General features: G+C 46.3%; 1 protein-coding gene across 9 annotated transcripts; it reads left to right on the plus strand.

The window, feature by feature from the left end:
* Positions 1–5,229: 5,229 nt before the first annotated feature.
* Fgf1 (fibroblast growth factor 1) lies at positions 5,230–108,424 on the plus strand. Of its 9 annotated transcripts, none has more exons than XM_087896090.1 (6): positions 5,230–5,538; positions 8,750–8,851; positions 19,559–19,708; positions 87,559–87,761; positions 99,823–99,926; positions 104,955–108,424. In XM_087896090.1, exons 4-6 carry the CDS (start codon positions 87,593–87,595, stop codon positions 105,144–105,146), a joined length of 465 nt encoding a protein of 154 aa, XP_087752216.1. In that variant the 5' UTR covers positions 5,230–5,538; positions 8,750–8,851; positions 19,559–19,708; positions 87,559–87,592; the 3' UTR covers positions 105,147–108,424. The 9 variants fall into 9 exon arrangements, with proteins under 9 accessions (XP_087752216.1, XP_087752214.1, XP_087752215.1 ...); XM_087896085.1 differs by having other exon boundaries at positions 5,236–5,538; positions 104,952–108,424; XM_087896087.1 differs by having other exon boundaries at positions 5,236–5,538; positions 8,753–8,851; positions 104,952–108,424.
* The last annotated feature ends 35,755 nt before the right edge of the window (positions 108,425–144,179 follow it).

Genomic DNA, 144,179 nt, shown 5'->3' on the forward strand with positions numbered 1-144,179 from the left:
ATTGCAGAGTGCCGAGAGATGGACCGACTGGTGTTTACTCAAGGCATCCCGGACTACTGGGAGGCTGGGATTTAATAGGAAGGAGTCCTACTTACCCCCATTGCTCCCTGCAACTCAGCCTATGGTTCTCATATTTTAAACTGGTGTCTTGGACTGGTTTCTTTCCAAGTGTTTTTCTGGTTTTTTTTCCCCCTTTGGACTAGGTAATAATTATTTTGTTGTTGTGACTTAGTCCTTGGTTTGAGAGAGGGTCTCACTGTGTAGCCCAGACTGGCCTTGGATCTATCCTCCTGCTTCAGTTTGGTAAGAGCTGGCTTTACAGGTGGGGGGCCATCCATCACATCTGGCCCAAGAAGGTTTTGTTTTGGTTGTTTCTTTCTTAGCACCAGTATGGAAAATCGGGATATCGTATTTTAAAAGCCCATGATTCATCTTTTGTTTCTTGGACTGACAACTGGCGATACTGGGGCCCTCCTGCCCCCGCTCTCCCCCCCCCCCCCCCGCCTCCCTGCCTCCACCAAGGACCCAGCATCCACAACTCCCACAGGTGCAGCTGCATGCACACCTGGCTGCATCTTGATTTACGCCACCTACCATCCGGTTAGGGCAGACAGAAGACATCTGCCCAGTGTTCCCAGTGGCAGGAACAGGAACAGCAGAAAAACTGAAAATGAAATCTCCAAAGCGTCAGAGGCAGAGAGGTCCCGGTGAGCCACCAGGAAAAGGCCCAGAGGATGAGGGCACTCAGGGCAGCAGGCTCAGTAGATGGGACATTTACTCCTGCTGGAAAAGACAGCTCAGGAAGTGAGAAATTAGACCCAGCTCAGCATGCCTCCATGGAGAAAAGCTGGAATCCAGTGCCTACCAAATGAGGGAATGCCTGTAACCTCTACTCTTGGGCCAGGACCCCCACAGGACTGTACCTTAGGACTGAATGGATTGGAAGCAGACGGGGTTTCACAAAGCCTCAGCCAACATCCAATTAACTTAATTCATCAAATTAGAATGAGGTGATCCCAGACTGCTATGGCTCCCAGGTGTCTTGCAGAAGCAATGTAAATACTCTCTGGAGAAATATAATAACATCCTATAACATCCAAATACGCCTCTCATTACTTCTACTAACAATTTTCACATACAATTTCAGCATATATAAAAATAAACAAGGGCACATGGAAATAAGACAATATGGAAGCAATTCAGCAGAAACAACTCTAATAGGAAAAGTACCAGAGATCTCCAGTAATTTGGAGTTAGCAGAAAAGACTTGAAAATAACTGTGGTTGGGTTAGTGAGATGGCTCAACAGGAAAAGATACTTACCACTAAACCTTGGTGAGTTAAGTTGAAAGAAGTGACTCCTAAAAGTTGTCCTCTGACTTCCGTACGTGCTTCGTGGCATCCATGTGCCCATATCATGCATATACAAAAACACAAAACAAATACATATAAAAATTTCATATTATATTTACTGAATGAGATAAAATACATAAGAAATAGAGAGCTAAAAACTATGAAAAGATGACAATTTAATAAACTAACAAAATAGAACTTTAGAACTGGAAAATAATATTACAAAACTTCAGTTGGGTGGGATGGCAGAAGTAGCTGGGTCTTGATGATCTGGAGGTCAGCCTGGTCTGCACAGCGGGTTCTTTGCCAACAAAGGCTACGTAAAGAGACCTTGTCTCACAAACAATAAACAACAACAAAACACAGTAGCTGAACGTAGGAGCCTGACAGACTAGACACAGCTGAAGGAGGTGTGGGTCAGAAAAAGACATCAGGATAAACACAGAGGAACGACACGATGTAAAACGGCTATCGGGGAAAAAAAGAGGAGTAAACGGCGAAGACCGAGATTGTAGAAGTGAGAGAGCGGGGAAGCAGCAAGAGCCGAAGGGAAAGTGGTGGAGACACTGCCAACAGCGGCTAAAGGCACAACTGACACATTCTGAAAGCCCAGAGAGCCACAGGCAGGACACGTTTTTTGAAAAAGCCACTTTCAAGTGCATTACAGTAAAATAGGTAAAAACCAAACACAAACAGAAAATTAGTTAGAGATAGCCACCGTGGCTTTAACAGACAGAAACCAGGAAAGGAGAAATCAGCGAAACCCGAACAGCTCGGGTGACAAAAGAAACCAGCTGTCAGCCTAGAACCCCACGCCCAGGGGAAATGGCCTCTAGTGTTTAAAAAGAAACTAATGGGCCGAGCGGTGGGGGTGCACACCTTAACCCCAGCACTCGGGAGGCAGAGGCAGGCGGATCTCTGTGAGTTCAAGGCCAGTCTGATCTACAGAGCTAGTTCCAGGACAGTCAGAGCTACACAGTGAAACTCTGTCTCGGAAATGAATGAAACACAATTTTTTTTTAAAAAAAAAAAAAGAAGTTAATACAGGTTCAGGAACTTTTACTAGCACAAAAATGAAAGGATGTTCTTTGTGGAAAAGCAAAAGCAATTGAAGACAACAGATTATGGCAATGCAGGGCAGAGATGTAACATAACAATGCCTGCCGGGATCTAAAAACCACGAAGGTATCTTAGCAGCGCATACAGACCAGCAGAGGGGTTAAATGGAATGAGAACGAAAATGCTCAAAGGTTCTTGCAATACTATGGGAAAAGACAGAAGTGCCAACTAACCCTAGACACTGAGAATTTGTGATTCTGCATTGTCGTCTCTAGAGCCACCTGCAAAGAACAGCCGGGGGATAGACAATCTCCAGCGCAGTGGAGGAGAGAACACAATATTCAATTGCTGCAAGAACAGCAAGAAAGAATAAAAGAGCACAGAACACACACACAATAAATGCCATTTAAAACTAGGAGAACAGAGGCAGGAGGATTGGCATATATGTGAAAACCCTGTCACAAGCAAATAAAATGAATAAATAAATAGATAGATAATAAATAAATAGTGAAATAATTAATAAGATGGGCATTTAAAGACAGGAGTGGTGGCTTATGCGTGTGGCCCAGCTACTCCAGAGACTGAGGCAAGAAGATCATAAATTTGAGGCCAGCTTGGACAGTTTAGAAAGACTTTGTCTCAAAGTAAATAAAAGGGGCTAGGGATGTAGCTCGATGGTAGAGCACCTGCTTAGCATTCGAAGGCTCTGGGTATAATTCCCAGTACGGAGAGGAAGAGCACACTAGGCTTAAGTCTAGGAAGATTGGCTATCACATTAAATGTAAATGAACCAAGTGATTTAATTAAAAGTCAACCAAAGAACTGGCTGAAACTTTATGCACTGTTCATAAAAAGTCTGAAACTTTATGTTAAAATGAAATTATAGAGTGGTAATATAAACGCTAATAAAATTATAATAAAGTTAATAGGACTTACAGTACTATGGGGCAAAGACTTTTAGACTAAAAACAATATGACGATAAAGAGGAATACATGATTATAAAAAGTTTAATTCCCAATGGTTATAAAATTTGCATATACCATATAATACAGCTTCAAATGTATAAATATGACAGTGAAGTGAATAGATAAATGAGCAAGGATCTATGTGTATTATTTGAACAGGCTTAGCAAACTTTATTCTGTGAACCCAGCAATTACAGGATTCATGTTTTCCTAATATTTATGGCCTCGCCACCTTGCAAGAAAACAATAGCCCTGAAATGCCCTACCTCATTGTCTGTATATATAGGACTTTCTTTGGCCACTGAAATGTGAGAAGTCACTTCCAGTGTATTGGTAAGCATCTCTCCTCTCCTTCCTGAAAACAGTTTTCGAGCTTCTTCAGTCCAAGTACTTGACACGGAGCCAGTCTTCCCAGCCAACTGCAAATGGATGCGTCAATATTGGTGAACGTATTAGGCAGAGGCAGTGTGATCTAAAGAAACACAATCAACGGGATGCATGAACATGCACGTGTGTGTGCACGTGTCTGATGAAACGGGAGTTTACTAGAATAGGTTTATATGATAGGCCATCTGTGTGCTGGGACACTGGAGAGGCAGAGACCCCCCCATAGCTGCCCAGTCCAGGAATCTGGATGATTTAGCAGTCTCAGTCCAACACTGAAATCCCTGGAGAGTTGCTGACGGTCAATCTTCATTGGGAGGCCAGAGAAGCGGGAGTCTATCGGGGGAGATCGGCACAGCACGCCTAAATGAACTTTCTCAGGAGGTAGTGAAGGTGGCAGCTGACTCTACTTCCTCCTTCCACCTCCTCCTATCTGGGCTGCCGGGAAGACGTGCCACCCTACTGAGGGAAGGTCTTCCCAGCCCTGAGTCAATTCTCTCTGAAAACACCTTCACAGACACACCTAGAGATATGTTTCCACCCTGATTCCAAGGATCCCAAGCTGACAAGCAAGTTTTCCCAGCCTTTGTTACCTTCAGTCACTGGGAGAGTATTTATAACCAGAGCATATTCAGGTCTTCCCTGAGTTAGAGACGGAATGGGAGCGGTGCTTTTCCTGGGTTAGGAGGTAAGCTGGTTTGGAAAAGGGAAAGCAGACCCCAGGAGAGCTTAGGAAGTTTGTTGCAGGTGATTTTATTTATTTATTTACTTATTTATTCATTCATTGGTGTTCTTTTGTTTGTTTTTGTTTTTGTTTTGTTTTGTTTGAGACAGGGTCCCTCTCCATAGCCCTGGCTATCCTGGAACTCACAGGCTTTGTAGACCAGGCTGGCCTCGAACTCAGAGAGATCTGCCTGCCTCTGCCTCCTGAGTGGGAGTTAAAGGCGTGCGCTACCACTGCCTGGCCGTGGTTGAGATACTTGAATGTTAGCAGGGATGGAGAGAGTGCATTTTGAGAACCTAATCCAGTGAGAGAGGAGGAAGAGGCAGAATGCCACCACCAGCGACCCAGCTAGTTTGGCTTGATTCTCATGCCCTCTAGAGGTAGCCGTGATTAGGAGTTTGGTGAGAATTTCTCCTGGATCACGTGCCCATATGAAAAGCTGTCAGTGTCTTGTCACAGCAGCAGGAAACCAAACACGGCAGTCTCTCTTTCTTTCTCTTAACTGTCTAGAAGCCCCTTTCCTGAGTTTCTCCATGATTTTTTTTCCAAATTCTTGGAGCATTATTCTTGGTTTAGATTTCATGTCCTCCGAGCCAGCTGCCTTTGCTCATTTCGCCACGAACAAAGCCGGCTCCCAGGGTCAATGTCCATTGTGCATTCTTGCCTCATTAAATACCCACTGTGCTCGTACTTCAACAAGCTGAATTTCGTGGCTCATTTGAGTAATTATTAACCTGCTTCCTTTGCTCAGTGTCCTAAAGGTAGCCATGGCAAGGAAGTCAGCATATAGCAAGCTGGATTTTGCTCACTGTGTTTATATCTGGGGTCCAAAGGCCTGACAGAGGGTGGATGCTCAGTGCATGGATCATGACCCTGCCACTGGCAGGCAGCAATAGCCAGCCCTGGTGAGCAGCAATCTTCATGAATTTTTGCTCTGTTTTCTGAAGCAACTCTGAAAATGCCCCCCGAACGTAGAATTTGATAGGTTAAGTGACATCTATATCGATCGCTTCGAGGCTCAAAGAACGTGGCAGAAGAGGAAGCAGAAAGAAGGTAAGAGCCAGAAGACAGGGAGGGGTGCTGCAGAATGAATTCTTTCCACTATGGCATGGGTATTACACTCATGAAACGGCAGCGGTTGCCGTTACCTGTATCAGACATGCGCAAGACTGGGCCTGACAGCGTTCTGACATACATGGAGAGGGGCCCAAGAATCCCCACCTTCCCCTGAGGAACTATAAGTAGTTCCTGCTCACAAGAGGAGGCAGACAGTGTCTTCAGTGGTCTGGCTAACAGTAAACTGCTCCTGATCTCATAATCTCTCACCCATGTCCATGTAACTGACCATAAGTAACTTAGTCATGAATGCGTGAGCACACACACACACACCGTGAAAATAGAAAGGGGGCTAATTAGAAAGAAAAGGTTAGAGGAGAAGGGAACAAGGAAAGGTAATAGGAGGTGACTTTGATCAAAATACCTTACGTGCACTTACAGAATTCTCAAAAAATTAATTACTAAAAGGGTCTAAAAGCCCACAAGTTTAAGGTCTAGGTAGGCTATAAAGTGAGTTCAAGTCTAGCCTAGGCAACACAAAACTCAGGCTCAAAATCAAAAGTTAAAAAAAATAAATAGCTAAGGCTAAAGCCAGTGGTGGAGTGCTTGCCTAGCGTGGATAAAGCTCTGGGTTCAGTTCCCAGCACAGCACCAGATAAAATTGTTCAACTCAGAAGAGAAGTCAAATCCCTCATTTTTTTTCAAACACATGATTTTAGAAAAGCGCTATGTTAATTTTCACAGTCAAGTTCATACGGCTTGAAGGTGAGAACCTCCAGCATATCATAAATACTGGAGTTTAAACTGACACTGGGACAATATTCTTCAAGAATATCTACATTTTTTCCAGGCAGAGGTGGCGCATGCCTTTAAACCCAGCACTCAGGAGGCAGAGGCAGGTGTATCTCTGTGAGTTCGAGGCCAGCCTGGTCTACAAGAGCTAGTTACGGGACAGGCTCCAAAGCTACAGAGAAACCCTGCCTGGAAAAACAAATAAACAAACAAAAAAAGAGTATCTATTCTTATGGGACTGGGGAGAAGCATTTGTGGCAGCAAACCAGAACATCTGAGTTTGCATACTAAATATGGTGGAAAGTTTGTCACTACGGGGCACGTGTGTCCCCTTAACACTGAGATGCAGAGGCAGAAAGGTCCTGGGGGGCTTGCTGGCCAGACAGGCTAGCCGAATCCACAGGCTCAGGTTTCAGCAAGAGACCCATTTTAAAGGCTAAGGTAGAGAACAATACAAGAAGACAGCCGACACGCCCATAAAACAGTTGTACACATATCACGCATGCACACGCACGTGCACACACACACACACACACACAAACACACAGGGGTGGGATGTTTTTTCTAATACTACCTTGAATGGCTTTTGCAGGTCTAGCAATCAATAGTGAACTTATGGGGGAAATGGTTGTTTAATGAGGAAATGCTTAATTTATCATTAAAGAAAACTGATTTAAATCATCAAAGGAAACGTCTGGATCATTAGGGAACCTGGAGATTTTTTCTTTTTTCATTTTGGGCAAAGACACCGTACTAAGATTTGCAAGGGTGGTTTGAATTCTCAACTTTTATACAAAAGGGGAAGAATTAATATCGGCACAAACACATTCCCTGGCAAAGTAATTTTCGGAGGGCCTGGGAAAGGTTTCTAAAAACTCATTTTTGAGATAGCCGGTAGAGAATTGCCCTGGTGTAATGGCACAAAGAGCCTGAAGAGGGCAGTGTTGGACAAGCAGTTGAGTGCTATCTCTGGCTCTTCCTCAAGAAACTGGGCACTTGAGCTCAGACCGGTTGGGAGACCAGCCTGGGCAGCTCGACCCAGCTAGCTCTGTTTGCACAGTGAATCACACGCAGGGAAATGTCTCCAAGGACAAGGGAGAGCAGAGATTCCATCCTGTACCTAGACTCAGCCTGAGACAGTTAACACACAAAAAAGCTATTCTGTCTCCCTTTCAAAAACTGAATTTGGGGATGTAATTGAAGGCTGAATGAATGGGTCCGATTCACCCCTGAGGCTCTTGTTCCTTCGTTCTGGGGTGGGGGCGGGGGGGGAGTGGCAAAATCTTAACCAGAGAAGGCAGCAGAGCAAAGTGGTCAAAAAGCGCCAGCCCTGGAGGCAGACAGTCTGGAGCCAGCACCTCAACCTTTCTGAAGGTAAGGTTCGGCCTTTCCACATCTCCGCTTCCCTGGCTGCCACACAGAGCAAAGGGTTGGCTGCCCCGAGGATGAAAGGGGCTGGGGCAGGGGAGAGACGGCATTCAGGGCATTCAGCGAGAGCCCAGAAGAGCCGCGACAGTGGAGAGACGAGGTTAAGGTGCACGCCATCAGGTCAAGCACGCCTGCTTCAGCTCTCCAGTCCCGTTCAGTGACGAAGAATGGGAGGTGAGAAATCCACCCACTTCAACGCTGTACTCCACAAGCCTAGGAAACAGGAACTACCAGGAGCGCGAGGGAGAATTGGGCGCTTGGTCACTGAGCCTAGCTTTCCCGCACCGTTTGCACAACGCCGTCTAGTCTCAGGGTCCGCCCCGTGTTGACTAGAGGGTCTCCTTGTTCGGACTAGTGTGTATGCCTATGTGGCATGACCACCAGCCTCAGAACCCACCTGCTTCACATGCAGAAGGGAAGACAGTTCCCGTTGCATGCTCTGTGACGTTTCGGAGGGTAGCGATCAACTAGTTGAAAAAGCATGCGGAGTTGCAAAAGTTGATCAGAGCAAGACCCCCACCACCACCACCACCACCAATCTCATGTGAGAGAAGGGACAAGGGCAAGTTCAGAGCAGGGCATAGACACAACTTGGCCAACATACTTGTCCTTTCACCTGGCAGCTGTCCAGCCCCCAAATAGCCTGTGTGTCTAGTCCAAAAATAAATCACATCAGAGGGGAAATGAAAGAGCATGGGCTCTTGGCCTTGGCCTTCTGTAGGCATACCAATGCCAGCCAGCCTTTCAGGGGCTGGACAGGGTGGCCCTACCTTCCTCCCGGGGGCCCCAAGGCCAAGAAGCCACCTGCTAAGTGGCCAGTGGGGTGTAGAGTTTCACCCAGCCTTTCCCTTGGAGAGGGGGTGTCTCCTCAGCTCCTTTCACACCATAGAGAGAAAGGACAAGTGGCTCAGCAGCCTCCAGGGGATAAAGGCCTTCTTTTCTGGATGGACACTCCCTTCTAATGGTGAATGGAAACGCCCTTTTCCAGCAGGCTACTTGCAGTGCCCTGGGAGCCCAGTGTGATTGCAGCGGCTGTCACCACCCAGAAAGAAAGCCCCCCCCCCACGCACACAACACAACAGAGACAGAGGTGAGTGCCTACGCTCCTGCTCCTTGCCTTCTACTTCTTCCTCCCCCACCCTTCCCTCATCCTCCCCACCCCCACTCCCAGATCTGGGTCAAAGATAGGCTGGAGTCTTCAAAGATTCCTGCTTCTCATTCAGAGGCGAATTCACCCCCTAGAAAGAACTATATAGGACGAGTTCTTAGCCAGGAAGCAGGAAATTATTTCTAACCAGTGAATTATCTGTGCTCAGATCCAAGAAGAGGTTAACCAGGAAATTGTAAGCTAGCCAAATCCCATCACCATAAAGTTAATGCTTTCTAAAAGACACAGCGTGGAACAGGAAATGAAAGAAACAGCTGATTCTCCCCTAAGGAACACAAAGGAAAACAAAAGACAAAACTGAGACTTGCCAGTCTTCAGTTTCTTGCTCCTCCCTGGTGTTTCAGAGTCCTGCAAAATATACGTAATAGACTCAATAACTCCTTACTTTAAGAAAAAAAGGAGGGATGAAGTTAAGAGTCTGGGGAGAGTTACTGGGTAAGCGGAGTAGGGAGAAAGAGGGGCAGTTTGCATCTTGGTCTAGCCTTCTGCAACCCTGAGCCCACCACATGGATATATGCCCATTTGAAGATGAGTACAGGGACCACTATGCCCAGCACATGGGTTCTGTTACTGCAGACCTAGGCCACGCCGGGCGATGGTTTGCATATATCCATGCTAAGAAGACGTCATCAAAACCCCAACAGCAGTCATGTCCTTGCATAAATCTGGATTCTGTCAATGATCACAATCTAAACTGAGAGTGAAGAGACTCAGGCGAAAAGATGGTATATATCTCTCTCATGTTGCAAGCCGAGGCTTTGGTACGGTGGCGCTAGGTGGGAAGGTGATGGCATCCTGAGTCCTTCTCGCTCCATCCTTTGCCTTTGGCTCCTGGTCATGTTCTGTTCCCAGAAGGACTTGCGGTGATGGTGGCAGTGTGGTTGCCAACAACTCAGTCCATATCCCGCTGACATCCCGCTCCAGCTGGACTTAGGCTTGGGTCTCACAGAACCAACGTGGAAAGGCCCGCATCTATTGCTGCCGTGGGGTAGGGGTGTCATCTTCTCCAACACCACCTGGATTGAGAGTAACAAGGATGACTCCCCAAAAGGCAATCCAAGTGTTCATCCCCAGAGAAGGGGGCTGGTTACAGGAGCCAGGACCAACAGTTGCCACTATGTGGCTCTTTCTGCGATGGTAACTTCAGTCTCCCTTCTCCTTTCATTCATCCGCATTATTGATAAGAAATTTCAGAGGAAGGATAATTGTTGGTAGAACAGATCACTAAGAGACGCCTGCCTTGTTGTACCCAGAGACCCCTGGCAGTGAGGAAGGAACTAACACCAGAAAGCTTATGCTGGCTCAGGTCTAGACCAGCCCCATGCTCTGACTCCTCTAGGCCGTCACTCACTGCCTGTGCCGTACATATTGCTCTGTCCTCCACTCCCTTGTCCACGATCCTCCCTCCGCTCTATTGATGGAATTCATCTTGCCTTGCGTCTGCCAGCCTCAGAGTACTGCTTCCCTTGTGGCCTTGCCCAACCCTTCCAGACACTTCTGCCTTCTCTCTTCTCTGAACCTGAACGGCATTGTCAGGACTGCTGTTTGTTTATGATTCTTTAAGAACCCCACGAGGAGCTGGACATGGTGGTGCACGCCTTTAATCCCAGCACTTGGGAGGCAGAGGCAGGCAGACCTCTGAGTTTAAAGTCAGCTTGGTCTACATAGGAGTTCCTGGCCAGCAAGGGCTACACAGTGAGACCCTGTCTCAAACTTCATAATGTTTAGTTTCTTTTCCACCTGAATTTTTCAACCTTGGGGGAAAGGTAAATTTTGTTCCCAGGCCTTTTTCTAGTATCTTCTGAATAACTGGTGTCCAATTAAGTGAGTCCAACTAATTGACCAACAGAACATTAGCCTGCTTGCGGGCCTCAATTCTGACTTTAAAGGTAACGTAACTCCAGCGAACATTGGTAAAGCTCGGGATGCAGGTAAAGCCCCTGTAGCACCATCCCACAAAGTCTCCACAGTGAATCTGCCCACTAGGCACGTTCTACTACTACGTCATTTCAGGTGGGGGAGGTACACGTCCTTGCGCATACAACCAGTGAGTGCTGATGTTGGGGTGTGCCCCAGGCATGTCTGCCACTTCATTTCTGTTTCATTTAACATAGAGATGCCTCTCAGGGCCATCTCCTGGGGCCTGATTTTAAAGCCCAAGAGACCCAAGGAAGTTGGCAGACTACATAGGACCCTCAGATGTTTTAAGACACCTGTCACCTGACTTCTCAGTACTTCTCTACAGGAGGCCTTATTGGATTTGACCCCTCTCCAGAGGTCAAGGGATCACAGACTTGATGGAAGGAGGTACTCTAGGGTTCTGTAGAGAACAAGGTGCTTTACAGAGAAAGGGGGCAGGGTGATCAGTCCAAGAACTAGTTCAATGATAAGTTTTAGAATTCAAGTTTGCCCCTCTGGGCACTGGTCACTAGATGGGACACTGCCCTTTCTCCTGCCCCTGCCCTGTTCAGCACGGTCAAGCAGAAAAGGGCTAGACTTTTCCTTAGGGGATAGTCTCTGGGATTCAAGAGATGACCAGATTCTAATCTCAAGGGAAACCACATCTTAATGTCATCATAAATGGAGACTCAAACCATCCATGCTCTCAAGCCCCAAGCCATGGGCTCTGAGCTGAAACAGGAGCCTGGGTGCCAACAACACCCTCCATCTGGGAGCACACATTAACCTATTCATATGGACTTGACCCTCCAAAGAGTAGAGCCCATTGGACGTCTGCCATTCATCTTCACACTGCCCTGTAAGGGTCACAAGCTGGCATTGCCACCTTTCTGCTAGGGATGACATAATCCCCCTTGGACACTGAGACTGAGTCAAGTCCCAGGATCACCCAGAAGGTTCCAATGGAAAGGAAGCACTATGAGGGACTTAGCATCCATGCTGGCCTGCTTCTGTATAAGATTATGATGCAGAGACACATACACACATGCGTACACACAATACATGCATATACGAAAATGTGTGCTCTGAGCATCTCTCCTTTGAGTGTCTGAATCCCTAGGTTAATACTAAAGAGAAAGACCTCTGCAGGCAGGAGATGGCTCAGGGGTTAAGAGAACTTGCTGCTCTTGCAGGGAACCTGGGTTCAGTTCCCAGAACCTATATCAGATGGTTGTAGACCACCTGTAACTCAAGCTCAACAGGATCAGAAGCTGTTTTCTGGCTTCTGAGGGTACCTACATGTATGTAGTGCATACAGACATACTCAGGCACACATACATATACATAAATAATCTAAAAAACACTCTATATCTTCATATAAAACATTCATAGCATTATAATTTGTAATATATAGCCCTAAATATTTATCAGCTGGTAGATGGAGTAAAATGTGGTGTATCCTTACAATGAAACATTCAGCAGTAAAATTTAGAAATAAATTTTGATGCATACTACTACAATATTATTGAAATTTGAAGATATTATGCTAAGGGGAAAACCCTACATTGAATGATTGTATTTATACAAAATGGACAGGAAAGGAAATCTTCAAGACAGAAAGTAGATCTGCGGCTATCCGAGCCTGACAGGAAGGGGGAAATGTCAGCAGACCACTGAGGAACACAGAGCTTCTTTTGAAGTGACAAAAATGTTCTAAAGTGACTGTGCTTATGGCTCCATAGGTTTGTGACTATAGTAAGATCACCATGCTGAACACGTGATCTGTGGGGCATGTGAGTTATATCTGAATAAAACTGTTAAGAAATTGTTTTAGTTAGGGTTTCAATTTCTATGGAAAAACACCATGACCAAAAGCAACGTGGGGAGGAAAAGGTTAATGACAGGCTACAGTTCCACATCACAGTCCATCACTGAGAGGAGTCAGGGCTGGAGCGCTGACAAACAATCTGAATGACACATTTTCTCAACCAAGGTTCTTCTTCCCAGAGAACTCCAGCTTGTGTTAAGTTGTCAAACAAACAAACAAACAAACAAAAAAACCTAGCCACCACAGAAATTCAATGGGATCTTAACCCAGTGATAGGGGTTAGTTCAAGATGTGGTCTATTATGCTCTGGTAAGTTTAGGTCTCTCCTGCAGAGTGTGGGGACAGCCAATGGGAAGACCATAGATAGAAAAGAAGGGCCCAGGACTAGTCCCGCCTCCCTGCATAGGTCCGGTTAAAGGCTGTGTTGCTTGCATTGTTTTCTTTCTGCCAGGATTTCAGATCATGCCTCTGTAAACACTCACTGTCAATTCATCTCATTAACTTTTGCTGTGGTGCTACCTGGGACATTTCCCTAAGGTCTATCATCTTTTGCATGCAAGTTTCTGGTTCATTTAAATGGTGGACTTGGGATCCAGATAGGTTTGCTTGTTTTGTCAAACAGTAAGGCAGTTACCAAACCAGGCATTCTTACTGTGAGACTAAATTGGGCTTGGGGCATCTTGATTCTTTAAAAAAAAAAAGATTTATTAATTTATTATCTATACAACATTCTGCCTGCATATATGCCCACATGCCAGAGAAGGGTGCCAGATCTCATTACAGATGGTTGTGAGCCATCATGTGGTCGCTGGAAACTGAACTCAGGACCTTTGGAAGAGCAGCCAGTGCTTTCAACCATTGAGCCATCTCTCCAGACCTGCATCTTGATTCTTTCCAAAATTAAGTGTAAAAATGTGTGTGTGTGTGTGTGTGTGTGTGTGCAAACAAGCTTGCTTTTCTGGGGGATGGGGGTCATACTTTCATCATATTTTCAAGGGGCTTGAGACTGTCTAGATTTCATAGCCTGCTGTGGACCAGACTGCAGGGCTCTGGGCACCAGGCTCGCATTTGAGCCAGCAGCGCAGCCAGGGTGTTCCAGCCACACTTATCACTCCCAGAGACAGACAGCAGTGCCAGGTTCAGTTCTCAGTGTTCTCAGTGTGCTAAGGACAGCAGTGACTCTCATGCGCTTCCCCTTGGACCCCTAACGCAGAAGGGTTCTCATCCCTGGCCATCGGGTCAATGGAGCTGATAAGCCATGCTAGCTGACAAAACTTGGATTCTTTCTGTCCCAAAGACTTTGAGAAGGTTTAAGTTCAACACAGAAAAAACAAACTGCAAACCAAAGCACCATTACAAAGAAAGTGCTGGGTCCATCTGGGCAGGCTTGGCACTATGCAATGAGCAACGTACAAGTAACACAAGGAGTGAAGAGGTAAGCATGGGCTGAGCTGCGAGATGCGGTGGGACGCGTGAGCTTGGCTTTGCTCGTGCGGTAAAGGAAGGGTTCCAGATAGACGATTTGGAACAAAGAGAGAGGCAATCTGACTTACTTTTAGCAAGATTCTTCTGGACTGACCCATGGGGCTGAAGGGACAAAGGCAGAAAGACAAGTTAAAGGGAAGTTTCCGAAATCAATAAACCCAGAAAGAAAGACCGATGATTGGATGGACTACACCAAAGTCCCCAAATCTCATTCTGTAGCCCAAGCTAGCCTCGAACTCCCTGTCTTCTGCTCCCACCTCCGGACTGCTGGGATTCCAGGCCTGTACTACCTACCTCACAGGGCTTGAAGGTCTGTTTGTAAACAAAGAAGCAAGGAGCACTGTAAACGCACAGAGCGGGTTACTAAGTGTCATTATAGCCATGGGCACAAAGTCACCTTCTGCCTGAGAGAGCCAAACCCCACACCCCTGGTCATCTTCAGGGAAGACTGAACTGGTGAAGGCCACTTTATATGTTTTGGTACTGTATGTTCTCACAAGACCTTCGGCCTATGGAGTGTAATCACAGAGGCCGGATTTGGCAGTACAGGCCTGTAGTTCTCGGCTAGTAGGATGACAAAGCAGAAAGACTGTCTACACTGAGTTCAAAACCAGCCCAGGGAAACAAGTAGAATTTTGTATCAAAGCATGCTAAAGGCCTTAGGTTGGCTCCCCGGCACTGCAGAAGCAGGATGCAATGGCCTACATGTTTGTAATACCGGCACTGGGAAGGTGGGTCAGGAGTTCAAGGTCACTCTTAGCTTCCGTGGGAGTCTGAGGCCGGCCTTGGATACAGGAGACCTTGTCTCCAATAAAAGAAAAAAGAAACCAGAAGAAGCACTGGGGGGTGGGTGTCCTAAAGGGGCTGAAGCAGTTCACTTGTGCGAGGGGCCCTTTCCAAGTGTCCCACCTATAGCTGCTGGAAAAAAATTGGCTAATGCTCTTGGGTAAAAGTGAGGTGGGGCCAGGCACCCCTTTCTGTGAGCCACTGTACCCGGTGTACCCTCCAGCTTCGCTGATGTGTCTGTCCTTGAGGTTGCCTCGGGTAACTAATGCAATTTCTTGAGAATGTCTGCCGTGCTTCCCAGTCCACTTGGCAGCTGACTCACCAGGTGGCCAGGATGCCCTTGCTGAGTGGCCCCGGTTGGGCATAATCAGGCGGAAATGCTGGCTGCAGAGCCGCACTCAGCATCTGATTCCGCCTGTCAGCTGATTAGGATTTGTTGGGCCCTGAACAAGGTCAAAATGAGATTAGGAAGAAAATGCCGTGAGTCTGACAGAGCCTCACCGAGCGGCTTCTCTGCTTTGAACAGGATGAATGAAGAAGAAACTCTGAAACGCCAGTCTTAAGGGTCCAGGAGAAGATGCCAGGGTGGCTATTCTGCCTGAGAGGAAGAAAGTGTGCTTCCTGGCAACTTTCTAAAGCCTGCCAACTGATGCGGGTTGTGAGTCGGCTGTTCTGAAGCACTGAACATGAAATGGGTTGCGGGGGGGGGGGGGAGGAAGAAAAAAAAAATGCTGTCCTCTACTTTTATGAACCTTCTAAAGCAGTGGTTCTCAATGTGTGGGTCACAACCCCTTTGGGGGTCAAACAAACCCTTTCACATAGTCGCCTAAGACTATTAGAAAACACGGGCATTTATCGTCTGACTCCGAATAGTAACAATATTACAGTTATGAAGTAGTAACAAAAATAATTTCATAGTTGGGGGTCACCACAACATGACTTTTGACTGTATTAAAAGGTGGCAGCATTAGTGGCTTACAAAAGGGGGTGCCTGGCCTCTGCCTCATTGAGAAGCACTGTTCTAGAGCTCTCCCTAAGAATCTGGAGCCAGTTTCTGTAGAAGCAGTTGCCTGCGTGCTGGCCAAGTCTGGCTCTTAAGATTCGGAAGAAGGATGCCACCTCCGTTAACAACCCCAGCACTTTAGCCTTGGATAATTCTGGACAAGCCTGCATCTCCGAGGATAACCCCACCAGGAGTTTGGTCTGTCCTCAAAGCTCAATTGTTTTCTCTCTTCCTCAGGCCAGGCCACCATAGTGTATGTGATTTCTGCAAAAGGTCTTATTGTAACAGAGGGTTTTAAAGTGGCTGAAGAAGTTGGAGAGAAGATAGGATTTCTGTCACACACAGAAGGACCTTGAGAATCGTGGGTGCTTAATAAGTGGCTTTCATAGCTATTTTTTCCCAGACTATTTCCTGGTGCAGGGCTCAGGTCTATTCTAGGGCCAGACTTTCCTCCTGGGTAATCCCACAGTCTCTTCCCACTCCAGGTAAAAGCTGGACCAAGAGACATCACCTAGGATTTTAAAAACTCCATGCATATTGTTTCCAAGATAAGTATAGATCCTTTACACATGTTAACATAAACATATAAATTGAGGAATGTTAAAGGCAAAAAAATTTAAATGTCATCATTAAAAGAACTATATTATAAATGTATCTTAAAAAACTGAAGGTCCTTTTTGCAGAATTTGGACCATAAAATTGCTAAACATTATAGCACAGAAATCAGCGCACGTCAGTCATTAGGGATTGCATTGTGAGGTGTGTGAAATGAGATAACAGTTCCACTTGTACCTTCGAGTTGAGCATGCTAGCGTGTGCTTAGATCCATTTGATTGTCACGGTGCTCTGGAGTTTGCAGGGAGGCCACAAGTTGGAAATCTTATTGAGGTCCTTAGAAAAGAAAGAGCCCGGAGCCTGGAAGAGCTGAGTTGTCCAGGAGTGGCCAAGAACACAGTGTGCTCAGGTTAATGAGTATTAGACTAAACTAGGGAGAGGGAGGGTTAGTCACACAGTGACTCTGGGTGGAATGCTGGGTCTGTATCTTTTGTTCAGAAAGGGTCTTTGAGCGCATCATTACAATATTCCAAAGATTTTCCACGAGGTGGCTTTGTTCCATAGCTGCACAGTTCTCAGATTAGATCCACCGGCATGCTGGCCTGCCCCTGTCAGACACACGCTTGCTTGCACTCGTATTGTTTTTCTATTGCTGTGATAAATCACCATGACCAAGGCAACTTATAAAAGGAAGAGATTATTCAGGCTTACAGAGGGATGAGACCACCATGGCAGGAAAGCATGGTAGCAGGCAGGCAGGGCAGCAGCCAGGGCAGCAGGCGGGCAGGACAGCAGCCGGGGCAGCGGGCGGGCAGGGCAGCAGCTGGGGCAGCAGGCAGGGCAGCAGCTAGGGCAGCAGGCCGAGCACTCACTTCTGAAACCTCAAGCAGGAAGCACAGAGCAAGACAGCCAGGGGTGGTGTGTGGTTTTTGAACCCTCAAAGTCCACCCTTAGCAACATCCTTCCTCCAGCAAGGCCACATTGCCTAAGCCTAAGCAAACAGCACCACCAACTGGCAACCAAATATCCAAATGCCAGAGACTATGGGGGACATCTCATCCAGACCACCATAAACACCTTTTGGGTTAAACGCTTGTGGCTTCCTGAATCAGACCTGCAGAATCCAAAATGTGCACACTGTCATTTCCAGCCAGAATGAACTCTTCTTTCTCGGCTTGAGAGACTGAACAAGAAATACCTGACACCTGCCCTCATCTGAGTGAATCTCAAGGGTGCAATTTTCACACCGAAAACTTTGGATTTCAACATGTGACCCATTCTCCTGAATAAGAAAGTTGCTGGGGCCATGCTCACATACAGCACTGCGCGTGAGGGAAGCTGCACGTGGAACCCTCAGTCATGCTATGTGTGCGACACGTATAGTGGGGGAGGGGGGGCTGGAGGGAGACCGAAGCTGGTTCCCCTCTAGTTGGGGACCTAGCCAGCCTGGATTTCTTCTGCTCTTTCCAGGAAGACGAGGTTTGATATTAATGTGATGGCATCCCTCTGTAGGGCTTCTCTGAGAACCAGTCCTCGCTGACAGACCCGTGGTCAGAGCCATGTGATGTCTGAGCCTCTTGCCTCAGCTCTAGGAGCTGAGCTCCTCAGGATTCCTTACTCTGAAGGCCCAGCAATGGCCCTGGTTGCTCTTTCAGCCAAGAGACCCCACCCGCACTGTTAACTCTAACAAAACGCCCGACAGGAACAACTTATGTGCGGAAAGGCTCACGGTGGTTGATGGTTTCAGAGACATTCCAGTCCATCAGTGGTGGGGAAGGCATGGTGACAGGAGGGCAGAGTGGCGGCTGCCACATGGTACGGACCAGGAAGTGGAGAGAGCTAGACCCAGAGGCAGGGATAGGTACAATCTTCAAAGACCTGCTCCTACCGACCTCATTCTATCGGCCAGGCCCACTTAAAGACTCTGTAGCCTTTAAACTAGTGCCGCAAGCTAGAGACCAAGTAAGTGTTCAAAACATGTGAGTTTCAAATTCAGACTTTGTTCTCCCCCCTCCCCCCGCCACCTACCCTCCTTGGATTCGCTACCCCAGAGCGACTGCATTGATCAGGGAGAGAGACCTTGGAGTACATTGCCAGTTCCCTCAGATCCACGTGTCTCTCTCTATCTGAACCATCAGGTGAGCAGGCTGGAGCCCACACACGCATGAATGCTCACTCGTGCCTCCCGGGTTGAAATGCCTGTGCAAGGGAGGTTCTCTTCATCCATGATCAGATACAATCAATCATATGGTTCCAGCCGCTTTCTTTGAGCCGTGTCTTCTGAGTCCACTTCATTCTCTACCTTCCAGCCAGAGTCATATGTATTGTGAGACAACCATCCTTCCTTCCTCCTCCGTGGTATGAAGATGACATCTATGGTTCACTGAAGAGGTCCCAGGCTCACCTGAGGACCCCCTAATCTAGGCAGGATAGATGGGAACTGTGGTGATGAATGCTGGGGACACTCTCTGATGCCCTCCCTAGCCCTAACCTGGGGGCCACACTTTGCCAAGCTCCGCAGAATGCCCTCAGCGGGACTTGGCTCTGGGAACGGTGTAGACATATGGACAGACACTTACACCATGCGTGGGGACCAATGACAGAACAGAAAAGGGCTCCCTTTCGCTAGCCGCCCGGTTTTAGAGGAATGTCTTTCAACACTACCAGTTGTTTCCCTGGTGACAGAGGCTTCAAAATAAACAGGATTCTGCTCAGACGGTAATACACTGGGCTCGGGCTTCAGCCCCGAGACAAACCATGCTAAAATAACACCCGAGATAGTTGTTGTCACTGTCTGCCATTTCTGCAGTCCCCGGGTCTGCTGCAGACCGTCAAGAGCTAGAGACACTTAGAGCTTCGTGTAGACTGACGGGTGGGGTGCGGTTGGGTGGTGGTCTGCAGGCGGGGCCCCTCGGCTGATGAACAAGGGCCAGAGGCAGACCTAGAGGCCAGTGCTCTCCGCTCCCCCACCCACCTCCCTGCTTCCCACACAGCCCTCTGGGACTGGCATAGTGTCTGGAGGCGGTCCAGCAACCTGATGTGCATGCCACAGCCCGTCCCTCTCCCCACACAGAGCTGCAGTAATCCTGAGGTTCGGAGAGCCGGCTGAAGGGACAGTCTCGGCACAGGAACCGTGATACACACAGCAAAGGCAACCAAGCGAATTCCAATCCCCTTGTGAGCAAGCGGAGTGAGGAGAGCCCCCAGCCTGCCAATTCTTCAGGTAAGAATTAGGGAGTGCGTTAGCTCCAGAGCTGGGTCTGGCTGTTTTGTTCCAGAATGTGTATAAAGTTTGTAGAAAGGGGGAAAATGAGAGACAGAGAGGTGTTTTGAACTGTTAGCAGGGAGCCAGCATGCCTGCCAGTGTCTTGGAAGGGCTCCCCTATTTCTGGCTTGAACTGGGGTGCAGCCGGCTCTGGAAGAAAGGCCTGCTGAGAGCACAGACATGGAAAAATAGCACTTACAGGTTAGAGACTGCAAAAGTAATCCTACACCCGGCTGCCCTATCATCATCATTCCTCCAGCGCCAGGCTAAGAGAGCAGAGGGGGTGGGGAGCATCTGATGGACAGAAGCCCTGGATGCAGCCTTTGGGAGCTGTGGAAGCTGAGAGCTATGGCCACGGTGGGTCTGACTGGCACTGTCTTGCTGTGTCATGCTCTCTCTCCCCAACAGCCTAGAAACTCAGAGGCTTTGGAAAACCTGGGGGAAGTTCAGGTTTCTTTCGGCCGTTTCATAGAACAGCTGGAGGGTTTCGTAGGGTGGAGGCTGATGCTCCCTGCCCTGGCACCTGAGCTACTCAGCCCCTCCTAATCCTCCTTCACAGTGGCAGGCTCATCTCAGGACTCCTCCCTCAGACTCCCCAAGGGACTTGTACAAACCCAAAGTGTGCAAGGCTCCTGGACAGGAGGCCTTGAGACTCTCAGACCGCTGGGTGCTCGTGGAGGAATTTCAGGTATTTAGTCAAGGGCCATTCTACAAAGACCTCACCTCCCACCTCAGTCCTGAGAGTTCCCCATATCTCAGCTGAATGTACACCTTCATGCCTTCTTTAGGTCATTTAGCATCTGCCGTTTCTTCTCTTTCTTCCTATCTGCTTTGGTGACCAGGACCTTTGCTTTGCCTTTCTATGGGGATGTCATGGATGGGGGTTTAGCTCCTCATGCCGCAGTGGGGGAAAGACAGGCATCCCAAGAGAGGCTTCCCTGCTCCCTCACTCCCGGTTACTGCCATGGCTTGGCACTGTGGCAAAATGTTGAAAAGATAGCTCAGCTGGCAAAATGGCAAGCTTGAGGGTCTGATTTGGGTCTCCAGAAGTCACTGTCTTTTGGGCTTGGGGGATTTTGTTGTTGCTATTTTTTCAGTTGGGTTCAGGGGTAAATGCTTGAACGCCCAGTGCCAGGGAGGCAGAGACAGGTAGATCCCTAGGGCATGCCAGCCAGTCCAGTCCACTCATTGAGCTCCAGGAACCAGAAACCAAACGAGCAAAACCTAAGGTGGTAGCTCTTGAGGGATGACACCTGAGGTTGTCCTCTGGCCTCTGCATGCACATGTACACATGTGTACCTTGGAGTACACACACACACACACAAACACACACACACACACAGAGAGAGAGGCAGAGACAGAGACAGAGACAGAGAGACAGAGAGATTGAGAACAAATGACCTTGCTTTGGGAGTAGTGGTATCCAGGAAGATGTATGTATGGACAGTGTGGCTTGTTGAAGCCTCTGATTCCCAGCCACAAACTCCACTGAAGGCTTCACAGGAAAGGCCCCTCTAAAAGCTGTATGTTGGAAGACAAGTTCCACAGTTTATGCTGAGAAAGCAGGAACACTTTCTCCTGGTTGTCACTGCCTTTTAAAGTATAAACACACAGATCTGCTGGCGAAACACTAAAAGTAATACATGAAAAGTTAAGCAAGAGAAAAGGTTCGTGTTTGCATGTCCTTGCCTGCTTCTTTTAAGGATTTGAGAAAGCAGGGCATGGTTAAGTGGTCTGAGTCTCAGATGAGTGGCACCACCCATGCCCACGCTCTTTTCGGGAGTGATGGCAGGCGGGCACTTCGTCTACACTAGCAAAGGGATAGCCAACCTGGGGAGAGACGCTGAAGCCGGCCTCTCTGAGGACATGCATTCTGTGGACTCGGAATAAGTAAATAATCAAGGACCTGCCACCCTGTGTGCCAGCTGCCAGGAGGGCAGAGGGTATACCCACTTCTGCCTGTTGTCAAGGCATTGCTTAACTGACACAGTTCCCCTTGGTTTAAGTTGCTATGGCAGGAGACCACAGTCATTCATGCCATGGACATACCCTGATTTAAATAAAGCCATTATCTATTCACTGTACATAGACTGCAAGTGGGTAAATCTTTTTCCTTAAGAAAGGATTTACAAACAGGCAGGTTTTTTTTTTAAAGATTTATTTATACAACATTTATACAACATTCCTTCCATGTATGCTTGCATGCCAGAAGAGGGCACCAGATCTCATTAAAGATGGTTGTGAGCCACCATGTGGTTGCTGGGAATTGAACTCAGGACCTCTGGAAGAGCAGTCAGTGCTCTTAACCTCTGAGCCATCTCTCCAGAAACCAGGTTTTCTCTCTCTCTCTCTCTCTCTCTCTCTCTCTCTCTCTCTCTCTCTCTCTCTCTCTCTCTCTTTTTTATCAACAAACAAGGTGTCCCAGAACAGAAGTGACTGGTTCCAGCTTAGTCAGACAAAGAGAAGGGAGCCACTGAGTATCCAGGGGACAGCAAAGGGTTGGGGAGAAGTTAACCCAAGGCAGAAGGCAGGAGCTGGCTCTAGGGGAGTGGACTGCAGGGACAGCAGACCAAGAGGCAGAGGACAGAATAGCAGTGAGACAAAGCCCTGTAGGGGCTGGGGAGATGGCTCAGTGGGCATACTCACTGCCACATATGCATAGGGACCTGAGTTTGGGTCCCCTCCCCCCAGCACCCATGTAAAGGCGTGGCAGCACACGTCTGTAATCTCAGGGCTCCTATGTGAGGTGAGAAGCACAAACAGGAGAACCACCAGAAGTCTGAGGGCCAGAGAGTCCACATATGCACCAAGAACAACAAAGAGAGACCCTGATCTCAAACAAGGTGGAAGGGAAGGAAGGGCCAACACCTAAAGTTGCCCTCTGACTTCTACATGCTCACCATAGCAAGCGCAATCCTGCGCTTGCAAATGAATGAACACAACCCCCTCTTCTCTCTCACACACACATACACACACACACACACACACACGGTGGAGAGCAACTGAAGACACCTAAGTCAACCTCTGACTTCCATACACATGAATACATATATACTCATGTACCTGCACACACATGTACATAAACATGTACAAAGCACACACACACACACACACACACACACACACACACGAGAAAAGCTGTATGACAAGCTGGCTAAATGTATGAGTTCTGCAGTAAGGCAGCCTGAGGTCCAAACTCTGACTCTGTCACTGATTACCGCTGTGGCTTGCCCCTCTGCTTCCTTGTTTATAAAAAGGGTGACAAAATACTAACCTTGCTAAGGGCAAGATCAAATGAGTAACAGCCTTAGTACCCTGCTCAGCTTTCAGCAAGTGATACTGAGCACTGAGGAGGCTGGGATGCCCCAAGTGCCACCCTCTAGCACTTCTGCTTTGGCATGGGACTTTGTTTACATTTGCGAAGATCTGGAGACAGCACAGCTATTGTCCTCGCCAACAGCGTTTCTCATCCTTTTTGTGTACAGGCCCTGGGCTCAGCTTTAAGTTCGCCAACAGCCCAGGGAAGCATGGGCTGGTTCAGATGCAGAACTGAGGTCCAATAGAGGGGCCGTTTACTGGTGGTTCCACAGCTGCCAAGGGGCAGAGTCAGCCAGGCTCTCCAACAGGGCCATGCTAACTGGGGAGGCATCCTAAAAGACAGATGGAACTTAGTGAGAGGAATTTAGCAACAGGTAACATAGGAAGACCCTAGAGAATAGGTTAGAATTTGGAACCATTGTTTAGATATGGCAGGACCCTAGCTTGCGTCATGGGCAGAGTCTCAAAGTGGAAGATTTATATACAGGTGATTGGTCACATGCATTCCAAAAGAACCACGAATGCATCCCAACATAAATTTATAAACTCAGGCGGGTAATGATGGTGCACAACTTTAATCCCAGCACTCGGGAGGCAGAGGCAGGCGGATCTCTGTGAGTTTGAGGCCAGCCTGGTCTATAAGAGCTAGTTCCAGGACAGGTTCCAAAGCTACAGAGAAACCCTGTCTTGAAAAGCCAAAATAGATAGATAGATAGATAGATAGATAGATAGATAGATAGATAGATAGATAGATAGATAAAATTATAAACTCACTTAAAACATTATGAGGAGGTTTTCGGGGGGGTTGTAATGTAATATATGATTCTTGACTATGACCTTTGTAAGTGACAGCACCTATCTCAATGTCCAAGGGTTGGGCACACTGACAGCTTTGGGTGACAGGTCCTTTGGAAACCAGACAGGCTGCACAGGCACTGTGGTCCCCAGTTTTCCTGAACCAGGAAGTGGGTGGGACTCAAGAATACAGGAAATGGGGCTAAAAACAGACTCAGGCATGAAGAGATTGTTGAATCAGGACTAAGTTTAGAGTTGCCTGAGCTAAGTCTGAGGGTAGCATTGGGCACGCCTCGGTTGTAGAGATAGGAAGAGTGGATGATCTAAAACAAAGTGTCTTAACCTGGCAAGTTTATGGTTAAGGCAAAGATTGGAATTTTCTGAAAAGTATATCCATATGTAACCTGCAGAGATTGAGTGTTCACATCACCATTCAAGACCATCTCGCTAACCTTGTTCAAGGAATGCTGGCGGTGCCGACAGGTGTGAAAAGGCTTACCTACCTTATAGGAGGCTGTGTTGATGTGGAGGGTTATTCAAGGACATGACAACCCTACCCCTCCAGGAACTGTGCTCTGATCCATTCGGGCTGGACTCAGTGGTGCAGGCCTGCCTGGACATTTAAAGAGACTATCTTAAAATGAAAAATAGGAAGAAGGTGGGGGTATAGATAGGAGGGTCCACCTAGCATGCACAAGGTCCTAGGTTTAATCCTTCGCCTTATAAAGGGGAGATGTGGGGAGTCAGATTTCTAAATCCTATGCATAGAAGTGATTTGATGTTTCTTGAAGCAGGGACCCAGGATTCTGTATTTCTTCAGTTATGCCCAGATGGATCTTATGCCTGTGGTCAGCAGCCACAATGAGAAAAGCTTGGATCTGACTACCCGCTGTCGGTCCTGCCTCTTTATTAGTAGGAAGGGGAACACAGTTATATGTGTGGCGTGAGTGACAGTTGGCCTCTTCTTCGTCGCATCAACTTGCCTGACAGACCTATCACCTATTATAACAACACTGTTGTGGACAACGCCCGGCTCCCATGGTGCTCTTCTCTCATGAATCCTTCACGACAATGCCACAGGCAGATGCTATTACTGCACACATCTCACTAATGCATGAAAAGGGTCTGCCACCAGGAAACTACAGATCTGGGATTTGAACTCAGCCACTAGCGGACTAGCAGAGCCCAGATGTATATCTGAGAGGCTGTTCTGTGAGACAGGCTCAGCCCTCCTTTCTCGCTCGCTCTTAGGTGGGGTGTCCTCTGGTTCCCATTCTTGTCTTGCCCACCTTTCCCAGGCTCACTTAAGCCCTTCTCCAGAGGAAGGCATGTTCCCACCCCCCACCCCCATGTGGGAGTCCCCTCTGTATGCTGTGAATACCATTGGTTAATAAAGAAGCTGCTTCCAGCCAATGGCTTAACAGGATATAGCCAGGCTGGAAAAGATATATAGGGACAGTAGGCAGAGACAGGGAGAAGCCATGTAGCCAAGCTAGAGCCTGCTGAAACTTTGCCAGTAGGCTACAACCTTGTGGTGGATGCACAGATTAGTAGAAATGGATTAATTTAAGATATTAATTTAAGATATTTAAGATATATGTATTAATTTAAGATATATAGCCCAAAATATGCTTAAGCTATTGGACAAACAGTATTGCAATTAATATAGTTTCTGTGTGGTTATTTTGAGTCTAAGCAGTGAACGACTGGTCTCCATCAACACCCCTCTACCCTTGCTGTGTTCAATAAGTTAGAAGGGTGAGGAAATGGGTGTGTGGAAGCAGGTGTCATGGGTTAAGTTCACATGCTGAAATCATCCCAACCCCTAGAACCTAGAATGCAACCCTATTTAGAACTAGGATCTTCTCAGTGATACCCAAGTTACCATGAAGTTGTTGAAATGACTGATGTCCCTATAAAAAAGGGGAATTTACAGAGAGACGTATACAGAGGCAGGAAGGCATGAGGGGACACAGTCTCAAAAGAGAGGCCTAGAGCAGAGTCTCTCTCATAAACATAATCTCTCCTCAGAAGGAGCCAATCTGAAAACACCTTTCTGTTGTTTCTTCACCCATTCTATGGACTCTACCCAGCAGCCCTGGCCAAGTCACACTGCAGGAAGCCATGTTCCTAGTGCTTCCTCTAGACCCTGACCTTGAGATGATCTAGTTGAAGCTCAACACACCGTACCAAGTTGGAGCAACATTAAGATTTCCACTCTCTGTGCCTCTCTGTTGTCTGAAGAGTTGCTCTTGAGAGTACTAAAAAGGCCCGAGGCTCAGGAGGAAAGGACAGAAGAGAGGAGGGAGGAGGGAAGAAGAAAAGGAAAGGAGGCAGGAGGAAGAACTGAAGTAGGAGGCTGTGGTAGGGTTTATGAGTGCTGGTAATGATCATGTCGAGTTCGTGCAGCTCACTTGTGGGCACTTCCTGCGGCCAGGAAGCATGCCAAACACGGGACTCCAGCAGAGCTGGGATTCATAGTTCCCTGAGCACCAGAGGCCGTAGATGGAAGTGTGGATCTCAATCTCTCCTGAGTCAGCTGTTCGGCTCATGGCACAGGTGCCGGAGGGGATGCTGGCTTGGGCCGAGATCTGAAAGGCTATTGAGCAAAGGTGGAGGAGCACAGAGGTTTCTAGAAGGTCACATGGTACAAGGAAATGTGGCTACCAAGGAGCCAAAGCCAGGTCAGTGTGGCAGGACAGGGAAGAGGGGCTGCCCAGGAGAAGGGCTAGTAAAGGTTTAGGTCTTATTCTCGTTTGCTTCTCTGCTGCTAGATAAACACTAAAAACAATTTGGGATTCTAGCTTATAGCTTGTCTTTAAGGGAGGCCAAAGCAGAAAGTCAAGGCAGGAACCCAGAGGCAGAACTGAAGCAGAGAACACAGAGGAAGGATGCTGACTGGCTCGCACCCTGCTTCTGCTCAGCTAGCTTCCTTATACAAGCCAGGACCGCCTGTTACAGGACGGCACTGCCCACAGTGGGGCTGGATCTTCTCTGTCACTTAGCAGTTGAGAAAATGCCCCCATAGACATGCCCATGGGCCAATTTGATGGCATCAACTCTTCATGTGAGGTCCCTCTTCTCAAGTGTGTCAAGATGCCAACCACAAACAGACATCTCAGGTGCTTAAGCTATGACGTCACAGAAAGCCTAATAGTGGTTCTCAGCCTTCCTAACCCTGCGATCCTTTAATACACGTCTTCACATTGTGGTGACCCTCAACCAGAAAATTACTTCATTGCTACTTTGTAGCTGTAATCTTGCTATACTGTTAGGAATCATAAATACCGGACATGCAGGATATCTGATATCAGACCCCCCCCCAAGGGATCACGACCCCCCTGCCAGGTTGAGAACCCCATCTTAGAGGATGTGACTGTATATAAAGAAGCTCGTTTCAAAACAGGGCTAGAGACGCTGGTGTGGGGCAGCAGCCAGGAGCCCTGGATGTCAGCTCCTTGATTTCAAGAGGCTACCTGAGCCTAAGGGAGGAGAATCGTGTTCCAGCCATGAGGCTCCCTCAGCAGAGGATGTCAAAGCCAACAATTAGACACAGTGTATCAACTGCTTTTCCTCCTGCTGTGATCAAATACCGTAAAAGAAGCAGCTTAAGGCCCGGAGGACTTATTTTGGCTGACAGACGAAGTAGAGCCCATCAAGGCAGAGAAGGCATGGCTGGTAGGAGGGCAAGGTATCCGATCACATTGCACCTTTAGACAGGAAGCCAAGAGAGACAGGGAAGGGGACCTGTGTGCCCTTTCAGTGAAGTCCAGTCACCTGAAGCATGCCCCCTTCTTGGCTGCCTAACTTATGAATGGGATCTACTGTGGCCAATAGACGGGCCTTGAGGTTTTACAGCCTGGCCCCAGGAGTGGGATGCTGACTACAATTTGGCGTCCTATCAGGTGCCTGATTACCTCACACTGCAGTCCCTTCCCCGGGAAACTTGCTAGTAACAAATGTCCAGGAATAAGTCACCGGTCACAAAAGTCTGCTCTAAAAAACCGGAAATACAATTTATACCACGTTCCTTGTCTGCCACAGAAGGAATCCCCGTATCCTTTGCATTTAAAGAGTGGGGGGGGGTGGTTAAACAAGAATGAATTCACGGAGTAACTTGGGTGGGGGGAGCAGCCGTGATGAGCTCCGCTTGAGCCCCTGTGACCTCTCTTCTTTTCCTCTGCTGACCTTTTCCTGCCCCTGAGACTTTGCCACTGTGCAATCGGCTGGGAATGCTTTTCGTTGAGTTCCTCACATAGCGAAGGGTCTGTTTTGTTTGTTCTCAGCCTCAGGCCTTACCTCAAAGAGGTTTCCCGTTCCTCTAGTCTTAGCCTGTCTCCAAGCCGTACCAAAAGCCGTAGTTGTCTTGCCAAATTTTAAAAACATCATTGTTGCCTCTTCTATTAGAACAGAAGCCTCACAGGCGGGAACCAGTCCTTCTTGGTCTTGATTCCTGCTCCCTCCCCGGTACCTAGGACAGAGTAGGAGCTCAGTAGCCAGAATGTCCAGTGAGTGAATGAGCCAATGGCTACATCTTGGGAGTAAGAGAGCCAAGGGGGGGGCAGCAATGAGACATCCTGACCCACCCCCTCAGATATCCTTACAACCCCTTTGCACCTGAGAGCAAAGCTGCAAAACCTGAGTCCAGAGCCTGCCAGTTCTCAGCTGCGCTGGTAAGGCTGGCTAGGTGTCATCTCTGCAGTCACTTCAGGCTAATGTTTCACAATCCTTGGCCCATGACCCCTTGGAGGTCAAACAACCCTTTCACAGGGGTCACCTTAGACCATCAAAACTATCAGTTGTGAAATCAGCAATGAAAATAAGTTTATGGTTGGAGGTCACCTCAACGTGAGGAACTGTATTAAAGGGCCACAGCACTAGGAAGGTTGAGAGCCCCTGCTTTAGGCAGCCCAAAGTTCATCCTAGGTGAGTTATTCATGTAGAGTTGAATAACCTCATGGCTGAGGTGCATCTAACGCAAGCGAGTGACGTTGAGCTCTCTGAAAGGACACAGGGATCCGGCTTTCCCTGGGTTGACGGGAATAACAGAGTGGCTCATACTGATCACCCAGTGTGTGCAAAGGGCCCTCTGGAAACTCTAGAGAAAGAAAACACTTCTAAAGATGCGGCTTTCCTTGTGCCTTCCTTAGAATACCTATCAGAGTTTGACACAGCCAGGTGGGCGTTAGGCACAAACGCTACAGAGCCTGGGCAGAGAGCAAGTCCCTTTCTCAGAGTCACAGGTGGGTGGCCTGGCCTTTTGGAGTAAGTTGCCTGGCACAGGATTCCTCCTCTGGTTCAATTATTATGTCTGGTAGTGGGACATTTCTAAATGGTAGAAGCAGGCTGGGTTGGAAATGGCACCTTTCAAAGGTTTCTTCCCAACAGTGAAATTTTCATGTAGTTGGCTGCGTAAATCCATCCTCATCCTCACTCTGCCAGACTAGTTTGGGGGAAGCAAAGCCTTTGGGCTCCGAGTAGAAGGCCAAGAAGTCTCCCAATAGCTCCCGTTCTTACCCATGTCTGGAGTCTGAGGTGCTCAAGTGTGTAGCATAGTGGTCGAGGACAGAGGCTAGAGGGTAGGAGGGTCTGGGTTCAAACTCTGGATCGGGCACTCCGTAGCTGCGTGTTCCCAGTCAAGCCAAATAATATTTAAGACTCTGTTAAATAAACATTGCAGTAGCACCCACCCTTTGTGGCTCTTGCCAGGAATATGTGAGTTAATACAGGTAAAACCCATGGTACCTGTCAGAGCTGCCTCCGCGTCAGCTGTCCCCATCTCAGAGGGTGGGACACTTACCATGTCTTCATACACAATGCACAGACAGCAACAGACACAGGCAACAACAACAGCTCAATGACATGTGAACTATTATCACTACTGACAGGCTCTGCAGTCTGCCTAAGGTTTCTGGAAATCTTCACACAAACATTTTTAAACTTAAAATAAAAAGTACTAGACCATGAAGGCTTCCCCGGCCTTGCTTATTCCAGCAGCTCTGCCCTGTGCCCCCTAAAAGGGAAGATTGTCGTTCTGGACTTTTCTTCATAGCAGGAACCTGGAAACAGTCAGCAAGAGCTCTCTGAAGGCTGAAGCCCGAAGCCTGGAGTAGATGCAGGTTCCCCATCTGGCACACTGAGCTGTAGATGCCCCCAAGAATAACTAAGGACATGCAGGCTTTTGTTCCTTTTGTCCGATGCATGCAAAGACTTTGGATTTCCTATCCAAGGAACCATGGAACAGGGAGGAACAGGGCCTCCCTAAAAGTTCTGCTCAGTGTACCCAGAGGTTAGTGTTGGGTTCAGATCATTTGGAAAGGGATGATAAAGGCTACAGGGACACTGAGGGGGCAGACTACACAGCCATTGCCTGTCTGATGCTCCACCCTCCCTCCTAATGGCTCCAGCTAAGGAACTCCTCTTTGGGCTTCCCTCTCCATGAGAAAGCCTTGACAAGGGGAGGGCTAGAGTCAGACCGGAGGTGCTGGAGGTGCTCCGTGAAGCAGAGTGTAACTGTCTCTCTTGATGCTTCAGTGCCCTGTCCCGCCCTTGCGGCATTTCAGAAACAGCCAGTGGTGATCAATGTCTCCGTGGTCTGAGGATCGCCCGCCTCGCACCAGGTGACCATGAGCACATCACTTGGCTGCTGAAGCAGCTTCGAGAGATGGAGTCTGGCAAAGGCTCCAGCCTGAGGTCTGGAGGAGGCGATGCTGGCTGCACCCAATCCCACTCAGCTCATCCTTTATCCCTGCGGCTCAGCCAGCAATACGGATTCAAACCCTACTGCTCTCCTGGGACTTTAGACAGCTGCTTACCGAAGATTGATACTCTCCCGAAAGGAAGCTGGAAGCCTTCCAGTCCCACTTTGGCCCTTCCTGATACTCCCCCACCTCCCACTGAGGCCTAAGGGTTTAATGCGCAGCTGTATCAGGGTGGATCCAGAGGCAGGCAGTGCAAGCAAGCAGGGAGGGCGTTTCTAAGGCAATGTCCCAGTTGTTTCTAGTGACCCATTGACCTGACCCTCCCTGCTTTACGCAGCCCCAGATTGAGCCAAGCCTTTGGAGAGCGGCTTCACCTTGGGGTAGCTGGCCTGAGCCTACTGTGCTGAGTGGGAGGTTTGGCTCCCACGCTGGATGGGCCCTGCGGGGAGAGCAGGGGAAGGATGGGCCAAGGAGGGCCTCATCACATCTCTCCTTCTCAGAGGTCAGCAGTCAGATGAGGGGGCTGTGGGGACCCCTGTTCTAGGAAGTGACTTGAAAATCTTTTAACTCATTTTGACTGTAAGATGAAAATTGCCTTGACTATCTAACCTGACCTGGTGGCGTGAAGTCTTTTCATCAGACAGGGCAGTTCTTGTATGCAATCCTACTACTTGGGAGGCTGAGGCGGCGGTTGGGAATTAGAGGTTGCCTGACTGTACAGTGAGACTGTTTTGTTTTGTTCGTTTTGCTTATTTTAAAAAGCATTATGGGTTGCAGTGATGGTTCTGTCAACAAAGTGCCTGCCTTCACTGGGACCCCCATCACCAACATAAAAAGCTGGGGACCGGAGGGCACATTTGTAATCCCAACACAGTAGTGGGACGGGGTATAGGGATGTGCGTGGAGGCAGGGGGATCCCTGGCACTCACCAGCCAGCTAGTCTTGCCCAGTCAGTGAGCTCCAAGGTCAGTGAAAGACTTTGTCATTAGAAATAAAAAAAAAAATCAGGTGGAAAGTGATTGAGGGAGCCAGTGTCCATGTCTCTCCTCCTCATATGTGTGCATGCATATGCACACATGTGTACCTATCTGCACATATGCAAACTTGTATATATGCACAGGACGCGCGCGCACACACGCACGCATGCACACGCACGAGCACACGTGTTTAAGAAAACATCTTGAACACTGCAGATGGAGGGAGGGACTTGGTGAATAACCTGGAGCTGTCCATTTGTCAGCTGGTGGCAGCCCTGACAGGCTTTTCCTGTATCCAGATCGTTTTCTTCCTGGCCAGCCTCACATCCTGCTAGGCTGCGTTGGCGGCTTGTGTTGCTCATTATCTGCCCCATCCTCTCTCGGCTCACTCCACCCAGGGGGGCTATTTTTAACCTGCACTGTAAAGCTAGGACTAAGCAGGACACGCTGCCTCCGTTCGTCCACAGCAAACGGGGCTGTCTGGGAAGACAGCCCTCTTCCCGGAGTCTTTCTCCCTCTCCCCCTGCATCCTCTCCTTTCATAATTTATTTAGCATGTACTTCCTGAGCCTGCACAGGCTATGAGGAAGAAGCAGTGGTCCCCAATCTCCAGGTTTTTACATTCTAATGTAGCAGAGGTAAAAGGACGGGGTAAAAGAAAGATATCACACACACACACACACACACACACACACACACACACACTACCCTGAAGAAGAAACTAGTTGACATTAGTATACTGTGGCAGGTTTGTGTTGGAAAGAGAACAAGGGAGCCTTGGCCTGGGAGACTGTGATAAACAAGACAGAGAGACAAAGGCTATGAGAGGCGATGGAAGCGGATATAGCTGAGGCCAGGAGTAGGCAGACAGTCTTCTTTTCCTGAGGTGGGAAGAACTTGGTTTGTTCTAGCATGTAACAGAAAACCCAGGAACCGAGGAGGAAGTGGTCTGGGAATGGCTGCGAGGCATGCAATGAGCAGACGATATCGGGCCATGCAGACCACTTGAGGCTTTTTTCTGACCGTTGTGGAGAGCCACTGGGCAGTAGGAGGCAGGGGCGATGATGGTGGTTTAAGTCATCGTTTGTGCCCTGGCAGGAGAACAGACTCAACAAGATAGTGGGAAAACTGAAGGGAAGTATCAGAGACAGTGGTCAGAAGGGCCGTCCGAGGAGGAACAGGCTGGCAGCTCCAATTTGCCATTCATTGACTGTCTTCCCTACAAAGGCTAGCAGAGTGTATCCACAATCACAAGACAGAGCAAAGGAACATCCAGCCCCCACGTCACAGGTCTCAGTAGAATCTATATACGCTAGATAGCCAATTGCCTACAGCTGCTATCTTCACTGGCTTTCTAAGTACAGTTTGCTTTTTGTCCAACACTGGCCCCCTCTGAGTCTTCTGGAAGGTGTATAAATACTATTCTCTTTACACCATGGTACCCTCTCTGTCCTTTACATCTTTGGATGGGGTGTAGAACTAAATGGGGCAAATGTCCTTGCATATGTGTGTATGTATGCATGTGTGTGCGCATGTGTATGTGTGCATGTGTGTGTGCATGTGTATGTGTGCATGTGTGTATGTGTGTGTGTGCATGTGTGTGTGCATGTGTATGTGTGCTTCTCTTGCTGTGTTGCAGACCGAACTAGCCAAGAGTCTATGTATTTGCTAGTAAGTGTTCTTCTGCTGAGACACATCCCAGCTCCACTATCATGTTTTAATATCTGCACAGAAAAGTCTTGAGGGAGGCCAGCAAGATGGTTCCATGATTAAAATCATCTACTGCCAAACATGACATCCTGAGTTTGATCCCCAGACCCAGAGGGTGGAAGAAGAGAACCGACCCCTGAAAGTCAGATGGCTTCCACACATGGCACCCCCATCCACAAACACATGCACACTATAAAATAACGTGATTTTTGTAAAAAGCACAAGAGACACGATATAGTGGTTGGTTTGTTTGTTTGCTTGCTTGTTTTTCAAGACAGGGTTTCTCTGTGTAGCTTTGGAGCCTGTCCTGGAACTTGCTCTGTAGCCAAGGCTGGCCTTGAACTCACAGAGATCTGCCTGCCTCTGCCTCCCGAGCGCTGGGACTAAAGGCGTGCGCCGGCACTGCCTGGCACAATATAGTGTTTTACCAGCAGCACAGTATGAGTGAATCTGTTGTCTTTTCACTTTTAGTTTTTCACTGTTTTGAATATAGTGTCTGCTTCACAGTGAATACTCAAAAGCTTCTTGTTTAATTACTTTCCTGGATTAATGAGAATATATCACTCAAAATTATTTTTGGATAACTGGAGTAGTAAATTTTATGATTGGAAAAGCAAAATAAAGCTTAAGAAATTTTAGGAAACACAAAAATACTCATTATTGTTAAAATACTAATAACGCTGATTTATACCTTTGTAGTTTTGTCCCTGTATTTATGTCTGCCTGTCTCTTTATCTACCAGCCAACTACTTCACACATAAGTAACAAATACAGTATATATATATATATATATATATATATATATGTGTGTGTGTGTGTGTGTGTGTGTTTGTTGTGTGTGTGTGTGTGTGTGTAGGCTTTTCACTTACTTTTTCACTCAATATACCACAGATAATCTCCACCCTACTTAATATTCTCTTGAAACAGCATTTTTAGTTGTGAAAGCATACATATTCCTCTTGAATTTTTAGTGAGTGTCCTGCTATTGGATATTCAGCTTGTGATGATACCGGTCAACAGTTCTGCACTGACTGTGACTCTTAAGAGACGTTTATGCATAGCTGCCTCTGTGTTTGCGTTCTATACCAAATTTTATAGCGCGAGTGACTCATAAGTAAAGGCAATTCATTTCTTAAGGTTCTCAGTGATGGGAAGTTCAAAATAAAGAAGCCGTCAGACCTAGTGTCTGAAGCAGGCTGGCTTTTTCTCCCACACAGCAGAAGGGTGATGGATCTCCCACGGGTGTGGGCTCCACCCTTATGATCTACTTACTCCAAAAGCCCTCACCTTCTAGTATTACACTGGGGAGGGGAGCTCACCATGTGAATTTGGGGACACATCAACATTCAGACAGTAGTGTTTAGGTTACCATCGAAAAGGCCCATTTAAGTACAAAGGGGAGGATATACCTAGGACCTTCTCTCGTGGGCCAGCTGGCGTGGTTTTTTGCCACTGTCCTCCAGAACAATTGGAGCCCAGATGCCTTGAAATCCTCCCATTTCCTCAGTGTTACTCATTACTCGCCATTTGAGTATGTTCTTGGTGTAAATCTGCCACAGTGGGGTAAATTAGGAAAATCCCTATTTGGTCTAGATGGAGGGTCCTGAACTGTGAACTGATTTCTTTGCAGCCTGGCCCCTTGACAGCTGCTGTGCCCACGGGAGAGCCTTTCCTTGGAGCTTTCGGTCCCTGGGAATCAACAACAAGGATGTTGGGTAGAATAAGTTGTGAAGGTGGGGGAACTTACACTCAGAAGTGGAAAACGACCTCCCATTCTTTTCTGTGGAAACCAAGGAACACGAACCCTAAAACCACTCAAAATATTCTCTCTCTTTATCGCTCCCTTTCCTCATTTGGGATTGGAGGAGAGGGAGAGTGGCCATATCTAAGCGGTTAAAGATAGCGGTTCTTTTTTTCCTGCCCAAGAACTGGGCTGGCTGGATCAGAGCTAAAATTAAATAATTCTGTTGTTTGCAGCTGCATAAAGAATTTAGTCTTCCTTTTCATAGAGCCAGCTGTGTTTTATAACTGTCTATCCTCAACTCTAAACAAATAAAGAAAGGAAGAAAGAAAGCAGGACTGTCTAGATCCATCCTAAATTGCTCTCGGTTTTATAGAACAATCCAGAAATAACTAGCTCTGCTGTGCAGACCACAGAAAGAGCTAACTTCACCGAGGTCCTGTGCCTTTGGGAGCAGACCGCTGCGGACAAACACGTAGAAGGTACTCAATGGGCTATGCAGGGGGCACAGATGGGCAGACACTTTTCTGGCCAACAGAAAACTGCGAAGGAGAGAAACAGAGCACACGTTTAATCTAAACACTGGCCGATGCTGCAGGGAAGACCAGAGGAGAGCAGACAATTCGATGAACAGGTGCGTTTTGAGTTTGTCAGTTGGATGTAGAGAACGTTCTTCTGAATCACAGCTCTTGGCACATCTCACGGTGGAACCGCGGAGGGGTTTAAGTCACCACTGTAGGCACTATGTGTAATGAAGTACAGCTGATGGCAAGGCCAAGCTTTCCCATTTCCATCTAGCTATGGGAACCATTCCAAAGTCTTAGTACATGTAGCGGTGTCTGCTCAATATCAAGATCACAGATAGCACATCTGACTGAATGGCAACACACACTGAGTATGCACTGGGCTGGTGTTGGCCAGGGGCCTGCCACACTGCAGGACAATTAATGATAAAATGACTTTTCTTGGGACGAAGGTGATGGCTCGGTGTCTACAGAGTCTGCTGTGCAAACATGAGAACTTGAGTTTGATCCTCCCCCCCAAAAAAGTCAGGCATAGTTGCACACTTTTGTAACTAGCATTTGGGGGGACTGGGGACAGAGACAAGTAGATTCCAGTCAGTGAGTGCAGCATTCACTAACAGACCCTAGCTTATCTTTCGAGCTAGGGTGGGGAGTGAGAGTGGAAGATGACCTTCTCTCACACATCTCTCACACATATACAAACATGCATATGCATGCACACGCGTACATCTGCTTGCATGTACATATACACTAACATAAAATAAACACAACAAAATGGGTTTCTTTCCTTAGACTATTACCAACCTTGAAAAGAAAAGACGAGCTGTGTTAATTACTCCTTTTCATGGCTGTGAGCAAAAGGCCTGGCAGGAATGCTTCAGGGAAAGCTTAATTAGGTTCACAGTTTCAAAGGAATTTCAGTCTCTCCTAGCGGGAAGGATGTGATCGCAGGACCAATCTGCCCATAAAACTGAGGCTTGTTCACACCATGGCTGACAAGGAAGGCTGGAGGAGGAGCCAGGGGCAGGTGGAATCTTCTTACCATGAGGCACTACTTGCTAAATGTTCCAGAGCCTCCGAATATAGCAGCACAGGCTAGGAACCAAGTATGCAAAACACAAACTTGTAGAGGCCAGTTCAGATTCAAACCATCACACAAGTCAAGCACTCAAAGAAGGAATAAAGTATTACTAGGCAAAGCAATACACCAAGAAACCAGGAGAGAGGGAGAGAGGGAGAGAGGGAGGGCGGAAGGAGGGTGGAGGGAGGGAGAGAGAGAGCTTATTGGAGGGACCAAGAGAGATTTGTGTGCTCGGTGTGGGGAAACTTGACACAGGTCTTAGAGAATGAGAAGACTTTCTATTATATTTTATTTGTGTGCATGTTTGTGTATGTGCATATTTGTATGTGTGCACATTTGTGTGTGTGTATGTTTGTGTATGTGCATGTACAGACAGGTACACATGCATATGTGTACAGAGCCTAGAAGGGCTTGCGTGTGTGTGCGTGTGTTGTCACGTGTGTGCATGTGTGTCTCAGTCACTGATCTCCTGCTGTGAAGAGACACTGTGATCAAGGCAACTCTTCCACGAGAAAGCATTGTGTTAGGGGCTTGCTTACAGTTTCAGAGACTCGGTTGTTCATTATCATGGCAGAGAATATGGTGGCACGGGGGTAGCCGTGGGGCTGGAGAAGGAACTGAGAGTTCTACATTCTCACCTGTAGGTGGAGGTTGGGAGAGACTAGGCCTCACATGGGCTTTTGAAACCTCAAAGCCCACCCTAGTGACACTTTTCTTCCAACAAGGTCACACCTCTTAATTCTCAACTTGTGCTACTCCCTGGTGACTAAGTATTGAAATATATCAGCCTATGGGGGCCATTCCTATTCAAACCACCACAGCGGAGAGTGTGTGTGTGTGCGTGTGCGCGTGTGCGTGCGAGTGTGCGTGTGTGTGTGTGTGTGTGTGTGTGTGTTTGTGTGTAGACTGGAGGTCAACTTCAGATGTCATTCCTCCGAAGCCATTTACCTGTTTATTGAGACAGGGTCTCTGATTAGCCTGGAACATCCCAATTATCCATCTAGCCCACAAGTTCTAGGATCGCTCCCTCTCCAGTACTAGGGTTATAAGCCTGCACCACCCTACATGGGTACAGCAGATTTACCTCAGGTCCTCATGCTTGGATACCAAACACTTTACTGACTGAGCCATCCTCTTCACCCCTACCCCCGTACTGAAAAAGGCTGTTAATGAACAGGAGATGGAGAAGGATCTTCCCGGTCAAGAGACCAGCATGGACCAAGTTGCAAAGGCGTAGAACACTTGGCACACAACAGGGAAGAGGAAACAGTCCACACTGCTAGGGTGGGGAAGAGTATCATGAGAATGAGGCCTTTCACACCAGTTTTGGGGTCACTTAGATGCTTGGCCAAGAACTTGGAGCCTTAAAGTCCATGAGCCCCGGGTTGGCAGTGCTTGCAGGCCTCCTTCAGAGGAATGGCCTCACAGCATGGGGCATTAGAGGCAGAGTAGCAATTCTGGGAGTCTTGAAGTGAACTCTGGAGCTCCAGTGTGCATTTCCCATTCTGTTGAAACTCTTTGTGGTCCATCTCCAGCGTCTAGGTCCATCCCTCAATCACTAGGATACTTGCTGGCATTCCTCCAGGATTTGATCACTTCTTAAGGCTTCCCCAAGAGAAAGCGTGCATGATATGGGGGCCAGGGCTCTCTGGACAAGGTGGGAGTCCTCCATAACACCCTGTCTTCCGGTATTATGGAGAGCCAAGCCACTGTTCTTTCCGCACCTCTATCTTTGCTCTCCACCACGTGACTCTGCCCTTTCTGCTCTGTCCAAGCCCATCTTCACAGCCTGCCAGATGGTCAATGGGCAGATGGATGGCTGTCCCTCACCTTACTTGAGCCACACCCACAGGCAGGTTCCGCATTTGCTCTACAGATAGATTTGTGCATCCTCTCAGCGAATGGCTCTCCAGTCCCACAATCAGAGATAAGTCTGATGACCCATGGGCCAAATCCTCTGCATTTTCTTCTTCAAGTAACTTCAGAGCCAGTCTCGCTCTTCAACATTCATGACTGAAGTTTCGAATTTTGGGGGTCAATTTTAATTCAGTAACTGTTGCCCCGCCGGTACTGTCCTGAGACATATTGGTGAGAAGGCAGTGTCGGAGTCCTGGCGACACTGGCGTGCTATCTAGCAAAGAAGACTGACTTCAGGATGGGGAGCCGGCCAGTTGCCAAAGTGCTTGTCTCACATGCATAAAGACTTGGGTTCAATCCCCAGAACCCTCATAATAATGCTAGATGTGGAGATACAGTCTTGGAATTCCAACACTGGGAAGGTGGAGGCAGGAGGATTCCTGGTGCTTGACAGCCAGCCAGCCTAACCAAACCACTGAGCTCCAGGTCAATAGGAAATTCAGTCTCAGAGGAGGTGGATGACATTCCTGAGGGTGACTTCTGAGGTTGCCGTCTGACCTGCATACACACATGCACATGTACCTTCAGATTACATACACACAGAGAAAAGGCGGACTTGAAGCAGGAGCTGGAAGATGGTGATGTCTCTGCATGGCTTCCGCTTGAAACCTCCACCAGGCTGTCCTGTAGTCTTCCCAGAAGCATCTTCCAAATTTTCTTCTCAGAAATATCTATACCGGCCTCACCTTTGTTTACTTGGGGCAGAGTCTAAGCTTACCGGAATGACATCATTTGAGGTTCTCTATGATCCAATGTCGAACTTGCGCTAACCCTGGACATCCCTGCTAAGCCTCTCTGCTCAGTGGCCTCAGGCTGGGAAGATGCCCTCTGCTTTCCCATGGGCCTTTGTTCAAGTGCTTCCTTTATTCTGTTCCCTCATGTGCAATGCCTGTTTGTCCTTCTGGCAGAGACACCCTATTTTCCACAAAAGCTCCCTACCCTGTATCCTCAGCTCCTGGTACTGCCCTCATGACACTTAGCGGAGCCTGATACAGCATCTGTGATTTAGCATCTGATGATACAGCATCTCATCCACTCTCAAAGCCACAGAGACTATCTTATCCGTCCTGAGTTAACCATAACAACAAAAGTAACAGCTATGAGATGAGATTCTAAAAGTATGTTTTACTTATGAGCCAGCCTCTGGGATGGCTGCTTCCCTCTGCCCGGGTAACAAACACAAGGGTAGAAGCTATGGCTGCTTACTATTATAGATCAGGTGACTAAGCTCAGACTTTGTGGCTTTAAACCCAGGAAGTCTCCCATTGAAGCCTATGTCTCTAACCATGATTCCAGCTTTATTCTCTTGCCGTAGGTCTAGTCATGTTTCTTGCCCATAATATTCTTTGCAGGGTGGCTCACTGACCAGACAGAGATGCCCAGAGCAGCCTCTCTGAGGTCATGTAAGTCACAGCCACTGAGACTTGACAAATGCCCATTGTTAGTGCCCACATCGTATCTTGCACTTATTAGCTAGAGCAGTGGTTCTCAACCTTCCTGATGCTGCGGCCCTTTAATACAGTTCCTCGTGCTGTGGTGACCTCTGACCATAAAATTACTTTAACTGTTACTTCATAACTGTAATTTTGCTGATGTTATGAATCGTAAATATCTGTTATACAGGATATCTGATATGTGACACCTATGAAAAGGTCCTCTGACTCCCAAAGAGGTCGCGACTCACAGGTTGGGAACCACAAATCTAGGACAGAAGGAAACAGTTTCCAATGGAAAAGCAAACGTCTTGATCTGGTTTGCCACAAAAGATGGGATGGAAGTTTAGCTAGTTCAGACTCTTTGGATCTAACGTGTCTTGGGCAGTCATCACACAGCCTACCTGGACCCAGGCTTCCATGCAGCTGCCTCTGCCCAAGCTGAGAGGTTGTGTGTAACAAAGCACCGCCTCTTCTTTCCCCCTGACTAGACTCGGCTTCCCCAGAGGAGAGCCGTGTGGCTCCTGGGCCTGTCCCATGTGCTACCCTGCTCAGACGCAGACAGGCCTGCTTTTGTGAGCACGAGTGGGTGGGTGGCCCTCTGCGGCAGCCCGAGTCAGCGGGAGTAGGGCCAGGGAGCGGTCGGGTTGGAAAAGTTAGGGAACGGAAAGAGTGGGAGAGCTGTATGCAGACAGTCACCCGCGGGCCGGCCGGCGCTGCCTCCACTTCTTTCTGAGGCGCGAGTTAAGTGAAAGCTGGAGAGTGGGATCCAGAGCCCGGGCTCCTCAGGGCTCCCGTCCACCATATCTGTTGGTAGCTAAGGCCACCTGTTCTGCTCTCCCCCTTCTTTGCCCCTTCAATCTGTGAGGGACTAAGAGGTTGGTAGCAGTTACAGTCCAAATGTCTCCACCAACTCCATTGCTGAAACATCATCCACATTGTAAGATATCCAGAGATGGGACCAGGAAGCCCCCTAGGAGAGGTGGCTGGGTCATGAGGGCCTTCAACAGCCTCATGGAGTAATGAGTTATTAAATGATCTCCAATGTAGCTCTTTAAATTTGGGGTTTTTTCCTTCTCTTTCTCTCTCTCTCCCTCCCTCAATCCCTCCCTCTCTCCCTCCCTCCCTCCCTCCCTCCCTCTTTGAGATAGTCACTAATGTAGACTCTATTCAGATTCACTAAGTATCCAAGCAGGATGACTTTGGATTTCTGGTCCTCCTGATTGGGATACTGGAATATGCCACCTCACTAGGGTTAGGTGAAGCCAGGACCTCATGCATGTCAGGAAAGCACTCTACCAACTGAGCTCGATCCTTGCCTCCAGGGTAGGACTTTTCTTTGCTTTTGCAGTTCTTACATTTATTTACTTGTTTATATGTGTGCATGTATCCATATGCACATGTTAATATAGGCCATGCCACCTGTGTAGAGCTCAGAGGGCAACTTGCAGCCGTTAATTCTCTCCTTGTACCATGTAGGCCCTGGGTCTGAGCCACCTCACGAGCCATGACTCTGTGATGTGTCTCTCTTGCCATCTGATGTCTTATGTTGTCAATAACCCTGAGGAGAGTGCAGAGTCCCCGCTAAACGTGACCTCTTAACTTTGGGCGTCCCAGCCTCCAGAACCGTGAGCTAAATCAACCTTCACTCGTTCCAAGTTACCCAGCAGGTGGCTCCATTTAGCAACAGAATGTAGATTTGCTCTGTTTCTTTCCTTGGCTTGAGCTTGGCTTGGCTTATCAGCCATGTAGGCATCGTTATTATATGCTCCTCTGTACACCACGGCTCAGCTTAACTGCCATGCTTTTGGAAGGCACACCAGAGAACGCACAGACAAACAGATGGGCCAACTGATGAAAGAGGATTGATGTTGACTGGTCTCACATAGCACACCACGCTTTCCAGACTGACTCAAAGATGCCATGCTGCTGGGGTCCTCAGGAGAGCTATAGGGCACACGAAGTAACACAGGGCTCTCTAAGGATCAGGAATGAGTATTGGGAAGATGGTTGTCTGACATGCCCCTCAGATCATCAGTGATATTCCGGTTCCATGATCTCTTGGGGGCAACTGCAGGGCCCATGATGTCACTAGACAGTCAGTCCTCTGTATTAGGACCATGGGGTTGAGGTTCCAGCTGAGCTTCATCCAACAAAAGTGGACTTTCATTACATATGCAGAGTAGCTCGCCACTGACAGAATCGTGGACCCAGGGCTCATTTCCTGACCTTGAGCTATGAAACAGGGACAGTTAGAAAAGAAATTGCAGGAGGCAGCCTTGTCTCCAAAGAGAAGGGGCTGCGGGCAACCAGTCTGGCTAAAAGTCAGTAGCTCCATCCTGAGTGTCACGAAACAAAGAGACAGACCAGTGAGCCAGAGAAGAGCAGACAATGCTTGCTCCCCACAGACCTCCTCTAGGACTACTGAAGAGAGGCTCCAGAGCCTGGGAGAGGCCTCTGCAAGAGTCCCTGTGCCCAGAGTACTGTGGGTAGAAAGGACCTGTCTGCAGGTACAGGGAGACTCTGTGACAGTCATTGCTGTTGGAGATATAAGGCTATAATGATGATGGTGAACGAGGCTTCCTAAGTACAGAGGGGAGAGGCTTGAAGGAGAAGAGAAAAATGGGGGTTGGAGAGGTGAGCCCAGTTCTCACTGAAAGTTGTAATGGACTCAAGACCTCAGGGCCTTGGCTCCTACTCACCAGGTAAAGGGCTTAACACTGCCAGAGAACAGATAATGAGATATCTATGGCCCCATGCAGCAAACGCTACCCAGCACCATGGCTACTGCTTACTGGATGCCTGTTTCCACATCTGAGCAGACCTAAAGTAGTGTAAGTTGTAAACCATTTTGTGTGCCACTAAGGGAAAACGCCCCAGAGTCTGACTCTAGAGATGCCAGCCTATTACAATTCGTGCATCTGAGGCGATGAAAGACTAGGCACCCCAGTGGGTCAGGAGCCCAGCTTCAACTTCCACACCATCCCAGCAGAATCCCATCAGCGCAGGAGAAGACACAGGCTTAGAACAGTGGCATGTGCACCCACAGCAAGCACCACAGCCGGGGAGCCACAGAGACTAATCTATTCTGTGACCAACCGCCCATGCCCTAACCATCAAGCCATACTGTCACCCATTCCTCCTTCTAGGCTTGGCAAACAGAAACCACAAAGGAGCCACCAAACTCAGAAAATGGAAACCTCGTTGTGTCGCATTCTTTCCCACCCAGGCTCACTCGTGCCTAGGCTCGTTTCTATCTCAGGTTCCCTGGATTTACACATCCGTCCTTGGGTGGTGGAGTCAGGCCCTTTCCACAGGAAGATCTCGGAGCTCTGGCCATCTGCTTCCTGGTTCACAAGCCTGCTTGGGATGGGTCTTTTCTCCCTTCTGACCCATCTCTTCGTTTCCCAGGCCTCCATTTGTGCCAGATTTCATAGCATCATCCTTGACCTTGAGCCTCATCTTCACCACATCTTCCTTGCCTCTTCCTGTCTCCCTCATCATCTGAAGCCTCTCTGCCTTCTCCCAAAGCCTTATTCATGTCTTAATCACTTCCTGGCCCATTCATACCTCCAACTCTTGAAAGGTTTCTTAGAAATCCTGCCTGTTAAGATGAAAATATGGGGTGAGAGAGGTGCAATGAAGACATGTCTGTGTGTGGGAAAAGGCAATTGGATATGTCTTCTTGCTCTCCTTTGGGCCCCTTGGCCTCCCCCATTGACTATGGGTCACACGGAGATAATCACCCCTTAGCTTCCAACTCCTATCGTCACCCTGTATCTCTTTACTCTCTGCCTTGACCTTTTGGCTCTCCTTCCCCAGTTTCCATGGTGAACAAGGTTATATCAAGTCTCCCCCATCTCTGCAGACACCATTGCTCTCTCTCTTCTCGGCCCCTGAGTCATCCTTTCCTGCCACACCTCTCTCCAAGCCTTCCCCAAGATGAAGAATTGGAGTTGGCCCTCGCCCTGTCCTGATGTTACTTCAGAAAGACAATAAAATCATGGCTTGGAAACACTTTCTAACTGACAAGGCCTTTCTATTGGCAATGGCTGCCCCCTCCTCCACTGACCTTCTCCTCCCTCAGCCTCTCCCTTCAGACCCATTCTTAGCACACTCTCAACTCAGCTAACTCCCTTACAGGACCCCACCCAGAAGAACTTGGAAACACTGCCATTTCAATATGCTTTCAGGCCTTGTCGGTACTCTGTAGCACTGAAAGGCAGACTGTCAATGTGGGGCTCCTTGGTTTAAGCTCCCAATGGGTACAGAGACACCTGCTGCATTTCACACTCTCCACACACCTATGTGTCGAGGACTCAGGTACTAAGGGTTGGGGTGCAGCTGAGTGGTACAGAATTTGCCTAACATACACAAGGCTCTGGGATGGACTCCCAGAAACCTCAGCACCAATTTAAAATTTAGAGACGAAGAAATAAAAGGATTTTCTAATCATCACTGAGAATATGTGTCCATTTAAGACTGGAGCTTCACGAAGGTTCCTTTCATTCAATGAGCGTTTATAGAGACCCTACTGTGAACTGAGTCTCGCACTAAGCATGGTAAATATAATGTCAACAAAGGTATCTCCAGCTTCTTGAACCTTGTCTTCTAGCAGAAAACGCCATTGTAAAGTGATTATATTGTTACCCAGCTAATATTGGACTCTTGTAAGTGTATTAGCAATCACTTAAAAAATTTTGAGACAGTGTCTCATGTATCCCAGGTGGATCTCAGACTCACCTGTAGCAAAGGGTGACCTTGCACCTTCTGAGGGCTGGGATTTTACATGCTCTGCTAGTTCATATGATGCTAGGGACTGAATCCGGGGCCTTATGCATGCTAAGCACGCACTATGCCAGCCCAGCTACATTCCCAGTCCTGCGGTACTAAAATAACAGAAAACTATGCGTCTGGAGAAAGAGGGAGAGAGAGAGATTAGAGTATATCAAAACAGATTTCTAGACATATAATCCACATATTACAATTAACCATTAAAAAGTATGCAATGCAGTAGCTTTTAGGACATGTATAGAATCATGCAATTATTGTCACTATCTACTCTGGAGAAATTTTCAAAGAGATAAACCTATTATTTCCTATTTTTCCCATCCCTTCACTTCCTGGCAATAAGCAATTTACTTTCTGTTTCCATGGATACGTCTGGTCTGGAAATTTCATACACGTGGAATTCTAGGCTATGTGACTGGTGTCTTTCACACCATGGTTCATCATGCTGTAGCATGTAGCAGAACTTTGTTCCTTTCAGTAGCTGACTAATCCATCACATGAAGGTACTTCTTGGCTCCGATGAGTAATTCTACCAACATTGGCAGACTTGTTTTATGTGAACATATGCTTTCCTTTCTCTTGGGCATAGACTTAGGTGTGGGATTGTTAGGTTATGTGCTAACCCTATGCTCCACTGGTTGAGAGCTGCCAACCTTTCCCAGGCTGGCCACACTATTTTACATTCTCAGAAGCACCATTTGAGAGCCCCATTTTCTCCACATCCTGGTCAACCCTGGCTGCTGTCCACCTTGTTCCTTGAAGTCCTCTTAGGAGGTATGACATGGTACAGAACTTTGGACTTAGCATTTCCTTGGTGTCTAAGAGCATCTTTGCAGGTGGAGATGAAAATGTCTGTCCGATGTTAGTGAGGCAAGTCCTGACTGGGGTTCGCAGCACAATACCCGCCGAGTGTCAGGTCCTGCATTGGCTACAGCCCCGAAAGAGGAAGGTTTTGCAAAGATGAAGCTGTACTTTCATTGTTCCTCCCTGTCCCGCAGCTTAGAAACTGTCCCAACCCTCTTAGAGGCTGAGACAGCAGGACAGAGAAGAAACAGCGATGCAGAACAAAGAAGACAGTTGATTCAACTGTCCAGACCTGGGAGCATTGCACTTAGCTCAGGTGCAAAATGGCTTGCACTCTCATATCGCATGGCAAGGGTGAGGATGAAACCTGGCAGACACAAGATGGTGCTTGTGCCACTGTTGGGGCTGGGGGCTGGGGGAGGCAATGTCTCTGTCTCCCAAGCTTAGAACCAAAGATGAGGTTGTATAAGAAGTAATATGGGGTTGTCTTTTGCTATACAAACATCCTGGTGAGTTGGAGGTACACTAAAGACAAAGTCATCCTGAATTGTCGGCCATGCTGGGGACGGGTGCTGAGTTTGAGCGAGTACATCAGCTGGTGAGTGGGTGGACTCTGATACTGTTCCCACATGATGTGAGCCAGAGGCCACTGTGGAGTGACCCCACAGTGGGGTCAGGGGCAGACCTCCTGGGTAGGGAGGCAAAGGCCCACAGCCAGAAAACATTGGTCAGCCAAGGAGCCGCCCTCAGCGGCTTAGAGCCCCAACACAGCCAAGAGAGACCAAAAGCCCCAGTCTGAGTCATAAAGGCAGAGGAATGGACAGACCAAGGCAAGCAAAGACCAGACTGAGACCCAGAGCAAGGGCCGTGGAGGACCTTCTGGGGGGGACAATTTCTTCTCTCTTAGAGAGGCAGAGGGACCCTGGCTTCTCTTTCCCATCACCCCTGAGAGGGCCAGGGAGGGCAAAGCTGGAGAAGTCTGAGGGACAATGTGTCCCTCACGTTGAAGATGGCCTAAGAAGATGGATGATAGCCAAGATGTTTTTGACCACCTAATAGTACAGTACAAGAACCAGAAGCCGTGTTCCACAGGGAGTCCAGGCTCTGGTCTTCACCAGAGCTCATCAGAGAGTCCCCTGCACCTTGCTGATGAGATGAATTCGTGTTCATGTCCTCAGCCATTTTCAGGGACAGCTGGAGTCAAAGGAGACTCTAAAGCCAAAATAGCTCTCCTCTTTAACCAGCAAAGCCAGCTTTACGTATACGTCCCTGTTGCCTCTTGTGACCATTCCTTCAGAAAGCTAGTCGAAGGCATTTGGATGGGCCAAGCTTAAAGAAACACTAGTCCCCTATTACAGCCTGCCTGGCTTTTGAGACTTTACTTTGTCCCAAATGTTAGGCCAGATCTCTCCATGTGTCCCGAGTCCTCCCAGCAACTCCCGCAAGCAGATATAGCTGTGCATACTTCATAGACAAAGAAACTGGGGTCCTGGTGAGGTTTCCCAGGATCTGGGTAAAAGATTAGGCCTGTATTTGATTTCACTGCAGGAGGCTGGGCACTTAGTTACTCTGTGCACTGTTTCTCTCTCTTCTGCTAAAAAAAAAAAAAAAAAATGAATGAATGAATAAATAAATAAATAAATTCCTTGAAGACAAATACAAAAATACAAAAATGCTTCCATTTGTAAAGTACATACTCATTTCACACACACACACACATACATACACACACATACACATGTGCACACACACATACTCATTTCACACATATACATATATACATACACATACATACACACATACACATGTGCACATACACATACTCATTTCACACACACATACATACACACATACACACGCGTGCACACACACATACTCATTTCACACACATACACACACACACACACACACAAAAAGGTAGTTAACCAAAGTGGCAGTGAACCACTTATTTCAGCCATCTTCCACACACACGAGCCAACGCTGTCTGCCGTAACGTTTTAGTACTGTTGGTTTTGTAACTGTTCCTAAAAGACACCATACGTAATTCACTTTTTTCCTACCCATGTGCACATGTGTCCATCCATCCATGTTTCCATCCAGTTTTTCATCTTATGGGTTTTCATCTTATGGGTTTTTTTGGAAATTTTTTATCTATTTATGCATTTTTTTTAGGTGTTAGTACTCTGCCTGCACATAAGCATCAGACCCCATTACAGATGGTTGTGAGCCACCATGTGGTTGCTGGAAATTGAACTCAGGACCTCTAGAAGAGCAGCAGCCAGTGCTCTTAACCGCTGAGCCATCTCTCTAGCGTGTCTTACAAGATTTTTTTTAACTTACTGTGTGTCAGGCATTAGCACCCAAATGTCCAGGAGGGTCCCCACTGTGGTACTGCTGTCAAAAAAGTCCCCACCCTTCAGAAAACAGTACATATAGGTGGCTCTCTGCACCCTACCCCTTCTTTTCCTTCTGGCTTTGGCTTGCGTGTCACTCTTTGAGGAATCTTGTTTGTCAGTCTTCATGTGTGTGAATGCATGTGAGTGCGTATGTGTGTGTGTGTGTGTGTGTGTGTGTGTGTGAGAGAGAGAGAGAGAGAGAGAGAGCATGTGTAAGTGTGTGTGTGAGAGAGAGGGTGTGTGTGTGAGTGTGTCTGTCCCTGCTCCAGTGTGGTCCCTTCAACACAAGGACCAGAGCTAATCACAAAGGTATCTCTAAGGCCTCACTCACTCCTGGTACCTAGTCTGTTGCTTGAATAAATAAAGGTTTCTGTAGTCATTCAAGTCAAGTTGCGAAGTTTGGGCTGGGTCCCTAGGCAACGATAAACAACAGTGGAGATTTGATCAGCGGTAAGGCATGATCAGATCGGTGGTTTACAAGGAAAGGCTGGCAGTGCTGTAGAGGAGGAAAGAGGAAGGAGAAGAAGAGAAAATGTAGAAGCAGCTTCCGCTGGTACATTGGGAATTCACTGACCTGAGCTATGACAGTGACAGCAGGCAGAAGATGTGATGGCTAGCACCCTCGCCGGATGCCCGTGAGTAGCCAGAGACAGCAAATGTGGCCACATCTGTGCCGTGGGTGACTTTGCAACACTGAACTGCCACAATCGAGAGTAAGGCAAGAAGGGGAGGGCAGTGGAGTATTTTCAGGAGTGAGTCCCTGATGACCACGGCATTCTTCACAGTATTCTCTTAATATCCTCCTTAGACCTGCCTGGGGAGGCTCCTTGGAGTTGGTGGGAACTGTGACTCTGGGGGAACAGTGTAAGGGGCAGGACGGAATCTGGGAGACATGGTTGTCTCTGGAGTGAACAAGGGCACTCAGAGAGGACATGTATATTATTAAAGATATATGGTAGCCTGGGGCTACCATACTTCAAAGAGTAGCTGAAGGAATAGAAACCAGGGTAGAGCATTAAGAGAAAGAGTCACAAGCCAGAGTTACTGGAGAGACGAGAAAAGGGAGGATTATCTCGGGATAGGATTCAAAGTTCTGGCCACAGTGTTGACTTCCTTTGGGAAGCTCAGATGAGAAACTGAGAGGGAGACTGGGGCGAGGATTCTGGGAGAATTCCTCAGGTAACAGGGACTTGCATGGGGGCAAAGACAATGTAACAGGGCTGTAGCGAGAGTCAGGATATCCAGAAATGGCAGCGAACTTCTCAGAGCTAGAGATGTGGAGAGTAACAAATTAAAGTTGAGCCCCCTTCATCCATCCATCCCACTTGAGCAATTCATGTCTTTGGATTTCTTTCCGTGTCCTTAACACAACACGCGGTGATTTCTAATGCAGTCACGAGATAATCCCACACATGCTGCTCTACAGATTCCATTTCTCTGTTCTGAAGTGCTCGTATGTCTACCATTGGCTTGGCTAATAACTTATTTTATCCCTCCACTATTGGTGCATCATGGCTTCAGGATTTTTCTCTTGCACCCAGTTCTGCAGCGATTTTCACACCGCATCTTAGGGAATTGGCAGGAGTGGCTTTGCGGGAGAAAGTCTTAACACGGGCTTGCCCACAACGGTTCCGCGCATAAGCAGGCTATTTCCCAAAAGCGTTCCTTGGATGTGTCCACTCTTCCATGAAGGACTGAGAATGAGCAGTGTGGGGAAGAAAACAGACCCCAAGTAAGTTTGGAAAACGCAGACAAGGGTTTTTAAATATTCCAACTTCATGACTGCACTGTTTTCTTTAAGATGTAGGCTGTAGGGGATGTATTTATGCAAAAAGTAACTCTGATTAACCTGATAATGGGGAAGATTAAAGATGGAAACACTTCTCAAGGTCATAAAGTAACGGTCTACCTTCTCAGTCTGACCGGACAGTCGCCTACACCTAGTCAATTCGTGAATGAGACTCCGACTCCTCACGGCGTGTTTAGAGTGTTAGAGTGAGGCTTGTCATTTGTTCACAGAGTTCAGGGCCATCAAGAGTCAAGTCCATTGAAGTGTTTTGTGGACACGACAATATCCCTGGGATTTGGTGTTTAACCTGTGAAGTCTGCTTAATTATTTTTTCACAGCATTATCTTTGGCATAGACTGGGGAAACCCTCTCTTCTCCCTGCAGAGAACACAAAAGCATTCAGAGAAAAACAAACAAAAAACCAGGAGACCAAGTGCCAAGAACCCCTGGGTCTCACTGTGGAGGTGGAGGCACACTTGTCTGATGGCGCCCTCTTCTGGCCCTAGGCCCCATTGCACCCACCCCAATTCCAGCTCAGTCAAGAGAGGAGCCTGACTTTTCAGCTCTTCAAAGGCAGTTAGCTCTCCCACCAACACTAACATCAACAAACCTTTGCTTTTCTGAGGCCAAAGGCACCGAGAACCCAAGGTGTTCTCTCTCAACATTCACGCTGTGTTTTCAGGTCAGGCAGGGCTCTTCTCCAGGAGTGAGTTCTTGGTGACTTTTATTTGTTAATGGCCAGGAAGAAAATCCGTAACTTTGGATATACAGGAAGTGGGTTTCTATCCACTTTGCAAAGTTGGCAGCCTCAACTCTGCAGAAGTAGTTCCTGAGGACCTACTGTGTGACAGGAATGTGCTAGAGAGTGCCTTTGAGGAGGTCAAGCTGTGATAGCATCACTTTGCACGTTGTGCAGGCTAATCGGGCAGGAGTTTTTATTGTGAAGTACTTGGGCATCTCCCAGCACCCTAACCACTTACTGCAGTCTGGGCGTTAATCTGTGCCGCCTTGTGACTGTTAAATTTACTCCTCACAGTTCCGAAGTGGCTTCCTTCTAGCTAAAGGGGGCTAATCAGGCCCAAAGGACCATGCTCAAGGTCTATTGTGACAGGAGGGAGAAGCTAGCATGAAAAGCAAAACAAAACAAAACAAAACAAAACAAAAACCAACTGTTTCCCCTGGAGCTCTAAAAGCAGAGCTGAGGCCGGGGACCCTTTGGATGTGGGAGTCTGTGGTTCCCTGGCACTAAGTCCATAAACGCTGCCGGGTGAGCCACAGGCTATAACCCTCGGCTCCTGCCTAGATGTCTTGCCTTGCCCTTCCTGCTCTTCCTCCAGGCAGAAACAGAGCCTCCCTCGCCATTTTTTTCCTCATGCAGGGGCCCATCTGGCAGACAGAGGGATAGACCCAGGCTGTTCTAGCCAGGCCTCAGTATGCACAGAGTAGAAAACAGAGATGACAGTCTGGCAGATGAACTAGATAATGTCATGCAAGAAAAACATGAAAAGTGACCCAGGCGAGACCAAGGGCTGCGAGGAAGCAAATTCCATACAACGTCCAGTGAGTGTTCATTAGTTCCTTGTGCCCGAACCCTCCCTAGATTCCAGGACCTCGGAGAGCCAGAGATCTGAGATTCATAACCATAACACTGACGCTTCTTGGGGAAACTGTGTGTTCTAGTCCCACGGCTTAGCAGGCTCTCTCTCTCTTCGCCACCAGTAAACCTGGCTTTTTCAGAAAGCTACCATTCGTTCTAAAACCACCCTGCTTTCCAAGATGTCTGGAAGAGGACTGTGCTTTGTGGGGTGGGTTCATCGAAAGTTCCAACATTTCAGGTGCCCTTTCTGAAGTCACGTGGTTCGATTAAGCCCAGCTCATTCAGCCCAACTCACCAGATATTTATTGAGCTGAGCACAAGGTGAGGAAAAGACCTGGACACCACCCTCAGGAAATGCACAGACTGAGACTTAGACAGGGCAAACAGAACACTTCAGTACAACATGGGAAAGTGTGAGGAGAGGGTGCCACAGCCAGGAGCGCTTCCGTGGTGTTACTGTCTAGAAGACAGCCAGACACTAACTGGAAAATCACTCAAATAAAGTAGAAATTTAACCTCTGACCAGCGCTGTGGAGAAGAGGCAGATGGGGCTGTGCAGCTGTAATGCCACATCTGGCTGGGGCGGGGGCGGGAGAGTAGATGAATTAGCTGTAAGAGTGTTCAGGGCATCGGAGGGATGGAAAGGTGGCAGGAGACCATGGAGTATAGCTGTGTTTGTCACTTGTCATTGTGACCAAACACCTGATAAAAGCAAGTGAAAGGAGGAAGGGCTCACTTTGGACTGGGGGTTAAAAAGGGACCCAGTCCAGCATGGCGGCCGGAGTGTGAGGTCAGCAGTCAGGAGGCTAAGAGGTGATAGGGCACGAAACAGCCAGCAAACCTCAAGGCCAGCCCAAAGGACCCACTTCCTCTTGCAAGGCTTCACCTAAAGATTTTATAAGTGGTCAAATGTTTAGACACATGAGACTAAGGGAGACATTTCACATTCAAATTACAGCAGGATCTAAGGGGCCACAGGAAGGCTGATGAAGCTGAAACACAAGGCCAGCAAAGTTAGAGACCAAACCCCCAATGGATGTGATTGATAGTGGTCCTCACATCCCTGAGATCACTTCTTCCTCTAGAGCCCCATGGTGTGGGAACGGATGAACCTTACCAGCCCATCAGTATCCGCTGTTAGCACCTTTCTTATCCCCATTTCCCGGGCTGAGCCTACAGGGAAGGACCTACCAGGCTAGTGGAGCGCTTCTGCTCAGCAGTTCCCATGAGTCTGTGGGCACCAGGCCAGGAGGTCTCAGAACCCACAGAAATTAGCGTAAATGTCTGTAAAGGTAACCACTGGTTTTCTGGAGACATTCTGAACGAATGACTGGTTAACCAGCTGACCACAAGATTTACAAAAAAAAAAAAAAAAAATCCAAGCGTTTATCCTGAATCCCCCAAAGGAGAGAGAAAAAAAGACGGAGGAAGGACAGAGCCTTTCAAGAGAAGGCCAGCTATAAATGGAAAATGACACTAAAGGAAAACAAACCTTACTCGATGGGAACCCATTTTTGACTCTCTGTCTGGAAATCCAGGGCAGAAGGAAGTGGAGGGGACAGGGAGTGAGCAGATCTGCCCAGGCTAAACCACCCGTTGCAGGAGCTGGGGTAAACTCGTGTGTGTGTGTGTGTGTGTGTGTGTGTGTGTGTGTACATGAGTGTGTACGCGTGTGAATGCACTTTGACAGGGCCATGGTAAAGGCAACACCCATACAGCTGCCATCCCGATACAGACAGATCCAGGCGCCTGGGGTTGTACCTGCTGGCCCATTGCTGGCAGGGTGCCCAGCATGCGTATAGGGAGGAACGTTGGGGAGCACTGTAAGGCTCTGGGGTACATCTGCTGGCTTCCTCAGAGGGTCATTGTGCCCGTGGATGGTATGATCTACTGGGTGAGTGATTAGTCAGCGGTCACTGCTCTCTCTGGACTAAGGTTGGCTCTGTAGACTCAAGGCTCACAGCTCCAGCTCCACAGCGCACTGGAGAAGCACTGGTAATTTCTGAGCGCCATGGTGCTCTGAATTTCTCATTGAGGAAAGTACTGTTACTATTTCAATAGCCCTACCTACAAATATTGACATTCGTAAGAGATAGCATCTAGGGGATGTTGTGAGAATGATGCGTTCCTTCTAGAGAGGGTGCACATCAGCGCAGTCCTGAGCTCCACAGGATGACCGTGGCTGCTGTACAAGGCAGTCTCAGAGGATGACGAAGCCCAGGATGTTGTAACGGTCTTAGCTTGTACAAGTACATGTTGCTTGCATGACAGAGCATCCGTGTGACACATTTCTCTGACCGTGTCCCTCTTGTGAAATATATGTCTGTCTTAAGATCTGAGGTCAGAATCTCTGGGTTGACGTCCCAGGTTGCGACCCCTTCCTGGACACATGGCCTTGAACAATAACTTAACCCCTGGGTCTCAGTCCTCATCTGTAAAGTAAGACTGTGGATAGCACCTGTGTCATGGGCTTCAAAAGGACAACGTGCTGAAGGGCACTTGAAAGGGTACCTGGTACTAAGTACTCACTAAATATCCGTAATGGCTATTACTGTGGATTCTTTCCGCTTGTGCTTCTGAGTACCCTGCTTGCCAGTCCAGGAAGCAGAGTTAGAAAAGCTACAAAAGGTCCACATGGTAGAATATTACTTAGCACTAAAACGTCATGAGCTATCACGTTACGAGAAAATGTGGAAACACCTTAAAGACACACAACCGAGAGAAGCCACCAAAGGCCGTGGGTTGTCTGACCTCTACCGTATGGTTATCTGGGAAAGTCAGAATCATGGAGACTGAAAGATGTCCATGGCCACCCATAGTTTGGAAAGAAGGAAGGGTGGATCTGTGGACAAAGAAAAAAATCACAGGTAGGGAAGCCAGCTGCGTGACCCTGTAGGCGTAGATAGTACCATTATGTTTGTTATGACCTTCAGAAAGTACAACACCAAGAGCCAACACATAGCAAACTCTGGACCCAGGAGGCAACGTGCTGTCAGCGTAGGTTCATGGATTTTAACAAATGTGCCAGTCTAGCTGCAGGTGGTGACTATGATAGAGGCTTTGTGGGGGGCTGGGAGGTACTGAATGTACTTTCTGCTTTGTTTTGCTGTGATCCTGAAACTACTCTTTAAAAAAAAAAAATCAAGTCTACTAACTAAAAGGAAAGAAAGCCTGTGTCAAAATGTTCATATATTGACTCTCAAGAGTTTAGGTAAGAACAGTTATAGGATACCAGGTATGCTGTCACAGGCCTATAATTTCAGCACTTGGGAGGTGGCGGCAAAAGGTTGAGAGTTCAAAGCCAGCCTGGGCTGTCACAAACGAGAAGCTCTGTGTTCTCTCCACCATCATCATTTATTGGCCATGTAAGAGTTCTAGATTAAATATGAGCGAGAGCAAGAGAATGGGGAGGTGTGTGAGCACTCAAAGAAGACACACGCCAGGGGCGGGGCTGAAGACAGAGCTCTGCCACAGACAGCTCCATACTGAGAAAACGCAAAGGCGAAGGTCATGAGGAGGCATAAAGAGGAACTCACAAAACAACCGGGAAGACGCAGCAGGTCTCTGCCTGTCTGCTGGACAGAGAAGCTCAGAGCCAAAATCCTTCCTCCTGACATGAAGCAAAAACCCAGAGAAGGTAGGAAAACGGGAAGTCCCTCTGGCCAAAGTTTGTGCTCAGGGGAAAACAGAAATATTGAAAGTTATTCAAACAGCAAAATAGAACAAAGAAGAGCGTGGTTCCTAAAGTCTTCTGGGCTCGTGGTTACTGTATAAGGAACCTCCTAAATGGACTGGTGTTCCAAGAAGACCCGGTAGAGCCTGTGGTAATTCCTGAAGGCAATGTGAGTGAGCCTGGTCTTGTGGCACAAGGGGGCAAGTGTGTCCAAGTTACCAACAATCCAGAAACGGGTGGGCACACAAATGGTCTTGCTAGCTTAAGAGTTGTTTCAGCAAGGCTGTCATGGTGAAGGTGCTCACTGCCCTTGACTGCTCTGTGGCCTCGGAACCCCATCCTTCTGAGGGACACTTCTCTTCTCTGTCCTATAAAACCTGCCGACCTCATAGCACGTATCCTTCAGGAACTCTGAGTTCTGCTGGACCAGAGCTTCTGAAATTGGATATGCCCCTAGGCATCCTGCAAACTTCAGAATCAAGGAAGACCCTTCTGAAATTGTGGCATCAAAGCTGGCATTTGAGTGACAGGAGGTTGACAAGCAAAGATCTAAGGGACAAAGAATATCTAGGGTTCAGGGAATAGTGTTAGGGGCAAAGGTAACAGCAACTGTCTAGATGCATTCTGGGAAGGCAAGGAAAGCCGCAGGAGGGGTGGAGTGCTGTGGGCAATGGGGGAGAGGAGAAAGGCAGGGTAGGAGAATCCAGGAGCCACAGGTCCACTAAGGACCTGCCCCATCACAGAGTTCCACCTCCAGCTTCAACAACACAGCTTGAGCAAGTGAGAGGACATAAACTATCTCAAGAAAATTGACTGAGGAGCACAAAGATTGGAGCCAAGTGGCCCGGGACAAGGCAGCAGTCGTGGAGAAGGCAGACGAGTCAGAATGATCACATTTGACAGAACTTTGGAGGCCGAACTTGCTGACAAGTTGGATGAGAAGAGATGAGATTCTCTGTGTCAGGCTGAGGCACTGGGGACATTTACTAAGATTTGAAACATTGGGCAAGAAGAGTTTGAGAAGCCAACAGTTCTGCCACATAAAGATAATTAGGGCATTTCCAAGCCAAGGTACCGACAGGCGGTGGGATGTCAAATCTGGTTATAAGTGATCTTTTGGCCCTAATCACACCCACCCACCGTGGACTCACGAATGCCTCAAAGTTGACAGTTTCCTGTTTCTCACGTTCCCCAGGTGCTTTTCTTACTACATTATGACCTTTGCCTGATGCACCTGCCACTCTTAGGGGCTTGAGATCCTAATCATGTTTACACACCAGCCCAAGCTACCTTGCTCCTCAAAAAGCCACCCTGACAGGTGCCTGTGAGGACTCCTGTTAAAGCCAGAGACCAAGGATGCGGCTCAGTCCATAAAGTGCTTGCCTAGCATGCGTGAATCTCTGGGTTCAACCCCCCTCACCTCATCAAACCAGGTTGGGTGGAACATGTCTGTAATCTTGGCCCTCGGGAGGTAAAGGCAGGAGGATCAGGAGTTCAAGACCAGCCTCAATTACACAGCAAGTTTGGGGCCAGCCTGGATTATATGAGATCCTCAGCAAACAGACAAGCAACAAAACAAAAGCTAGATGCCAGGAGAAGTATGGTGGAAGATGCTTCTAATACCAGCATTTGGGAAGCTAAGCGGGAAGGGCTGAGAGTTCCAGACCAGTGTAGGTGACACGGGGAGATCCCGACTCAAGAAACAAAATTAAATACCTAGATGCATTGTTTGTGACATCTGTCACATTTCCCCTCTGAGAATTATTTGTGCATATTATTAATCTTCCACCGTGGTTAAAGTCCTAAGATGCAGGGCTTAGAACCCACGTCCTTCATTTATTTTGACAATATCTTCCATGCTATACAGCAATGTGCTCAGGACAAAGAAGGCTCCACATTCAATGCGCTGAGAAAGAGAATTGTGAGTGAGCAGGCTTTGCCCTGAGATGACTTTGAGATTAATATAGTGCCAGGTGGGCAACGGCGGGAGCTCTCCCAGCCCTTAGAAGACTTGAGGATAGCTAATGCTCCTGGTTCAGTGTCTAGAGCTATACTGTGCAAAGTTAAGAGTCTCAACACATCTATGCCTTTGCCTGTGCATAACCTGCTGTAAGCAAACAGTGTTCATCTTGAGAAAAACATGAATCTAACTAAGGAACTCACTGACAAAAATAGTATTAGAAAGATGGTCATATATTCTTTCCTAATAGAAATATTACATTTGTAGTGCTTTTTTTTTTTTTTTTTACTGTTACCAGGCAACCCAATGTCTAGCTCTAGAAGTAAATATTGGCCCATTCCGCTGTCTACCTGCATGTACTAGCATTTTGCTACAGCCCTGGAATCCAGTGTTGAACCCTGATAACTTTAGGCCCTCATGTCCACTCTGTCTGTGAGAGCTTGTAAAAACCAGACTGATCCATTCTCATGCATTTTATTTCATGCTGTACGGGGTCATGGATTCCGAAAATGGAGAGAAATAGTGACAGGCCAGGCAACAGACTGGGGTCTTGATATACAAGCTGACAGGCTTCTACAGAATGAAGACTGGTGACTATAGAGGGAGGCTGGAGTGTGGCCTGAGCTCCAGAGGATGTTAGAGGTAGAAACTGACTTCGGCAGGGTGAGCAGCATGAACGAAGGAATGAAAACATAAAGACATGTAGATGGAGCAGTGGCGGCTGGTGGAAGGGGGTGGACAGCAAAAGAACGTAGCTAACAATGGCAGCCACCAGCAGTGGTGTGTCACTCATATACCAGACACTGTGTAGGAGTGCTCCAGAGATTTTCATATTAGCTTGTCCCAATGACCCTGGAATAGGTACGGTCATTTTTATCATTCACAGAAGAGGAGCCTGGGGGGTGGGGCAGGGGCGGGGGTGGAGCTGCTAACTTCCTCAGGGTCACTGAGCTAGGAACTTCAAGAGCTGAGACTGAGGGCCAGCTTTACTCTCCCACCTTCTGATCCTGATTCAGGAACATTCCTCCCGTCAAGCCTGCCATAGCTGAGGAACGAGACGTCGCCTGACACCCCGGAGAGCAAGGCGCTGAGTGATGAGCTAATTTGGAAGTGTAACTCAAAGCCCTTCTGTGACTGAACTGTCAGGGCAGATGCACTCACCCATCATCAGGGATACTCACACCGTTGTGTCCGGCCCCACCCAGATGATCATTTTATTGTCTGCCCTTCGTCATGAGTAATGTCACTTTCCATTTTAAGCAGGGAGCTTCAGGAGATGACCACAGTGTAAGCCATGATTTAAAGCTAAGCGCTGCCTGGGTAGTTACTCACTCTCTTCAAGATGTGGCTGGCACACACCCTCCTACTTGGGTCACTGCAGGAAGACCTGCTTGCCTTCTGGAGCTTGAAGGCGATCTGAATGCTCCAGAGTCAGACTAGGCGCGATGCCAGGGTGTGTGAAGGCTGGTGGCTTGGCTGGCTGTCCACCTGAAATGCTGGCTTGCTCTAAGTCCCCTGTGTATACTATGATTGTGTTGCTCGCTCATTCGCGTGGCATTTGTTGAGGCCCTACTATGTGCCAGGCAGTCTGGTTCTCTGCTAAAGATCCTGCCAGCGGCTGCACAGCTACCGGCCTAGGGAAGATGAGCAGGCCTCTATCATAAAATGTAACAGCCATCAGGGGAAACATGTCATCTGGAAGACCAGGGAGGTTTGGGGACTAACAGCCAGAGAACTGAATGCCACAGTAGACAGGAAGGACAAAGAAAAGTGGACTGGCTTTCTGAATTGTAAACAACCAAAACTAAAGTTTGGAAAGCCTGTTTTTTTTTTTTTTTCCAAGAGTCACTGGGAAGGCATTCTGGCCCCAAGTTGCAATGCAGGAAATCTTTCCTCAGACAAGACCTATGTGTGGTGTGTGTGTGTGTGTGTGTGTGTGTGTGTGTGTGTGTGTGTGTGCAGGAAATCTTTCCTCAGATAAGACCTATGTGGGGTGGGAGGGGGGGTGCTGGGTGTGTAGAAGAATGAACGATGGAGATGGGTGGGGCTGACAATGCTGGGCAGTCAAGGATGACAAACGTCCAGAGAAACAGGTAGAAGTAGGGAAGGTGGGGAGGGGAAGGCTGGCTCAGGGATGACCTAAGACATTCTGAGTCAGAGAAGCCAGAGGCCCGGCTTAAAGAGAGCACTGGCTTACAGAGAGAAGCAGGCACCAGGCACAGCCAGGCTCCCAAGGGATTCCTGGCCAGAGACATCGTCTCACCTCTGAAGGCATCTCTTCAGAAAGGCAGCCATGTGCCAGCAGGTAAGCAGAAACTATGTTCTAAGCCTTCTTTGTGTTTGAGTGCTCCTGGGGCCATTCTGGAGGGCACCGTTCCTGCTGTATGGTTTGGGCTTTTAGAGCCAACTAACTCAGAACTAAGTTCCCCATGTGGTAGGTGGAAAAGATGAGGAGAAGCCAACGGGCATGAAGCAGCCAATCTGGCATGGCTGTGCCAACACAAGCCAAGGTGCACCATCTCAATTCCCCCTCTTACTATGCCGGTCAGTTTACACATGAAGGACTGGTATGCAAAGGCTAACGACTTGGCAAAGAGTCCATGGCAGGAACACTGTGGAACCAGGGGACAAGCGCACATCTGGCTGACCACAGCTGTATGCTGACAGGAACGTGAGGAAATGAGGGTAAGATGAGGATAAGCGATCAGCTGAGAAGAAGACCCTTTCCTATACTAAATGTATAACAAGGGTCCCTGAGCAATCACCTCCTGCTTGAACCTCAAAGTCAGCTCCTAAGAAATTTCAGGCTTTATTTGGCGGGGGGAGGGGCATCCCTGATTTCCTGAAGGGACCCTTGAGTGAGGAACTTTCAGCACAAACTCAAGGTGCTAACTTCAGGACTAGCAAGGGGTGGATCCAGTATTTTTAAATTAATTATTAAAATTTCTCTGCTTATAAACTGTACAGAAAGGTTCCTTATAAACTGTACAGAAAATATAGAACACACACAAAAAATAAAATGATAGGTATTAAACAAATAAAACAGATGGTTAAAGGTATCTTATCTATAATCTTACCGCCTGATGCTGACTATGGCCGTATTTTGAGGAGTGTGTGTATTCTATAGTATGCATGTATATGTAAATATATGTATATATATGTGTGTGTGTATGTATGTATGTAATTTGTAGTCTTTCCTCTCAGTCATATATATTACTATTACCTTTTAAAATCACAGTTCTTAATATCAGAAATTGTCATTGCCTAATTTAATCTCCATTCTCAAGGAAGACTTGTGTACTAATGGACAAGTTTGGAAGTCCACTAAGTGAGTGGAGGTTAGCAGAGCCGGCAGGGACTGCCACTTTGTTCAGATGCGTGGACAGAAGCTGGACACCATTCATGGGAAGGAAGTGTTTTTAGGAGGCACTAACATTTTCATTCCTTACTCATATTTCTAGCTGGCCGTCAGTGCCCGAGAGGAGAGATGAGGAGGTACAGGACATTGTATAAGACACAAGGTACAGGACAGTTATATTACAGAGACACAAAACAGAAGGGCAGTTTCTAGAGCTGCTCTCTGGGTAGAATCTTCATTCTGACCTCATTTCACCATCACAGGCCTAGGGGGCCCTACGTCTTTGCCAAAGGCAGCTCACCTTCCAGTGTGCAGCACACATGCATGGGTTCTTCCAGACAGGAACTCAGAATGGCCTTCACAGGCTTCCATAGAACTGAGGTGGCTCCAGCAGGTTCAAAGCCAGGCCCATTCAGCTGCTACTGTCCCTGTCTATTCTTGGCACACTGTATGCCACCTACCTTTGCTCCTTCTTCCAAGTCATCAAGAGAAATCCCCGCCTACTCAGGGGCCCTGTGTGTTTGCTTTTTGTATTAGCGCTCAGACATCTGTTTTGCATTGGGATGCAGTAGCTTTGACTGTCTAGTGCATGTACGACACAGAGGCATGGCCAGGGCCCTCCACATTGCTTACCTGTGAGTTTTCTAACCTTGAAATGGCTTAGAACTGTTCCCACGGGCTTCCATCAGGTCTTTGCCCTCCCACCCGTCATTCCCAGGAAATAAGGAAAATGAATGAACTTACTTGAGCTAATAAGCTATAGCTGAGAGAGAACCAAAACCTGGTTCTTCCCCTTCCTTCTTGGTCCCTTCAGTCCCATTTCCTGTCCTGAGGCAAGGTGATGCCACTGCCACGGGCAGCCAATGGGTGAGGTGAATGGAAAGCCGAGGATCAGCTGACTCCTCCTTCAAGGGCAGATATTTGCTCCCAGAAGAGGGCTTCTGTTGTTCAGAGGCTGTCCTCTGCCTTTGTCTTATTTTGCTTTGTTTTAGTTATTTTGAGACAGGGTGGTCTTAAATTCACAATCTTCCCATTTTATCCCCCAAGTGCAGGAATGACGCCTAAATATTCGGAGTCTGGAGTTTTGTTTTTCCCTATTCCATCTACTTTTTTATTTCCTTTCCAAAGTAAACAGTTGATCAGGGAAATGCGAATCCTTAGCGATCAGGGAAATGTAAATCAAAACAACTTTGAGATACCATCTTACACCTGTCAGAATAGCCAAACTCAAAAACACCAATGATAGCCTATGCTGGAGAGGATATGGAGTGAGGGGAACACTCATCCATTGTTGGTGGGAATGCAAACTTGTGCAGCCACTGTGGAAATCAGTGTGGCGGTTTCTCAGGAAACTGGGAGTCAGCCTCCCTCAGGACCCAGCAATTCCACTTTTGGGAATATACCCAAGAGAGGCCCTATCATACTACAAAAGCATTTGTTCAACTATGTTCATAGCAGCACTATTTGTAATAGCCAGAGTAAACAGTTGAATAACACATAGATCTCTTTTCAAAGTTCATCATTTCCAACCAAACCCTCTGTTCTGCTTTTTAGTGCCGTGAGCCTCTCTTTATATGCTCTGTTTGCAAACAAGCTCACAGGCAGTTTGGCTATCTGAAATACCCCTTCCCCTGGGGTTACTTGGTGTCTCAAGAGCCCGAGCTTCCATCCGAAAAACCAGGAGTTTCACTTTGTACATGTGGTACTGTATGATACACTAATCATGAGATAACATGCATAAGGTGCATGATATACTCTTAATTAGCTATGTAAATGTTTGATTTAGATTGCGTTTGTTTCTAGAATGCCCATGAATGGTGAGTGATGCTGTTTTTCTACTTTCAGTGGTGACATCAAGTTTCCATTTACAATGAATTCCAGTCTAAACTCTAAGGTCTTGAAAATGTAAACAATATGATACCCCGCCTCAAAAAAGTGTGTATGTGTGGTGGGGGCTGTAGCTCAGTTGTTAGAGAACTTGCCTAGTGTACATAAGTCCCTGGGTTCAATTCCCAGAACTATAAACTTGACATGGTGGAAACATGCCTGTAATCCCAGCATTAAATGGAGGCAGAAAGATCAGAAATATAAATTCATCCTTCCTTGACTACATAATTAGTCTCTCTCTCTCTCTCTCTCTCTCTCTCTCTCTTTCTGTGTGTGTGTGTGTGTGTGTGTGTGTGTGTGTGTGTGTGTGTGTGTCTTCTCCTAGACATATCTCTAGTGGTTGGGGATTTGAGTTCTGCAATAGAACACCTTCTTAGAAAGCACCAGGGGGTTCATCCTAGTTTAGGGAGGAAATTAGAAATCAAAACCAAAACAAAAACTGAGTCTACCTATAGTATTTCTAAATTATTCAGGACAACACATTCTCCTTATATAGAAAATAAATCCCCTCAATAAACATTCTAACACAGGAGACATAGCAGCAAACACTCCCAAATCAGTCAGCTAAACAACTCGCCGACAGCCAACAGACATCTCAGTGCAAACACAGACATCTGTGGCCTGGATTTGCAGGAAGGCTGAGACACATTCCCAGTGGCTGCTTCACATTACCGTGACCAAGACAGGAGGAGATGCAGTTGGTCCCCACTGGCCCTTCTTTTTGTGCCCCCACAATCTCCATTCTTAGCCATGCCAACCTCCACTGGAACAGCGTGAAGTAACGAGCGTTCTCACTGGGAGAGCCTCTTTCCCCCAGCCCATGCCCTTTCAATTCTCGCACATCTATCTGATCTCTTTTTGGAACAGGAATGTCTTCAAAGTATTACACAGGAATCCTAGTCATCTAATGTAAAGAGTGTCTGTGAATATTCAGGAACATCTACGTCTGCAGGTGAAAGGAGGGCCCGACAACCAAAGCCTGCCCCTTAGGACTGAAGATTCATGGGAAGGGATTAGGGTGGGGGGGATGCAAGCCCAGATGCTAATGATTGTAATTGTAGAGCCCAGAGATTGCCACAAACCGCAGCAGTCAACACACAACAGGATGCTAGAGGAGGAAACAGTGACTTGGGGGCCTGGAAGGGGACAGAATAGGTTCAGGATGGAAGTAGTGTAAGCCTCAGAAGCCTCCGTCCTATAAAAAGGTGGTGTTGATCCCTGCAGCCCCGGCAACCGGTGAGCAAATTTTGAGTCCCCCGCCCACTGTGGACAACTGCAAGAAAGGGGGTCAACATCATACTTGTGGAAACATGACAGCTTCTCGTTGATGAGGAGCCCAAAACCTTCTCCAATAGGACACTTAGACACATTGGAGACACATAATGGAACTTACACATTCCAAGTCTTCTAGTGCCAGTTCCACAGGGATCCCCCCTGCCCACTCCCTACCTACTTACACACTGCCCCTTCTGTTGCCCACGACTCAGTGGGGGCGAGGAGAACAGGTACCATTTCTGATTGTCTTAGTCAGGAGTTCACATTTTTTTCATTTTAATTATGTGCATGTTGGGGGGTGCACATGTGAGTGACGGTGCTGCCGGAGTTCAGAAAAGGGTGTCAGATCCCCTGGAGCTGGAGGTACAGGCATTTGGGAGCTGTCTAACGTGGGTGCTGGAAACCAAGCTCCAGACCTTTGCAAGACAGCCTGAGCTCTTGCCCTCGAGCCATCTCTCCAGCTCCAAGGTGCTCGCTTCTGAAAACGAAAAGGGAATATGCTGGGCTAAGTTTGTAGCTCAGTTGGTAGAGTGTGCGTGTGGCCTTGAATTTGCTCCTCAGCTCTCCCTGTACGAATGAAAACATGCAATGGGGGCTGAGAGTTGACTTTGCTTATTTACCCTCACACACAGTGCCTGCTAAGTTACAGCCATTAAATGCTTGTTGAAAGAATGAGTGAAGAATAGTCTAACTATACCCTACCTCTTCCTCCGTCTCTTCACTGCGGGAAGCTGGAATGTTTCGTGAGGAAGGGGTCAGTGGTTTTAGAAAATGAGTAGGATTTCAGGTCGATTTTGTTAATCAAAAGTCTCACTCTTGGGTTAATAACTGGGGACGCGGTAAAGCTTATCAATCACTGATTCATGAGAAAACCTGAGGCAACGTAAACCTTCTCACCAAAATGTTACACAGGATGGCCACACCACCGCCATTCCTACCACCCTCTTTCCTTTCAACAGATGGATTTTTAACTCCGTGTTTTTGAGATGGGATTGTTTTTAAAAGGTGTTTGTTTAGCACACATGGCGAGGTATGTTGATACATGTGGAAATGTGAAGTGAGCACTTAAGGATACACTATTATTGCCTGGGTTTTTTTTCCTGTTCTTTCTTGGGGTCTTTTTGTCCTTTGAAATAGGATTTTGCTATGTAGCTCAGGCTGGCTCTGAGTTCACTATCTTCCTGTCTAGCACCTCCTTGGTGCCATACTTGAACAGTGAGGTAACTGGCTTGAAGTTAAAGTTTGTTTGTTTTTGTTTGTTTGTTTGTTTTCTTTCTAAGACAGAGTCTCACGAAGCTGAGGATGACTCTGACCTCATAATCCTCCTGCCTCAACCTCCCAAAGGCTAGGATCATGGGTGTGTGTCCCTATTCTGGTTTTATATGATTCTGGGATTGAATCCAGGACTTCATGCAGGCACAGCACTCTACCAAATGAGCTACATCCTCAGCCCCAAGGACCCACTATTATGACTATTGTCACCGTGCTGCGAAGAGGTTTCCACACTTACTCACCCTGACTAAGCAGAACTTTGTGTTCAACAAACTCCTGTTTCCATTCCCTATCTGCAAGCAACCACCACTCTCTGTTTCTCTGAATTTGACTTGTTTTTAAATTCAACATATAAGCAATATCTGTGGCCTCTGTCTTTCTGTACCTGGCTTATCTGCTTAGATAATTTCTCAAGCTTCCTGTATCTTGATGCAAATGACAGTGTTTTCTTCTTTAGTTTAAGGCAGGGCTGGTTACTCACCTTGATGAGAACAGACGCAAGGATTAAGATATCTTGGTTGCAATAGATGTGGGAATAGAAAAGTTGACTTAATCCAATGATTTCAATATATTCAATAGTGGGATTGTTTGCCATCTCTTCAGGTCCAAGGATTTACTTATTTTATATGTATGAGTGTTTGCCTGCACATGTGATATACATACACACGTATATCATATATTTGCATGGTGCCTGTGGAGGCCAGAAGAGGGCACTGGATTCCCTGGAACTGGAGTTAGGGATGGTTGTGATCAACCACGTGAGTGCTGGGAAATGAACCCTGGTCCTCTGCAAGAGTAGCCAATGCTTTTAACCATGGAACCATCTTTCTAACCCTACTCCAACTTTTTTTTCTCATGTATTTTCTTTGAAAATCGTTTTATAGTTTCTGGTTTTACACATTAGATGTCAATCCATTTTGAGTTGGTCTTTGTATTTTTTTCCACTCATTTTTATTGATAGTTCCTTGAACTCACAGAGAAGTTCAGGAATAGTTTACATTTAAAAATGGCTTCTGGAACCCTGAATGTTTTGTAACTCTTCATTGACTTACTTTCTCTTTTGTACTTTTTGATGCCCAGGTCTTACATATACATATTTTAAAATTTACTGCTAAGTAGTTATATACATTTAAATGAAACTGCAAATTATATTTCTTTTAAATTTCAATTTTTTCGGTTTGTATGTTTTGTATATGAGCCAACATATTTATTAAACATGTCTTATATGCCAGACCTGGGAATAAAAAGTTGAGTAAGACCCAGTAGAGAAGTCAGACAGCAAGCATGAGGCTCACACCGAGTCTGAGGAGAAGCAGACGTAACCTGTCTTTCCAAGGCAGGTAGGGGTGATTGACAGGGCTGCTACCAGGCCAACAGGGAAGCAAGATCCAAGGTGAGCACAGTGTTGGCATATTTTGGAACTGGAAGTCACTGGCGGATGTGATGCCAGGGAACTCCTGAGCCATCTGTTTTCTCTCAATACAAAGACCAGGACAGCTTGGAAACTGAGTGGGTCCGCAGGAAGCAGCTAGACTATAAGCTCTGCAGGTGTGCTCACCATCAGAGGATGGAGTAGGATGTGGGGGCAGAAGCCAGGCAAGGTCTCAGCCATTTTCTCTGGCATTACCAAGTGCCAGAGGAACCGGAGGTGGGGAGGCATCTGGAGCATTGGCTCTCTTCCCTAGCCATACCCCTCATAGGAATGGCAGCAGTTGTCAGAGAAGTCAGAACAGTGTGGCTGGAAAGCAGGTCTTGAGGTCACACTCCTCTGTTGAAGGACTGTCTGTCTGTCCAGGCTCCTGTGAGTAGAAGACAGGCAGGAGAGAGGTGGCCAACCATCCCAGTGTTCGGCCTGGCACAACGGAGTGAGCTGGCTCCTATGCCAGGTGTCATCCTGTGAGCCATCATGATGCCTCATTTCAGTCAGCTGCTTAACATCTGAGTCCCGTGTTCCCACAGCATACTGCCTTCTTAAAAAGGTGCCTGGACTGATGTCTCCAAAATATTCTGATCAGGCAGCTGTGAAGAGTGGCTTTGCACCTGGGCCACACCCACACCTGGGAGGCTCCCTTACCCATGGTGTGGGCTTCTTCATGAACATCCTTGCTGAGTCGCTCCACACAGCAGACAGAGTGATCTTTGAAAATTGCAAATCTGATGATGTCGCTCCTCTCTCTCTCCTTGTCTGGTGGTTTCCCACAGTCCTGCCAATAAATGTCCACAAGGCTCCAAGTAACCTGTCAACTGCCCCAGCCCCAGCCTGCCCTCCACCTCCATGGTGGACTCTTTAGTTCCTCGATGGAAATATGCTCTTTCTGAACTCAGCATCTTTGCCACGCCTTTCTCTGCTGCCTCCCGATAGGAGCAAGCCTTCCTCCAGGACACCTTGCCATGCCTCAGGCTTTGTAGATCACTTGACATCTGGCTCCCTGAAACCCCTCACTTCGCTGTTCTAATGCCCAGTTCATCCAGAATTCCTTGCGTCTTTCCTACTGGAATTTGAACTTCAAGAGTGCCTCATTACGTGTGTCTTATTCTCTACTCCTGGTACTGCCAGGTGCTCATTAAAAGCTGCAAGGTAAAGGAAAGACACATCAGATTCTTGAACTCTTGGAAGCAACATTTAAAAAAAATGAGGTTAGGAAGAAGCTAAAACAAAACAATCCTGTCCTGTTTCAGTGCTGGGTGTCACTTCATCTATGATAGACTTGCCTGCTTGTGTGCTGTGGTAAGCCTTAGCTGACTCTTCAGGACCACTTCTGGCTTAGTTCACAATGGTCTGTGTTGTGGATTAACCTTGTTGTACACTGTGAAGATGTGCCACTCAGATTGGTTTAATAAAAAGCTGAACAGCCAATAGCTAGGCAGGATTTTCGGGGCACAGAGAACAGTGGGAAGAAGAGAGAGAGTCACCATCACCAGCCAGACACAAGGAAGCAGGGAAGCAGCATGGGCAGTACAGAGTAAAGGTAACAAACCACGAGGCAGAAAGTAAATTCCTAGAAATCGGTTAATTTAAGTTGTATGATCTAGTTAGAAACACGTCTAAGCTATCAGCTGAGCTTTCGTAAATAATATGAAGTCTCCATGTGGTTATTTGGGAGCTGGAAAGTGGGACAGATGAAGACTTGCTGCAAGTCTGGGCCTTTGTATTAGGTCCCATCAATGCAAAGCCTCGGAGGAAACCCACAAACAGGTGCTCATGCACAACCTAGCCTCTTGCCATGCAACAGAGCAACGAACTCCAGGCTCTGTTTTGCTTTCTCCTCCCCTCATAGGAGGAATAACAACAATTATTCAGTAAAGAAAATAAGAGTAATAGAAAGAAAAATAAACATTGAAATGCACAGTGTCCCTTGGCTACTGCTTCAAAACACACACACACACACACACACACACACACACACACACATACACACAGTAGATTTGGACTCTCAGTGACTTTGCTAAAGGAAGAAAAATAATCAAATTTGTTCCCCTTAGGCAGAACCACTTTTCATTATCTTAATACCAAAAGAGAATTCCCAAGGCCCATAGTTCACACAGTGAGGTAACTTGCTAGACATGGCTTACCAAGCTTACTTGTCCTGGTACATTAGAACTAGGAAAAGGGACTTTGTCAGAATTCCCAGGAAGATGGGCCACACAGAGCAGAAAGCTCAGGGTGTGAGCCCCGTGGTAGGTCCTGTGCTGATAAAAGGAGAGGCAGGTGGGAGGGGAAGCTCAAATCTCCCAGGAATTTCAAAGATGCTGAGCAAAGAAAAATGCCACATATCAGATTGGGCATGCAGAAAGATGGAAGCTGCTTATCCGTCATCTAGTACAAGTAGGGAGGGGTGGATTCTATTTATTTGCTTAAGTTAGCTCTGCCTGAACTAACCCTGGCAACAGGGACCTGTGGCAGGTAGAACAGGAAGTTGACAGCAGCTCATCAAGTCCACTGAGATCTTCGTGAATGTTGAGTACAGTGCATACATTATACCATTTACTCTCCCTGGTTATGTTACACAGGATTATTACCATCTTCAGTCTATGAGAGAGAATGTTGAGATTCAGGGGGTCTGGGGAACTTGCCCAGAGTTATCAGTGAGTTGGTGCCAACTAGACAGGAAGCCAGGCCCCCAGATTTGGAGTTGCTGGTGTAAACCATTATAGTGCATCTCCCAGCTCTCCTGGTGCTTACAATCAAATGGAAAAGGCCTTATAAGGAAAGCCTTCTGATTTTCCAAATCCCTACAAAATGACCCACTAAGCTCTGTTTTATAGCATCTACCGTTCCTAGCCCAAACTTCTGAACTCATCCACATTTCTCCGACAAACCAGTTCAGAAGGCTTACAAACCACATGGTCAGCTTTATTGCAGCAACAACCCCACTCCCTGTACCAATTTTCTGCATTTGTTAATCTTCATGTTGCTGCAATAAAAGATGCTGAGAAAAACAGTCTGAGTGAGGAAGGTTTCATTTTGGTTTAAAGTTTGAGGAGGAAGTCCAGTGGCAGAGAGGGAATGGTGGCAGAGGAGCATGAAGCTGCTGTTCTCACGGTGCCCTCGTTCAGGAAGTGGACAATGCTGAATGCTAGTTCTTGGCTAGCATTTTTTTTATGCCGTACAGAATTCCACCCCATATGATGTTATCCCACACAGTTAGGGTGGGTCTTCCCAGCTGATATAACCAAATGAAGAAAAGCCCTCACAGACACACCGACAGGCTCACCTCTTCAGACATGCTAGATCCTATCAAGCTGACAGTCAGTATGAACCGTGATGATACACTTATATTTATATTTATAAAACTTCACTTTGCAAAAATGTTTACACTTGTAACACAAAAATTAACAGAAGAGCCCAGCACCAAGGCACACAACATATAAATCCAGCAGATAAGAGGGGAAAATAAGACCAGGAGATCAAGGCAAGACTCTAATACACAGAGAGGTCAAGGCCAGCTTAGACTGCATGAGGCCCTCAAAAACAGAAAACAGAGAATTTAATGGGAGTTAATTCTGGCAGAAGTAATCATATACCCTAAAAACATTTTCATTATTATTTACATGGATATTCCAGTTTTCCAGTCTTTGCCTTATATTTAAAGCAACCTAGGTGAATTGTCCATCTCCTCCTTATTTGTTGAATTGATACAAAAGATCAAAAAAAAAGTCATCCCACTTTCCCAGGCATGGGGCACCACGCCCCTGTGGTACAGAAGACAACTTCCAATTACAGTAGTAAAAGAAAGCTCCTTCCAGGATTCCATGTTTTTGTTGTTCGGAGAAGAAAGTTCTTGTTTGAGATCCAACTGCTCAGGAGAACTGCGATTCTATTTGTAACCTAAAGCACCCAGCAGGCAGGATGTAACCAGTGGCATAATGAGTCAGGGACACTCTTCTTTCGAGGAACTTATGGCTGACTTTGACTTATGGGAAGTGTTGGTAATTGCCCTGCAGAGTTAGTTCCCTTTCGATAATGAAAGCTAAGTTCAACTGCTCCCTGCAGCTTGGTCAGTCCAAGTAGGGAATTGTGTAAGAGAACAGAGAACAAGGAAACATCGTGAACCTGCGGGAGGGAGGGAGAGGGCCGAGAGCTGGTGGGGGGATGGGGGGAAGCCCCTCCTTTTCTGGAAGAACTTCTCAGCAGCTTGATTTCTTCCCATCTTTCTATTTTGATGTATAAACAATAGCATCAAAATAATAAACGAGCATTTGACTAAAGCGATGACCTAGCCCACATGGGGGCGATTGCAGAATGGAAATCTGAGTCTGGCCAGATAAATTCCGCTGAGAGAATGACTGAAGAGAGAAGTTCCGAAAAGCAGATAAAATTTCTTTGTCATGTTTGCCTTGAGGAGAGGCACCCTTTCACAGGAAGAAGGTCAAATCCGGGCTATTTTTGTAGATCATTTCAAGTGGTCAGTCGATTTGTTTCCTGTGGTTCCCAGAAATTGGGTAGCAGACTCTCAAGAGGATGTTGGTGATAGGTAACAGGGACTTGATGAGTGAGAACCAACAATTATCTCTATATTTGCCTCTTGTTTCTATAAAAAAAAAATCATCTAGGGGAAAGCCACCTGTCTCAGAAGTGCAAAGTTCATCACAACAGAGAGTAGAGTGGGCATGAAAGCCCTTCAGTGTGGCAGATTCTCGGGTCAAGAATTCACAATCTGAAATTTTCATTTATCTGCTCATCCCCTCTCCCCCGTCTTGCTCATCACCTAACAAGTGTTTGAGCCAACCCTCGAGGACTGAGAAGGAGGTGAAGAGAAATAGTCTCCACCCCAGGAGCTCACTGTAATATTCCTTTAAAAATAATGCTGGTGCCCCCCCCCAGCGGCCTGCCCAAGATCCCAGGGCAGCGGGCTTGCAGAGCAGCCACGAGCCAGGCAGAGGCTGCCAGAGCGGTGCAGATTCCCCGCAGTGAGCAGCAGAGCTGGCTGTAGGCAGGCAGGCAGGAGACAGAGACATGGACTTGTAAAATGAGATTAAAATATTTATTCGGAGTTATGGAGGAAAAGGGGAGGGGGCAGAGAAAGAAAGGAAGAGAGAGAAGGAGAGGGAGAGAAAGAAAGACAGAAACAGAGAAAAGGAGAGAGAGAAAAGACAGAAAACACGTGTGCACACGCCAAGAGAGGGAACAGAAAGAGAGAAAGATGGTGTCAAGAGGTCAGAAGTCGCTGGGAGTGGGCGTGGCTTGCCCCTTAAAGGGACCAGAGACCAAAAGGAATAACACACTGTCTCAGAAAAGAGACGCATCAAAAAAGAACTCAGAGAGAGGGACAGACATCTGTTACAAATGGTGGTGAGCACCGAAGAAGAAAGGAACAGGGAGCTACATGGGGTCTGGAGAGATGGCTCAGTGGTTTAGAGCACTTACTGCTCTTGCAGGGTCTCAGGTTCAATTCCCAGCACCCACATGGTGCTCACAACCATCCAAAACTCAAGTTCCAGGCGATCCCATACCCTCTTTTGATTTTTGTAGATACCAGGCATGAACATGGTGTACATACATACATTCAGGCAAAATATTAATACATATAAGTCTTTCAAAAATTATTATCTTTTGAGAAAGAGAAAGGGAGAGAGAGAATATATAAAAGAAGAACACTAAACTTGGGTGGGGGGGTCAAAGAAAGTCTCTGGGGAGGTGGAACTTCAGATGTCATCTAAAGGGTGAGAAGAAGCCAGCCAATAGCCACTGTTGGGGAAGGCCATTTCTGGAAAGGGAGCAGTTTGTTGGAGGTCTGTGTGGTAAGGACCACAATGAAGTCAGGATCCAAGAATAGATGATGGAGAGGTTGGAATCTGGGGACAAATTAGTGGGAGGATGTGCTGGGCCACATAGCATCATATAGGTCATGCCAGGATTTAGATTTTGCTTTATAGAAATACAAAGTTATAAAAAAAATTAAGCAAGGGAATAACCAGTCTGAATTAAGGTTTTAGCAGGGGTTTTTTTAGAATGCACTCTCTCTGACACTGTGCTTTAAGTGGCATGGAGAATCGTATAAGAAAAGTGGATTCTTTGAGAAAAGAAGAATGATGGTGTATAGGTCAGTGCAAAAATTGGCAAGATAGTTGGTAATGAGGTGTACATTTGGTGAGCTTTCATGGGAGTCAGAGTTTGATTGGTATACCTCAGAAATGCCAGACAGCTAATAAGGCTGGGACTGGGGTAACATGAAGGAAGCCATTGCTGCAGGCTTACTTAGGAACCGTGCAGCATTTTGTGAAAATTCATCTGGACGATGGTGGCGTACACCTCCAGGACTTGGGAGGCACAGGCAGGTGGATCTCTGTGAGTTCAAGGCCAGCCTGGTCTTCAAAGGGAGTTCCAGGACTGTTACATAGAGAAACCCTGTCTAAAAAAAAAACCAACCAGCCAAACAAACAAACAAAATCAATGTAATGGAGTAAATATTTATATTAAAAATATAACATTAATAATGATAAGAATGAGGATGAAAAGACAGGTTGAGTAAAAATGATGAAAATACAATGTGACCAAAACAAACCTGATATGAAACCTAATGAGCTGTGCACATGTTTGTGTGAACATATATGTATGGACAGGGATGTGTGTGTATAATAGTGAAATAGACAGTCATAATCATCATAAACTACCATACCATGACATATTTAGGTCTGAGATGAAACAGGGCAGTGAGGAGAGCTTCCTCGGATGAAGGTGGCACAACAGAATTTGATGCTGAAGAGGCAGAAGCCCCGCCTCAAAATTCTGGGTGTTAATAAGGATTTTTTTTGTCAATCAAACTCTCTGCGCTGCGAAATCTTACAGTGTAAGGATTAGCCCTATGGAGAACAATGTCAAAAAGCAATACTCATACACACACACACACACACACACACACACACACACACATATATATATATATATACATATATATATATTTCCTATAAGATCAGGCCTATGGGAACATCACACGACTGAGGATTCAGCACGTAGGATGAAATTACTGGGAAGAGTTCTGCATTCTTTCTGCCCCACTCCATGGACCCATCCAAAGACTCAGATTTATAGAACTTTAGAAGAGTCCCCTGGAACTTGCCAAGACCAGGGAGGATCCAGGAATGTAGATCCTTGGCTGTCCAGGGGAATTATGGACACAGAAAGAAACCAGGAGACCCTTTGAAGCCTCTCTGTTCTCCTTATTGCCTAATCTGTTTTCAAAGGTCAACAACTTAAGTGTCTCCATTTTTCTTTTCAAGCAACCACACCCAACACAGTGGTTCTTTGGTTCCTAAAACATGAGAGGGGTAGTGGATGCTGAGAAGATAAATGGCTTTGGAAGGTCAGATAGAACAAATGAGGGGGGAGATCATGAGACCTGGACAACTGAGAGCTTTGAGCTACCACAAGCTTGAGTCAGCGTCACTGAGAGGCCTCTGACAGAGGGGTGGGCGGTTGCAGCTATTGGTACCTACCTGCCCTCAGCATTTTCTGAGAAATGGCGTCTTGGCCTTAACGCGTACCTTCCTGGAGACAGGAGATACCAGGGCAGACTTATCTCTTACGTTAGTTCTTGGGTCTAAGATTTCAGCTCACTTCCAAGTGATTTCATCCTTATCCAAGACTGGCTATTCTTCCAAGACCTCTGGTGAGGATGTTGTTCTGCTCCATTTCTGTCATACCCACCCAGGGGCTAAGCTGCATGGGGACCTGGATGTGGAAAGCTATGTTATGGGATCCCGAGAGCCACAGGCAGCACTGAAAGGCAGCGTAAACTGAAACATAGCCCTGTGGGGACTATTCATATGGTTCATACCAAGAGAGCTGGTAAAGACAAGGGATTGCTAAGAATAACCCAACTCCTTAAAAAGAAGAATGCCAAAGGGAACAATTATGCCACTGTCCTAATGCCGTCCCTACAGAAAGTCCTGGAATGTTTGCATCAGAGCTCCGAGCTCTTTTGTTCCTGCCCTTTTGGCTGTGACACCCACAGGGTCCCTTGGCAGACCATGGGCCTTGGCTCTGCCATTGGCTCCCGGCCTGGAGTTCACAGGCTCCAGCTGGGGCCTCCGTAGCTCTCCTTCAAGGTCCAGAACAGACGGACGCGTGAGCAAGCGCCACGGTTTCACTCCTCCCTCGGTACCCAAGGACCTTAAGCAGCAGCCGCACGCTGGTCCTGCCACCTCCTCTTCCAGAGACACCTGGATAACATCTGTCTGGCCAAAACGTGAGTTTTGTCCTTTGTCTTCATCGCATTCCGAGTGAGCAAGGGCTGTCGGAGGTGAGGCTGCCCAATAGTGAGGTGACGTCATAACCAAATGCCTCAGGGGTGAGGGCTTTATTCTTGGCTGAGCCGCAGGTTTACTTGGCCCAAGTGTGCAGTCCCTATGCATCACAGCTGTCTAGGGTTGAGAAAAATGGGGTGATTATGTAGCTTGCAGGAAGAGTAGAAAGCAGTCCTCGATGAGTCCCTGAGAGAAGTTCATTTGTTCAAGCTGCTCCGTGAAACTCCAAATGCCTTAATAGTTTAGTGAAGCAATCCCAAGACATGGTAGGATGAGCGATGTAATAATAGCCTCTACTGATGCCCACTGTGTGTCACCTCCTGCCCAGGCCTTGCTCTGCTCCTTCACTGCACCATCACAAGACTGGCACGATTGGTTTTCTTGGCTGTAATACCGCTGGAGGTGGAACCTAGGGCCGACATGCTAAATGTGACCTTCCTCATTGAGCTCCATTCCCAGTCCCAGGCAAAGCAACAGAGGAGCAGAAAGGTCAAATGACTTGCCAATCATAAAAGGCGTTAGTGAAACCACAGAAACCAAGATCCAAGTCTCAAACTGTGAGAGGTCTTCCTTTTCAGGGGCTTCTCCAATCTTCTAAAGTCAGCCCTTTTCCAAATAGGTTCTGCCCTTGCCCCCAGTCCTTATCAGCATGGCAACTGCTCACCTGCGGAGGGCCAAGATGATCTCACGTGACCCTGGGTCACCTTGAGGCATCAGAAGAACAGCCTGGTGTTAGTCACTGCAACACCTGGGGAAGGGACAGCTGTCAGGGCAAAGACTGTACTTGCATGAAAGCAAATGCCCCTTCTTTGAAATTGTCCATAGGGCTGCATAAGTTACAGCGGTCGGTAGGTTACAAAGAACAGAAAAGGCGAAGGGTCACCCAGTTCAAAGAACATTTGTTCTCTTGATCACACTAAATCCATGATTAAAATCATAGACATAAGATATGGCATAAGAAAACCCTAGGTTCAGATCTTAAACTTTTAACACTGTAACAAGCCAGGATACATTTATGGATTGAAACTATTACTCTTTTTTATTTACCACTTTGTTAAGCAGAATGGGGAGGGGGCAATGCTTCTCTAACAGAATTTCTTTGAGAATTCATTAATGTATACAGCATATTTAGGACCATGTTTGATACACTATACATGTTTAAAAACTTTTACTGCTTATGGTTGTAGCCAGGGCAGGCTCTTGGGTAATGCGTGGTAAGGCAAGCCTTTCACAGTCCAAATAGATAACAAGCACACACTTCAAAAGACTGCGTTTGAAGAAGCTAAGATTTCTAGGTCAAGAGTGGGTGGGGGTTGGGGGGAGAAAAGACTCTGCAAACACGGCCTTCTAAAGAGCAGGGAAGTCAGCTGACTTGGAGTAAGGAATGTCCTTGCTGGGCCCTTGCTGGAGACTGTAAAGTTGCACAACAGATTAAAAAGATTTTTGGAGACACATCAGTAAGACGAGGTTGAAGGAAGGAGAGTGAGGGCTGCAAGAGCCCCTGCAGAATCACTTAACATTTGGCTCTAAGCCCCAGCTTTAATGCATCAGTCTGCAGGAAGGAAGGATATTCCGGTTTAAGATGTGCACAGGTTTTCGGGACACGCTGAACCAGAGTCTCCCATTAAAATTCAGACAGAAAGGGGGCCAGCAGAGCGCACCGCACCGCTGCGCCAGGCGGCCTCTGCTTTTCCTTTCCATGTGGATTCTGTTCTCTGCAGGCACTTAAAAGAACGCCTGACCTCCGGTTGGATGATGGTGTTATGGTGGGGAGGGGTTTGATGGGGGGTGGGGGGGTGTGAATAAGTCAGAGTGCAGAAAATAAAAGATCTCAAATGGAGGAGAAAGAAAAGATGTTGGAGATGGCCCTCCTGGGAGGAGCATCTGCTTCACGCGGTCTCTGTGGAGGGGCGTCAAGGTGAAGGGTAAGACTGGGCGGCTCGGTGATGAACCTGGATTAGATGACAGCCCCACTTCTCGCCAGTTGTCTTTAGTCCAGGCAACAACGGCCTTCTCAGGAACCTGGCCGAGTCTGGCAAGGCAGAATACAGACATCGTAAGGGCAGAAGGCACAGTGGCACACCTTTTTTACCCCAACATTCGTGTGGCAGTGGCAAGTAGACTTTTGTGAGTTCAAGGCCGATCTGGCATACATAGTAAGCTCCAGGTCAGCCACAATTACGTAAAACAATCATCTAGAAAGTTGTTTTTTTTTTATTTTTAAAGAAGTTAGGATGACTCATCTGTCATACACCATGGAACAACCCCAGTGGGGTCCTAGACAGTCCCCTAACCAAACATAAAAGCAACTGTACAGTCCACTAGACAGAGGTTAGCATTACATGGGTAAACAAGGACTGGAAATAGAAAGCCTTTACCACAATGTCAATTATGAAAGTATTTCTAGTTTTTTAAGATTTTGATTGGGAACTAGGGACTTGGGGGCTTTCTTTTCCTTCCTTTGTCTAAATTCCCAGGACATCTGTAGCATCTTCTTCATGGCAGATACAAGGAGTAGAAGTAATTGACACCTGAGGTATGCCATCTTGATCTCCCTCAATCGTTTGACATTGGCAACCCAGGAACAGTATATGCCCAGTAACTTGGGGGTTCCTTGGATTAGAAAGTTCCTGAAGAACTGGAGAGGAGAGTAAGGAGGTAGCACGATGGTAGAGAACTTGTTTAGCATGTAGGAGACACTGGGTTCAATTTCCAGTGCTTAAAAGAAAAGACTGGAGAACAGGACGGTTAAGACCGTAGCCCCTCTCTCATCATTGTCAACACAAGCCTCAACTCTATGAAACTCAGAGAGAGCCCATCATTGTACCGCACGTCCATTTAACCAGTGTTTTTCAAACTGTGGGTTGTGACCTCTTTGACCCTTCCAGAGGGGTCTCACATTAGATAACCTGCAAACAAGACATTTACATTACAATTTATAACAGTAGCAAAATTATAGTTAGGAAGCAGCAACGAAGATGAATATATGGTTGGGAGCCCCGACGGGAGCTGTGTAAAAGGGGTCGCAGCATTAGGAAGGCTGAGAACCACTGATCTAAGCCCATGAAAAGACAACATTGCCGCCTGTAAGTCATGATGGAGCATTCCATCCTAGCAGAGAGATACTTTTCAAGCACTGCTATGTGAAGACTTAAGCTTGGTATAAATCAGCATCGTGGATGGCTGAGTCTGCGCATGGTGTAATCAAGTTAGCAGCATCCAAACGCTCACACATTTTCTGGGCCGGGCTCAGAACTTTAGATGAGTTGTAGGCTAAAAGTCACTGTGAGGCGGCGATGCTCGCCCTCGATCCCTTTAAACCCAGCTCTGGGGAGGCAAAGGAAGGCGGATCTCTGTAAGTCTAAGGCCAGCTTGGTGGTCCACAGGATGAGTTCCAGGACAGTCAGGGCTACACAGAGGAAACCCTGTCTCAAACAACAAGCAACAACAACAACAACAAAAAAAAACAACAACAAAAAACTCACCATGATTCAGTGCAGCAGCCATTTATGGGGAGACTGAGGCTCTATGAGAAAGAATAGTTTACTAGTGAATACCCAGCAAGATTTAAACTCAAGTCAAATGGTAGGCTGATAAATAAGCCATGTGGGGGATGTGTAGAAAGACAAGAAAGAATAGCATTCTTTAAAATATCATTTTAATTGAATAGAATTCATCACTTTCCCACCTACCTCCCTTTTCTCCATCTGGCTCCTCCCAGATGCCCTCCCACCAGCCCCCCCCACCAAGATGAGAGCCTTTTTCTTTGATTATTATTGTTACACACACGCATATGCACACACACACACATGCACAAGTATATAAATATAATCTGTTGAGTCTGTTTCTGTTGTTTGTATTTACAGTTTCATGGCTGACCACTCTGCAATGGGCAGTCAATAAGGGGACTCATCCCTGGAAGACAGCCTTTCTCCTCTGACCTATCGTTAGCTTCCTGTAGCTCTTTGTCTAGGGTGGGGCCCCGTGAAACTTTTTCTTCCATGTTAGCATGTTTGCTGATATTGCCACTGATCCAGTCTTGTTTATGAGGCCATTTCTGTGATATAAGCATTCTCACCAGAGCTTATTTCAAGCTACTAACGATGGCTAGTATGGTTTCTGCTTGGGCCATAATGATCTCTCAAGAACGTGAAGGGTTCAACTCCTGCACACTCCAGTCGAAGTTCACCCCACAGCTGAGTCCACAGTTTGCTGTCAATAATGGAAAAAGAACTTCAGCTCCTGGAAGAGAGCTGGCTTGGGGACAGCAGGCTGATATGCTAGCCCAGGCCAGCCAGCCCCATCACCCTCCGATCCATCCAGAGTACCAAGTACATAGCAGGAGAAATAAGGAGAGCTGGGAACACTCTGTCTCCCTCCCCGCAGTCAAACTTTCCTTCACTGAGGGTGTGCCTGCCTTGGGATGCTCTGTGGCAGAAATAAGGAGACCTGGAATCCTTCTACTGCCCTATCAATCATTTTTCGGTCAGATATGGAGGCCAGACTTGACCCTTGTCCTTCTGGACGCAGTCATTTTAAGAGCATTTCTTTGAAGAAGCAAGGAAATGATCATTACAGATGGGAACAGGGACCGCTCTGGAGGGTTCTCCTATGTAACGCGATTGCAGTGAAAACACTCTGTGTAAGGCTTTGGGCTCAACTTCTCTGTCAGCATCTGCAGGACACCACCTGTTAATCAGGCCTTCTGATAATACATTTCCATCAGGACAGACTTGCCTAGGTATCTGCCAAGTACCAGAAGCAGAGGGAGTCAGTGGCTTCTGTCTCGGAGCTGCAGAGACTAATGAAGAAGGCAGTCAAGAGCACAGTTAAAATGCATTCACTCACTCACGCTACAAATATTTGTCAAGGGCCCGTTAGGTGCCAGGCATCTTGCCAGCCCCTGGTTATACCATGGCGAGAGAGGCAGACAAGTTTCTGCCTCCACGGAACTGGCAGTCTAGTGACGAAGGGAGATATTAATCAAATAATCACGGGCATGAAGATGTAATTAAAAACTTATGACGGGATGGGGAGAATTGGACAAGCGGCCCAGGGCAGGAGGGAGGGCTGTGCTCTCTAGGTCTGCGAGGAAGCTGGGTGGAAGATGAGATGGGGGAAACGCCTGGACCCACAACAGCCACGCAGGCTGTAGTAAGGTTTTGGTGCTTACCCAGCAACAGGGATCCATGGGCAGGTGTGACAGAGGAAGGCAGGTGACAGTGACACCTCTTAGTGCCGCTGAAGGGAGTCCAGAGAACCAACATCTGACCTGGTGTGTGTGGTGTGGACAGGCGTTAGGAGGTCAAGGTTGGGGCGTGTGTCCACACAGAAGTTTCTGGAGGAGGAAATGTGAGAGCTGAATTTTTGAAGGGTGAGTATGATTAGCCAGGCTAGAGTGGAAGGGGAGAGAGAACCTGATGCTGTCAGCTTTGGGCTAAGGCCTGGAAGACAAACGCAAAGGGCGGGGTGGTGGGCACATATAAAAGGCCCAGTTAGATAAGGCAACAGAGCTAGGCAGAGACCAGACCACAAAAGCCTCGCGGGCCATGGCAGGAATCTGCACTTCACCCTAAGGTGGCAGAACTCTACTGAACCAAACATCTGGAGAGAGCAATCCTCTGGTTGCCGAGGTGGGGAGGTCACGAGCAACTGGGCTGAGAGAAAGCAGAGCTAGAGAAGAAAGCACTGCCCAGGCCACGGCCGTCCGTCCAGGTGAGAGTGTAGGGTGTGCAACAGGAAAGAGGAAACTGTCTGGGGACTTTAAAAGGTGAGAGGGCCTTGTCACCACCCGATGGGTGGAAGCGGTTTCTATTCAAACAACAGTCTGATAAAACAAAGGTTTCTATTTGGGTTGAGTCTTGCCCCATGAGTCCTTAAGAGCAATGGTATTCACTCTTCAGTAAAGGAAGATCCTCTCAGTTAAAGAGATAGCCATGGCCTTCCAGCGTCCTCGTCCTTGTTTATAGTTTGTCTCTATATCGGCTGAGACAGACGTATCAAAAGTTCTCACCGTCATCATGAGTTATCAGCTTCCTATTCTCCTCAATGTTAGCCTTGTAGACAGCAAAGTTGTGCCCCCAAATCTGTCTATGGGATTTTCCCATTTATCGCCGTGCAATGATTCCTGTCGCCTGTACGCATTCTTTTCACTTATCAATGTAGCCAGGCCAACTTTTTAATGTTTTGTTATATTTGTCTGTCGTGTTTATGCTTTTAAAATATTTCCTTAGAGAGAGGGGGTGTGGGTACATATTTGTGTGGACGTGTGCATGGGTGAGCATAGGCCATAAGTCAGCCCTGGGTATCTTCCTCAATCATTCTGCACCGTGTTTTCTGAAACAGGCTCTCTCACTGAGCCTGGAGCTTCTTGGGTCAGCTAGGCTGGCTGGCCACTGAGCTTCAAGGACCCTAGGGTCACTGATTACATCACGTGGCTTTTTCACAGTGCTGGGGATCCAGGTGTACATCCTCACCCTTGAGCAGTAGGCATTCTACTGACAGAGTCCTCTCCCTCGCCCCCACTCCCACTCATGGCTCTTTCCTCCACACTTAGTTTAGGTTTGCCTTACCTGCACCTCCTTCTCTCACCTGTCCCCCTGCCCCATCATCCCTGCTTAGACCTTCCACCCCCAGCATCCCTCCTTCCACCTCCAGCATCCCCCCTTCCATCCCCAGCACACCCCCTCCCTCTTTTGCATCCTGTATGCTATAGCTTCCCTCTTCTCTAGCCTTTTGTCACCTCCCAAGGACCTCTTTCTAGTTGCTTACATATAAATACACACATATAAAAAACTAGAAAGTAGGATCTCCATGTGAGAGAGAATACAAAGTCTTTCTGAACCCTGGTTACCTCACTTACATCCATTTTTTTCTGTAAACTTCATAATTTTATCTTTCTTTATGGGTGTCCAAAATCCCCATTGGTATATGTACATTTTTCAATATCCATTCTTCCGTTGGCTGACATCTAGGTTGATTTCATTTCTTAGCTATTGTGAATACGGCAGCAATGGACTGGATGTGAGCGCCCCTGTGGCAGGACACGAAGTCCTTTGGAGTAGTGTAGTTAGGTCACATGGACTTTACTTTTCTGAGAAACCTCCACACAGATATCCATAGTCCCGCATTGGTTTACGCTCTCGCCAACAGTTACCAAAAGCTGTCCCTACTCACATCCTCACCGGCGTTTGTTACCATTTCTTTTATTAGTAGCCATTCTGACTAGGATAAGATGGATCTCTGAGTAGCTTTAATTTTCATTTCCATAATGGCTATGAATGTTGATCAGTTCTTAAAATAGTTATTGGTCATCTATAGTTCAACTTCTCAGAACTTCTCTTCGGTTCCTTACTTAACCCATTTTTGGAGTAGGCCGCTTTACTCTTGTTTAAGTTTTTTGTGTTCTTTATATATTTGAGATATCAGTCTTCTGTCCATTGACAGATCATTTGTCAGTTTGCAAAGATTTTCTTCCCATATACAAGCTGCCTCTTCACTCCATGAGAATTTGTTTTTTTTAAGACTGAATCTTGCTGTGCTTGTCCATAGTGTGCAAGCCACTGACCTTTGTTTAATTTTTACCCTTTTATTTTAACCACTCTGTATCCCTATGTTTTAAATGTATCTCTTGTAGCCAGAATATATATATATATATATATATATATATATATGGATTTTTAAGAGCTCCTATAGCTAAATAATTTAGTCCATTTCTATTTATTGTGACTATAAATATATTTGACTTGATTTTATTCATCTACTTTGGAGCAATATTCTATTTTTTGGAGAATTCATATAAATGCAATTTTACCTACTTCACTCCTCCCCTCTCACCCCTTCCAGTTTTGGCTGAAATGAATTTCATTTGTTTTTAACATTTAATATACACACCTGACTTAATAAAATCTAAAGTGAGCTAGCATCTCCAGAGGTAGTAGTGAGGGATTTGATTAATAGAGATGTGGATATTGTTTAGAACTGGAGCTAAGCCCTGTTTTACACATGCTGGGTCTGAGGACCAACTTCATCTAAACCCACTGTCTTCAATATCTGTATGCAGCTTGCCTTTCTACATGAATAGTTCTCTGTTGCATAAGCAGCAACAGGCGTTAAAACAAACCTATAGGTGCCAATGTTTGTCTGCCCTTGGTTCAGAACCATAAGTCTCTCTCCTCAGCAGTCACCAGAGCCACACTGAGCACAACACCTCCTGGGAACATAGGATTCCCGAGTCACTTCCACGCCTGTCCGCACATCTGGGAACACCAGGATTCCTGAGTCAATTCCATGCCTGTCCGCACATCTGTCCATTCCTGAGTCTGCAGCAATGGCTTGAATTCTCCCTACACAACCAGCTAATCTTTGCCTCCTTCAACTACTCCATTCTCATCTTTGTGATTTAATAAGAGAAGCTTAGCTCATTTACGCCACACAGGGAAGAGAATAAAAATAACTCACTTAAATTAAGCTGACCCACACCACACCTGGCTTCAACTAGTTTAATATAATCATGTGCTCTTATCTTTAAGAAGCTGGATTATATTTTTATACCTCCCATGTGCTTTTTGAATGTTGTGTTTGTTTAACCCTTCAGAGGATTCTGTGTGGTAGGTGGAATGGGGATCATTAGAGGAAGCATGTCCAGAGTGGGCGGAACATCCATGTTCCCATCTGTGTACGCCCAGGGCTGTACAGTAGATGCTTGTTTTCCCACATGGAAAAATGACTTGAGCTCCCAGGCTAGGGTATAAGTCTCCAACTGTTCCATGTGTCTGGTCCAGAGGCCACAGCTAAGCAAGTTCGTCAGCTTCTAACGTGGACGTTCCAGTAGGTTGAGTGTTCCTCTCACTTCTGTGTCACTGAGAAACCAAGAAAATCATCTGGCTTTCCAAAATCGCACCAGCATCCTAAATCCGGGAGTTGACTTGGTGCGGACCGATGAGAGGGAGTCCATTGGACTTGTTCTTCTCTGTCTCCCACACGGAAAATCCCCTCTCCAGATGGCCAATAAGACAGACAAGAGTAACGAAAAGCAGGGCTTGCAAATCCACATTATGTCTAATGCCTGATTTCACTTAGTTAATTGATTCATTTATGAGAGCAATTCGTATAAATCCGCAGGGACACTTGTTAAGGTTGCTGCCTATGGCTTTGCCACACCATATACTTCCTTTATTCATATCCCTTAGCAAATTATGGATTGGTCAAAGAATTCTGAACGGTCCACTTCTCAAAACATAAGTAAATAGTAAATAAAATTAAAAATAAGGGGTTTTCTGGGTGGCGGTGGTGCACGCCTTTAACCCCAGCACTCAGGAGATAGAGGCAGGTGGATCTCTGTGAGTCTGAGGCCAGTTCCTTGTCTTTGAACAAGTTCCAGGACAGCCAGAGTTACGCACAGAGAAACCCTGTCTTGCAAAACCAAAACCAAACAAACAAAAATAAGAGGCTTTCATGCCCCTCCCCACAGGCTTCAGCTGATTCACAAATGGACCTGCCATGGCTATCAGCTCCAAAGCGATGCCAGGCTTATTTTAAGGTGTCGACACGTGGCTTTCAGGATTCAGGTGCAAATGTGAACTAAAGGCTTCATAGAGGGAAGCATCCGCATAGTGCAGCCATCCCGTGACTATCCCACTTACGAGATGAGCAGGCAAAGAATAGAGGTGTGGTCTTACACACTTCAACTCTCACTCTGCTTCAGAAAGAAGGACCCCTGAGAGCCTGCTGGGACTGGCCAAGGTCCCGAGTTGGTGATGAAGGTTCTGAAGGGATGACATCCAGACTGCCTGGCTTCTACCCACATGTAAATGAGAACGTTGGTATCACCCTTAGCCAGAGCTGGTACCTCCAACCCCATCCAGCCTTCTGGTGTATCTATTCCATTTCATCCCAGTTGGAGGAGGCAAAAATACAGGCAGGTAGCGCCAAATCCATGCCCAGCACTTAGCAAACAACCTGACAGGTACTAAAGAGGGAAGGGCGTCCTTGGCATGTAACTGGCCCACATCAGAGGAAATGCAAACATAAAAACTGCCACTGGGGGAGACTCTGAGACAGGGACGTTCTGCTCTCCTAAGACTGGCAATACTAACGGTAACCATTAGAGTGTGGTTATTGTTTCCTGTACAGCAAATTAAATACACAACTTAGGAAGTATGGGAAATGCAATCAGAAACCACCGCGGGAGGAGACCCTGAGACAGCAAGAAAGTTCCGCTCTCCTAAGGTTGCCAATTCCAGTGGTAGCCATTAGACTGTGGCTATTGTTTCCTGCATAGCAAATTAAGTATGCAGTTTAGGATGTACTGGGGATAAAAACAAATGAAAAAGTATATGATCTCTTAGTTGCACTGCTAAGAAGGGAAATCTGTGCGCTAATGGAGCGACACATGAAGTGAGTCACACTTGAAATAGCTACACTGCTTTTCATCGCAGGGATCCAGAGAGCCAGGGTGCAGTCAGTGGTACGGTGTATGTTAAATTAGTATGCAGAGCTGAGCAATGGTAGGGAATGCCTTTAGTTCCAGCACCCAGGAAACAGAATTAGGTGGATCTCTGTGAGTTTGCAGCCAGCCTGGTCTACAAAGTGAGTTCTAGGACAGCTGAGCCTCCACAGAAACCCTGTCTTGAAAAACAACAACAAATTAGAACACAGGAGACTCGATTTCCAGCACTTCTCGGGGGGTGGGGGGATCAAGTGATTCAGAAAGAAGTTGAGTAAGGAACGGGTGAGGGTGGGCTGCTGAAGAGAGAGGAGATGGAAGTGAGCAGAAAGACCAGAGGCTTGAGGTGAAAGGGTGTTGCTTGGAAAATATTGAGAATTTGGAAGAAAAGCACAATGTAAATCATTTACATTTACCTATACAAGGTAAATTATCACTCTGCAGCTATGTGAATAACATTATCTGTCTCTTACTGTCTTATGTGGCAAGAGCAATGTGGCACCATGTGTTAAGGAGTCATTTGCGATAGTCTGACTTTGAATGTGTATGTGTGTGTGTGTGTATGCTTGTATAAACATATATATGGACACACATATACATATATATTTAAATGATATTTTTATATAACATTCAAAGTCAGACTATCTATATCAAAGTCAGACTATATATGTATACACACATTTAAATTTGAGAGATGTCCTTGCAGGGGCCTCCCAAATAGTAGCTGAAACTAAAGTCAGTATCTGACCTGTGAGACTACAGAGTAGGGGCACATACCAGACATACTAACTGCCAATAGCAGAGAAGAAAGATGGATGCTTCCAATTTGAGCCCTAATTACAGTGGGTCACAAAGACAAGTTCTCCAAATTGGTGCTTTGGGTTACGACTGAACAGCTTCCCACGAGAGTTTATGCAGGACTGACCAGAGCATGGCACATGGGGCTCTGGCTGGTCTTGGGAGTTGAGGGTGCTATCAGCATGAGTTTCTTTGGGCCTCAGCAGCTATGTGGAATCTTGCTATAGAGGTAGCAGGGAATAGATGCAGGGGAGGTCGTTGGAGATCACTAGCGTTCAGACCACGATGGTAGGCTGAAAAACAAGTTTATAAAGGCAGGTGTAATTTGATATAATGGGTAAAAACTCCACTTCTGGTCACAACACTTCCATATCAGTGCACTTGTGTAACCTTCTCATAGTAATTAAGGGCAAACTGGGGCTTTGTGTTCACTGACTCATTCTGAGCCTTAGCTTCTTGTTGTTGACCCTACGCAGGCAATTTAACGCCTCTAAGCGCTGATTTAAATTTTTAATAGGAGTTTCAGCGTCCACATTGAAGGATCAGTTAACAAATATTATCTTTCAGCACAGAATATGTTGTTGGTGATGATTATCATTGTTGCTATAAAACCATTTCATTTTATACATACAAACATGTATACACATACATGCGCACACATATGTGATTAAAATCCTGGCAGTAGCATCGTATGCCTTTAATCTCAGCACTTGGGAGGCAGAAGCAGGTGGATCTCTGTGAGCTCAAGGCCAGTCTGGTCTACAGAGCTAGTTCCAGAACAGTTGGGGCTACACAAAAATCCTTGTCTCAAAAAAGCAAAAGCAAAAACTTTCACTGTCTTTGTTGTCGCTAGAACTTTCTTTTTCTAAATGGTTGGGCAAATATATGGCTCAAAATTCTGACTTTCATTGGTTTTGTTTTCAAATCTCCAGTGTCGATGCTTGATACATTTTACACTGGCAGGAATTTTCATAGAGTGGATATATATAATGTTAGAGGTCTATAAAATATTATTACAGGCTCTGTGTTGTAAGTGCATCTCATATTAGAAAATAATTAAGATGAAGATGGTCTGGGTACAGGGACAGACCTGATGAAATGTGTCTTGTGGAAGACTATGAAACCAGGGGTCAGACAGCCTTCAAAATGCTGTCTATGAAAGAGGCCTGGGTGCAGAACTTGCTCTTTAAAAATGCCCCAGGCCCCTCTCTCTGCCTTCATCCCTTCCTCCAGCAAATTTAGAAGGTCGCCATATATTAACCCTTGGTTACCTCTGCTGTACCCGTGGCGCACAGGTGCCCATTTAGCCAGGCCATCTCTGCCCTCTGCCCTCCTTTGGCTTGGCAGTACCGAGTCAAAACAGTGTGAGGGTGGAAGGCAGGACCTCAGCCTCGGCCTCTTGGCTTGTGTGGGTTTCAGCCAGACCCCAGGTGTTATTTTAGTACAGCCTACAGTATTTAATTTGAGGATGTGTGTGGACCAGAAGGAGGGACCAAGACAATGTTTTTCCTATTGACCAAATGATAAATTTGAAGTTCTAAAAAAAAAAAAGAAAGAAAGAAAGAAAAGAAAAGAAAAGAAAAGAAAAAATAAATCTAGCTTGTTGCAAAGCTGTATCCAATTTGTAAGAGAGAATTGTCTGGAAAATGTCTCCCAGGCAAGGGACCACCCCTCTTCTACCACCAGCCACCTCACAGGCCCATCCACCTTGGGTACCACCTGAGCAGTCTGTGGCCCTGCCTGGTCCTTTCCTTCCTGAATATGTCCACCAAACGTTTACTGGAAGAACATTCTACAGGTGTGCTTCATTTCTTTCAGTCCTGAGAGTTCCGCCACCGGTTGCCGCTGAGCCATGGCCGAAGGAGAAATCACCACCTTCACAGCCCTGACAGAGCGGTTTGATCTGCCTGCAGGGAACTACAAGAAACCCAAACTTCTCTACTGCAGCAACGGGGGCCACTTCTTGAGGATCCTTCCGGATGGCACAGTGGATGGGACGAGGGACAGGAGCGACCAGCACAGTAAGCGGCTCTCTAAATGGCACCCGCACTTTCCTGTGTCTTCCCGAGTCCAGCATGGGAACACAATGAGACTGGGTACCCACTTTCCAAGGCTCTATGTGTAGGCAGAATGCATTCAGAAGTAAGATAACACACATGTACATGTACAAAGGGGCTGGCTTTCAGAAGCCAGGGAACTATGGGCTACCACTTAGCTAATTATATCTTACTGCAAGCTTCTGAAGGCCTCTCTGTTGACCTGATATAACCTTGGCTTTGGTTCAATCATTGCACATCCCCTCCCCAGGTTTCTATAAAGTAACAAAAGGTCAGGCCCCCCAAGCCAGTCAAGTCCTGCTCATCCACGATGGGAAGAACCTGATGGTTAGGGACGGGAAATCCTGCACAGAGATATGAGCTCCATTTCAAGTTAACAGACTCTCCAGGTGATGTCTCCACCGGGCTTGAGTTGAGCATCCCCCATCTCTAAGCACAGCCTAACACATCATAAATTATGCAGTTTTCCCGCAGCGCATTGTGCAGATGTGGCTGTGGTATGCAGAAGGGGAGGGGTCAAGTCATTCTCCAGACACTAATGGAGCCAGAAGTGGGAGCCACAGAGTGAGAGGCTGACAATTCCGGACTTTCCCAGCAGCCTGGCTTTCAGACAATGTTGATAAATGGAGGTGTGGCTTAGGGAAAATAATCTTCCCGACCAGTACTGTCTAGCGCCGGTGTGTGTGTGTGTGTGTGTGTGTGTGTGTGTGTGTGTGTGTGTGTGTGTGTGATAGTAAGTGTCTCCTTTCTACTAGAGTCAGGGAGTCCCTGAGTACCACGAGGGTATTAGATGGTGTAGGGAAATCTGATCTGCTCCCTGCATAGAGGAGTGGCAGTCTTCAGAGTTAAACACGTTGCAAGCCAAGACACATGGGAGAGCACAGGAGGGAGGAAGACTCGGGACCCACTTGAAAACGGGATGTGCATTGCTGATGTCGTGGCTTCTGTGTAATTATACCCGGTGTAGGCCCCAAACTTCACAGACTCCGTGCAATGGCGGCTTCTGAGATGGTCCTCGGCTCAGTCTCAGATGCACGTGTGACTGGGATTGTTCCTTCTTCCCCAGAAAGCCGGGGGCTAGGGCTTGCAGTTGGGGCAGGCTCGTGATTTGGGGATTTTGCTTTGATAACTTGTCTTCCGTTGGGCCTCCTACATGTTTTCCATTCTATGAAAAATAGGTACTGGAACAAGCCAAAAAGAGAGATTCTAGAACATTAAAAATAAGCAAGTTTGGGCTGAGTCTGTAGCCCGGTTGATAGAGTGCTCGCCTAGCATAGGAAGCCTCGCCAAATACAAACTGGATATGCCATTATACATCTCTAAGCTCAGCACTCGGGACGGGGAGGGGAGAATAGGCAGAAGCAAAGTCATCCTCCAGCTCCACGGTTGGAGCCGGGCGTAGACTAGAGACCCCCATCTCACAAATGAACTTAGATTTTATCTCATTGTACCAGACAGGTTATACAATTCATGTGTTCGCCCTCACAACCCAGGGGAACAAGCTTTAATTTCTCCGAGTTTTAAATGTTTATAAACCCTATCAATTTCCTGCACTAATGGGGGATATTTTAGTCCCCAAGATCCAAACCAAAGGTGATGATCACTGGTGACATGTTTCTTGAGGCTTGCCTGGTTCTGGAAATCTTAAGTTTCGGGGGAGCAAGAGGTTACAGCTACTGGATTTCTGGACAAACGCCATGTGCCTTCAGTCTGCTCATTCTGTCACTAGCCACGTGGGATGTCTCTGGGTGCATAGCATTGGGACAGCTTGTGGTCACTTAGCTACCGGCTTAAGCTGTCAGAAGCCCCGGGAATTCAGCATAGCTCTGAATCGGGAATTCAGAGAGCTGTAAGGAAGTGGGCACCCAAGGGATGCTGGAATCTCTGCAGTGTGAACTTGAGCACACTTGTACTTTATTTTTCTGCTTAAAAACAAACGAGAATACTGATGACAGGTTTCATGAGAGAGCTAAAGGAAGTAACATAGTAAACGTTCTTGACACAGTGCCGGCCCGGCCCAGGGTAATGGCTCAGTACATGCCAGCAGCCAATGTTACTGTTAGCATCCTGCATCCCTAGACTTGCTGCAGCGTATGGATGTGCAATGTGAGACTAAGGCATTTCTCTAGGCCCACGAAGGGCTGGAATCTAGATTCAGCCTTCTCTGCCAACATTCAAAGCAGTTCTATGAGTTTGCTGTTTGCTTACTCTGGAGCTAAGAACAAGGGCCACAGGGGCAGTGCTAAGATAAACAGGCAGCAATCTGCCCTGTACCGGTTGAAACCACAGTGGACAATCCACCTGCCCCCTGCAGTCAGGGCCCCCGGAATGTTGGTGCTCATGCCCTGCTCTGCCACTTTCTAACCAGACAATAGTCTCTCTGTTTTGCATGAAATACTCTGCTGAAGATGCCTCAAGTTGTGCAGCCGATGATTCTTCTAATCCCCGGTATCCGCTGAGGCCCAGTTTTGGGCAGGCTTTTAATCTCACTGAGACTCAGCTTCCTCTCCTAGAACGGGAGTGCTGGTCTCACTCCTCCTGGGCATGGGCAATCTCCCTGAGTGTGGATCTGTCGCCCTCTACTGCTCAGCAGTGGCACTGCCATTTTGAACCTCGGGCCTCAGAGGCAGAGGCAGCTTTGGGCAGCTTGGAGTGGAAGCCCTGCAGAGCCATCATGAGCCACACACAATCTGCCACATGGAAGTTCTTTTTTTTTTTTTCTTTTTGAGACAGGGTTTCTCTGTGTAGCCCTGACTGTCCTGGAACTCACTCTAGATCAGGCTGATTTTGAACTCAGAGATCCACCTGCTTCTGCTTCTCAAGTGCTGGGGTTAAATAAAGGCATGTGCCATCACAGACCGGCTTAGAAGTTCTATTCTTTAATCATTGGTCTGAACATGACAGGCACCACCGTGCCCCAAAGTTTCCTGAAGAAAGAGTCCCCTTAAAAGTCAGTGAGATACTTAGGTAAATCATAAACCCCAGAAGACAGAACTTGCCTCAGACCTCACAAGACAAAAGTTCATTCCTTTCATAGTGTCTCTTTGTCTTCAGTGATTGACAGGCTGTCACAAAGTGGAGAAATTATTCTGATTTGTCTGTCTTACCCTTCCTCGGGAGAAACAGTTTCCAGGTATCTTACCCGTGGCACCAGCCTCTGGAGGACACTGTGAACTGGCGATCCCAAAAGAGACTTAAGGAAAATGTCTCTACCAGATTCCTGTAGAGACAGGGGGTCAGGGCTTGTGCTTTCACCAAGGCTGGGGTCACAGCTCTGGGCAATGGTCCATACCTGATGCAAACGCTAGTTACAGTGTCATAGTATCCACGATAGAGACAGACAGTGAGGACTACTGAGTTTGGAACCCCTGGGGATGCAGCTGGGGAAAAGAAAGCTTTTGATAGCTGGATGCCAGCCCTGAGAGACTGAGAGAGTCTAGGGAGAGCCACGGGAGCAGGGGAGGTGGCCCGTTCCGTGTTGAACGCAGAGTACGTGAAAGGTGTCACAGATCTGTGCCCCTCTCCTTGGGGTTACACTTCTGCATTCACTCAGGTGTTCCTGGACTGGACTTCTCCGCAGGCCCCTGAGGACAAGGACTTTGTCTCTTGATGGCCGACACTGTGACTTTGGCGTTCAGCATATTGCCCGTCACTTGGTTCAGTGCCCAGTACGCATTAACTTGATGAGCGGCTGACTTATATTGTTGGCAGATAAATTTCAACCCAACACTATCTCAAGAAATACCTATCAAGCACCCACACATGCCAGGCCCTGCCCAGAGGGCCATTTCCACCTGCAAGCCTCTGAGGTCATGAGTCACCATCATGCTGACTGGCCCCCCACGGGGACAGCTTGTGGAGCCTAGTCCCTCTGTTCTAATAGCATTCCCTGAGGATCCCACCACCACCCTGATGCTAGCCCCCTGACAGACAGCACTTCCACCCACAAACTAAACACATTGGCATGTTTGGCCCATCACATGGCTTAGACAGGCAAAAGGAGGTTTGACGTCCCCTAGCTGTGTTTACTGAAGCTGTGACGTTTTGCGGTAGTTACTTTTCCTCTATGCGCCTAGGTTTCCTTGTTTAAAAAATAAAGATCCCAACGGTTCTCTACCTCTTAGGAAATCAGGGCTGTGAAATGCGTCCAACCCACTGCCAGGCCCCTGAATGTTCAAAACAGTGCCATTCTCCGAGGTCACCATCGTCTTCCTCCGTAGGCTCGCTGTGTGTGCCTCCCCATCTAACCTAGCTGACAGCTGGCCGTTAAATGGTAAGCTTGTTCACAAAACCGCTGGTGACTTTACATCCCAGCTTCTCTGAGACTGTCTAGCTGGAGCTCCTGAGACCTGGCATAGAGTCACGGCCTTCCCAGGCCCTAGCCCAGCATGCCCTTTCCATCTAACTTCCCTGGGACAGAGCCACCAGAGCAAAGGCAAAGAGTCCTGTGTTTGTCCGCTCTTCCTGCTGGAGTTTCCTCTCTGGAGAAGGCATGTCGGGGCTTACGCTTCCATAAAGTCAACAGCTGGAACGGCAGCGAGAGAGGAATGGCACACTCTCTCCTAAGCATCCCTAATTTTCAGCCTCCTTGTGGAGCCTACAGCCCCTGGCCTCCCCAGCACGTAGGAAGGAGGCTGTGTTGGGGGGAGGATCCTCGGCACCGCTCGCCACACAGATGGAAATGTTCTTCAGCAGAGTGTGTGCCAATCAAATATTTATAAATCTAGCCACATCCTAAAGGCACCAGGGGAGCTTGCTGGTCCAAAGGATCTTACTGCATTGCCCTGGATCCAGGCAGACCACACTGCAGTGCACTGTTTGGGGGCAGTCCAGACTTCCGCTGTCTGGTCTGATGGGACTCCACATTTAATGGTAAAGGCATTCTATTCCCCACCAGCTTGGACTGCAAGTCAGGACAGCTTTCCAAACAACCGCATTGAGGAGGTCTGGGCCCTGCTGCCATAGCCAGAGAGAGGGGCAGGGCTACAGAGAGGAATGTCCTCCCAACAGGATGCTCCTGCCCGCCATATGTGCTATATCAGCCTCTTAGGTCCCCAAGTCTAACTCAAGACCCTTTGCTTGATTATGGAGATTTTTCTAGAGAAACTACAATATACATACGAACACACACACATATATGTGTCAGTCTATCTCTGAACTAAATAAAACATTTTCTGGCCTTTTTTTCCCCAGATGTTAAAAGATAAGACACCTTTACGAATGTTCGCAAAAGTCTTTTCCATATGTATGCATGCACACGCGCATTTAAAACCGCTGGAATTTTCCCTCTCTAGTCCGTTTTCCTCCTCTTCTGTCTTTAATGTTTTGCAAAGACTGGTTTGTGGTTACACTTTAATTATAAACCCACCGACATAAAACAACCTGGCTGAGTTCTGAATGAGACTGACCTCACTTTGAGTAAACACAACCAAGGACGGGAAGTCTCCAACCCAGAATAAACTGGGCACGTAATCTCTGTGGCCTTTCTCTGGGCAGCAGGCATAAAGGGCAGGCCATGCCACACACAAGCAAGGCCCTCCCCTTTGGCTTCCCAGTCCAAGATACCAGCTGTCATCTTTGCTAGAAAAAATCCCTACTGCAGGACAGGGGTAGGCATGGAGTGTGAGCCTTAGAGATCGCTGCTCTTGGCACTAGCCATCTTGGATTCTTTTCCTTCCTTTCTGCTCTAGAAAGTAAGGAATCGAAGCGCCTCTCCATGAACAAGCTACTGTTATGACCTCATGGAAGGTTCTGGTCACAGAAGAGAAAGCAGATGCCAGCTAACTCCTTAGGCACGAGGCACAAGTATCCAGGTATAGGCTGGTGGAGCCCCTGAAAAGTGCTGGGCTCCTCATCAGGAAGGGGCATAAGCACACAGAGACCACAGGGTGATGAACAGTGAGCACGGAACATGGGAACGTGAGCCACCAAGGTGATTGTGTACATTTCAGGCTGATATTTATGATTTGCATCCTCAAACCAGCACCCTCCAGCATCCAGGCTTAGCACAAATGAGACTCTGGGTTCAATGCCCGGCACCAAAACCAAAACCAGAAATAAAACAAAACACATGAAAATACAACCCTGGATTCTACCAGGACATTTATGGTTACAGATCCACCAACTAGCAAGAGATGGCGTCTCATGCTTTCTATTCCAGTACTCAGGAGCCTGAGGCAGGAGAATCACTGCAAATACCAGATCAGCCTGGAGTACAGAGTGATAAATTGTCACTTAGAAAAAAAAATCGTACCACACAAGCCTTTCCCAAGCCACTTCACGGCAATTTTTATAAGGCTCTGAATTTCCTATTGACCACTAGAGTACCTTTAGAAAATTGTTTCCTGTTCTGCTAAATCAAAATTTGCTGTCTCCATTTCAGACCTGGGCTAAAGGGAGTCTTCAACTAGCTACCGACTTTGTTTTTCATTAACAAGCAGCTTGGAATGCCCAGGGCTGCTGTCCTTCCTGTTCATAGACATCAGGGGCTCCCTCCCAGTGAGGGCATCATTCTCCGCTCAGGGTGCCCACCTGGTAGAGGGTGCTGAATATGGAGAAGTCGGGGCTTTGGGGACCTTCCATCCCATCCTGCACCCCTACCTCTAGTAGTTTTGGGTCTTAAGGATGCTCCCCTCTTATGGATCCTTGTGTTCAAGCCTGAGCTGAGTCACAGACCCACCTCAGAGGTCACCAGGAGCAAGAATCGAGTCTTGGGGCCAGCAAGACTACTTGGCGGGTAAAGCACCTGCTTGCGAGTCTAAACCCTGAGACTGTTTGTTTTTCAGAGAGGCCATGGAAAGGTTTTGGAAGGAGAGACCTGAGTCCAAAAAGCTGTCCTCTGCTCTCCACACATACATCATAGCATGCGTACAACACAGACACTTCCTATACACACAATAAGGAAGAAGGGAAAGAAGAAGGAAGGAAGGAAGGAAGGAAGGAAGGAAGGAAGGAAGGAAGGAAGGAAGGAAGGAAGGAAGGAAAAAACAAAGGAAGGAAAAAAACGAAGGAAGGAAAGAAGGGAAGGGATGAGAGTTTTGGGGAGCTCTGAGGACCTGCCCATTGACAAGAAAGAGAACTTTAAAACATTCCTAGCCCCAGGAGGAAGGAGGAATTGTGGGAGACAGTGATGCCAATGAAAGCTTAGGGAGAGCTCACGTGTATGTAGTAAAACAAAAGCATGCACTCCAGACCGAAGGCCAGGAAACGCCATCAACCCAGAGATGGTTGCAGAACTGATTTTATAGAAACAGAGAGAGCATGAAAATGAATCAGACCATCTCTCTGTGGGTCCCTGGTCCTCTACCACCTTCTCAGGCTCCCCAGGGCAGATGCTGGACACCCCTGACAAGTACCCAGGAAGTTTTACATTTTACACACATCTGTTCATGCGCTACACACACAAGTTTCGAGTAAGGATTTAGTTATTGCTCTGCCATCCCTTTGCGGCTGGATGCCATCTCCTGCTTTTCTCTACAAGAACAGAGGTGAGGAGATGAGAGACAGAGGGACAGGGTCGGGGAGTGGAGGGGGAGTGATATTTAATTGTACTTTTACTCTTTTATCTACTTTTGTCTTCACACAAGGGGCCTTTGATATTGAGCCACTGAGTCATAGTGTGTCTGTCACCCTCGTCTTGTGTAAGCCCTAGATGCATAAACTCCTTCTGGCAATGAGTACAGATTTCAGCACACCTGGGTGGGGTGGGGGCACTGAACGGCTTTCAACCCTTTCCCCTGCTCTGCTGCTACAGGAGGAAGCAGCACACTGTCTGGCCAGCCCCTGCCTCTTTCTGAGATCACACTTCCTCTTCCCTTGAGTGTTCCCTGCAGCCAGCAGCTGAGAGGGTGTAGGTCTGCAGAACTAGAAAGGACTCCCCCCCACCCCCCCACACACACCAGAGGGTTGGACAGCCAGTCAGGGATGTGAGCGGTGTAGGCTGAGCATTGTGCCTTCCTGCCAGCCCTGCTCACAGAAATATATGTGGAGGAAACGCAGCCAGAAAGAAACCCAGCGAAAATGAGCTACGAAACTTGGACATCCTGGAGAAATAATATTTAGAGAGGAAACTCTTGAGCCGGCTCTCACCAACACACCATCCCTGGCTCCCTGGCCGAGGTCTAAGGTCACGTGCTAGGCAGGCCCCAGCTCTTGTTTACCTCTGTGAGATCTTTCCAAGGCCAGGATGGGAGTTGAAGAACTTGCCCTCACCCAGCCCTGCAGCAAGAAACAGAGCTTGGGCATTAAATGCTTTAAAAAACAAACAAACAAACAAACAAACCTTCCACACGGGAGTTTGGTGGAACAGCCCTGTGATTCTCGTAGTTGGGCAACAGAGGCAAGAAGATTGAGAGTTTGAGGTCATCCTTGGCTCCTTGGCTACACAGCAAGTTTGAGGCCAGAATGCACTACCTGGAGCCCTATCTCAAAAAAAAAAAAAAAAAAACCAAAAAATAAAAAACAAAAAACAAAAAAAAAAACCAATTTATTATGGGATCCTGGGCTTGAACTCAGGTCAGTAGTCCGCACAGCAGAGCTTTAACCACTGAGCCATCTCACAGCCCTTACAACTTTTCTTCGTAGGGCTATACGAACATCTTTATTTATTTTTGATTTTCAAGAGAGAATCTCACAGGCTCTTAACCATGATCCTTCCATAGCCACCCCAGCCCCTGTTCAGGCCTTGGGCCCCACTAATTTCCTCACTGTATTTACGTATTTGTTTATTCTGGGTTTTTCATGCAACTGCAATCACAGACTTCCCTGTATCACAGCATGCATTACGGCTGCGTTCTTTTACCTGGACACACCATGCCATTCTGTTCCCCAGAGCATCGTGTCATACTTAGCCACATGCTTCACAGACAGTTAGATCTAGAGAGAACTTGATAGACATGGAACCTAACAACCACCATTGTGCCCAAGATGGATTAAGTAGCCTGGCCAGGGTCACCCCACTAGTTGGAGGCAGAATCCGGCCTCAATTCTCATATCTCTTTTCTTGGCCCCATTAATCCCAGAGAATTAATTCCAGAGAATTTGAGTTGGAAACACAACTCAAAAACCGCAGCTTGTTGAGGGTGGCTTGACAGAACCATTTCTGCCAACATTAGCCCAATGACATCCACTCATCAGATACGACTGGCCACAGTGTGAAGTACATGTTAGAAAACACCAGGGACCCAAGGAGTCAAGAAGACAAGAGAGACAAATTCCTTCCCTTCCTTTCTTTCTGCTTCCTGGATAAGGCTTTTGAGTAATAAAATAATTATATGCGAGTATAGGAAAGAAAAGAGAAAGAGTAAGAATGGGGGGACATGGGCACTATGGAGGCACAGGCCGGGGGTGGGGAAGGGGCAGACAGGACTCACGGGCAGAGTATCGCAGATACTTGAGCAGGCTTCTCCAAGAAGACATTTAGGCAGAGGTCTGAAGGAGGAAGAAAGCAAACTTTACAAACATCTGGAGGAAAAAGATGCCAGGCAGGGCATAGGATGTGCAAGGATCCTTAAGTACGAAAGAGTTTGGTGAGGGCTGAGGAGATAGCTCAGTCAGGAAAACGCGTGAAGACACAGGGTTCATTCCCAGAGGCATGTGAAGAAGCTGGGTGTAGTGATGCACGCTTGTAATCCCAGTGCTAGGGAAGATGGCGGCAGGCAGGTTCCTCAGCTCTCTGGCTAGCCGAGAAAAAGCAGTGAGTTCCGGACCAAAAAACCATCCTATCCCAAAGCACAAGGTGGATAGAGCCTGAGGAACAGCATCCACGATTGTTCTCTTAACTTCACGCTCACAAGTGCATGCAGGCACATGCACGCGTGCGCGCGCACACACACACACACACACACACATGCACAAACTGAAAGTTACACAGGTATAGCAGAGTGAGCAAGTGACTGCTCTGAGAGGCTGGAAAGAGCAGCTCCTAGATGTTCTTAGGCCTACTGTCTCATGACCAGACTTTCAGAGATGACCAGAGTTAGGGAGACCAGTAGGAATGGAAGTCGGTAGCTCCCAGCTCCCTTCCTGTAATTTCAACTGTCTCTGCTCACCACAGGAAGCTGGGGGAAATCTTGAGTCTCTACAGCAGACTTCCGAGGATGGAGAGGTACATCTTCTAGAGGTGATGTAACTCCTGCGTGAATTGTAGGATGAGGAAAGCAGAGGGGAAGGGGGAAACGCCAGCACATCTGTCAGGATGTGGTCAACGGTCAAAGTACAGATAGCTACAGAATGGAGCACAAGTCAACTAGCAAAAAGAACAGTAAAGAGGGCAGAGAGATGGTTCAGCAATTAAGACCACTGGCTACGCTCCCACAGGACCTGGGTTCAATTCCCAGCCCCCACAGAGCAGCTCACAGCGGTCTGTAAATTCAGTCCCAGAGGCTCTGAATCTATCTTCTGATCTCCGCAAGCACTGCACACAAATGGTACACACACACACACACACACACACACACGTGCAGTGTAAACACTCATACACTTAAATTTTCACGCACACACCCCAAAAGCAAACTCTTTCATCACTGACAGCTGTTAAGAAAAACCAGGGGTGGAGAACCGTGTGAAGAGAACGCTAACGCTGTCGCAGAGGGGAGCCTATGTGTTTGGCAGTCACGCACATGCTCTCTCGAGAAATGCATACATGCGCCATCTCTAGGAGTGGCCTTCTGTGTGCTTCCATCTCCCAGGATGAAGCTTATGTGCAGGAAGGGAGGGCCAGGAGCTCAGCCACTGAAGCTGCATACCCATCACTGTACTGAAGGAGGGAATGGAGGGGTCTAAGTAGACCCACAGAGAAATCCGTCAAGTCCATTGCCCTCCAACCCAGCCCTGTTTATTGGGCTGATTTCATTATGAGTAGAAGTGAAGTAAAACTCCACATACCTCTTAACTGTATTTTCCTGTCATAATCCTGACCCCTGCCTAGGCCATGGCCACCACTAATCTACTTTCTAGACTTTCTTACTTTTGGCCTTCTCACTCCAAGTCAGAATGACAGTTGTGACAGTCTAGAGACTAAAGAAATTGTCCAAAGGAGTCCAACATTAATTCTGTCTCCCAAGGATAACCATTAACGCATTTCTCTTCTGAGGTCAACAAGCAAAATAACAATCATCCATTGGGTATTAGCCTCTGACATACGTCCATCACTACCCAAAGCTCCTTGGGAGAACCAACCAGAACACATGGTGATAGGTGTTTTAAGCAACTTGGGATCCTTGCCTTCAGTCGCAAGGTGTCTTAGCATGGGTTCCAGGACCGTTAGGGTGCTCTCTGCATCAGAGGATGTTTTGCACATGCTTGGCCTCTGCCCACTAATGCCAGTCTCCTTCTCCACCCGCTCCAGCTGTAATGACACAGACAATCCCCAGGCATCCCTTGTGAAAGAAAATGGACCCCAGTTGAAAACATTGCTTTTGTCCCATCCCTGCATTTATGGGTAAATGGGTAACTCCTTCCCTTCCCTGAGCACTTCCGCTCTGCCAGGGCCCCATCTGGGATGCCTTGGGAGTGGAGAGGTTTACTAAACTTCACTGTGGGTGAGTCCCAACTCCCTGGAACTCTCTCCTCTAGGAAAAGAACAGTTTCTGGGTTTAAGATATTAATGATCTGCCAACATGTGATCTGCCTTGAAAGTGAGTCCCTATCCAGTAGGGCGACAGCTGAAACTGTGGCCGCTGCCTGCTCCACAGTACTCCAAGAACTAGCCGAGCGGAACCAGGGGAACCAGTATCACCTCTCCCTATAACTATTTCCCCTCAGGTGACAGAGGGAGAGGACAGAGGAGCTGGGCAGGTGCGCACAGGGCATATGGGTGGCAAGCCAGCCTTTGTCTCCCCTATTCTCAGGAATGTCACCCCTCATGGACAGAAAGGAAAGGGAGCTACTGTTTTGATTCATCGGAGGGCTCATCCTCCACTGCAAAACGAATGAGCAGAATTTTCCATGGCCGACTGACTGTTCTGGCTGCGGGGCTATTGGCAAAAGTGTTTGTTGACTTTTGCTCGTGTTATTTTCATTCCAGTTCAGCTGCAGCTGAGTGCGGAAAGCGCGGGCGAAGTGTATATAAAGGGGACGGAGACCGGCCAGTACTTGGCTATGGACACGGACGGGCTTTTATACGGCTCAGTAAGTATGAGGCTGACGCCTCCAGACTCAGCCAAGGCTTGAGGTTTCCAGAAGTCTTGTTACGTGGGAGATGCAAATGAAAGACCATCAATTAGTCTTTGTTTGTTATTTTTTCCAGTACGATTCCCACCCTCCACCTTGCTTTATTTTAGGCATGAACATAAAAGAGTTTCTTGTGGTATTCTCTCAAAATACTCCGACTATCGCACAGAGAAGAAATGATGATTGGTAGCTTGCTAACTTGTTGGGCACTCGCTCCAGAATTCCTAATCCTACTCTATTCATTCGGTCCAAAAATGTCCCTGTGTTGAGTAAGAGCTATGTGTGTCTCTTAATGTCCTGCCTGTGTGGTGGTGGAGGAGGGGTGCACCTGTGTGCACATAAGCTCCTGAGGGCCACAGAATAACCTTGGGGATCAGTCCTCAACAGGGTCCCTCACTAGCCTGGAACTTGCCATGTAGACTAAGCTGGCTAGCTAGAAAATGTCAAGGGGAAGGAAAGAAAGAAAGAAAGAAAGAAAGAAAGAAAGAAAGAAAGAAAGAAAGAAAGAAAGAAAGAAAGAGGAGGGAGGGGAGAGAAGGGAGGGGAGGGGAGCAGAAAGGAAGGGAAGGGAAGGGAAGGGAAGGGAAGGGAAGGGAAGGGAAGGGAAGAGAAGAGAAGAGAAGAGAAGAGAAGAGAAGAGAAGAGAAGAAAAGAAAAGAAAAGAAAAGAAAAGAAAAGAAAAGAAAAGAAAAGAAAAGAAAAGAAAAGGCCAGGGTCTGCCTGTCTTCCAATACCAATGTGCTGGGACATGCATACACCACCAAGTCTGACTTCTTTTTTAATGTAGGTACTGGAAACTGAAGTCAGGTTTACTGGGTATTGTTACTTCTCCCATCTCTTAAGCTTTTTAAAAAATCAAAATTGCAGTAGTTTAGGGTTTAAAAAAATTAAATTGTATTAAAATCTGAAGATAATCTCTTCTGTTTCAGGGTCACCTACAATGTTAAAATCAACTTGCAATGCTTTGGATTCAGTGATCCTTTCTCTGTCCGAGCACTTATAAGAATCTTTCCTGTAATTTGTGGCCCAAATCCTTCCCTTTTGGGAAGATGGGGCCTACAAAAAAAGGCTGTCTGGAAAGTAGGTTTAGTGTGGGCTGACCTTCAGTGGTATCAAACTGCCAAAGCAGCCCAGGCTTAAGAAGCCTGCCGGGTGTGAACACAGCGCAGCTACCCCACTGCCCACTAGAGGGCAGAAGATGGAAAAGATGAGTTCAGGTGATTGGAGCTGGGCGTGACTGCTGTCCAAGAAATGGACTTCAAGGCAATTCTCCTAATCACCCATTACATCAGTCAACCATTCCATCTTAGACTCTCAGATGAAGCTCATACATTTCCTACTCTAACTAGCCGTTTGTCTACCGTGAGCCCCGTCTATCGCAACAGACAGTACCTACACAGGCTCAAGAGTGTCCAAAGGGACAGCATGGGAACTTGCTCACCAGCTTCTGGCACCTGGGGGGCCCTGTACTGACGACACCTCTAAGACAAACGATCAGCTTATGAGCCCCACCTACTCACTATGTCTTAGAGATTGCAGCAAGGTTTTAGACTTTTTCTATCTGAAATTAGTTTTGACACTTATTCTGATATTTTACACTTAAATATAAATGTTGAGGGAGAACTGCTTGGAGCCAGTGTTCTCAAGGCTCTAGGGAAAAAAAAACCCTCTCCCACATCAACCATAGCCATCACTGAATTCACCCAAATAAGACCTTAGCCTGTCCTACCTACGAATCTTTGCATATACCACATTGACAAAGAAACAGTCTAACATAGCTGAAAGCTCTGTCTCATGCTCAGAGCAAATTTAAGGTATTCACCCATTCTAATTTCTATTTGTGGTCTGTGTAGAACAGATATTTTTTGTTTTGGAAAATTAAGTTTGAAGCACTGTATAACGAAGTATTAATATAGTTATCTACAGTGGTCTTAAGTGTGTGGGTTTATAAAGCACTAATGGCTTCCTGTATTATTTTCCAGACTTTCTACAATGTGTGTATGTCACTCAAGTAACTGGGACAGGGGACACACGCTAAATATAAAAAATAGAACTAGCCACAACAATAGGTATGAATCAGGGGCTGAGGACCATGTACCCAGCACTGTGCCAAATGTATAGTAAGTTCACACAAAGCCTGGCTGCGTGGTGCAGTAACTCTGAGATGACTGGCCACCTCAGCCATGACTCTGCCACTCTGCCCATCGGCTGCACCAGTGTGACAAAGAACAGCAGGTAGGGTCTGTAGGCCCGACACCCACTAAGGGCCATCATGGGGTAATCCTACTCCAGGGTCATGACGACCCACACAGTTTAAAACCACCTCTTTCCTTCTGTCTCAACAATGTGCCCCAGTACTAGTGTCTGGACCGAGTTCCTCCAGAGGCAGAGTCATTCAATTAAATACTATATTTATAGCCTATTTTGTTCCAGAAGGGTCCACAATGTCTCACCCAGGTGTCACTTCCCCAGACTATAAATGAATAAGAAGCCGGGCACTTCCTGTTGCATAGTTCCTTGCTAATAAAAGCACTGGGGCTGGGATGTCACTCAGCGGTAAACTGTTTGCTTAGCAGAAGTCTGGCTCCCACCCAAGCAGGAAGAGAAAAGAATTCCGTTTACCCACTCGTTAGGTAATGAGCAGCCATCATCCGCAAAGCTGTGTCTAAAGGGAAATACAAGACCAGAGAGGCTAACAAGATTCACCTCTCCATTTGGTCGGTCTTATACCCTAATAAACATGTCCACATATAAAGAACAATGAATGATCTGATAAAAAAAAAAAAAAACTATAGAAACTGTGCTAGAAGAGAGTCCATAAGGATCACATGACTTGGAAAGGGCACAGTCCGATATGGTAGGTCATCAAAAGGACAGTATATAGTGTAAGAATTTCCACATGGTCTCCTTAAATTCAAATTGAGTACGAGCATTCAAAAATCTGCTCCAATAGAAATTTGAAACATTGACTTCTTTCCCACTTAATAGAATAATTGCAGGTGAAATATCAGCTGATAGACTTTTCCCAAGTAACCATATTATTAACATGCTTGGGTATTTCAACAACCCAAAGCCGCACTGGATTCTACTGTGAGGAAGCAACTTTATCCCCTCTAATATCACCTTGCCATGGGCATCTTCCATTGTATTGCCATGATAGCCAATATTTCAAAATCCACCCTCAAAATAGGACTTTATATTCATTCAACTGCCTCCTCATGGCAAAGTCCTAGAAGGGAAATTGTTGCACCAAAGATAATAATGCATGCTTTAGGGCAGGAGGGGCTTGCCTAGCGTGTGGGAGAACTTAAGTTCAATTCCCAGAACTGGAAAAAAGAAGAGAAAGGGAAACACGGAGAGACGGTGTTTCAGATTTTGATACCTATCTTCAAGTCATACTCAGAAAGATATCCTAGCTAATAAATGACTAATAATATTTTAACTTCACTTTTCTGTGGTAGGGATATTGAATATACTTTCATCAGTTTATTGTCCAGTATTAAAACAGCAGATAAGGCGGTGGTGCATGCCTTTAATCCCAGCACTCAAGAGACAGAGGCAGAGAGATTTCTATGAGTTTGAGGCCGGCTTGGTCTACAAAGCAAATTCCAGAACAGACAGTTCTGTAAGACAGAGAAATCCTGTCTAAAAAAAAAAAAAAAAAAAGAAAAGAAAAGAAACAAAAACAAAAGACCTTAATAGGTTATGAATCTATATCTATAGATCATTATACATTCTACATGTGCATGAGGAGATAAGAGAGGGTTTTGTGAAGTGTGAATAGTTGTCTAGAGTTGGGAACATCACTCTGTGGTAGAACATTTGCTTAGAATATACAAGGTCCTGCATTTACTCTCTGGCACTATTTCAACCACCCAACAAACAGATGCCCACAGTGGCCTTTATGCAGGTGGTGAACTTTGTTGGTTTTTTTTTTTTTTCTGTTTTCAACTAAAGCTGTGATTTTCTTTTTTTTTTAACTTTTTTTTTAAAAAAGATTTATTTATTTATTTATTATGTATACAGTATTCTGTCTGTCTGTGTGCTTGCTGGCCAGAAGAGGGCACCAAATCTCATTACAGATGGCTGTGAGCCACCATGTGGTTGCTGGGAATTGAACTCAGGACTTCTGGAAGAGCAGTCAGTGCTCTTAACCTCTGAGCCATCTCTCCAGCCCTTTAACTTTTATTATAAACGTATTTATTGATTGTGTGATGGGGCAGGAAGCAGAACAGGGGAGAGGTGCGCCCTGGTACAAGGGAGAAGGACAGACTACAGCTGGTGGGACCTGGCTCCCTTCTGCCACCACATGGGCCCTTGGAATCAAACTCAAGTCTTTAGGATTGGTGGCAAGTGCTGAGCCACCACCTCATGGCTCCCCTGTGATTTTCTTAAGAGCACAATTCATGGCCTGGCTAGATGACTCTGGGGACAAAGGACATAGCTGTCAAGCCAGAAACTTGAGTTCGATCCCCAGGCCCCACATGTAGAACTGGCTCACAGAAACTGTCTTCTGACCTCCACACATGAGTGGGTAATGTGAGTGCACACACATGTGCACACACATGCACACGTGTGCACATATGTACACATACACACAAAATAAAAAAAATTAAAGAGTATCGTTCTTTTCAGAAACAACTGAAATAAGCAAGATTATTTTCTCTTTCTCTAAGTGGCCAGTCATGGTGGCACATGGCCGTGGAAGGCAGGTAGAAGAGGATCAGGAGTTCAAGGCCTGTCTGAGAGCAACAGAAACGCACTGAAGCTACTCTGTGTGTTTGTATGTGCAAAGCACATTTTACACAAGTATTTGTGTTCATAACAACACTGTGGCAAAAATCCCAGCCTTTTAGTGAAAATCACCAGTGTGGGCAGGAATTTGAGATCCTCACACAGCTAATGAGCAAGAGAGGAAGGGAACCCTATTTCAAACCTCTCACTAATTGTTCTGCCCTCCTCCCCTTGGTTTTTACCCTTTAGCAGACACCAGATGAAGAATGCCTGTTCCTAGAAAGGCTGGAAGAAAACCATTATAACACTTACACATCCAAGAAGCACGCGGAGAAGAACTGGTTTGTGGGCCTCAAGAAGAACGGGAGCTGCAAGCGCGGTCCTCGGACTCACTATGGCCAGAAAGCAATCTTGTTTCTCCCTCTGCCGGTATCTTCTGACTAGAGGGGTCTGCCTGGGTGCTCCCTATTTTGGTTGACCCTAAAATGTTCCCTGACCATTGGCTGCGCTAACCCCCAGCCCACAGAGCCTGAATTCGTAAGCAGTGCTTCTAATAGCCAGCTCACTTTTCTGCTGAGCCCTTCCCCTGCCAGCACAGTTTGGAACAGAAGGACCAAGTTGCTTCTATGGGGCCAACTGGCTGGTCAGTCTAGGTCTTGGTTTGGATTTTCGGTTGCCTTTGGGCACCTGCCACATGCTGGACTTCAGGACACAAAGATGGGGCCATGTGAAGCATCCAGAGGGATCTGAGAAGTTGGTCCTTAGCAGTTCCATGCTCTTTCCCCCTACTGAGAAAGCCCTGGTTTGACTGCCCAGGCACCTAACAGATCTACCCTGCCCCCTACCAGTACCCCACAAATATTAGTAAAGAAACTGATAGTGAAACTGAAGGAATTCCATGATACAGAAATCCTCCACCCACACCCCCTCCCCCATGCACAGATGGCACCTAAAACCAAAAGGGAGTGGCATTTCCGAGGACAACCTAGATGCACGGGATCTCAGCATAGTGTAAGAAGGCCAGGCTCAGCCCAGCAGTAGGTGTTACCAAGAAAACCTCTACCGTTAGGGGAAGAGCCCCGGAAATGGTTTCCTGATAACAGCAAGCACAGTGATCTAGGGGATCTAGGGTTAAGAGAGCGGGTGTAGGAGCGGTGAGGAGAGAAGGGCGCCTTCAGCTGTGGATGCTAACCTCTAAAATGGGGAGATTCTAAACATGAGGAGAGAGGAGGAAGCAAAACCATGACACGGTGTGCTTGGCCACCAAGAAACTGTGGGGTCCCAGGATGATGCCCCCCCAAATCGCACATCCATACAGATCACCTGAGGATTTGGTTTGGCTATGAAAGTTGATTTGACAGGGTTGGTGAGGGAGCGCTGTGTTCGGAAAGTGTCCCCAGGTCCTGGAGATGTTGTTGGCTTCCCCACCACTCTTTCAAGAGCAGGAACTGCTATTCAGACCAAGGTTCCTCGAACCTCACCCTCCTCTGCCTCCACCGCCTGGGTCTCCCTGAACATTCAGGCAGTATCCATGGTAGTCAAGCATGGTTTTAAAGCACTTTTGGCCCAGTCCCACTTAGAAAACATAAAGAAAGCATACCTCAAAAAAAAAAAAAAGTTAAACCTCACCTTTCCCAAGAGACCATTTCTGTTACCATTATTTCTCCAAGCAGGCCTCCTCTTAAAGTAAACTTGGCCCAAGTGGCCATCAAATCAGAAACACTATTCATCTCTGACATATGACACAGATGCCGTGGGAAGGCCTTTCATACGCCATTTCAACATACTGTGAGACTGTATATTTTTGTTGCATCTTATGTAGCTTGAAGGAATTAAACGGACTCGCATTCAGCCAGAAACTAATAATAACTGTGTAGGAGGCGTAAGCTACTTAATTATCGAATACACTACGTTTATGCCTGAGGCTTTTTTCCCTTGTCTTCTACTGTGTTTAAAGACGGGTATCTAGGGGCTGGTGAGGCGGCTTAGTGGTTAAGATGCTTACGGCTCCAGCAAAGACTAGTTCGGTTCCCAGCACGCACATCCCATGCTCACACCTGGTTCTAACTCCAACTCCAGGGACCCAATGTCCTCTTCTGACCTCCGAGGCTGCTGCATGCACAAGTACAAACCCACACACACACACACACAATTATTTTTTTTAATCTAAAGCAACGGTATGGTGGCTGTGGATTAAAACCAATGAGAGTTTTCACTTGTTTGACAAGGATCTACAGGAATTACTCCCTAAAAAAAATTCTTATAACAACACGGTCATATTTAGTATGGGAGAGAGATGATGAAGTTCTGAGAGTCCGAAGTGCTGATGGAGGAGCTGAACTGAGTTGTCTGACAATATGGGTAATAATAACATTCTGCCAGGTGTGGTGGTGCACACCTTTAATCCCAGAACTTAGGAGGCAGAGGCAAGTGGACCTCTGTAAGACTGAGTTAGGCCTGGTCTACACAGCGAGTCCCAGGACAGTCAGGGGTAGGTATATAGAGAGTCCCTGCCTTTAAAAAAGATTTATAATAATTTTAACAATGTTTTGTTTTTTATAATAAGATGATTCATGACCCTATTTTTAGCCTGTAACTTGGCAACTACAATTCTGTTTCGTTTTAGTAAATCTCAGGCACACTGAGAATGATACAACATGGGTTACCATGTCTTTGTATGATGATTTGAAGACGTGGCCAGGAAAAGTGTACGGAGAAGCAATCTACAATACTTAGACTAGTCGGTGGTTTTTATTATATGAACCAAACTCAAGGATAACATTGGCCAAGACAAACTGAAAACCACTGCACACCGATGAAATGGAGTCTGTGATTTCAGAGGCTCAAAGCTCCGCTGTGCACTGGGGCCTCAACAACCAACCAAGCCGCCATCTGCATATTTGCTCAATAGACACTGCAGGCCTGGTGTGTGTCAGGCATTGGATAGTGGCCCCTGGGGACCATGCCAGTCTGGTATCATATCCCTGGGCATCTATTCATGAGGAGAGATGTTGTGGATTAATTTCTCTCAGTCAAGTAAAAACCCAGACTGCATAGATTCCTACTGAATCAAAGTCAATAGTGTGTCCCAGAAATCCCAAATGGTAGATAACCCCCAATAAAGTGATAGGGGACAAGCTTGGCAAAGTCAACTCAGGACTTTCAGTGTTAGCCCTGCGTCTGCCTCACGGGGGTGGACTAGTTTCCAGTCACGAAAAGAGCTGTCAGTTCTTGCAGAAAGGGAGCAGTAAGCCGGTCCCTGTGCTGTTTGGAACATTGAACATGGGAACGTTCAGTTGTGCACTCTCTTCCATAACTAAGTCTCAAAGCCATCTGCTTGTCACGTGCCTCTCACATGCACTCAATTCCAAGCTGACGGTGAAAAGGCGCCCAACGCTCCCTACAATGCATGACGAGCCTATGGGCATTTGACAGTGACATCCTAGAAATGGAGCTGGCCGTTTTCCCCAATGGCCGCCAGTGTGTCCAGACAAAAAGCTAACTGGTACATCAGCTGCCATTGAAGATGAGGTCCCTGCTTTGCACTGAAGGCGGTGGCGCCCAAGTCCTCAGCTCTGCCCAGAACACTTCCTAAAGTCACCACGGTCCCTGGCTGCGAAACAGGCTCTGATGAAGACGCCTGACGTTGTTTACCCCACCCCTCCCCCTCGTATCACACTCTGCACCTTATAGATACTAATAAATGTTGTGTTGATGGGTAACACGTCTCGGGTTTCTGAGCATATCTCTGTGGAAGGACACTGGGCATCTCGGAGGTGACATTGGCCTTTCCAGAGAGTCGACTGCATCTTTTTCTACATTCATCTTACTATTAAGTAGGAGACACTGAAGGCGAATGAGAAAAGTTAAAGCAGAAACAGTTCCACCTTGTTTGGAAGCAAGGCAATAATGAGGGATTTACTATATCTCTGGGAGAGGAATCATCTAGAAACTTATAAGCACGTTTAGCGACTCAAGGACTTTTTCTTCCTTGTACACAGTATGTGAGATCATACAACTATTGTCAAGTTGACAGGCTTCTACTTAAGCTAAGATATTATTAACTGGAAAAAATTAAGGATTTACTCAAAATTTTTGGTCAGTGTCAAAGGGCTTTGTCTTAAGATGTGATGTAAGAATTAAGAACAGGCACTCTGATGCCTAGCATATGGCAGAATTAACGTTCTTGCTCAATGGCTGTCTCTTTTAAGTTCTCTCTCTCTCTCTCTCTCTCTCTCTCTCTCTCTCTCTCTCTCAGTCATGCACATGGACCATCTAGAAAAATAACTGGGCAGGACTGGAGTAGAGCTAAGGAGAGAGAGAGAGCTTCCCCAGAAAGCTCGAGGCCCTGGGTTCAATCTCCAGCCCCACAAAATACAGAAGCTAAACAGATGGGCAGCCTGTACTCACATATAGTTACAATCAACCCTTCTTCTCCTTCTAATGTTGCATGAAGTCCTGGGAGTTGACTCGGCAGCTAAGGTGCAGTTGGGCAGGCCTGGCGATCCCAGTTTGATCCACAAAAAGGTGGAAGGAGAGAATCCACTCCACAGGGCTGTCCTTTGACCTCCACAAGTACACCATGTGTGCCCCCAATAATAATATTGTAAGTTATCTTAAGTGGTACTTCAGAGTTTTGGAGCACCCCCACCCCTCACCATTATAGCCCAGAACATGGAAACCCTTACATATACACCCGGCTGAAACACAATTTCACAAAAAGTATGGGGTACGTTGTGTTCTTTCTGGGAACTAAAAGGTCAAGCCTAGCTTGATTCCAGACCACAGCTTTAATGGGTCACAGCCACAGTTTGAAAAATGCTAGCTTAAAGCAACCATTCTCCTTTCCAGAGATGAAGAGGCCCAATTATGATTCTGCGCCATGACTGTAGTGTTTACAAAGACGTGGTTCATTCTCGAATAAATAGGACAAGGGGACATCCTGTGATACAGGCACCATCTGTTCCAAAGCTTGCTGAGTTCTCTGAGCCATGAGCAATGCGAAATGAACAAAATGATGAGATGCCCTGAGCATCCGCTGCGGCCTCCAGGGCAGGTCCTGCTGGGAATCCAGTAGACTCAGGTCTACTTCCTCTCCCTGGAGAATTCTCACCCTTTGGATATTAGGGTCACTCCCTCCCTGACTCTCACAGTCTTTATCTCTCTGATCTTTCTTGGCCACAGAGTCCTAGTTTATTAGTATTTCTATGAAATGCATAAAATGAGCTGAGCCGGGAAAAGGTTATACCTAGGGCCTTTGAGTATCAATTTCTGGAAATGATCTTCTCACCTCTTATCTACCTAAAACACACACACACACACACACACACAACTTACCAACATGACTCAGTACTGAGGCAAACACCACTGCTGCCCCAATACAGCCTGTACACGAAGTTTGAAATTCTCATTTTTGATGAGCCAACTTTTAGAAGGTGACTCTATGCCTTTTAAATGCTTGAGGGGTTAGTAGAGCTGAGATTGCCCCTTAGGTGTGCCCTTGACCACAAAGAGCAAAATAGAAAATGATTTCATCACTTTCGATGCTTATATGATGGAATTCCTGTTTGCCGAAGGGTTAGGGAGAAGACTCAGGCCCACAGCACAGGGATATTCTTGTCATATTGGCTACCATAATAACAGTGGTCCATTCAACAACAGCAAAATGGTGTCTCTACTTTTCACAAATTAAGTGTTTTTCTTTTTCCATGTTTGTATGTGTATGTGTGGTGGGCATGTGTGTATGGATGTTTTGGATGTGTATGGGCATACCTGGGATGAGGGGAGGGTATTGCATTCACATGTGTGTGACATACACATAAAGGCACAAAGCTGTTGTTGGAAATCATCTCCCAACACTATTGCACCTTAGTTATTCAGATAATGTCTCTCAATGGACTCAGAGCTCACTGATACAGCTAGTCCTACTAGTCTTACTAGCTGGCCTATTCTGGGGATACCCTGTCTTTACCTTCCAAAGCTGGAATTAGTGCATGCAGACCATCATACTCATGTGGCATCTGTGTATGTTCTGGGGATTCAAACTCCATTCTCATACTGGCACTGTGAACACTTGAACCGCTGAGTTATGTCCCCAGCACACAAAAGTTGTTAGGTGCCATCATGACATTATAAGGCAACTGAAGCCCAAATGAACTGTGAAACTACGTATTCTCCATCCCAAAAGCACTAGGGGTAATTTCTTTCATAACCAGTAAAATGATATAATCCCCCTCCCAAACCTGTCCTCTGCTCCCCAGAAAGAACTTCCTTTTGCCATTGCACATAAAACTCATGCTAACTTTCAGCCAGAGCTGGAGGCGCAGGGATGTGGCATCAGGCAGTCACACCGATTCTACTAACAGCCCCTCAAGCTTTGGGGACCCTGTGCTGGATGACTTCTGGAAGCTCGCTGAACATCGGTTCCACTTTGCAGCCGACATCGTGACCATGACATATTATGCTGTTAGCTTTACACCCTGGTTATTAAAACAGGAAATGAGGTCACACACTGCCTGAAGCCAGATGGGGGTTTGCTTCACCCAAGCACATATTATAGGACCTAATTTGGGGGTCTTCCCATGGAGCTTGGATGTCTGTGATGTGGGGAGGAGGATTTTTCAAATCACTTCCTCCTCCCACCCCATCGCACCACATGGGCTAAATTTACAGAAGCTGCAGCTAAACACCGGTGTCTACTTTATGATATAAACGAGCAAAGCCTCACCCCGCCCTAGCTGTGCCTTAGTGAAGGGTTGGGGCCTCCCTGCTGGGAACTCCATTCAGTTTAAGGAGCTCATTCACTTGGTGCAAGTGTTTGAGGATATGAACGTAGAAAGGCAATGTACACAGAAGTGGACTTCATTGTGGTTTTCACATTTTACATTTTCCTGCCACAGGGAAACACTGTGTACAGTCTGGCCCAGAGATGCATAAGCATAAGATGCTAGATTCTCTTACCCACGTGCCTTAGTCAAAATGCTTTCTTCTCTGAAGCAGGTAAAAGGAATGTTCTCGCAGACCAACTTCTTCTGTGTGCGGTGAAAAGGCAGGACTCTGAGAGCCTGGGGACACCAGCTGAGCATCTGGAAGTTCGCTGTGGAGATGAACATGAAACTCTATGACACTCTCAAAACAGGACACCTGCATCAAGAGCCAGACAATGGCGCGGGTTCTAGAACAGGCCAGGCTTTCTCTGACACCACAGGTGCTCCAGAAAGGCTCTGAAGGGAGGGCAAGTGAGACGGAAATGTGGCGCTACCAGACTGTCCCCAACACTGAACTGAGTCAAAGAGAGATGGAGTTTAAGATTACTTGACAACGTGCATGACACTTGGACCTCTGGGGCAAATCTGAGAGGGCAGAAAGCACCCAGCGCCAAAAGCAGGAACAGGAAGTAGAAGCATCTACCCCTGATGCACTAACACATCCACTTATTAATCATTTACTGTCTATGAGTCAGCGTTAAAGCAGGAGACAGGATTCACATCAATAGTGTGAACAGGGAGGTCTTAATGGCGAAGGGAGGGAAAGAGATCCTTAGAGATCTAAGGAACACTGCAAAGACAGGTGCAAGGAGCAGCTACTATTCCCAGGGCTGAAGGGAGGAAAGAATAAACTTGAAACTGGTGCCCCCTCAAGGAAGAGATGTGGGCTGTACTGGGAACATGTGTCTGTAGCCCACTGGATGGCGCTTTAGGAAGCTTCCGACCGGAATGCTGGTGAGGCTCTGCAGAGGCAACTTTCTAGACAGTAATAACAGAGATTGTGTACCAGGTCTCCATAGACACTGCCCCAGCAAGAAGGGAAGCCCCAGAAGCCACAACAAAAGCCCTTCTCCAACAGCGTCCCTCCAGCGCCCTCTGTTGGCAAACCTGACAACACTGGTGGAGGAGAAACGTTTGCAGTCCTGCTCCAGAGTCCCAAAGCAAAGACAGAGTGGGGACTGGGAGCAGATAGGTCATAAACGGACAAGGCATAATCATAGATAATCATAGCTCCTACACTGTGCCAGACCTACAGGGTTTGAAGATTTAAAAAAAAAAAAAAGTATGGTCCTTCCTCCGAGAAAACATGGTGCTGGAGAAAAATATCAAGTGATAATATTTTGGGATTCCTTTAAATTAAAGAATGTTACTATGCACAACCATAGTCCCAGCACTCGGTGGGTGCTGAGGCAGGAGGATTATGAGCTCAAGATTCCAAAGTAAGACCATGTTTCAAAAAAACAAAATAACAAAAGTTACTAATTCTCTAACCTCTCTGATCATCTCAGAAGAACTTCTGATGAGTTCTATCTTCAGGGGGCTAGTTATCACCTAATTTAAATAACCTTGGGGCTGCAGACATGGTTCAGCTGTTAAGAGCACTTGTTACTTTTGCAGAGGATCCAGGTTTGATTCCCAGTGCCCACATGGTAGCCAACAACTGCCTGTAACTCCGGTTCCAGCAAATCCAGTGATATACTATGGTGGTTTGAGAATGACACCATAAGCTTATGTTTGACTATTGTGGTAGTTTGAATGTAATTGGCCCCATAATCCCAAAGGGAGTGGCACTATTAGAAGGTATAGCCTTCTTGGAGTGGGTGGGGCTTTGTTAGAGGAAGTGTGTCCCTGTGTGGGCGGGCATTGAGATCTCTTTTGCTCAGGCTTCACTCAGTGTGATAGACAGTCCATTTCCAGATACTTTCTGATCAAGATGTAGTCAGCACCATGTCTGCCTGCGTACTACCACGCTCCCTGCCATGGCAATAATGAACTGAGTGTCTGAACTGTAAGCAAGTCACCTCAATTAAATGTTTTCCTTTATAGGTGTGTGTGTGTGTATACATATATATTTGTGTATATACATATATATATATTTGTGACTATATATACATATGTATGCAGGTATCAAAGAAAGAGAGGCTATCAGTTTGAGAGGGATGGGAGGGGTTGAAGGGAGAATACCTGGGAGGAGCTGGAAAACAGAAAGGGAGGGAGAAAGTGATGAGTTCATATTTTAAAATATGAAATAAAAGTATACATTAAAATAAATATATAGCTAACAATAAAATGAACATCTGCGTATCATGTGTCCCACATAGACACTCTGCTTCAGGATGAACTTTGTACAAAAGCTCACACAGAGAAATATATCCAACATTCTCAGGCCATAAAACAGTGGGTTTTAACTTACTCAAGAGATGTCTTGAGGAAGTAGGCTGACATCGAAGGCAGAGCAGAAACTGACCCAGATGAAGAGGTATGAGCAAGGCCTGTAAAGAACATTCCAGACAGAGGGAGCAGCCAGGCCAAGTCCCTGTGGCAGAGAGAACACACTAACAGTGAGACTCGAGTGTCAAAACCAGGCAGGGGAGGGGAGCATGGCATGAACTAGAGTGTCCAGGGGGAGAAAGACCAGTAATAGAGAGAAGAAAGTTGAGGGAGAAGGAGCTCCACTAGCAACAATCTGTAAGGAACTGTGCACAGCTGAACGGTAACACATCTCTAGACTGGCTGCCAAAGAACACAAATAATCAGGATCCGTATGCATGTATCTGGCCTGGGTTCAAATCCGAGTCTGTGAAATGTATTCCAGGCTCAAAAGTTTGGAGACTGAGGTTACATTTGCTAAATATTTAGATCTTCCACTGAGGCTTGTGTTCATTATATCCAGCAGGTGGAGTACAGGAAAATGCTTTTGGTTCATAACAAATTCCCTTACACAAAACCGAGACAAAGTTTCCCCACGGCCATGAGTGACAGTTGGAACAGGAAGAAGTGGAAGTGAAAACATGGCGGAATCGGCTTCTTACTGCTAGGACTCCAGACGGTCTGCACTGGGTGCTTCTGTTCAAGTTTGGGGAGCTTTATTATTAATCAATCCGAAAAGAAACAAAGCAGTTTGAAAATAGTCACACATCGAAACCCACATTCTTTGCAAGAAGGAAGAGAAGAGGCAGCTGGGAATCTCTTCAGAGATGGCACTAGCTCCAGAGTTGGGCAAGGAACTGAATGGACGGAGATATCTTTATCCGGGTAAGGAAACAGAGAGCCGCAAGCCTTTCTCACAGACTGAAGGGGAAAAATACAACAGCTTGGAACACACTGAAAAAACTGTTCCCTAAATTCTCTAGGTCACATGGTGAGTCCCTGGGAGAGCAGAGCAACCAGTTAAGGAATGTATGGAGAGTATTTCTGATCTCCGGTTCCTGTAAGAAACATGGCAGATTCTTTATCGTGACCACTATGAATTGATCTTGTTCCATTCAGTAACAGGATGGAGACCAGCCTGCTTGACAATCAAATAATCCAACAGTCCCTGCTATGGAGGAAGGATATTAACAGACCCTGAAGAATCAAACAGAAAACGCTACTGAGGTGTTCACACTGCTGGAGAGTGTGATATACACACGTGTCATTAGGATGTAGCGTGAGGATACTGACAGAAACGTGCGCAGGATGCTACAGGAACACAGGTAGGAGGGAGAATTCTGCCCAGGGGAGCGAGAGAAAGCTTCCCAGAGGATTAACTTGGAACTGAGTCTGAAGAGATGAACGGCTCCAATGCTTGTCTGCTTGTGGGCCACCCAGAGCACTATGCTGAAGCCTCCTCACCAATGCTACCGTGTTGAGGGGAACTGGGTTATGAGGGCATTGTCCTCATCAATGGGATTTGTGCCTCTATGACAAAGACTCTGAAGACCTGCCTTTTTCCTGTCATTATAGAACACTATGGCAAAATCTTAAAGAGCTATAGTGTAGTCGGTGATGGGAAGGGCTAGAGAAATACGCTATCAGCACAGAGCTAAGGCATCTCTGTAGGCATCAGGGTGAAAAAAGCTCTCCTTAGGGCTATGATCACTATTTTGTCCTCAAGAAGACTGGGGACACATATGTATACTATCTGCCTGATGCAGGAACTCTCAGCCTGAGAGACAAACACAAAAATTGGTCGGTGACCTTTGTAGAACACTGAACAAAGGCAGACAGAAAACTCTGCAGGCTCAAATCAGAGCTCCATGTTTACTGCACATCTAATCAGTAGCTCACAACCCAAAAACTACTTAGAAAAGTACTGGAAGAGATGATCGTGGGAAAACGGCACCACTAATACACAAGAACTTCAGGAGCTGAACTACCCAGGTATACATAAGTCCTGTCCGTTGTTCTGTCTCCTTTTCTCTTTCTACCCCATCCCTTCCTTCCTTCCTTCCTTCTTTTTTATCTTTGAAGTAGCATCTCATGTTCTATTCCAAACTGAGTGTAGCTTAGGTTGCTCTTGAACTCTTGATTGTTCTTCCTCAGCCACCCAAGTGAAAGGATTACAGGTGTGAGATATGCTCCATGCTCAATATAACTATCTTCACAGTGATCAAACACATTTTTTTTATAAAAAGATTTCATTTTGAAGAACACAGAGGCCATCACAAGACAAAGCAGATTTAACTCAGAAAGGAACTAATTCGGGCTTTAATGGAAAAAATAGGAACAATGAACTTCTGAGTCTAATGGGCAGAATTTTCAGAAATGGCAGGCAACTCAAATGGTCATGAAAGATATAACTATAAAATACAGGATAACTAAAAAATAAAAACATAATAACAACAATAAAGACTATGAAGAACTTGGAGAGACTCTAAAACCAAGCAGAAGCAAGGGCAAAAAAATTAGTATCAAAGCCACCAGAGTAAGTGGTAAGATTTTTGAGTTGCTATCTTCCTGGCCTGAGAGCAACACCCAATCCTCACAGACACGGTTGTGGACAGAGGAGGAAAGCCATTGTCTCAACTGCTGACAGAGCCAGGGAGCAGAGGTCAAGGCTGAAAATGTAGACAGAACCTGCAGGGAAAACACGGGCAGCAGCAAAAACACGGGAGAATTACAAATTTGTGAGCATAAACTACCCAGATCCCTCATCAGAAGCTAAACCATGCAGATGGGGTGGAGACCCTAAAGGACCTAGTGAAAAATGGACAGACGCCGAGAAGAAATCTGATCCTGGATAGTGGACCGGTCTGCATCTAAGCCAAGTATAGATTCCATCTATGAGCAAGTCATGCGGCAAAACAATGAAATCTTTAAAAAGTATATTTATTGCCAGATGGTGGTGGCACACACCTTTAATCCCAGCACTCAGGAGACAGAAGCAGGCAGATCACTGTGAGTTCCAGCCTGGTCTACAGAGTAAGTTCCAGGACAGGCTCCAAAGCTACACAGAGAAACCCCATCTCAGAAAACAAACAAACAAACAAAAAAACATGCATTTACTTGTATTATTATTAATTTGTATGTGTGTGTTCATTTGTGTATGTGCATGGGGAGGGCAGAGGGTGACACTGGATATCTTTATCGCCCTCCACCTTTAAGAAAAATACATTTAAACTGGGCTTTGGTGGCATACGCCTTTAATCCCAGCACTTGAGAGGCACACATGGGTGAATCTCTGCAAATTCAAGGCCAACCTGGTCTACAGAGCAAATTCCAGAACAGCCAGGACTACACAGAGAAACCCTGTCTTGAAAAACCACAAAAAGAAATATATATTAATTTATTTATTTATATGTGTGTGTGTCTGTGTGTGTCTGTGTGTGTCTGTGTGTGCACCACAGCACATGTGTAGGGTCAAGAAATAACTTGTGGGAGTCCCAGGGATCAAACTCAGGATTATCAGACTTGGCAGCAGGCATGTTTACACACTGAACCATCTTGCTGGCCCCTCACATTATCTTTAGAAACAAAGGTTCTCATTGAACCTGGAACTCACTGATTGGATAGACTGGCTAGCCAATGAGCTCTGGAGGGTCTCATGGCTCCACCCCACCACCACCACTCCCTGCATTAGGGTTACAGAAATTTATGCCCTCACCCAGTTTGTATGAAGGTTCTGGAGATCGAGAGTCATGTGTGCATGGGGGATACTTTATCAACTAAGCTGTCCCCCCAACTCTAAAAAGTTAAATCTTCTAGGCTTAAAATATCAAAGATAGAGGTCAAAACTTTCAAAAAGCAGGCGGGGCGGGGGGGCACCTTAGAAACAAGAAAATCCGAGAACGACTTCCCTCAATGTGAATACTCAGCTAACCACCAAATGACATAGAAACAGGTGAATCCCCAAGGAGCCAAGGGGAAATGCCAGGATATGAAGCCATAGAACAATGGCTCTGGGCTGTCGTACAGAACAAGGGTGATCTCCTACTCGACCCAAAATGTAATGATCCTCAGAAGAACATAACACAATCTAGAGTTGACATCATGTATTTTCTACAAGGCCCAATTTTCCACCAGAGTTACTGTATGCACCATGACACACTGAACTGCGCGGTTCTCAGGGGAGGAGCCGCCCACAGAAACAGACTACGAGTAGTTCCAGATGGTGGAGTAAGAGGCAAAATCTTTAAAGCAGTTAGTAAAAAACAAAACTCAAAAAAATTGGAGGAAAATATGATGTACTGAATGAACTGCTAGGAACTCTAAACACAGAAATGGAGACTAGAAGACAAAATAAAAACAGTAACAATAATAATAGAGAAAGCTAGAATGAAAACGAACAAAACTGAAATTTTGCAAGTCCACTATACTCCCTCAACCAAAAAGCTGGGGACAGACACATCAGTGAACATAAAGACCCTAACAGAGACGCCAAACCCAAACAGCAGGAGAACACCTGGAGTCCCAACCCTCGGAAGGTGAGGCAGAAGGATTGCCAAGAGTCCAAGGCCGAGCAGGGCTACATCATAAGATCCTGTCACAAAAAGAGAACAAGACAAGGAACAAAGCTGAATATAAACGTGAAGGAGACCTGGGGGAACAATATCTAAATGCTCAAGAGACAGATCACTCCGATTCCGAAAGTGGGGAGACCTCGTGAGGTGGCTCAGTGGGTAGAGGCCCTAACTACACCATCGTAGCAACCTGAGTTCTATCCTTCAAGTCCATATAGAAAAGAGAGAACTGACTCCTCCAAATTGTGCTCTGACCTACAACATGCACACACACACACACACACACACACACACACACACACACACGCCAGGAATAAATTCATAATAACAGAAAATTAATGTATTAAGAAAATTTAAAGAGGCCAGGTATGGTAGCACATACCTTTAGTCCCAGCACTCAGAAGGCAGAGACAGGCGAATCTCTGTGAGGTTGAGGCCAGCCTGGTCTACACAGAAGAGTTCCAGGCCAGCCTGGTCTATACACAAGAGATCCAGGCCAGCTGGGGCTTTACTTAAATAAACAAATAGAAAATTTAAGAACTATTTCCTGTAAACTTCCCAAAGAGACTCAAGGAAACTGGGGGCAGGGTGCTGAAAATGTCCACTCTGAATGGAGTGGGGGTTTACACAGTCATTAAAACTCCCCAACTGCAGAGTATAAATGTCTGTATAAAATGTGTCCTATTTTAAAAGGGAAGTGGGAGGAGAAATGGGAGTCCACCGTCAAGAGCACGCCCTACTCTTCTAGAAGCTGATTCCCAGTTGGTCCATTGGCGACTCACACCCTCCTGGAACGCCAGCTCCCGGGAGATCCCGCGCCCTGGCCTCCATTCGTGCCTGTACCACAAGCACATATGTACACACGGGCACACACAAAACTAAAGTAGGGAAATGAAATAGAACAATGCCTGCCATTTAAAAATCTTAAGTATGTAACATCTAAAGAGAATATGAGTGAACATAAAAATAGCTCCGAAGAGAGTATCCGAACATAGGATGGTCAGATAATGGCAGGTACATAGGCATGAAGATGGGAGGTGGGGTAGAGGTGCAGGACGAGGAACCAACAGACCGTGGAGAGGTGCGAGGTGAAAAGCCCACACACTCAGGATACCAGCTTGATGAGAAACAAGAAGCCTACGGTCCCGGAGGCTCAGGACGCCCTGCACAGTGCCAATATCCTTAAGGCAGTGCAACAGCGGGAGCACTCTAGCTGCAGCTGGAGGGAAGAGTGGTCACGTATCACGTGGCAGTTACAGCAGCAGCTGACTCTTCAACGCAATCATAGGAGCAAAGAAAGAAAAGGTCTGTCTTCAAAGAGCTGAGCGAGCATAACCGTTAACCTCCCCGCCGTGGGGACCCCGCTATCACAGTATGTCGCTTCTGCACTTCCGCTTCCGGCTTTCTCATTACGTCTTTGATCCCAGCCCTTCAAAATATGTGCAGTCTTGAGCTGTGAAGGGATTTTATTTAAAGTAAACAGTGGTTAATTGTGCAAGGTGTTAATGGCATGGCAGACTACTGTGAATTGACAGTGTTGATCCAAGTCATTTTTATTATAATATTACTAAAATATGAACAAATATGTAAAGCAAGGTGAAAACTTCTTATGTGTGTATTTTATACAACTATTAAAACTAAACATTTGTTTGATATATAAAAGACTTGTTTATAATTTTTTAAACAATTACAAAGCCAATATAAACAAAGTATGAACACATAGATGGCAGAACGTGCTCTCTTCCTACCTGCGGATGGGCAGGCGGACTGCTTTCAGAGTCTTAGGTGATGCGGGGACAGCGTAGCTGTGCATTTCCTGTACAGCTCACATCCGATAGGGGAGTGGCTCTGAAGGAGCCAGGGTTAGAGTCAGGCTTCTGGGGTTGATATCCACGTGTGACATGGGCGGGTGACTTACGGTCCTGAATGTCTGCCTGTTGTATGGTGAAATGGGGAACACGCAGGGCTGCTATGGGGGTTCAGAGAAGAACACAAGGAAAGCACTCAGCCCGCACCCAGCACATATGAAAGGGCTTTGTGTGACATCGCTCTCAGAGCGGAAATCTGGGCTTCTGGATGATTTTACCTCTCCTCCTGTACCAACTTTTTGGTTTTTGTTTGCTTATTTGTTTCATTTTTCCATATTAGGAATCAAATCCTAGGCAAGCCTTCTATCACTGAACTATATACCCCAGTCCTATTCCATTTTGAAAAACTAGTCAACTTTAAGAAATATCCAACCCCCCAAAAAAATCCATTTGAAGAAAAACTCTCAATGGAGCTAGGTTGCCCAGAACTACTCAATGCAGTGAAATGCCAATGCCCAAGCACCAGGCTGTTTGCACAGCCATTTTATTCTACAGAAGTCTCTTCCATTTACTTTGCCATGGGAAGACCTTTGGTCCTTGTGGGAGCGCACCCCTGGGACCTATAGGAATGTGACCAGAGTGCAGCAGTGGGGATTCAGAGTGCGTTAACAGTGCTTCTAAAAGTTTCTTCCTGAAACACCAGCACCACATACACACACACACACACACACACACACACACACACGCACGCAGATCAGCATACTGGAAATGTAAGCATTTAAGCCAACTGAATCATTTGGGCTGAGAATCTTCAACTTCCTGGAAAGCTAGAGTAGGATGTGATGAAAGATTTGTTACATTTAGAAACAAAAGAACACTTTTAAACACTGGAAAGGAGGATTATTTAGTCTACAAAGAGGACAAACCCAACTGTATGGAAGAACTTTATAACTTTAGTTTCTGTGGAGCTGAAATTTATGCTAGGAAAAGCTGGACAGAGCTCCTGCCATTACTGTTTGGTTTATCAACCAAGGGGAACTCACTAGGGAAAAGAGCAACAGTGAAAGAAAATCCTTCTATTGTTTAAAGACATAACTAGTTGGCTGGAGTGCAGTGATAACTGTAATCTATTCCCTGTTCGTGATGGTCTTGGATTCATTCTGTGTCCAAGGATGACCTTGAGTTTCTGATCCTCCTACATCTACTTCCCAAGTGTTGGGATTACAAGCCTGTGTCACTGTACTGAATGTATGTGCTGCTGGGGCTGTGTGCATGGTAGACAAGTACTCTACCAACTGAACTCTATCTTCAGCCCTCCCGAGGTTCAAACTGCCTCAACTTGCAATTACTCTAAAGGGTGAGGGATTACCTGAACTAGTGGGATGTAGGTGGATTCGGACAGAGTTTCCAAGGAAGCAGGTGCTGCAGTGCGGACAAGGTGCTCCCTGTTTGGTACTTCCTGCCCCTACTTAGCTCTTCCCAACTTGGCAAACTTTAGCACACACAGGCTGGTACTACATGCAAACTACTTAGCAAAGATCACCTCCAGACCCAAGCAGCAAACAACATTCCACAGGCTGAGGAAGCCAAGATCACCTCTAGACCAAAGCAACAAACAACATTCCACAGGTTGGGGAAGCAAAGATCACCTCTAGACCCAAATAACAAACAACATTCCACAGGCTGAGGAAGCAAAGACAGAGACCAGCATCACTGCTGGCCTTCAGCCCTTCTCTAGTGTCTACCGAACTCACAACCAACCTGACATCCTCTTCTTCTCTTGGGGAGACTGAGGCAGTTAGTGAACAAAAAACTAGTGAATTCATTCCTCAATATGAATACAAAGAACAATGACTAGACTCAGACAAAATACCAGATTTTTAGAAACTGGAATCTCCCTCCTTCTAAGAGTTTAAATTTAAAAGTAGAGGTGGAGAAGAAATTGGAATTCGAAATTCTGATGAATAAATTAATATAATTAGTCTATTAATGTACATAGCAATATACTCACAATAGTCAAAAATAGAAAACAACCCAAGGGGCAGAGAAATCTAGAAACAAACGAAACACACACACACACACACACACACACACATATATATATATATATATATGATATATAATTCAGTCTTTAAGATGAGTGAAACAAACCTGGCTTCTTGGAGCATGCCTATACTCCAGAACTTTGGAAATAGTGGCAAGAGGATCCGGAGTTTAAAGGCATCCTCAATTATAGATGGAATTCCAGGACAACAGGATGATGTAAGACTCTATCAGAAGGAAAACTTTTTTAAAAAAATGCTAACATAGGCTACAACATAAGGTGAAATTTGAAATCATTAAGCTAACAGCAATAAACCAAACTCACAAGATCAAATATTGCACACGTTCATTATATTGGACATCTAGAAATAAGCAAATTCATAGAGAAAGAAAAGCTACAGATTGCCAGGAGCTGGAGGGAATGGGAGGTTATTGCTTAATGTTTTAGCAGTTTCTATTTAGGTGCAGAAAAAGTTTTATAAATCAAATAGCAATGGTTGCACAACACTGGATGCAGTCAATGCCACCAAACTATACAACTAAAAACAGTTAAATGAACCAATTTATGTTTTATCTATAACATTGTAAGTATGTGTGCAATGCATAGTAAGATATGTTTATGTAGATAGATGTGCCACACATTTCTTTTAAAAAACAGAGACCCAAATAACTAGAAGCAATCCAAATATTCTTCAACAAGTGAAAGAGTGAAAAAAAAAAACTGGCAAATCTATGTCAGAATAAAATGGAACAAATTATTGCAACATAAGAAAAAGATGCATTGTAACTGGATATCAACATGTAGAAGAATGAAAACAGACCCATATCTATCACTATGCACAAAACTCAAGTCCAAATGGATCAAAGACCTCAACATAAAGCCAGACACACTGAACCTTATAGAAGAGAAAGTGGGAAGTACACTTGAACACATTGGCACAGGAGATCACTTTCTAAATATAACCCCAGTAGCACAGACACTGAGAGAAACAATTAATAAATGGGACCTCCTGAAACTGAAAAACTTCTGTAAAGCAAAGGACATGGTCAACAAGACAAAATGATAGCCTATAGAATGGGAAAAGATCTTCATTAACCCCACATCAGACAGAGGTCTGGTCTCCAAAATACACAAAGAACTCAAGAAACTGGTCACCAAAAGAACACATAATCCAATTTAAAAAAAAAATGGAGTACAGACCTAAATAGAGAACTCTCAACAGAGAAATCTAAAACGGCTGAAAGGCACTTAAGGAAATGCTCAACATCCTTAGTCATCAAAGAAATGCAAATCAAAACAACTCTGAGATTCCATCTTACACCTGTAAGAATGGCCAAGATCAAAAACATTGATGACAACTTATGCTGGTGAGGTTGTGAGGTAAGGAGAACACTTCTGCATTGCTGGTGGGAATGCAAGCTGGTACAGCCCCTTTGGAAGTCAGTGTGTGGCGATTTCTAAGAAAATTAGGAAACAACCTTCCTCAAGACCCAGTAATACCACTTTTGGGTATATATCCAAAGGATGCTCAATCATGCCACAAGGACATGTGTTCAACTATGTTCATAGCAGCTTTATTTGTCATGGCCAGAACCTGGAAACAAACTAAATGCCTCTCGACCAAAAAATGGATAAGGAAAATGCGGTACATTTACATAATGGAGTACTACACAGAAGAAAAAAAAGACATCTTGAAATTTGCAGGCAAATTGAAGGAAGCTAGAAAACATTATTTTGAGTGAAGTAACCCAGACACAGAAAGACAATTATCATATGTACTCACTCATAGGTGGTTTTTAAACATAATACACACACACACACACACACACACACACAAAGCCTACAAACCACAATCCCAGAGAACTTAGACAACAATGTGGACACTAAGAGAGACTTACATAGATCTAATCTACATGGCAAGTAGAAAGTAGAGAAAGACAAGATCTCCTGAGTACATTGGAATCATGGGGACCTTGGGGTAGAGTTGAAGAGGGAAGGGAAGAGGCAGGGAAGGGAACAGAGAAAAATGTAGAGATCAATAAAAATCAATAAAAAAAGAAAAAAAGATGCAATAAATACAAGGGCATTAGGTTGAGTGAGTCACATTCTCAAAATGGGACAGAGACCACACTGGTCTCTCCGCCAGTGCATCGTGGAGGATGGCAAAAGGAAATGCTTCTGTGTGATGAGACCTGATTGCAGTGGAAATAAATACCGTGAATTTATACAGCTATAAAAACGCATAGGTAGTAGTCATCAAAATTTCTAACATCAAGCTCCAAAAAGGTGTGATAGAAAAACCGACAACTATTGCTTCTGTTGCTCCCCTATCCGCCCGTAAGTGCTTCCTCTCCCAAGCCACTCTTTTCCCATGGACTTCTCCATCTCTTAAAATTGGCCAAAGATCGTTATCTGGGAACCATGCCTTGTAAAATTGTAACAAAGGGTCCGTATTTCTATTCTTAGAAGGGGCCCGTTTCCCTGCATCTCATCCATCTGCAATCAGCTTGTCTTTTCATCTTTCATGTTTTTCCGGTACAAAACTTTTTCACTTGGGAACAAGAAATGTGGCTCTGTCCCAGAGATAGCGTCCACAGAGTCCTGGGAAACATCAGGCCGCATAGCCAACACAGCACGAGCAGGTGCTCCATCCTCCAGAGGGAAAACTGGGAAGACGTGTGTTCTCACAGCTCAATTACCCTAGGTGTTTGATGACAGAAACCCTGAAAGCTTCATCTGTGACTCTGAGGACCTGGAAACAGCCTGTTTCTCAAGATCCCAAATAGATCCTATCCAACAGACATAAAAGGCTGGTGGGAATTCTAGATCCAGACCTCTGGTCTCAAGAGAAGAACACCAAGTGAAGGCTCCCAGCTATTTTATGTATCTGTGATAATTTATGCTGCACTGGCTTCTCTGGCCTCGGGAAGCCCTGTGGGACATTATTTATGGCAGCTGCAGGCAGCTGCAAGGCTATGAACTGGAAGAACTGGGGAGGAAGCAAGCCAAGCACCCTGCTTTATCTCCCTGTGTACTTCCTCGCCTCCCCTTACTGCACTGGGGTGTCACCCGGTGAGTGAGTATTTTACAAGCAAGCCATTCATCAGAGCTCCTAATTAGGAAGTTGGAAGGCGGGCCGCTGGAGCCTGTCTTGCCATCTTCCCACACCTCATCAACCTCATCACTGGTCTTGTGGAGGGCGGGAGGCTCAGGAGCAACTTGGAGGGATCATTGCTTATGCTCAAACAGAAAAAAAAAAAAAACCAGTAGCACTTTGCTTTAAGGAAATGACCCACTAATTTTTATAAATTAATTTAAAAAAAAAAAGAAATGACCCACACCCCTTCTGACCACAAGCGTTGTGCCAGATCATGAACCAAACAGGAAGGCCACGACAAGAAGAGGAAGAAGTGCTAGGCTTTTCTAAATGTAGGAACATCCTTTACCCAAAAGAAAAGAGAGAAAGCAAGAGAAGGGGCCCATTTTTCATAGGCCTTTTATTAAGGATGACTTCCCAACTGCTCCCTGCATGAGATGCCGACAAAAGCTACACATTTTGTGAATTTTGAAATGAGACCAGTATTCCTTTTTTCCTTTTCTTTTACTCAACTGAAAACTAACTCTCTCTCTCTCTCTCTCTCTCTCTCTCTCTCTCTCTCTCTCTGTGTGTGTGTGTGTGTGTGTGTGTGTGTAACCTATATTTAAAATACATAAATAAACCTCAGGGATATAGGTCACATTGAAGCCATGTCCACTTATCCCATGACTGGTGAACCCAAACATGAAACTATTCACTCAACCAAACTTTTCTTCCCCCACCCCAAGTCTGACTCCAGTATTCTAGAAACGGAGGAAGAAAGGAGACTTTACTGAAACAAGCTCCAGGTGAGAACGGAAGGAAATAGGCCCAAAAGGTCTTGCAAAGTCCTGGATAACATTCAGAATCAGATTTTATCTGACTCCATGACACCCCTGCTTGCCCACAGGGACCAAGGTCCCTTCCTTTGTTGATCCCCTATTCAAAGAAAGGTATAGAGTGGGCTGGCAAGATAGCTCAGTGGGTAAAGTCACTTGCTGCTAAGCCAGGAGCCGAGATCTATAAATGGAGGAGATTAAGAACAAAGGGCTCCTTCTAGGAGTAGAAATATGGAACTTCTACTGTAATTTCACAAGACATGTCTCCCAGCTAGTGATCTTTGGCCAGTTTTAAGATATACAGAAATCCGTGGGAAATGGAGAGGGTCTTGAAAGAGGGGTGTAAGGGGTGTTGTGGGGTTATGGGATGTTCTTAAGCAGTAATAGCAATTGCTGTCATTTCTTCTACCCCACATTAAAAAAAAAAGACCCCAGATCCACATGGTGGAACAAAGAACTAACCTCTGCAAGAGTTCTCTGATCTCTGAGCATACAGGCATAGGCATCCACACACTCACTAAATAAATAAATAAAATGCAATAGAAATATTTTTACAGAAAGATTTTAAACTTATTTTTAAAATCAAATGAACCACTAAGAAGCTAAAAGATGGCTTCTCAGCCATACCTGTTTCAGTTGGTCTAAAGAAAGTTAGCAGAGTTCTGTTATTTCTGTTTCTGGATGGTTCCAGAAGATTCTAATAGGTTCCTCTGTGGTCTAGAAGAATGGAGAGGATGCCACTGTGGGACAATGGTCTGTACCCTGTCAGTTGTATTTTAAATAAATGCTGATTGGCCAGTAGCCAGGCAGGAAGTATAGGCAGGGCAACAAGAAATCTGGGAAGAGGGGGAAAATTTCAGTCTGCTGTTGTCACCCAGACACAGAGCAAGCAAGATGTGACTGCCTCGCCAAAAAAAGGTAGCAAGCCACGTGACTAACACAGACAAGTATTATGGGCTGATACAAATTATAACAGTTAATAAGAAGCCTGAGATACTAGGCCAATCAGCTTATAATTAATGTAGACCTCTGGTGTTTATTTGGGAAACGGCTGTGGGACCTGGTGGGACAGAAACCTCAGTCAACAGATGCCAAATACGGCAGAAACACCCAGACATTTTATTTCATTTTCTCAAAAACTCATGGTGCACTTGGGCATATTGCTAGACAAGCAAGAATACTAATGTATGATGGAAATATTGACATTGGAGATGAAAACAATGATGGAAAGCAGAGCTCTGTAGAACAGCAAACCATAGGTTGCTCTGCTGGAGAATTAGGGAACAGTACAGGCCCATGTCCTCCCCATCTCCCACAATCTCTTTAGGTTGCCTTCTTCCTCAGGGCTCATAAGGGCCTCTTCTAGCCATCATGTTATAGTTGTTCCCATGCCTTCAAGAAAACTTCAAGACTGATTCCCAACCTGCATCTGAGCTTCTGTAGAGAGCTGTGAGCCAGTTGGTTCAACCGCCCACTGAACACCGACTGGTGGGTAAACCTGCTGCGGGAGTATCTTCCGCTGCTTCAGCCAATAGTCGCTGAAGCACGAGCCCACGGTGCTGCGGGAGGGCCTTCCGCTCTATCAGCCAATAGCCGCTGAAATACCAGCCCACTGGGGCGTGGTATATTTCTCTTTTAAAAAGAGCCACAGATCTCGGCTCGGCCTCTTGGTTCCGGCTCCTGCTCCCGGCTCCTGCTCCAGCGACTAGGCTCCCTTCCTGACGGTTTATGGTGTATGTAAGTTTTACCCCCCAAAATAAATAACCCCTTAAAACATAACTGGTATGGGATTGATTCGCCAATATAAACCACCTGCTTTCCTTTGGTCCCTATCTGTTTCCCTTCCCATACTGACCAGGAAGAGTCTGAAGCCCTAAGTACAAAATGGTTCCTGTGCTGTTTTCTCAGTCTTGGGAGTCCAGATAATCAGCATATGATATAGACATGCCCACTTAACCCTGGGTTTGGGAGAACAGGCATGGGGAAGGGCACTCCTTGGTGGTGGGGAATGAAGACAGGAAGGGTCTGTCTAAGGTTAGAGAGACTGATCACAGGATCCTCCGAGGATTCCCAGGGGCTTTTAGTACTTACGCTTTCTGTAACTGTTTGTAAGACCTGCTTTGTGTTTACAAGATATTGTTGCAAAACATACATAAACTTTGTTTAAGAATTCATGGTATCTTATAGCCTGAACTGGCCATCTCCTGTTATGGGATATTTGTACACTGTGTGAAGATAGATTGTTGTGATTGGCGTAATAAAAAGCTGAACAACAGCCAATGGCTAGGCAGGAGAGATAGGCAGGAATTCTGGGCAGAAAGAGGAAGAGGAGGTAATAGAGAAGAACAGGAAACACCAAGACCCAGAATGAGTCACAGAACACACAGAATAGGAGAGAGGTAAAAAGCCAGGTGGCAGAACATAGATTAATATAAATGTGTTAATTTAAGTTATAAGAGCTAGTTGAGAAAGGCCTAAGCTAAAAGCCAAGCTTTCATAATTAATATAAGTCTCCGTGTCATTATTTGAGGGCTGGTAGTCCCAACGAAAAAGTGTGACGACAATCTCCTGTGGTCAGATTGGTGACTGTACCAGCTGTCATCAGAGAGCCTTCATCCAGTAACTGATGGAAACAGATGCAGAGATTCACAGTCAAACTGGAGGCTGAGCTCAGGGAAATCCTGCTGAAGAGAGGGAGGCAAGATTGTAGGAGTCAGAGGGGTCAAGGACACCACAAGAAAATCCACAGATTCAACTAACTTGGCTCATAGGAACTCACAGAGTCTGAACCAACAACCAGGGAGCCTGCACGGAACCAACCCGAGCCCTCTACATACGTGTGACAATTGTACAGCTTGGTCTATTTGTGGACTCCTAACAATGGGAGCAGGGGCTGGCCCTACTGGCTCTTGTGAACCTATTCCTCACACTGGATTGCCTTTCTAGACTTAGTGCGTGGAACGGTGCTTAGTCTTATCGAAACTTATGTCGTGCTTTGTTGATAGCCATGGGAGACTTACCCCTTTCTGAACAGAAACAGAGGAGTGGATGGGGGCATGACAGAGAGGAGCAGGGAGGGAATGGGTGGAGAGGAAGAAGGGGAAACTGCTGTTGGGATTAAAATAAATAACTTTTTAAAAAGATTAAGAAACTAAGATAGGGGCTGGAGAGATGGCTCAGAGGTTAAGGATGCTGACTGTTCTTCTAGGGGTCCTGAGTTCAATTCCCAGCAACCACATGGTGGCTCACAACCATCTACAATGAGATCTGGTGCCCTCTTCTGGCCTGCAGACATACATGGAGGCAGCACACTGTATTGTATACATAATAAATAAAATCTTAAAAAAAAAAAAAAGAAACTAAGATAGAAAAAAAAATCATGGATTGATTTTCAGTGAGAAAAAAAAGAAAGAATTCATGGTATCAGTTGGGCTTGTTGGCAGGGGTTTATAATCCCAGCTATTTATGAGGCTGATGCAGTAGGGTCAAAAGTTCAAAGCCATCCTGGGTAACTTGGAGAGTCCCTGTCTCAACAATTAAAAGTAAAAGAGGAGATTGGGGAGCTGACATCAGCTGTGGCTGCCTGCCGAAGACCTGCACAGGATCAAGTCAGTCAAAACTCCAGCACAAAGAGGAGAGAGGCTCATGAGCTCCTGACAGCCAATGGATTCTGGAGGAGGAAGACTCGATTGTTTTTAAATTTATTTATTTTCATTTTATTGGTGTTTTGCCTGTGGGAGGGTGTTGGATCCTAGAGTTACAGACAGTTGTGAGCTGCCATGTGCGTGCTGGGAATTGAACCCAGGTTCTCTGGAAGAGCAAGCTGTGTCCTTAACTGCTAGGCCATCTCTCCAGGCCCATCAGTTTTCTTTAATGGCTCACCTCTGGTAGATGGACCATGATCCAATCGCTGGGCGGCTCCACACACTATCCGTATGTAGGCAGTGCAAACTGGATTCCATGGATTGGACAGACAGACAGACAGACAAGAAGGAAAAACAGACACAAAGTTGGAAGGAGATAGGAAGTGGGAGTAGATCTGGGAGGAATTGGGGCAAGGGTTGAAGATGAATATAATCAAAATGTATTGTATGAAATTCTCAAATTCATAAATCACTACATTAAAAAATAGTCCATTGCTGGGTGTGGTGGTGCATGCCTTTAATCCCAGTACTTGGGAGACACAGGCAGGCAGGTCCCTGTAAGTCTGAGGCCAACCTGGTCTACATAGTGAATTCTAGGATAGCCAGAGCTACATAGTGAGACCCTGTCTTAAAACAAACAAAAAATACTCAGACTTTTTTAGACAACAGTCTTCTGGGTGAAACGGATATTCAGCCATCTCTGAGTCTTCCACCACCTCCAGCTGAAGCCAAAACAAACCCCTTTCTCCGTTCTCAGTGATAATGGCTCAGACCTCCTGGAAATTTTATAGAGGATTATAAAACAAGCAAACAAAATAAGGAACAGCCATTTCCTCACGCTCTTATTTAGGCCCTGAAATCTAGACATAATGCAATCATCAGCCTCCTTAACGTTTCTCTTATGAATGAGGAAACACATTTATAGCTTCTTTTTTTCCCCCTCCTCCTTCCACACTGGGAAAGACATCAAACCCAGAGCCCTGAGCATGCTAGGCAAGCTCTTTGTAAGAGCACCTCCAGTGCTTTGTTTACAGGTTTCAGAAAGAAAACATCCAAAAAGTATAGGGGAAGGACCATCATCGCAAAATGATTGTTCCTGTCTGAAAGGATGGTCCTCCTTGGGGCTGTGTGCTGGTGTCCCCAGACCATCTCAGTTCTGGCACCGTCAGCAGGCTGCTGCTTTATTCAAGTCTTATGTATTCAAGTCAAATTCCAACTCTGCTAACAAATGAAACCTCTGTGTCAGAACCCTCCTACCTGCTTAGTTTTCCGGTCTAAGCTACATGACTGATTTACAATAAAGTCGCCAGATGCGTAGGGCTGACGTTCTTGGGCTTATACAAAGGGCCACTCCTTTGTCAACTTGTTTCAGCCCCTTTGGAGGTCATTGTGAGGATCTCAAAAACATGTTTTGCACTGTTGATCTGCTAATACCTTCATCAAGCAGCCATTATAACTGCATGAGAACACACACACACACATACACACACACATACACACACACACATACACACACACACATACACACACACACTCACTTAACACAGTAAGAATTAGAGCACATTTATTGATGGTGATTGAAGCGTGATTAAATGAAAACTCAGGGCCAGAAACTGGGGTTCAACTGGAAGATCTGAAAAGCAAAACAGCTAGCCACTGGCTCTTAACCTCCATCTCAGTCTGAAATGACGATCCTGCCTCCTGGAATCTCAGGAGACCACGTGAGAGCTGTCTAGCGCCATTTTATATTCCTCTCTAGGACTGGGATTAAAGGTGTGTATTACCATAACCTGGTCTGTAAGGCTGACCAGTAGGACTGTTTTACTCTCAGATCTTCAGGCAGGCTTTATTTATTAAAATACATTTGAAACACCACTCCAGGTGTTGACGATTCTTCTCACAATGTTTCCCCCAAACACCAACAAGCTGTGGCTCTATCACCATGCAGCTCCAGTTCTGGGCTGGAAGTCAGCATAATGTTCTCTTTGTCCTGACTTTGCTAGTTCAGACCTCCAAGATCCTGATTTGCACGCCAAGTCAGAAGAACAGAGAATCAGCCTTGATCCACAGGAATTTTATTTCCTTGGAGGCCCCCAGACCTCATGAAACAGTGGTTTTCAAATATCTTGGCTAACTCCATGGGATGGGAATGAGAGACCGTCTTTATATTTGTGAATGATAAATGGTTGAGGGGAGCATTATATGATGTGCAAGATTCCTTTTCTAGAAACTTGTATACGGGACTAAATTTTCTTTGGTTTGTTTTACCAGTCAACTCTGAGGAGGAATTCACCTTTTTCTTTCATTTTTTTCCTTCAGGGACTTCCCCCGGGAAATTAAGGTGCGCCCCTCACCCCATTCCACTCAGGCACAACCTAATTTGTTTTCTGGAGGTCTGAGCAGCCTCCTTCTCTTGCCGCTTACTTTCCTCTCCCCATTTCTGCTCTTAGAAAGAACCTGCATTTTTGGTGGCTGAGGCCACTGCTTTGTGAAGACACAGAAGCAGCCAGATTCAATAGGGTGGCTGAAATTCTTTACAAGGTCAAGGCTTAGGAGTTTCCGTGTATAGTGTTTGAACATCTGTGCCCTGTTGGCACACCATGTGCTGAGCAGGAATGGAGAATAACTGTGAAGCCACAAAACTTTCAGAGTAACGCCAGGGGCTTCGACACAGTCCCTGGGCCTGTAGAAAAGCTCCGGGAAAGACATCACTGGTCCTCTGGGGCAGAAATGCCCAACAGGCAGCCAAGAAAAACCACCCACAAATAGCAGTAAATACCCCCAACACTTCCCCACACCACTCATGTGGCCTGTAGTACTCTGGTATCCCATGGAGACAAAGCAATGTAAGAAATAAAACCTGGAGGCCGGGTGGTGCACGCCTTTAATCCCAGCACTCAGAAGGTAGAGGCAGACGGATCTCTGTGAGTTCGAGACCAGCCTGGTCTACAGAGCAAGTTCCAGGACAGGCTCCAAAGCTAAAAACAAACAACAAAGAAATGGAACCTGGGGGCTGAAGAGATGGCTCAGTAGTTAAAGGGAACTTGCTACTCTTGAGGAGGATCTGAGTTCAAGTATTATCACCCATATCAGGCAGCCCACAACCATCTGTTAACTCCAGTTCCAGAAACCCTGAGGCTTTCTTCTACCATTTGAGGGTACCTGTCCACAGACACACAGAGGCACACGAAATAAAAATAAAAAGCAAATTGAAAAAATGAGAAAGCTAAAAGATAGAAAAACTACAAACTGATATTGTTCATGAATGTAGATGCTAAAAAACTTGATTAAATATTAGCAACTTTATTCTAACAATATATAAAAAAGATCATTGTGGTATATTCACCTAATAGAGAACCATTCAGCAATAACAAAGAACAAAATACCAATAACCATAACAACATTCATAAAACACAAAAATATTAATACTACACTAAGCCAAAGAAACTGAATTTAAAAGTATATGTGGAAAAATAGAGTTGTGTGGCTCTGTCCACGCAGCCCCCGGAGATGACGAATCACGTGACAGTTAGCAGAACCAACAGCGCCTGAGGTGGGAAGAGGAACAAGGGGCGAGGGTGACCGGGAAGTGTCGCTGACCACAGTGATTCCACAGAGGCTTACCCTTTTCAAAGCCATCGAAATGGAACTAAGCATCGATGCTGTTGATTACATGTAAACTCCCTAAAATTTATATTAAAACTATTAAATTAAGGGCTGGGTTCATAACACAGTGGTGGGGCACATGCCTAGGATGTATGAGGCCATGGGCTTCCTCTCCAGCACCATAAAAAAGAAAAAAAAAACAAACAAAAAAACACCTTGGAAACCAAGCTTGTGTAATGGGGGTCTGGCATTTAAAAATACTACAATATTCAATGCAATTATCTTGAAGAAGTCTGACCACTGAAGCAAAAACTTACTTCCCAACACCAGGATTCTCTGATGTGGCCACAAAAGAAAGGTATGAACAGCATAAAATAATTAATTAAACCATGAGAACTTTTATATACCCAATAACTACCCAGAAGGGGCATTACATCAAAAATCCACAGGCATGAAACTGGGAAGACGACCTAACGGGTAAAGGGTAAAGGGTAAAGGGTAAAGGGCCTGGCCCACAGCACGAGGACCTGAGTTCAGAGCCTTAGGACCTACATTAAAAAAACAGGTACAGTGGTGTGCACCTGTAAGTCGAGCTGGGGTCAGGAGTTGGGGAGGGGACACAAGGATTCTTGGGGTGTTCAGGACAACCAGCCTAGCTGAAGACTGGGGAGCTCCAGCTTCAGTGACATATCTTGTCTTACTGGAGGTCAAGAAGACCTGATATCAACATCTGATCTCCATATATATATATATATATATATATATATATATATATATATATATATACACACACACATATCTGTACACACAAGTACACCACATGTAAAAGTGTGAACAAACACACTCCACAAGCATGATGTCCTTTAATGGCCCTTAAGAACTTAGACTTCATGGAGTAAAGAAACCTTTTCTATTTTTTTTTCTTTTTTTATTGTTTTTATTGAGCTATATATTTTTCACCGCTCCCCTCCCTTCCTCTCCCCTCCCCTTCTACCCTCTCTCACAATCCCCACACTCCCAATTTACTCAGAAGATCTTGTCTTTTTCTACTTCCCATGTAGATTAGATCCATGTATGTCTTTCTTAGGGTCCTCATTGTTGTCTATGTTCTCTGGGATTGTGAATTGTAGGCTGGTTTTTCTTTCCTTTATGTCTAAAAGCCACTTATGAGTGAGTAGAGTACATATTATATTTGTCTCTCTAGGTCTGGGTTACCTCACTCAATATGATATTTTCTAAATCCATCTACTTGCCCACAAATTTCAAGATGCCTTTTTTTTTTTTTTTTTGCTGTGTAGTATTCTATTGTGTAAATGTACATCTTCTTTATCCAGTCTTTGGTCGAGGGGCATCTAGATTGTTTCCAGGTTCTGGCTATGACAAACAAAGCTGCTATGAACATAGTTGAGTATATATCCTTGTAATATGATCAATAATCCTTTGGGTATATACCCAAAAGTGGTTTTGCTGGATCCTGAGGTAGGTTGTTTTCTAATTTTCTTAGAAATCACCATACTGATTTTCAAAGCAACTGTACCAGTTTTCACTTCCACCAGCAATGCAGGAGTGTTCCCTTTACCCCACATCCTCTCCAGCATAAGTTGTCATCAGTGTTTTTGATCTTGGCCATTCTGACAGGTGTAAGATGGAATCTCAGAGTTGTTTTGATTTGCATTTCTCTGATGACTAAGGATGTTGAGCATTTCCTTAAGTGTCTTTCAGCCATTTTAGATTCATCTGTTGAGAGTTCTCTGTTTAAGTCTGTACCCCATTTTTTATTGGATTATTTGTTCTTTTGATGATCAGTTTCTTGAGTTCTTTGTATATTTTGGAGACCAGACCTCTGTCTGATTGGGGTTGGTGAAGATCTTTTCCCATTCTGTAGGTTGCCATTTTGTCTTGCTGACCGTGTCCTTTGTTTACAGAAGCTTTTCAGGTTCAGGAGGTCCCATTTATTAATTGTTTCTCTCAGTGTCTGTGCTACTGGGGTTATGTTTAGGAAGTGGTCTCCTGTGGAAATGCATTCCAGTGTACTTCCCACTTTCTCTTCTATGAGGTTCAATGTGGTTGGTTTTATGTTGAGGTTTTTGATCCATTTGGACTTGAGATTTGTACACAGCAATAGATAAGGATCTACTTTCATTCTTGATAACCAGTTATGCCAGCACCATTTGTTGAATATGCTTTCTTTTTCCAATTTTATATTTTTTGCTTAAGAGACCTTTTTCAAGTCTGAGTAACATTTTCTTTTCTTTTTTCTTGGCAAGGCTAACTCTTGGAAGCTTCTAGAAGCTAAGTGGAGCTCTCAGACGACAGACAGCAAGGAATAGGGACTTGAGCCTTATAACCACTTGAGCCTGGATTCTGCCAGCAACCTGGATGAAGTTGGGAGAGGTTCCTTCTCCTGAGGCTCCAAAAAAAGGAGTTTGGTCCACCAGGCACCTGAGGTGGATCTGTGAGACAGATCAGGCCAACTGTCCATCTGCCTTCAACCAAGAGGGCTCTTCACTTGCCAAAGGAGAAAAAGAGGTTGGTATCAGCCACATGAAGATGTTGGCATTTTATTGACTTTGCAACCTCACTTGACAGAGATTTGTCACATGAAGGGATGGGAGAAACGCTACATCACAGTTTAAAATAAATCGCTTTGCTGTTAGACTTGCATGTTGAGCTTACGTTCGCAAGCCAATGGCTCCAAAGTGTTAGTGTGTTCCTTTAACTGTTCAGCTTCTTCCCAGACACTGCCTTAGGCTGTGAACAGACATGGGGTGGGGGTGGGGGATGGATATAAAGAGCTGGAAAAAAAAAACAAAAAAGATGGAGCTGTGAATGAGCGTGAGCTCCAGGAAAGTTTGTTCTTAATGTTCTACAACCCGAGGGGAGAGCGACCGGGAACCACGACTTTAAAAGGGAAGCTGCCCATCCAAGCAGTGAGAAGTAGATATGTTTTTGTGTGTTTGCTTTGGAACATTTCTGTTGGCAGTCGCACTCATTTGGTTAATGGAATATCCTTGACTCATTAAACAGACTCATTTAGGGGAAGGAACGACGGCAAGCAGGGAAGGAAGTAGAGCCAGCAGCTCTCCTTTGGCATAGACTCCAAAAGTGGTGCCTTTTCAACGGCCCTCACAGATAGTACATTGACGTGATGGATGGTTGAATCATGATGAAAGACACTAGAGAGAGCGGCCCGAGAGGAAGACTGCCAGTCTCCTGGGAAGGAAGTTGAAAGGTGGGGCCCGCTGTTAGGCGTCTCCTTGGCACCTTGGGCTGAGGGTTGAGGGGTACTGGTCATTGCCAGGCCCTACCCCCAGGCTGATCATGTTTGTACTAGGCCCTGGCATTAGTTCTGCATACCTCGTCTGCCAAGTCTGCTCACTCCGAGAACCATCCCGGCGCAACTCCCGGGATACTCGGCTGCATGGCTTTACAAGACAGCTCTCCTTCTCCAACCTTCATCTCAGAAACAGGAGCTGGGTCGCTTCCAGTATTTCCCAAGTCCACTGGACGCATGAGTTCAAACCTTGGATAGTCGTGCACGGCAGTGGGAGCACCTGACGACGTACCAGTGCGAGGGAGGCGCGCAGGCTAAAGCCTGTCCTTAGCGACCACTTCTTCCAGCAACCTCCCAAGACAGTGCCACCAGCTGGAAACCAAGTGCTCAAGTGTATGAGCCTTTTGGAGACACTTCATCACACCCCATGTGCCACCATGCCACCAATGCCCCCATGCACAAGGAACAGCTTTAGCGTCTGAAGCACCACCAGTCCAAAGTCCTTCCCCAGGCTGCTTTCCGTGGACCATAAAATCAGTTTCTCGACTTTAACAAAATAACAAAACAAAGTTACTGCAGAACGTTAAGGTGGAATTTCAATTTTTCCAAAACTAATCAACTTCCAGAAACACAAACATAAACAATTCTGTTAAAGGAAACTATCTTTATTCTCCCCCTTCCTACATGTGAGTTTCACCCAACAACATTATAAACAATGACAAGGCATCCATGAGCAGGCGGGAAGCCTCTCCATAGGCTTTGCCATTTCCTTGTTTTGTTTATCCTACTCCAGAAAGCGGGGCATGAAGTCACATAAACTCCTGCAATCTAGAGGCTAAGCCGTATTTTATAAATTGCACTTTATGTTAAATAAACAAACTTTCTAAAGGACTGTGACTTGTTAAGGAAGAATGTAAATCTGGGTTTAACGAGCCTCAGATGTCCTTCCCTTTGAGGCGGTCTGAACTTGACCATGAATGGAAAAGTCTAAAGCCCTGGAAGGTATTCACATGTGCGGCTGTGCATCTGTCTTATGGGAGACTTTTTTCTTCATTCAGAGACGAATTCCCTGACCTGGCACTGGAGGGGCCTACCCAATAGGGACCAAGAGGACCATTGAGATGGAAATTGATGGGGAGAGCTTGCGATGTCTGCTAGACAAGAAGCCAAATCCCCCATGCCCAGGATTAGTCCAAATAAGTTTCCCCTAAGAACATCCATTCTCTACTCATATTGCTATTCTATCCTCCATTGACAGATTTCATCTGCAAGTAGGTTCATCTGAGAGGCTCCTCCTCCCTCAGAGGGGAGGACACCTGCTCCCTCACAGCTTTACCTTACTGTTAGGACACATGCAGGCAGCTGGCGCACACAACACAGAGCTACAGAAGACGGTCAACATACATCGCTGCTTGCCCTGTTAGTTTTCAGGCTCAGAAGTCTCTGGAACAGAAAATTTACGAACTATGGAACCAGCATGGAGTCTCTACTTCCTTTAAGGATCCCAGAGCTTGTGATTCTAAGGTCGTGGAAAACAAGGGAAGAGTGACCTATTCCCAGAGCAGAGCAGTCTGGGAAACCTGAAAGGTAAGTTGGTTCCCTGGGCTAAATTCTGGAGCCTGCTTCTTAGTGTAATGAATGTGCCATGGTAATGTAAGATAACGGTAGAGTTTGGATGAAAGGGATGCTAAGTCGTTCTGAAAAGGACGGAGATGTGGCCCAGTTGGTACAGCCCCTGCTTAGCACATATGAACCCTGGATTTGATCCTTGGCACCACATAAACAAGGTGTGGTGGTACATGCCTGTTATCCCAGCACTCAGGAGGCAGAAGCAAAAGGATGGGAAGTTCTAGGTTACCCTCAGCTACATAAAGAGTTCAAGGCCATCCTGGGATACTTGAAATCATGCTTCAAAAATCAACCAACAGTAACAATTTTTTTTTTTTTGCAATTTTTCTTTAATCCTAAAATTATGGCAAAAGAAGAAGTGTTAGAACTGTGGTTCCGAAAGAACTGGAGTCCAGCGTAGCACAGGGCAGTGTGAAACCCAACTAACAGCAGCAGAAGATACTGAGCACCCTGGCTGCTCTGACGCAGCACACGCAGCACGTGACTCCGCACAAGCCCGCACAGCACGTGACGCTGAGCACTGGCCCACCAGGAGTGCTGAAGTCTCAGTCTCATGACAAGTACAGAGCATGACCAGGCTCAGCCAGCTTCTCTTGGAAGAGGGAACGGAAGCAGAAAAAGGCAAGACAACTGGCCTGAGGTCACACAGCTGGTAGGGGCAGAAGGATCCAGGCTTGAAAAAGAAGAACTCCAAACAGCGTTCCTTATTGGGTGTGCAGTAGCAGCTGCCCCTTTTGAAAGCCATTTCTCCCATTTGCAAGATGGGAAAGGTTTCCTTGGAAGGTAGCCCAAGGGGATACAACAACATCTGATGAAGGAGTGACGCTGTGAGGGCTCTCATTTAGGAGGCGGAGAGATGAGTGTTGCTCCTACATCCTTTCTCATGGTTTTAAGTGATAAAAGCAATCCTTGATCACAAAGAAACAATAGAGAAAATCAATACCCAGTGTCTAGTTCACTCGGAGGGGGAAAAATAACAGTTTCGCTCATCCAGTCTTCTATTGTAGAAACTGTGGCTGTTTCTGGGACTTTTTAGAGTGATTACAGGGAGGAAAAAAAAGATATGAAACCTGAAAGTGGAGCTCCACATAGCAGGCAGAGAAGCCCTGAAGCTCCCCCCCCCCCCACCCCCGGCAAAGGTTAAAGGGATTCAGGAGGATGGGAGATGGGGTCTGGGCTCAGGATCCCTAGCAGGCTATGAGGCTAGAAAAATTTTGGTGGCATCCTGGTATCTTTATTTCAAAGTGGGGAGACAGCAGCAGGGCGGGGGGGGGGGGGGGGGTCAGGGATCACCCTGGAGCTGGAGCTCCAGGCATTTACAAGCTACCCTAGGTGGGTGCTGGGAATCAGAACTCAAGTCCTCTACAAGAACGGTCTAGGCTCTTTAATGCCGAGTCATCCTCATCCCGAATGCCTTATAGTTCACGAAAATTGGGCTGAATTTGGAGAGTACGGTACTAGCATGTACCTGGCCCTGGGTTTACTCTCCAGCATCATATAAACTGGGCATGGTAGTTCATACCTGAAGTTTCAGTACTCAGGACGTCACGTATAATCCATGTCTCAAAAGAATTAATATGAGACAGACTATCCAGGCTCTCTGAAAGTCAGTATAGCTCAGTGAATAATGAGGTTCCATAGTGGCTAGAAGTGCTCTTAACTACAAGTAACAACCACAAACTGCTATAAACACTCTCCTAAAAACTATGAAGATACCATTATATTTATAAAGACAAGTGTAATATTAAGTTGGGAGCATTACCCCAGCCCCTGGCATGGGAGTTGCATTGATCTGGACTCCAACTCACAGTCTGCCAAGTGCTTGGACTACAATTCCCAGCCTGCCAAGCGCCCACCCCTCCCCAGGAAGGGTCAGGAGCACTCCCACAGGGTATTTAGGCTCATGCTGGAAAAAGGAACATGTGGTCTTTGGGGTTTGCATGGGTTCCTCTTCCCACCATGCTGTCTCTGATCACCCAGGAGTGTGGCATTTATTAAACATGGACATGTTTGATTTGATCAAATCTGGTTTGACTAGAGTTCTTTACGTCGACAGAGAGGCTCTTTTTAAGGATTATTTTTAATAGATGGAGGCCCCCCCACTGAGAGGGTCCTTTTTTTCCCTGTGGACCCAGGGCCATGCTGAAAAATGCCATTCCTATGTGCCCCCTCTGCTAGGCAAGGTTGGCTTCAGGTGAGTTCTCCTTTTAAGGCACATGGCCAATAGGGTTTTGGGGTGACCCAATCCCTTTTTGGGCTTTTGCTGAAGCTGCAGTCTGTACTGAAAGCCTGATCCAGGCTGCTGAGCCAGGCTTAGCTGACATGAATTTTGATTGATCAGGGATACCTGCCATTCAATTTTCACAGCCCTGCTTTTGACTCAAGAGTTGTCTCAGTGGATGTGCTGTGACAGTCTCGAGTCACACAGGCATGTGCTTCAAATGGGTTTCTTGTGATTCCAAGCCAACTCCTAAAACACCCTCACACAACCTTTTCCAAAAAATCTTTTTAAATTGAGACTATCTAACCTAAATTTACAACGCTCCAAAAGCCCAGAGTTTCTAAATGCACACTCCCGTCCTGTCCCTCTTCTGTTTCTCTGTAGCCTACTGCTGTGCCAGGCGCCATCAGCTCCGGTCCTGTTCTGAATTTGGGGATCTAAACCTGACTCCCTTTCCATTGGTCAAGGGCAACGGAGGCCATTGCCCGTCCCTTCCGATTGGCGCTTGTCTCTGCTGCCTGCGCCTGGGATCACTCTTCTCCCCCAACCCCCCAACATAGGTTTCCAAAAGTCTTATTTGTCTGTCTGTTAGAATGATGTGGCCACAGTATGTATGTGTGAGTGTGTAAATGTGTTTTCATGATGTGCTCAATTTAAGTTTCTGTATGTATGTGTGCTTATGTTAAGATCAGTAAAACTTATGTCTCCAGATTACAGCAGCTCTGGAAAATACAAACACTTGGGTAATCGCCATTTTAACCTCACCGCCATCTTTGGTAAGGGCACCCATGTGTGCTAGTCCGCCATCTTTGGTAAAAGTACCCACATATGCTAATATTCTTTGACTTATTGAAATATTCATTTTAATCTTCTTACATCTACGAGCATTGATAAACTGTAACTAATTGGATGAAAACAAATGCCTAAATTTAACTTATATGCCCAGTTTAAAATAACAGGTAATGGTACCTAGTTCTCAAGTGCCTTTACAGATCTGAGGACACGGCATTTTAACAAGAGAGCTTCTATCACGGACACACCAGCTTCTACAGCACCCTTCAGCTCCTTCAAGAAGACAGAAGACCTCCGCCTCCAGGCCTTGCCTTTGGGTTTGGCAAAGCAACCCACTCAGCAGAAAAGTGGCCTTCCACCTCTTCAGCTTCCTGGATGCCTTTTGGGGAATTGATCTGCTCCTCCTGACAAGACAGGTAAACTAGATCTTCCCCCCACAGGAAAAATCTTTGGGCCTCTTGTACTCAGCAGCTAATGGCAAACACTGCTTCTAAGACTGGTGCTCTCCAGGGACTAAGGAGAAGGTTTGGGACTGCCTGCGTAGCTAAAAAGCTGTCTCATTTTTGATCATTTATCCCTCCCAGATCTTTCTAATGACATTTGACAATTTAAGGTACTGTTAACTTATTACTTCATCCATGACATTTAATAAAGTTTCCTGCTAAAATACAGACAGGTGAGCCTCTTTGACAGGCTTCATAGTCCAGGATTACCAGGTTTCAGGTGTATCTTTAGAGGTTCAGATAAAATGTTCATACCTTTTAACCTAAAGCAATAGCTTTTTGCTATAATACCAAGATGCAAATCTGTTCCAGTTCTCTTACAGGTTCCTGGAAAAGTTCTACTGCTGTATCAAAATCAGGTCTGGTAAAAAACTAACAGTCTCCGGAGTCTTTTGTTATTCCCCAGCCAGTTTCAAGCATATTCTACAGGTCACTCCTGCTGCCTGGGCCAAGACCAACCCACAAAGCGCTCTCCAGACAATGCCAAAAGACTTGCACCAGCTCCTGGGACTTTACTATTGGTACCAACTCTCCTGGATCAAGGACACCTGCCAACTAAAATCTGGTTTTCTCTGCTATTGTGTCCCATTCCATGGCTAGCCCCATTCACAGGGCCAATAATAACAATATTATTTTCTCCCAGCCACCTGCCTTCTCATCTCCCTCAAAAAGCAGCGCCTGAGGACTCCAGGATGACAGCAAAGCAGATGCCACTCCAGCCCCTCCTCTCGCTGAGTGTGAGCTCGCCAACTCCCAGCTCCCTGCTTCTCCCATGTCACCCCATGCCCGCAAGAAGTAGCCAGACTTGAGTCAACACCCCTATATCCAAGGACTCTGGGATGTTTGATTAAAAGTGAGACCCCAGCCCTCTAACACCTCTATATCCAAAGAGTTTGGACTGTAATATTAAGTTGGGAGCATTACCCCAGCCCCTGGCCCGGGAGTTGTGTTGGTCCAGACTCCAACTCCCAGCCGGCTAAGCACTGACCCCTCCCCAGGGAGGGTCAGGACCACGCCCACAGGGTATTCAGGCTCACACCAGAAAAAGGAACACGGGTCTTCAGGGTTTGCATGGGCTCCTCTCCCTGCCATACTGTCCCTGTCCACCCAGGAGTGTGTCGTTTATTAAATGTGGGCATTTTTGATTTGGTCTAATCTGGTTTGATTGGAGTTCTTTGAGCCGATGGAGAGGCTCTTTTTAAGGATTATTTTTTAACAAATATCCCCCTGACCCTGTGTCTATGTCGTGTGTGTGTGTGTGTGTGTGTGTGTGTATGTATGTGTGTGTGTGTGCCTGGATATCCAACTCAAGGTCTCACACATGGAAGGCATGTTTTTCACTATTGAGCTACAGTCCCAACCCAAAACACTTATTCTTTTAAAATTCTTTAAAATATTTATTTGTAGGTGTGCACATGCACACATGTGTACCATTGAGCATGTGTAGAAGTCAGGAGATAACCTGTGGATTTTCCTTCTACCATGTGGGTCCCAGGGACTGAACTCGGGTTGCCTCTGTTGCTAAGCCATATGCTAAGCAAGATCATCAGCCCAAGATATTTGTCTGTTTTTATTTACTTAATTTGTATTTTACATGTATGAGTGTTTTGCCCGCATGTGTGTCTTTATATCACATGTGTGCTTGGTATCCCAGGAGACCAGAAGAGGGCATTGAATCCCCAGGAACTGGAGTTACAGATAGCTGTGAGCAGTCATATGGATGTTGGGACTTGAACCCAGGTCCTCTAGAGAAGCAGTCAGTGCTCTTAACTGCTGAACGATTTCTCCAGCCCCAAGACAGTGTTCTTTACAAGAAGTCTGAAATTGGTGGGTTTCAGGATTCACCAAACAACTCATCCCTTTATTGAAGGCTATGGGTGGAATTGTGCTTGGCATAAATAGGCTTCTTATACTGATAAACATTTGCTTCAGATCACAAGATCACCAGGGCAGCCTGGGCATCATCATTCCTGGAGGCTGAAAAAATGCAGCCATGAAGACAAATTCTCCTTCCCAAGGCCCTGCTGATCTAAAAAACATGAGTGTAGTATGGAGGTCCTTTGTTTCGTCCCGCTCGGCTCCCAGCTGCCTGGCTAGTTTATACCTGAAATAATTACACAGAAATTGTATTTATTCAAACACTGCCTGGCCCATTAGTTCTAGCCTCTTATTGGCTAACTCTCACATCTTGATTCAGCCCATTTCTAATAATCTATTTGTCACCACGAGGTCGTGGCTTACCGGGAAAGATCCTAACCAGTGTCAGTCTCAGGCAGGAGAATCATATCATCTGCCACACTTCCCTTCTTCCCAGCATTCTATTCTGTCTACTC

Source organism: Myodes glareolus, chromosome 13 (assembly GCF_982192425.1).
Source record: "Myodes glareolus chromosome 13, mMyoGla1.1, whole genome shotgun sequence".
NCBI classification, from domain to species: Eukaryota; Metazoa; Chordata; class Mammalia; order Rodentia; family Cricetidae; genus Myodes; species Myodes glareolus.

Bases quoted from the DNA above. Each gene is read 5' to 3' on its own strand.
- Fgf1 (XM_087896088.1), top strand. From the start codon at position 87,593: ATGGCCGAAGGAGAAATCACCACCTTCACAGCCCTGACAGAGCGGTTT. The intron at 87,762-99,822 runs GTAAGCGGCTCT...TTTTCATTCCAG, and splicing joins GGACAGGAGCGACCAGCACA to TTCAGCTGCAGCTGAGTGCG. The intron at 99,927-104,951 runs GTAAGTATGAGG...TTTACCCTTTAG, and splicing joins ACGGGCTTTTATACGGCTCA to CAGACACCAGATGAAGAATG.